The sequence below is a fragment of the Bubalus kerabau genome, chromosome X (assembly GCF_029407905.1).
Source record: "Bubalus kerabau isolate K-KA32 ecotype Philippines breed swamp buffalo chromosome X, PCC_UOA_SB_1v2, whole genome shotgun sequence".
NCBI lineage: Eukaryota > Metazoa > Chordata > Mammalia > Artiodactyla > Bovidae > Bubalus > Bubalus kerabau.
In genome coordinates this window covers 68,867,490-68,972,856 of record NC_073647.1, presented here as the reverse complement: position 1 = coordinate 68,972,856, position 105,367 = coordinate 68,867,490, and the positions used below count along the sequence as shown (strand labels likewise).

General features: G+C 40.1%; 1 protein-coding gene across 2 annotated transcripts; it reads left to right on the top strand.

Annotated features, from left to right (window-relative positions):
* Window positions 1-38,461: 38,461 nt before the first annotated feature.
* On the top strand, window positions 38,462-99,108 carry MORC4 (MORC family CW-type zinc finger 4). Of its 2 annotated transcripts, none has more exons than XM_055563514.1 (17): window positions 38,462-38,775; window positions 38,896-38,968; window positions 44,394-44,526; window positions 51,737-51,954; window positions 52,718-52,865; window positions 55,125-55,257; window positions 55,574-55,702; window positions 59,169-59,288; window positions 60,694-60,794; window positions 72,327-72,425; window positions 79,695-79,823; window positions 82,296-82,364; window positions 82,734-82,785; window positions 84,166-84,341; window positions 96,670-97,363; window positions 97,660-97,905; window positions 98,250-99,108. In XM_055563514.1, exons 1-17 carry the CDS (start codon window positions 38,674-38,676, stop codon window positions 98,328-98,330), a joined length of 2,703 nt encoding a protein of 900 aa, XP_055419489.1. In that variant the 5' UTR covers window positions 38,462-38,673; the 3' UTR covers window positions 98,331-99,108. The 2 variants fall into 2 exon arrangements, with proteins under 2 accessions (XP_055419489.1, XP_055419488.1); XM_055563513.1 differs by having other exon boundaries at window positions 97,660-97,943.
* Window positions 99,109-105,367: the final 6,259 nt, after the last annotated feature.

Sequence of the window (105,367 nt, the reverse complement as noted above, 5' to 3'; positions counted from 1 at the left end):
GCTTTCTCTGCCCACTGAAGCCGAATAAAAAAAATACGGAGACAGTGTCTGGAGGAAATAGAAAGATGGCTTTAAACTTCAGCTGGGTGATGCGAGAACACAGCAGGCTAGTGGCTCAAGAACTGTGCCCCTCTTCCTAGGGGAACCAAGAGACTTTATATGGCCTGAATCTTGAGGTCTTAGGGTAAATGATAAGGCTGAAAGTAATGAAGGTCTTGCATTCTTCTTGCTTGCTTTGTTTCAAAATAGTCACATAGCCTGGTAGTTGGGTCCATTTGTCTCTGGTTTATTGTACTGTGGCCTTCTTTCTGAAATACAGAATCTACGAAGGGTGGTCTGCAAAGGGAGCACAGTGAAGGTACAGGATGTAATTAGTATAGAGTTAAAGGGTAACAGGTGCAGGATGTAACTCATGCAGAGTTAGAGGGCGATAGATGCAGGATGTAATTTACATAGTGTTAGAGGGTGATAGGTTGGCTTCTAGTTATAGACACTACAGATTAGTAACAGTTAAAGTAAAACCAGGAGCTATCAGGCCTGTTAAATGTTTTCTTTGTCTTCTTTGTTCTTAGGAAAGGGAAAGAAAATAAAGAAAAACTCATTCCTTGAAGAAAAACTCATTCCTCTTTTTCTCCTTTCACTTGCAACAAGATTAAAGGCAAAATGGACTGCGCATATGTTTTGCACTCTAGAAAATAAGTTCTTTACTATCAGGAATGGGTTAACAATTCTGAAAATGATATACATGTATCTGAAAATGAACAGTTAAGTGAGTAGATGGCAAATGGTGGGAACCAGATTTCTCACTGTTGGAGTGAAAATTTACAGAAAATCCAGGTGGAGTATTTTAGAATGACCTATGTCATATGATAATGGAATTAGAGCTGGCAACATCAATAATAATTTCTGTTTAATTTAATATAAATACAATTGGTTACATATAAATGCATTTATAGATATTGTATGTGCCATTATAAAGTCTGGTCATGTAAGAATCATCAGTGGATGCTAAATCTAAGGGTACTTTTCAAGACAAACAGGACATATGCATGGTCTTAAAGGATTTCTCTGCAGAATGTTTATCAGTTACAAGGGGAGAACCAGTTGTGTGGAAATCAGACAGAGTTAAACCAGTTGATCATAATTAACATCAGCACTGAGCGTCAGATGAGCATTTGTCCCTCTAGATGCAATACTTTGAACACATGTAGCATTCACTTATGTAGTATTTCAGCAAAGTACACATAACCTGAACCCAATTAGGAGGAAATATCTGATAAACCCCAAATAAGGAATGTTTTATCTCTACAAAGTGAGGAGGGAGAGATCATATTCCAAAACAATTGAATGTCACACAAAAAAAGAAAGAAAAATGAGACTGTTCCAGGCTGAAAGAGTCTAGAGACATGACAAAGAAATACACCACATGATCCTAGACTAGATATTATATGGGAGGGAAATTATGGTTATAAAGATAAAGAACATCATTGTGTTAATTTACAGAATTGAAATTCAAATGGTAGATTAGATGTTGCATTGACGTTCATTTTTTTTAAAGTTGATAACTGTACTGTGATTATGTCAGATACTATTCCTGTTCTTGGGAAATACACTCTGAAGTATTTGGAGGTAAAGAGTCATGATGTATGCAACTTTCATATAAGTGAGAGGAAAAAGTCATATATACCTTATTTTCTGGCACATAATATTTCACACTCATCTTGTATGTATCCTGCTCAAACCCTGAAATCAGCCGTTTTCCCAAAGATCCCTGGTTACCTGTAATGCAAAAATTTATTAGAGACAAAGATGAGGCTGTTAGGTCTGCTCTTTGCCACTGGTGTGTCTTTGCTTCCAAATTCTTTCAGTAGTTAGTAGTAGGAAATATTAATATGCATATACACAGATACATATATATGCACATATGCATAGATGTGCATTTTTTTTCCTTCTTTCTTGGCTCTACCAAGAGGCATTTGGGATCTTAGTTCCCTGACCAGAGACTGATTCCTCACCCCTGCATTGGAAGTGTAGAGTCTTAACCACTGAACCTCTGGGGAAGTCCCATAGATCTATTTTAGAAATCATGAATACATGCTAACACCTTCAATTCCACTAAATCCCCACAGGGTTCTTTTTTCTTGCTTATCTCATTCCATATTTGTAATGTCCCTTCTTTCTCAGCGAGAACCCTAGCTCCATATAACATCAACAATATTATAAGAATTAGAGCAGAAATCAGTGAAATTGCAAACAGAAAATCCAAAGAGAAAGTCAATGAAACTAACAATTGGGCCTTTGAAAAGATCAATAAAATCAATAAGCCTCAAGCAAGCCTAAATAAGAAAAAAAGAAAGAGGACACCCTGGTAGGAGAAGAACAAGTTACTAGTATTAGTAATGAAAGAAGGGACATCATGACAGTCCCTCATGGACATTAAAAGGATAATAAAAGAATACTAAGAATAATCCTATGCTCAAAATTGGATAATCTAGATGAAATAAACCAATTCCTTGAAAGCCACAATTTGCCAAGATTCACATAAGAAGGAATAGATGATCTGAATAGGCCTATAGCTTATAAAGAAATTGAATCAATAATTAATAACTTTCCAAAACAGCACCAGGCCCAGATGGTTCACTGGTGAATTCTGCCAAATATTTAGGGAAGACACTATACCAGTTTTGAACAATCTCTTTCAGAGGATAGAAACAAAGGGAATACTTTGTAACTCCTTGTATGAGGCCAGCATTACCCTAATATCAACACCAGGCAAAGATATTACAAGAAAAGGAAATTATAGACCAATATCTCTCATATACATAGATGAAAAATCCTCAACAAAATATTAGTAAATCAAATCCAACAATATATAAAAATTATACACCCACAACCAAATGGCATTTATTCCAGGCATGCAAGGCTGGCTCAAAATCAATTAATGTAAATCCATCATTTTAACAGGCTAAAAAATCATATGTCATATCAATAGATGCAGGAAAAGCATCTGACAACATCCATTATCCATCCTCTTTTAAAAATGTATTTATTTGACTGTGCCAGGTCTTAATTGCAGCACTCAAAATCTTCAGTCTCTGTTGCAGTATGTGGGATCTTTAGCTGTGGCATGTGAACTCTTAGTTGCAGCTGTGGGAACTAGCTCCCTGACCAGGGACCAAACCTGGGCCCCCTGCACTGGCAGCATGAAGTCTTAGCCAGCGGACCACCAGGAAAGTCTCCTTATATCCATTCTTGATAAAAACTCTTCAGTTCAGTTCAGTTCAGTCGCTCAGTCATGTCCGACTCTTTGCGACCCCATGAAGTGCAGCACACCAGGCCTCCCTGTCCATCACCAACTCCCAGAGTTCACTCAAACTCACGTCCATCGAGTCAGTGATGCCATCCAGAAATCTCATCCTCTGTCGTCCCCTTTTCCTCCTGCCCACAATCCCTCCCAGCGTCAGGGTCTTTTCCAGTGAGTTAACTCTTCGCATGAGGTGGCCAAAGTCCTGGAGTTTCAGCTTTAGCATCATTCCTTCCAAAGAACACCCAGGGCTGATCTCCTTTAGAATGGACTGGTTGGATCTCTTTGCAGTCCAGGGGACTCTCAAGAGTCTTCTCCAACACCACAGTTCAAAAGCATCAATTCTTCAGCACTCAGCTTTCTTCACAGTCCAACTCTCATATCCATACATGACCACTGGGAAAACCATAGCCTTGACTAGACAGACCTTTGTTCGCAAAGTAATGTCTCTGCTTTTGAATATGCTATCTAGGTTGGTCATAACTTTCCTTCCAAAGAGTAAGCGTCTTTTAATTTCATGGCTGCAGTCACCATCTGCAGTGATTTTGGAGCCCAAAAAAATAAAGGCTGACACTGTTTCCACTGTTTCCCCATCTACTTGCCATGAAGCGATGGGACCAGATGCCATGATCTTCGTTTTCTGAATGTTGAGCTTTAAGGCAACTTTTTCACTCTCCTCTTTCACTTTTATCAAGAGGCTTTTTAGTTCCTCTTCACTTTCTGCCATCAGGGTGGTGTCATCTGCATATCTGAGGTTATTGATATTTCTCCCGGCAATCTTGATTCCAGCTTGTGCTTCATCCAGCCCAGCGTTTCTCATGATGTACTCTGCATATAAGTTAAATAAGCAGGGTAACAATATACAGCCTTGACGTACTCCTTTTCCTATTTGGAACCAGTCGGTTGTTCCATGTCCAGTTCTAACTGTTGCTTCCTGACCTGCATACAGGTTTCTCAAGAGGCAGGTCAGGTGGTCTGGTATTCCCAGCTCTTTCAGAATTTTCCACAGTTTATTGTGATCCACACAGTCAAAGGCTTTGGCATAGTCAATAGAGCAGAAATAGATGTTTTTCTGGAATTCTCTTGCTTTTTTGATGATCCAGCGGATGTTGGCAATTTGATCTCTGGTTCCTCTGCCTTTTCTAAAACCAGCTTGAACATCTGGATGTTCACAGTTCACGTATTGCTGAAGCCTGGCTTGGAGAATTTTGAGCATTACTTTACTAGCAAGTAACATGAGTGCAATTGTGTGGTAGTTTGAACATTCTTTGGCATTGCCTTTCTTTGGGATTGCAATGAAAACTGACCTTTTCCAGTCCTGTGGCCACTGCTGAGTTTTCCAAATTTGCTGGCATATTGAGTGCAACACTTTCACAGCATCATCTTCCAGGATCTGAAATAGCTCCACTGGAATTCCATCATCTCCACTAGCTTTGTTCGTAGTGATGCTTTCTAAGGCCCGCTTGACTTCACATTCCAGGATGTCTGGCTCTAGGTGAATGATCACACCATTGTGATTATCTGGGTCATGAAGATCTTTTTTGTACAGTTCTTCTGTGTATTCTTGCCACCTCTTCTTAATATCTTCTGCTTCTGTTAGGTCCATACCATTTCTGTCCTTTATCGAGCCCATCTTTGCATGGTTCCCTTGGTATCTCTAATTTTCTTGAAGAGCTCTCTAGTCTTTCCCATTCTGTTGTTTTCCTTTATTTCTTTGCATTGATCACTGAGGAAGGCTTTCTTATCTCTTCTTGCTATTCTTTGGAACTCTACATTCAGATGCTTATATCTTTCCTTTTCTCCTTTGCTTTTCACTTCTCTTCTTTTCACAGCTGTTTGTAAGGCCTTCCCAGACAGTCATTTTGCTTTTTTGCATTTCTTTTCCGTGGGGATGGTCTTGATCCCTGTCTCCTGTACAATGTCACGAACCTCAGTCCATAGTTCATCAGGCACTCTACCTATCAGATCTAGTCCCTTAAATCTATTTCTCACTTCCACTGTATAATCATAAGGGATTTGATTTAGGTCATACCTGAATGGTATAGTGGTTTTCTCTACTTTCTTCAATTTATCTTCTTCCCCAATCTGTTTACCTTTTATTTCCTTTTCTTGTTTTATTGCATTAGCTAGAACCCCCAGTACAATGTTGAAAAGGAGCGGTGAGATGGGACATCTCACCTTTGCCTTTTATTTGATCTTAGTGGGAAAGATTCAAGTTTCTCTCCATTAAGTATGCTAATAGCTGTGTCCACAAGACATTCTTTATCAAGTTGAGGAAGTTCCCCTTATTCTAATTTACTAAGAGTTTTTATAAGTCTGAATTTGGCAACAAGGAGTTCATGATCTGAGCCAAATTCAGACATATAAAAACTCTTAGTAAATTCATAATAAGGGGAACTTCCTCAACTTGATAAAGAATGTCTTATGGACACAGCTATTAGCATACTTAATGGAGAGAAATTTGAACCTTTCCCACTAAGATCAAATAAAAGGCAAAGGTGAGATGTCCCATCTCACCACTCCTTTTCAACATTGTACTGGGGGTTCTAGCTAATGCAATAAAACAAGAAAAGGAAATAAAAGGTAAACAGATTGGGGAAGAAGATAAATTGTTTTTTCACAGATGACATGATCACATATGTAGAAAATTCCAAAGAATTGGCCACCACCAGAATAACAAAACACACAAAGAAACCCCACAGACTTCTGAAAATAATAAGCAATTATAGCAAAGTTGCAGAATATGAGACTGATGTACAAAAGTCAAATGCTTTCCTATACAACAGCAATGAACAAGATGAATTTGAAACTGAAAAACAATACCATTTACATTGTTGTTTGGCAACCCACTCCAATATTCTTGCCTGAAGAATCCCATGGACAGAGGAGTCTGGTGGGCTACAGTCCACATGGGGTCACAGAGAGTCAGACACAACTGAGCAGGTGATTCTGATTCTGTTGTTTAGTGGCTAAGTCATGTCTGACCTTTTACGACCCCATGGACTATAGCCCACAAGGCTCCTCTGTCCATGGGATTTCCCAAGCAAGAATGCTGGAGTGGACTGCCATTTCCTTCTCCAGGGGATCTTCCTGATTCAAGGGTTGAAACTACATCTCCTGCCTCTTCTTCATTGCAAGCAGATTCTTTACCACTGAGCCACCAGGGAAGCCCCACCATTTACATTGTTGTTGTTCAGTCACTAAGTCGTGTCTGACTCTTTGCAACCCTATGGACTGCAGCACACCATGCTTCTCTATCCTTCACTATCTCCCTGAGTTTGCTCAAATTCATGCCCATTGAGTTGGTGATGCTGTCTAGCCATCTCATCCTCTGCTGCCCTCTTCTCCTTTTGCCTTCAATCTTTCCCAGCATCAGGGTCTTTTCCAAGGAGTTGACTCTTTGCATCAGGTGGCCAAAGTATTGGAGCTTCAGTTTTAGCATCAGTCCTTTCAATGAATAGTCAGGGTTGATTTCCTTTAGGATTGATTAGTTTGATCTACTGGCAGTCCAAGGTTTCCTTGGTAGCTCAGCTGGTAAAGAATCCGCCTGCAATGCAGGAGACCCTGGTTCGATTTCTGGATTGGGAAGTTCCCCTAGAGAAGGGATAGGCTACCCACTCCAGTATTCTTGCCTGGAGAATTCCATGATCAAAGAAGCCTGGCAGGCTACAGTCCATGGAGTCGCAAAGAGTCGGACACGACTGAGTGACTAAGCACAGTACGGTACTTCCAGTCCAAGGGGCTCTTTGTGACCCCGTGGACTGTGGTCCACCAGGCTCCTCTGTTCATGGAATTCTCCAGGCAAGAATACTGGGATGGGTGGCCATTCCCTTCCCCAGGGGATCTTCCTGACCCAGGGATTGAATCCAGGTCTCCTGCATTGCAGGCAGATTCTTCACCGCCTGAGCCACCAGGGAAGATCACCATTTACATTATCATCCCTTAAAGAGAAATACTTAGTCTTTCCAGTCTAACAAAATATGTATAAGATCTATATGAAGAAAACTACAAAACTCTGATGAACAAATCAAAGAAGCACAAAATAAATGAAGAGATATGCCATGATCAGTATTTCATGATTCAATATTGTCAAGATGTCAGTTCTTTCCAACTTGATTTGTAGATTCAATGCAATATCAATCAAAATTGCAATGTTATATTGTGGATATCAATAAATTGATTCTAAAGTTCATATTCAGAGACAAAAGATCCAGACTATTTGAAATTATATTGAAGGAGAACAAAATTGGAGGACTAACACTACCTGACTTCTAGACTTAGTATTAAAGGTACAGTAATCTAAAAACTGTGGTATTTGTGAGAGAACAGAAAAATATATAACTGGAAAAAAACAGAGAACCCAGAAGTAGACCTACATAACTATAGTCAACTGATTCTTGAGAAAAGAGCAAAAGCAATACAATGGAGCAAAAACAGTCTTTTCAACAAAAAGTGCTGAAACAACTGGACATCAATATGCAAAGAAGATGAAAATCTTACATCTTTCACAAAAATAACACAAAATACATCATAGACTTATATGCAAAACAAATGATAAGACATCTGGAAGATAATGTAGGAGAATACCTAGATAACCTTGGGTATGGAAGTAAAATTTTAGATATAACACCAAAGGCATGACCCATGAAAGAAAAAAGTTAAACTGCATTAAAATTAAAAATGATCTCTTCTGCAAAAGACAGTATCAAGAGAATGAAAAGACAGACCACAGACAAGGAGAAAATATTTACAGATGGTACATCTAATAAAGCAGGGTTCCCCAACACAAGGACAGAGCCTGTTAGGAACTAGGAGGAAGTGACGTACAGGAAAGCTTTATCTGACACTCCCCATCCCTCCCCATGGCTCACATTACTGCCTGAACCACTGCCTGAACCATCCCCACCAACACCCTGTACCTTCCCCTCAATTTTGCTGTGAAACTAAAACTTCTCTAAAAAGTTTTTTTTTAATAAATAAATAAAAGGAATTCTCTTACGAGTTCAGTTGAATACATCTTAATATGTTTAAGTGACATTTTCATCTCTTTTTATAAATGTCTTTTGTAACAATTTTTATAGAATTTCTGGTCTTATATTTCTATATTTAAAAATTCTTCATATATTTGGAATATTAGCCCTTTATCTGATATACATTTTGTATCAATCTTCTCCTAGATTGCCTTTTTTAAAATTTTATAACCTTTTCTTATTATAGAAGCAGTACATATGCATTGCAGCAAAATTAGAAAATGGAGAGGGTGGGAAGATTTGGGAGAATGGCATTGAAACATGTGTAACATCATGTATGAAACGAGTTGCCAGTCCAGGTTCAATGCACGATACTGGATGCTTGGGGCTGGTGCACTGGGATGACCCAGAGGGATGGTATGGGGAAGGAGGAGGGAGGAGGGTTCAGGATGGGGAGCACATGTATACCTGTGGCGGATTCGTTTTGATGTTTGGCAAAACTAATATAGTGTTTCAGGTTTAAAAATAAAATAAAATTAAAAAAATAAAAATAAAAGATAAAAGAAAAAAAAATTAAAAAATTAAGTTACATTTTCTTACCATCTAGAGATTACCACAATTAATGTGAGTAGATTCCTTGATTATCTCAAATTTCTTGTGTAAGTCCTTCTGGGTCATGATGTAATGGTTCTGAATACATTTCTGGATTCATTTCATTAATCTTTTATTTATATCTATTATCATTGGTAAAAATGCTCTATTGCTAAGGTTCTTTTTTTCAGGTGCAGGATTGAATTTATTATTGTATTTGCACAGTTTTGAGAAAATACTGATTCACACAGAAAAAATCTATAAAATTATGGTGATTTAAAAATATGTGTGAAAATTATTTCACATTTTTACCATTTGAGAGGCAGGGTCTATATCCCCTTTCCTTAAAGCTGTGCTTAGTGACCCACTAATGTAAAACAGCTTACTCTGAAATAGGCTTATACTCTTCATTTAAACTGATAGGAAAGGAAGCTTTATTCAAAGATCTTTCCAAAAATGAGCTAACCTGGCAGCAGAATTTAATAAAAATCAGAGTCTCTAACACTTTTGGCATATGACACATATAACTGTATCCGGAACTTTTATTAAGCTTTTAAAATAAACTTTGTAGAAGTTAAGTTAAATAAAATGTTATGAACTGATGCACCTCCACTGTACCTGTATTAGCTCAGGTTGCCATAACAAAATACCACAGACCTGGTGGCTTAAACAGAAACGTATTTTCTCACAGTTCTGGAGGCTAGAAGTCCAAAATCAAGGTGCTGTCAGGATTGGTTTCTGGTGAGAACTCTCTACCTCATTTGTAGATGACCCCGTTCTCACTGTACTCACATGGCCTTTCATCTGTGTACACTCTTGGAGGGAAGGAAGGAGAGAAGGAGAAGGAGAGAAAGAGAGGGAGACCTAGTATCTCTTCTTCTTATATGGATACCACTTCTTTTGAATTAAGGCCCACCTTTATTACTTCATTCAACCTTTATTGCCTGTTTATAGGCACTATCTCCACATACAGTCACATGGAGGATTAGGGCTTCAGCAAATAGATTTGGCGGGGGGGGGGAGGGCACAATTTAGTCCATGATGATACCCTAGAGTTCCCTGAAACATGTTGGAGGGAAAAAACTAATCTAACCCATTCAGCCTGCTTTCTTTACCTATGAGGAAGTAGGCCCAGAAAAGTATTATGGCATTTCGGAGTTCATATGGCTGGACCATAACTCATGTCTCTCAACTATTTAGGGGTTCTTTCTGCTACAACAAAAGAGATGTTTTTCTTCCCTTTGTTCTTATCCATTTGGGTCTAAAAGCTTCCTTTCATTTCCCATAGGACTCATTGCCTAGAGACCATTTTTAACTGAACTGTTTGAAAACATCTATTTTTCCCAAGCAGTTGGCAGAGAACCAAGATCCAAATCCTAGCTGAGTCTGGACTCAGCTAAACCCTGGCACTCTTCACTCCATAGCACACAGCTAACTCTGGCAACTTACTGTGTTCTGGGCCTCGACCCCAATGGTAAAGTTGACTGTACTTTATCTGCCAAATGGCTGGGCTGGTCCAGTGAAGCCACAAGAGCCTACAGGTCTAGGATTCATAGAGAACTGGCTAGAATCTACAGTTCTGACAGGATATACTTCCCCTTTCCTTAGTGACACCTTTACCTTTTTATCACAAGTAATGATTGTGGTGGTGGTGCTCAGTCATGTCTGAGTCTCTGAGACCCCATGGACTGTAGCCCGCCAGGCTCCTCTGTCCATGGAACTCTCCAGGCAAGAATACTGGAGTGGGTTGCCATTTCCTACTCCAGGCAATCTTCCCGACTCAGAGATTGAACTGATGTCTCTTGTGTCTCCTGCTTGGCTGGCGGATTCTTTCCCACTGCACCACCTGGGAAGGTTCAGTAATGATTAGTAGAAATACTTCTTAAAAGTTACTGGTTCTGCCCTGAGCCAGAATCTCTTTCCAATCTTGGGATGGCAAAGTAGTAGTGGAGGAAATTGGCATTATGGTGGCAAAGTCAGTCACAAGAAGGTCCTGGTATCTGAAGTTGTATTTTTACTTAGGGCATTCCAAGAAATCCTGCTCTTCTTGAGGGTTCTGCCCATGTAATCATTATTATTATTATTTTGTTGATTGAGATATAATTTACATACCCTCATTAAAATTTTAGAACATTTTCTTTAACCCCCTAAGAAACCCCATGCCAATTAGCATTTCCCTCCCCATTCCCTTTTCCTTGTCTGAGCTGTAACCAACCACTAACCTGCTTTCTATCTCTATAGATTTTCCTCTTATGAACATTTTATATAAGTGGAATCATAAAATATGTGGTCTTTTGTTTTAGCTTCTTTCACTTAGTGTATTATTTTCAAGGTTTATCATTGTTATCATGTTTATCAGAACTTCATTTCTTTTTAATAGCTGGAAAATATTCCATTGTATAACTATAATATATTTTGTTTATTCACTTATTAGTGGACGGACATTTGGGTTGTTTCCACTTTGGGCTCCTATGAATAATACTGTTATGAACATTCAAGCATAAGTTTTTGTATGGACAAAATGTTTTATTTCTCTTGGGTATATATATACCTACAACTGGAATTGCTGGATGAGCATGGTGTGCTTGATGTAAAATCCTTTTCACACTTTCTTTTATTTCTTTAAACATAGTTTCCTGTAGTTACTGAAATACATTTAAACTAAAATCTTTGTCTAGGAAATCCAATGCCTGGATTTCCTCAAGGACAACTTTTATTAACTGCTTTTTACTCTATGTATGAGCCATACAGGCTTTCCTGGTGGATCAGCACTAAAGAATCCACCTGCAATCCAGGAGATGCAGAAGACGTGGGTTCGATCTCTGGGTCAAGAAGATTCCTGGAGGAGGGCATGGCAACCCACTCCAGTATTCCTGCCTGGAGAATTCCATGGACAGAGGAGCCTAGCGGGCTACAGTCCATGGGGTCCCAAAGAGTCGAACATGACTGAAATAACTGAGCACGCACTCATGCATGAGCCATACATTTTTTGTATGCCTCATTTTTTGTGTTGAGAACTAGACATATGAAATAGTGTAATATGGCTACTCTGGAAATCAGATCCTTCCCTCCGCAGGACTTGTTTGTTTAGTGACTTTTATGAGCTAATTTTGTAAAATCTATATTCTTTGTTGTGTGTGGCCAGTGAAGTCTCTGCTCAGTTAGTTTAGTGGTCAGTTAGTAATTGGTGAATGATTTCCTTAAATGCCTGGAAACAGTGATTCCCAGACTTTGCCATGGAGCTGTGTGCATGTTGGGGCATACTTTTGGCACCCAGCCAGGCAGTGAACAACCAGATTTTGGGCTTCATTTCCTGCTTATGCAGAGCCTCAATGTCAGCCGGAGGAGAGAACTTACAGCCTTCTGAGATCTTTCGTGGGAAATGCACAGCCCTGGGCATGTATACAGCCCTATACATATGCATGACTTTTTAGTTTTCCAGGAATATGTAGACAGTCTTTAAAGCTCCCTGGTACATCTTTTTCCAACTTTTCTAAGTTTTTGAATGGTTTGTTGTGTTGCAACTATTGTCACTGCCTCAGGCAACTGTGATGTTAAACAATCACTACTGGATTGCTTTTGACAAATGCTCCCAGGGAAAAGGTTTTCTTAGTGGATGAGGTCAGAACCTGGTCAAGTAAAGAGAAGCCTTTTGATTGCTTATTGCATCTCAAACTATCAGATAGGGCAAATAATGACAGTTATCTGGACATGGAGGTTTATAGGAGCTTCGACCTTATTTGCCTCCTCCAGTTGGCCACTAGGCTGTTGATTTTTCATTGAGATAGTGAGGCCTTTGCTTTCAAGGCTACCATGGTAATGAGGAAAGGAAGCTGGCAGTGGGGCAGGATAAAATGACACAAGACTCCCTGTTCTTAATGAAATTCATCCATTTTTCATAAATAAATGCTTCCTAGATTATTTCGAGCCTTTGACTAATTTCCAGAGTTATAAGAACTTTATCTTGACCATTTTTTATAGCATTCTCATTGGTTTTATGGAAGAGAGAATTTTCAGAAATCCTTACTTGCCATTCCCACTCAGGTTACCATTCAGTTACTTTTATAATCACAACTCAGCAGCAAGCCCACAGCTGGTATGGCAGATAGTGCAAGCTGAGCTGCAGCAATTGGTAATTGTTTAAACTCACTATATTTACATTATGTAAGCTGGCAGCTGAAACTATCTAATTATAAAGATTGGTTTACAACTAAAATGTATTATCATTTAAATAATTGTTCTTATAAATTGGTTCATATAAAAACTCATAAAGTATCATAGAATTATATAGAGCTACTATTTCCATTTAAATCTTCTGAGTGAATTTTAAGAATGTAATTATTTTCTAATACTTTAAAAAATCAACTTTAATATTTTATGCTGTGATCCTCAATGTGAATATATTTTCTAAATTTAAAAAATGATTTCAAGACTTAAGACAATAAAATAGAGAGGTAATCATACCTATATCTGTTTAAATAATTATGAAATGTAGGAAATGGTAACCCACTCCAGTATTCTTGCCTGGAAAATCCTGTGGACAGAGGAGCCTATGGGCTACAGTTCATGGGGTAGAAAAGAGTTGGACACAAATGAGCAACTGAGAACAGGATGTGTTAATAAAGATACTTGGTATAAAAAGTTGAAAGAAAAAGAATGAAAAGCTACCATACAAGTCCTGAGTGAATTCTATGTATTGTGCCTAAATATAAACTACATCAGCTTTTCTAAAGCTCAAAGTGAAATAATAAATAACTAATATATTTACACTCTCTAAATTCTGTATTTTAATGACAGTAATGCTTTTAAATTTTATTTTTATACATTAAATAACATTATAATTTAAGTATTGGAGTAACTACATATAGTATATTGTATTGAGGTTAATAAAATAACATTACATATGACAGAAAAAAACATAGTAAATCAGGAGAAATTGAAAAGATTTCTTAAAAGAATAAGAAAAATAAAACTATATTTCCCAATTCTGTCCACTCTTTAATGTCTTTGTTTCCTTCATACCATTTTCTTCTTATGAAATCTTCAGTACCTCCTCCGTCATTCTCAATCCCAGCTAGTGAACTTGCTTTTTATTTCATTAATGCAACAGAAACATTAAGAAGAGAGCTGCTGCTAGTTAAAAGAGCATTTATGAACTTCCCTGGTGGTACAGTGGATAAAAATCCACCTGACAATGCAGAGAACGTGGGCTTTATCCCTGGTCCAGGAAGATTCCACGTGCTACAGGGTAACTAAGCCTGTGTGCCTAGAGCCCGTGCTCTGCAACCAGAGAAGCCACTGCAGTGAGAAGTCCACTCACCACAACTAGGGAGTAGCCCCTGCTTGCCACAACTAGGGAAAGCTCGTGTGTACAGCAAGAAAAACCAGGCACAGCCAAAAATAAAATTTTTTAAAAGAGCATTTATGAAGCTAACACCCATTAATGACCACTCTGGACACACAATAAAGCACCTTGATAAGCCTGACTCCCTCACTTCTCCTGACTCCCAGGCCCCCGCCACTGATGCCATTCCTCCATCTATCCTAGAGATAACCCCTATTATATTGTGATAACTATTTCTTTGCTTTTTTATATGTTTATCTTACATAACAACACAGTTTTGTTTTGCAGATGTTTGAACTTTATATACTTGCAAGTTGTCTGTATTATTTTGCAACTATCTTTTTTAGTCTACATTGTGAGATTCATCCATATTGTTGCAGACAGCTGCAGTTGGTTCACTTTTATTGTTGTATAGTGTATCATCATATGACTATGTCACAATTTGTCCATTCGGATTTGATGGACATTCTGGCTGTTTGTAGTATCTGATTGTCACAAAACAGTGCTACCATGAATATTCTTATACGTGTCTCCTGGTACACTTAAGCACCTGAGTTCTGTCTGATTGATTACAAGACTGGTAAAATAATGGTTTCCTGGGGCCAATGTAACTGTGGGTTTTAGTTGGTATACAGAAGGTGGGATAGTGAGTTTTCCATCTGACGTTAGGGATGGGTGGGCAGTGAGAACAACATTGGGGAAGGGCAAGATGAAGCTGCTATGACTCTTCCTTTCCCTCTATTCTGACCTACTTTTTTCACCACAGCACAGTCCTGACATGCTAAGAACCTTCTCGATGAATGGGAAGTAATACGCATACTGAGTAAGAGGGTGGAATAGCTGGAGTTAGAAAACTTGAATACAATTTTGTCTTCCAACTTATTCCAGGGGTGTGTGTGACTTTGAGCACAACTTAGTTACCTTTAGGTCTCAGTTTTCTTGTCTGTAAAATGGAAATAACATTAATTATTTAAAGTGAGTTGCTGTGGGGTTTGATGTGTTAGGACCTGTAATGTGCCCAGCACAGTCCTTGATTAATACGCTATTTTTACCTCTGACTTGGACTAAACAGAATGTAATGAACTCATCAAAAAGTATTTTTGAGATCTTAACTTTCAAGAACTTGTCTTTGATTACTTTGAACAGCAGAGATTGACTGAAAAGTCATTCTGTTTGATCTCTGGACTAATTGGAAATGATCCCCCCTTTTTTCAAGGCTTGTCTAGCTAGCTGTGATAAAAATGGTTGGACTTGTACCTATGGGCCATAGCTTGTAGGAGTCAGAGTAATGTTCACTTGGTTGAATATGGATTCTTTGCACTATTGTTTCAGTTGTCAATTGGTACATAATAAGCAACCTCAAAATGTGTCAGAATGGCCATTTATTTGCTCACCCCATTGAGGCTCTGAAATTCAGGCAGGGCTCAGGAGGTAGCTGCCCCTACTCCACATGTTGTCAGCTATGGCAGCTCAACTGAGGCTAGAGGATACAAGATGGCCCCATTCCACATGCCTGGGATCCTGGTTCTGGTTCTTTGGTGTCATGTCTTGGTTTTCCTTCATGTAGCTTCTCTTTCCAGTAGGATAGCTTCCCAAAGGGCAACGATGGAAATTATTAAGGCCTTTTTAGGCCTAGTCTCAGAAATTGTGAGCTTCCTAGGTGGCTCAGTGATAAAGAATCCACCTGCAGTGCAAGAGACATGGGTTCAATTCCTGGGTCTGGAAGATCCCCTGAAGAAGGGAATGGCAACCCACTCCAGTATTCTTGCCGGGAGAATTCCATGGACAGAGGAGCCTGGTGGGCTACAGTCCATGGGGTCGCAGAGTCAGACATGACTGAGCGATTATCACTCACTCACTCAGGCCCAGATACACACATATATATATATATACAGATACACACACATACGTCTATCTATCTATGTATACACACACACACACACACACACACACACCTGGAGGGGCTACCCTTGGACTTAGTGAGAGCACCAGCTAGCCACAGATTGTGTAGGTTTGATATTATTTAGACATGATGGAAGATTCTAAATTGCTCCCCTTACCATCAGAGGTCAAGTGGTCATTTTAAGGCCATCTGGTCCATTTTGCCAGCTCCCATATAGTTCCACCACCCTCAGCTGCATGGACCTTTTCACACACAAGAGAATAATCTTCCCTGCTTCTACTTCTGGAAAGGTTACTTGGTCCCAGATACCTTGCCAAGTTATTTTATATATATCACCTCATTTTATTCTCACAGTAACCCAATGATTGGAGCCATAAACATCTTGCTCTACTGCTTCACTCCTTAACACAACACAATTGACCTTCCTGCCTTTTGATTTCTAAAACACTTTCCTATGCACTACTTTCAGCTGATTTTGAGTCTAGCAATAACAGTGCGAGCCATTGTCATTCCCATTTTGCAGCTGAGGCTCATATAGGTTAAGGAACTTTCTGAAGATTGAACAACTAATAAATATAAGCTACATCCTAATCCTCCATCTATATACTCCAATTCCAGTCACTGTGTATATTTATACCTTTGTTTATTTAGCATACATTTATGCTCCCTACCCATTTCCAGAGACTGTACCAGGTACTATGAAAACAAAAACTGAATAAAACACAGTTTTGATTTCAAAATAGCTGGCATTCTAGAGGGGAAGAAAAACCAGCAGAGGGATATATCATGATATCAGATGCCAGATCCTGGGATAGATACTTGGACAAACTGGGTAGAATAACTAGTTCTCCTCAGGGAGCCAGCATCAAAAGGAGGCCATGTGTCACAGACAACTCAAAGGCCATGCTTTGTCCATGCTTCTGGAATATCTGCTTTGTGTGCTCAGCAGCTGATAGGCTAGTTGGCCTTTGAAAAATTGTAAAGTCAGTCACATTCATCTACCTTTCCCTCCTGCAAGGTGTGAAAGGCAGTAGTAATTAATCAAAGTACATTTTCTAAACCAATGCAATATCAATTAACCAATTATATAGGAACCAATAAGATTCCTGTTTATCACAAATAGCTAAATTATTATAGGTGAGAAACTACATAATCAAATGTGCCCCCTCAAATTGCTTATGTAGTTTTCTAGCTATTTTAGAAAGTGAGTTGAAAGGTGAAAGGGTTAGTCGCTCAGTAGTGTCTCACTCTTTGCGACCCCATGGACTGTAGCCCAACAGGCTCCTCTGTCCATGGAATTTTCCAGGCAAGAATACTGGAGTGGGTTGCCATTTCCTTCTCCAGGGAATCTTCCTGACCCAGGGATTGAAGCAGGGTCTCCTCTATTGCAGGCAGATTCTTTACTGTTTGAGCCACCAGGGAAGCTCAGAAAGTGAGTTACAGATGAGAAAATTCTGCATTAAACAAGATCAAAGGTAACCTTTTGCATAGGGGTCTTATGCGTTTTTGTTTTTTACTTTTAATTATTACATGCCTTTTAATATTATCTATCTCGCTATTTATCTCTTTGTATCTGTCTTCTGTGTTTTATTATGGAAATTTTCAAACATACCCAGGAATAGAGAGAATAATATAACCCATACCCATCATCAAGTTTCAACAGTTATCAACATTTCACTGATCCTGTTTCATCTATTTTTTTCAAAGAGCCAAACTTCTTTTTCTGGAGTATTTTAAAGCAACTGTGGTCTTATTTTTGAGAAGGGTTTGAAGAGGTGTGAAATTAGAATGATAATATATATGTCCTTCTAAACCTCATGGGTCTTTAGCCCTAATTAAATTGCCAGCATGATTTTTTTAAAAACTCTTCCAGTTTTAGTGAAATCTCTTTTATGGCCTTAGCTCAACTAGCAATGCACAGCTCAAGTGGACAAGGTTTCTTTTGGCCCTCCTCCCTTTGAAAGGGTTCTGCCAGAGCAAACAGAATGAAAAGGCTTTTTTTTTTTTTTTTTGACTGAACACTTCAAATAAGAACAAAGCACAACGCAGAAATAGATACATAGGAGTTTGGGCTGAATATAAAGGATACCATTGTTGTTGCTGTTAGGGAATTTCAATATATTTGGGTGTTAAGATAACACATTTGTCCTTTCTGTCATTGGAACTATGATTTCATTTATTTCCTTGTTCCCTATTTTCAGGACAGCTGCCTCTTAGCTGATGGTCTTAAGATATCCTGAAAGTCGCTATGATGATTACAAAGTGAAAAGTTCCAAGTACCTTACTGGAGAGTAGCCATTAGGCAATACCTTCATCAGCATTAGAAAGGAGCAATAGCTTCAAATTCAGACATGAATAATATTGAAGATATAAGCTTAAAAGTTACTTAAAATAGCAAAATAAAACAAATGTTGTCAAAAAGGTGAATTGCAAAGTAGATCAGAGTACATCTATATAAATGGAATCTTATAAAAGTATGGTTTGTTGGAAATGCTTATTTTATCACATTACATGATAAAAGCAATATATGAAATTAAATGTTCACAGAAGCAAACCAAAAAAATAACATTAAAAGTTCACAGAAACAAAACTGGAAGGTAATATACCAAAAGATTAACAGTGGTCGCCTCTGGGTGGTAGGGTTATGAGTGATTCTTGTTTCTTTTTATACTTCTCTGTCTTTTTCAAATTTTATACAGTGAGCATGTAATTACTTGTATAATCAGAAAAACATTTTTCTAAATAAAAGGGACAAGCAAGTCTCAAAAGCTCAGTGCTTAGAAGCAGATCAGCAATCTGTTTTGAAAGTTTCCAAGGCAGTGAACCAGGCAAAAGTAAGGAGGATGATTTCAGAGTCCCCAGGGGAGACTTGTGTAGTTAGTTCCTTGGAAACCAGAAGTTTTTGCCACTCAAAACACATGTAAGTGTTTTTGGTGTGAATCAAAACCTTCCATTAGACATAATTGCAACAGCAGCTGTTACACAACCTGTATAAACTATTTTTGGTGTGAACCAAAATTCTAACAACATAGAAACTCTGTTAACTCTTTCATGGTCACCTAGGTGTAAACCTCATCCACCATTGACCAGGTTTAGCTGCCCTGATAGAAGGGAAATTCCTGATACTGTGACAGAGGGTGCAGGAAAGGCTTAGCTAAAAATTAAGACAACTCTTCTGAAAACTTCTTTTTTCTTCTTCATATTATTCTCTTAAAAGATAACAAGGCATGGACTTTCCTGGTGGTCCAGTGGTTAAGAATCTACCTGCCAATGCAGGGACATGGGTTCAATCCCTGCTGGGAAAATTCCACATGCTGCAAGGCAAGTAAGCCTGTGCACTGCAGCTACCGAGCCTGTGCTCTATAGCCCACCAGCTGCAGCTACTGAAGCCCACACGTTCTAGAGCCCATGCTCCACAACAAGAGAAGCCACAGCAATGAGAAGCCTGCGCACAACTACTAGGGAAAGCCCACACACAGCAATGAAGACCAGTGCAGTCAGAAATGAATTTAAAAATTGTTAAATAAAAGGACTGGGTAAAAATTTTTTTAAAAAAGATAACAAGGCAATTTGAAAATGGCTTTAACATTTAGTGGATTTCTTAAACTGTTATAAGTAGCTAATGCCCATTATAATAAGAATAACAAATGGCAGAACCAATACAATATTGTAAAGTTTAAAAATAAAATAAAATAAATAAAAAAAAATAAAAATAGTAACTTAAAAAAAAAAGTTACTGTATTTTCCCCCTTTTCACACTATATTCTTTGGAAGAAAATAAAAATCACAAACTGCAAAAAAAAAAAAAAAAAAGAATAACAAAAGTATATAAAGAGACACATAATTCACTTATTTAGGTTGCATCCACTTGGTAAAATCAACATTATTCTGAAGTATATTCATATACACTTTTCTATATGCTCAAATAGTATGTTGTTGTCATTGTTTAGTTGCTACATTGCAACTCTTTGCAACTTTATGCCAACTCTTTGCAGCCCAATGGACTGTAGCCCCCCAGGCTCCTTTGTCCAGGGATTCTCCAGGCAAGATTACTGGAGTGGGTTGCCATTTCCTTCTCCAAGGGATCTTCCCAAACCAGGGATTGAACCCATGTTTCCTGCACTGGCAGACAGATTCTTTATCACTGAACCACCTGGGACACCCACACACAAATACTTACTTGCCCGCTTATTTTCTTTTCTTGGGTTGATATTTTACATCCAAATGAATCTGCCCATAGACTCACTCTGAGTGTTTGTCTTTAAAATACAGATTCCTGGGCCCCACTCTAAACTTATTGAATCTGAACTTTCAAAGAAGTTTAATGAGTTTTATAATCAGAAGGATCTGATAAATGTTGCAACTTGCTTTTATCTCTTGACAGTATACCACGGTTAGCCTTTCAGGTTCATGCCTATATGTCAAAGTCATTATCTCTTGGTAGGAGTATGGACAGATTAACCAATTCAATTCCAAAACAAAATCAAATTATTTGGTTTACAAATGACACTGTAAGCAAAGGTAAGAGGCAAAAAACAGACTAGGAGAAAAAAATCTGCAACACATATAACAAAGGGTTAATATTCTTAATAGACAAGAAGGCTTACAAATTGAGAAGCTAAAAAAAAGAGCAAGAGAAATAAAGAAATTTAAAAAGAAGGGGGCACTGTTGTGGTAGGAGGTGGACTCTGAGATAGTGTTAGTATGCATCATGTTAATTAAGTAACCTTTGGATCAATACCTATGGAAGGGAGACAAAGGAAACAGAAGTGAGTAGAGGGAGTAGAGCTGTGTTGTAGGCCCAAAGATAATCTCAAGTAGAATGGCCCTTTGCAGTTATCCCTCATCACTTTCTTTCATGGCCATCACAAGCGGGGCTACAATGTGGCTGTCCATTCATTTTCAGTTTACGCCCATGCACCATAGCAATCCATCCATGAACCAAGCTCAGGCTTTTTCCTTTTTCATCAATTAGTCTCAAGGGATACTCCCAGATGCCGGCATATAAGTGTGAAAGTAGGAAGTGATGCTTGTGAAATAGTGGTGGATGACATGGGAGTCTGGGCCACCTGCTCATATAGCTACTTGACTTCTCTGGCCCTACTTGTACTGGATTTACTACTTCCTTACAAGAGCTTACTGTTATGCCCATTTGACCTTAGAATTTAGTGGGTCAGAAAGAACCCAGTTCATGATGAGAAGCTGTGGCCGCATACTCACCTGGTGTCCCATGATTAGCTTGTTCTGTGTCTACTAGGACCCAGCAGCACACTGGGAGTTGCTTTTCAAAGGCATAAAATTCTCTGAAGGTAGCATGGCCCTTCTCCAAAACCCCAGGAGTTTGCACTGTGATTATCCCATGAGATTTGCCATAAATCCTACATAGCAGCTTTTTCCTACCTTTAATATCATAGAGTACTCTGGTCACAGGGCTCAAGTTAAGGCTTCTTGTACTGTAGTATAGACTGCTGCTGAGCACTTCCTGCTCTGACCTGCACTCAAGTTATCAGTCTTAACATCATCTAGCATATGGGTCAGAGCAGTGTTCCCAATTGAGGAATATACTGCCTTCAGAGCCTGAAGAGGCCAACAAGATGGTACACTTTTCTTCCTTGTGGTGAGAGATGCAAAGTGTCATAATTTGTCCTTTACCTCTGTTGGGATTACACAGAATGCCCCTAACCTTAGTGGATACCTAAGAAATGTATTGATGTGCCAAGCCCTTGAATCAGCATAGAATTTGTCTCCCATGTTGTCTATCACCAAGGCCATCAATGTGCGAGCCACTTTTTGCTCATTCAGACTTATCCACATAATTTCTCCATGTATCAATGTGATGTTCTGTGGGGTACCCAGATCCCTTGAGACTATATTACAACAAAGGGCAAGAGGGTTAACACAGCACGGTAACAAAATCACAAATGTATATTGTTGTCTGTCCCATGTGAATCTGAATATTTTCTGATCCTCTTTTCTGAAGAGTGTGGAAAAGAACACATTCAGGAAATTAATGGCAGTACCCCATGTGCCTGAGGGTATGCTGATCTGCTCCAGCAAATATACTACATCTAGCACAGTGGCAGAGGTTAGGACCACTACTTGGTTGAGCTTACGATAGCCTGTCATTTTCCAAGATCTATCTTTTTCCCTGTGGGTAAGATTGATGAATTAAATATAGATGTGACAGTCTAACACTGCTGCATTTAAGTCTTTAAGAATGACTCTAACATTCACACTCTCATGCCAAATACAGCATTATTTTTCCCACTATTCCATTATGGAAAATATTTCAAACTTATAAAAGTTTAAAATATGATACAGTGAACACTCATGTAGACCCCAACTAGATTCTAAACTTGACATTGTATTATATTTGCTTTGTCATGTATTTATCCATTCCATTCTTCTATCCATGTATCAAGCCATTTAATTCTTGGATGCATTTCAAAGTAAGCTGTAAACACCAGGACATGTCTGTTGAAACAATTCAATATGCATCTCATTAGAGATCGATGTTTGTTTACAGTTCTTATTTTAGGTAAAATTTTCATACAGTGAAATGTACAAATCTTAAGTGTACCATTTGATGACTTTGACAAATGCCTCTAACACTCACTGTGTTTCATACCATTTAAGTACCTCCCATGCACAACACATACATGTACGTGGGACAAGCCCCACCTGGCTGAGCTAACAAGCTACTTATCTAATCATATGCACATAGGTTAGACAAAGGCCTCCCTCCCCCTGAACCCCATGGACCCAGGGACCACATCTCCTTGATTCATAGTTGACTGACAACTGACACAATGGCCAGCTGGCACCATGAGCTCTCCCGGCACAGTCAGCTTCAGGTGAGCTGATGGCACACACCTGCCTGGTCTGAAGAGCCCCCCCCCCACCATAGGTGCCCCCTCCCATAGCTGCAGCTACCCTCTTCTTCCCCGAGATGCACTGGGATTCTTGTCAGGTAGGAGCCAGGAGGTAGGCACCCAGGTTTGTTATGATGGGAAATCAGAAACCATGATCACAGAGCACACGTGCTCTGTGCTGACGAAGGCTCCAGTCTCAGGGCAGGTCCACTCAGGCCTCTGAGAAGACCCTGAGAAGAGAAAGAAGGAGCAAGAGTTCACTTATAAGCCAACCAAGCCTTTCTGCAGCAAGAGCTTGTGCCTGGCATTGAGCTGGAGGAAAAGCGGCCATGTTCCCCACACCTGGGAAAAGGGATGGAGTGGCCACAGACCTGATTGGGCAAGGGGGAGGTCTGGGGGCCCTGGGAGGGAGAACAAGAGGCCCATTTGGTGCTTTTTGATTTTTGGCTGAGACATGTGGGACCTTAGTTCCCCGACCAAGGATTGAACCTGTGCCCCCTGCAGTGGAAGCGAGGAGTCTTAACCAGGGAAGTCTCTCATTTAGCATTTTGTTCCTGCCATTGTCCTCAGACTGGCAGGTACATGGTGGGGAGGGGATAGTGCCAACTCCACTCCCAGCAAGACTTTGTGGAGCCGTCACTCTGGCCAGGAAGTCCTATTAGTCGCCCATGCCTCTGGCCTGTAGGTCTGAGTCCCTGGTCCTCATTTGCCCTCTAAGCTTCTGCCTCTTAGCCCCCTACCACCCCTCATCCCTGGTCTCTCCTATCCAGGCCCTCAGCCAGCCCTGCTGTCCTCCAGCCTCTCCTTCCCTGGTGAGGACTCCACAGCTTAATTATGCTCCAGCACTGCATCCCCCTGTTCCCCTTGCTGTAAAACTGCCTGCCTAATTTAGCTCTTTAGATCTATTTAGATCTCTAATTGATATGACAATTGGAGAGTGTATCTCCCCAACCTCTGCCCTTTTTTTCTTTGTTTTCCAAAATCTGTTTGCCTTTCCCAAGTCTTCACAATTGATATTAGAACCGTAAAGCACACCATGTCAGTGGCTGCAATGAAACTAAATCTCTGTTCAAAAATGCTTATTCATATTGTATTCCAAACGTTTTATTTCATGTGCCAAAGCTTTTATCACTAGCAATAAGCCACTGGAGAAAAACGTACTAAATGTAAATCAAGTTAGACCAGCTATGGGTCCTTTTGAAGTGACTGGTCAGAACAAAGTCAAAGAGTAAAGTGGAAAGGGAGTTCCTTTTGATTAGGAAACAGGGTTTTATATATCCTCTCAATCAATATATTTTTGTCTTCCTGTTTATCTTCTGTGTAATAGGGAAGAAAGAAGTAGCCAGAAAATGGGGTGGTTGAAAAAGCAAATGAAGTTAAACTAGTTTGCAAAGTTGAGGCCAATGGTTCTCAAAGTTGAACCTGAATCAAAGTCACCTATGGCTCTGGGGCAGGGCCTGAGAATTTTCATGCTAGCATGTTCCCAGGTGGAACTAATGCTATTGGTCTGGGGACCACACTTCTGAGAACCACTGCTTTTGGGGTTGTGCTGAGTCAGCCTGAAGGTCAGGAGTTGCTGGTCCTGGAAAAACTTGATCAACGTGTGAACCAGAGGAGATTCTAGCTCAATGAGGCCGGGCCTTGGGCAGAGCTCAGTAACCCGCTCCTGGGGCTCCTACAGTGGCCAAAGAGCACAGGTTAGAGCCAGAACCTCCTATCAAAGGCCGGGTCTCTTCTGGAGTTGTCTAACTCCTGTCTTCATGCCTCCCTCTTTCTGGGTAGTAGAGGGAACTGAGACACCAATAAACCTAAGGAAATGTGGCCTAAGATGAGTTCCCTGCTGCTGAGCAAGGGTGGTTCTCAGACTGAACATGCATCAGAATCCCCTGGGGCAGGGGTGCTTGGGAAAACCCAGATTGCCGGACCCTCCTCCCACCCCCCCCAAACTTTGGGATGGTAGGTCTAGGGTGGTGGTGGCTGAGAATGTCAGTTTGCAGCAAGTTCCCAGGTGATGCTGACCAATGCCTCTTGGCCAAGAGAATAAAAAGGCTTCTGTGTTCTTACGACTGAGGCAGAGAGGCTGCTGAGAAAGATGTAGGCCAGGAGAGCCTGAGCAGAGACTGGGAATTTACTTGGTACCAGACTAAAAATTCTGACTGACTGGGTTTTTGTAGAGTTAAGGATTACTTAGAAAAGCACCAAATTATATACAGTATTTACTCATTCTAAGTATATTTGAAACTAATATATATGGATGATGTTATTTACATTCAGCTATTTCAACAAAGGGAAGAGGCTTGCAGTAGGCCCTTTACATGTTACTTCATTTGCTTCTCACAACAAACAAATGGAAGAAGACATCAATTTTTTAAAAAGTCTTCATTTTTTTTCAGATGAGCCTCAAAGAGCTCATGACCTGCCTAAGGTCACGCAGTTGATAAGAGCTGGACCTGAGTTGAGGTCTGGCTCCAAAGTCCTTTCCACTATATCCTGCTCATGAATGCATCTTTACTGAAAGAGCAGAGGAAACAAGGGAGAGTGTTTTCAGGGAAATCATGATAGAAACAAAATATCTGCCATGGAGAGTAAGTAATGAAGAGGGAGGCTGAAGGGATAGGTTGGGACTAGATTGCGAAGGGCCTTGAAAGTCACCCAAGGCATTTGCACTTAATCACAGTCAAGGATCACCACAAACTGTGTGGATCACCACAAATTGTGGAAAATTCTTAAAGAGATGGGAATACCAGATCACCTGACCTGCCTCCAGAGAAATCTGGATGCAGGTCAAGAAGCAACAGTTAGAACTGGACATGGAAACGGAGAAAAGACAATCTCTTTAACAAGTGGTGCTGGGAAAACTGGTAACCACTTGTAAAAGAATTAAATTAGAACACTTGGTAACACCATACACAAAAATAAACTCAAAATGGATTAAAGATCTAAATGTAAGATCAGAAACTATAAAACTCCTAGAGGAAAACATAGGCAAAACACTCTCCGACATAAATCACAGCAGGATCCTCTATGACCCACCTCCCAGAGTAATGGAGATGAAAGCAAAAGTAAACAAATGGGACCTAATTAAACTTAAAAGCTTTTTCATAATGAAGGAAACTATAAGCAGGGTGAAAGGACAGCCTTCAGAATGGGAGAAAATAATAGCAAATGAAGCAACTGACAAAGAATTAATCTCAAAAATATACAAGCAGCTCCTGCAGCTCAATTCCAGAAAAATAAACGACCCAATAAAAAAAAATGGGCCAAAGAACTAAACAGACATTTCTCCAAAGAAGACATACAGATGGCTAACAAACACATGAAAAGATGCTCAACATCACTCATTATCAGAGAAATGCAAATCAAAACCACAATGAGGTACCATTTCACGCCAGTCAGAATGGCTGCTATCCAAAAGTCTACAAGCAATAAATGCTGGAGAGGGTGTGGAGAAAAGGGAACCCTCTTACACTGTTGGTGGGAATGCAAACTAGTACAGCCACTATGGAGAACAGTGTGGAGATTCCTTAAAAAACTGGAAATAGAACTACCATATGACCCAGCAATCCCACTGCTGGGCATACACACCAAGGAAACCAGAATTGAAAGAGACACATGTACCCTAATGTTCATCATAGCACTGTTCATAATAGCCAGGACATGGAAGCAACCTAGATGCCCATCAGCAGACGAATGGATAAGAAAGCAGTGGTACATATACACAATGGAATATTACCCAGCCATTAAAAAGAACACATTTGAATCAGTTCTAATGAGGTGGATGAAACTGGAGCCTATTATACAGAGTGAAGTAAGCCAGAAAGAAAAACACCAATACAGTATACTAACACATATATATGGAATTTAGAAAGATCATACCAATAACCCTGTGTACGAGACAGCAAAAGAGACACAGATGTATAGAACAGTCTTTTGGACTCTGTGGGAGAAGGTGAGGGTGGGATGATTTGAGAGAATAGCATTGAAACAGGTATATTATCATATGTGAAACAGATCACCAGTCCAGGTTCAATGCATGAGACAGGGTGCTCAGGGCTGGTGCACTGGGATGACCCAGAGGGATGGTATGGGGAGGACTGTGGGAGGGGGGTTCAGGATGGGGAACACATGTACACCCATGGCTGATTCATGTCAATGTATGGCAAAAACCACTACAATATTGTAAAGTAATTAGCCTCCAATTAAAATAAATTTAAAAAAGAAAAGAACTAGACATGAAACAACGGACTGGTTCCAAATCAGGAAAGGAGTACGTCAAAGCTGTATATTGTCACCCTGCTTATTTAACTTATATGCAGAGTACATCATGAGAAACGCGGGGCTGGATGAAGTGCAAGCTGGAATCAAGATTGCTGGGAGAAATATCTGTAACCTCAGATATGCAGATGACACCACCCTGATGGCAGAAAGTGAAGAAGAACTGAAGAGCCTCTTGATGAAAGTGAAAGAGAAGAGTGAAAAGGCTGGCTTAAAATTCAACATTCAAAAAACTAAGATCATGGCATCTGGTCCCATCACTTCATGGCAAATAGATGGGAAACAGTGGAAACAGTGAGAGACTTTATTTTTTGGTGCTCCAAAATCACTGCAGATGGTGATTGCAGCCATGAAATTAAAAGATGCTTACTCCGTGGAAGAAAAGTTATGACCAACCTAGACAGCATATGAAAAAGCAGAGACATTACTTTGCCAACAAAGGTCCGTCTAGTCAAGGCTATGGTTTTTTCAGTAGTCATGTATGGATGTGAGAGTTGGACTGTAAAGAAAGCTGAGTGCCAAAGAATTGATGCTTTTGAACTGTGGTGTAGGAGAAGACTCTTGAGAGTCCCTTGGACTGCAAGGAGATCTAACCAGTCCATCGTAAAGGAAATCAGTCCTGAATATTCATTGGAAGGACTGATGCTGAAGCTGAAACTCCAATAATCTGGCCACCTGATGCAAAGAACTGACTCATTGGAAAAGACCCTGATGCTGGGAAAGATTGAAGGCGTGAGAAGAAGGGGATGACAGAGGATGAGATGGCTGGATGGCATCACTGACTCGATGGACATGAGTTTGGGTGAACTCCGGGAGTTGGTGATGGACAGGGAGGCCTGGTATGCTGCGGTTCATAGGGTCGCAAAGAGTCGGACACGACTGAGCGACTGAACTGAACTGAACTGACAGTCAAGGAGGAGGTGCTGCAGACATTGTAGAAGGGGTGGGATGTTAAATTGGGTGTAGCCTAAGAGAAAGGGAGGTGTTAGTAAGAGAGAGGGTGGGCTAATGGAATCACAGAGCCCTGGAGCTGGAATCTGACAGATGAGAAAATTGGGGCCCAGAGAAGGGAAGTAACTTGCTGGAAGGATGCTGTGGGGCACTGCCCAGCTCTGCACCATACCCCGCTTCAATGCTGGAGCCCTCAGCCTGTTGGTGATTGACAGCACACAGCTAGGCCCCTCGCAGCAAACGACCTTCAGGTGAAAGTAGCCACAATTCCCAAGGCTGTGCACCAATCCTAGGTGGCAGCCTGCATCTAGTGACTGGTCAATGTGGGGACATAAAGCCCTGGCTCCTTTACCACCATTTAGGACAATTCTGAGGGGCCGCCCTGGCTCCAGAGCTGCCTATGTTATGGCTGCATCACAGTTCAACTTCCTCCTCTGACTGGTCCTGCCTTCTTCACTTCTCCCAAGTGTTGATCCTGAGAGTGCTCCCCAAGAAACCTCCTGCCCACAAAGCTCTGTGTCACACGGTTTTCCTGAGAACACAGCCCATGATGCTTCCCTAAGATCACAGGCCAATTCAGTGGAGTCAGGACAGGAACCCATGACTTCTGACTCTGGACCTTTCTATCACACCTGGCTGACTTCCAACACTGATTGATTCCTCTTAGGCTTTTTCTCTGTAACATCCATCCAGGGTTTGGGACAAGTGACCTTAGAGAGTGGGTCAAAGGTTGCTAGGAGAAATGTCCCTCCTGCCCCAGGAGCACCCTGCAGGGCAATGAGTTTGTGCAGGTGGAACAATTAGTGCTGTTACAGGTTCTTCTGCAGGGTGGAAATGGGAGGTGCCTTCCTGGCTCCCTGGGGGACTCCTTCACTTGCATGGGTTTGTGGCTAAGGAACTTAACCTGGAGCAGCCTGAAATAAAAAAGATCATGTAGGTGGCTCAGGGCTTGGAATCCAAGGCTCTGGACCAGGTAGGGCTAGCCTTGAGAACTAAGTTCTGCCCCAAGACAGAGAGGTGTGCTAGGGGTTTTCAGAGGCACACCACACCCTGCTGAAGCAATTCCCTCCTCCTCATTTTGCAACAAGACCCAGGGGCTCCCAACTGGCACCCATGCTGGGCCCACCTGCAGGATCTGCTCACTGTTTGGTGGTGAAGTATGTGAAACCTCGCAATATGGCCTGTTCACAGCCCTGTGGAGCCACAGTGATAGAATTTCTATGGGTTCCTTTGCTGCTTTTCTTTATTGCTGTGCAGAAGCAGTGAGACCCAAAGGAGGCCAAACCTAGACTTTCAGCAGCTCCCCGGGCCTCTCAGGATCAACCTTCTGTCTTGGGGAGCTGGAGAGGGGCTGAGAGGAGGCCTCTGACCCCAGCTGACGATCAGGAAGCCAAATACTTAGGGAGTCACAAAGCTTCTGTTTAAACAACAAATCCCCCAAGTAGTAAACACACCAATACTTAGTACAGCATTCACAAAGCCCGACAGCAAGCAAGACCTGTGGACCACACACACACCTTCCATTCAGTTCAGTCGCTCAGTCATGTCCGATTCTTTGTGACCCCATGAATCGCAGCATGCCAGGCATCCCTGTCCATCACCAACTCCTGGAGTTCACCCAAACTCATGTCTATCGAGTCGGTGATGCCATCCAGCCATCTCATCCTCTATCGTCCCCTTCTCCTCCTGCCCCCAATCCCTCCCAGAATCAGAGTCTTTTCCAATGAGTCAACTCTTCACATGAGGTGGCCAAAGTATTGGAGTTTCAGCTTTAGCATAAATCCTTCCAAGGAACACCCAGGACTGATCTCCTTTAGAATGGACTGCTTGGATATCCTTGCAGTCCAAGGGACTCTCAAGAGTCTTCTCCAACACCACAGTTCAAAAGTGTCAATTCTTCAGTGCTCAGCCTTCTTCACAGTCCAACTCTCACATCCATACATGACCACTGGGAAAATCATAGCCTTGACTAGACGGACATTTGTTGGCAAAGTAATGTCTCTGCTTTTGAATATGCTATCTAGGTTGGTCATAACTTTCCTTCCAAGAAGTAAGCGTCTTTTAATTTCATGGCTGAAATCACCATCTGCAGTGATATTGGAGCCCAAAAAAATAAAGTCTCTCACTGTTTCCACTGTTTCCCCATCTATTTCCCATGAAGTGATGGGACCAGATGCCATGATCTTCATTTTCTGAATGTTGAGCTTTAAGCCAACTTTTTCACTCTCCTCTTTCACTTTCATCAAGAGGCTTTTTAGTTCCTCTTCACTTTCTGCCATAAGGGTGGTGTCATCTGCATATCTGAGGCTATTAATATTTCTCCAGGCAATCTTGATTCCAGCTTGTGCTTCATCCAGCCCAGCGTTTCTCATGATGTACTCTGCATACAAGTTAAATAAGCAGGGTGACAATATACAGCTTTTACATACTCCTTTTCCTATTTGGAACCAGTCTGTTGTTCCACGTCCAGTTCTAACTGTTGCTTCCTGACCTGCATATAGGTTTCTCAAGGGGCAGGTCAGGTGGTCTGGTATTCCCATCTCTTTCAGAATTTTCCACAGTTTATTGTGATCCACACAGTCAAAGGCTTTGGCATAGTCAATAGAGCAGAAATAGATGTTTTTCTGGAACTCTCTTGCTTTTTCGATGATGCAGTGGATGCTGGCAATTTGATCTCTGGTTCTTCTGCCTTTTCTAAATCCAGCTTGAACATCTGGAAGTTCACGGTTCATGTATTGCTGAAGCCTGGGTTGGAGAATTTTGAGCATTACTTTACTAACATGTGAGATGAGTGCAATTGTGCTGCAGTTTGAGTATTCTTTGGCATTGCCTTTCTTTGGGATTGGAATGAAAACTGACCTTTTCCAGTCCTGTGGCCACTGCTGAGTTTTCCAAATTTGTTGGCATATTGACTGCAACACTTTCACAGCATCATCTTCCAGGATTTGAAATAGCTCCACTGGAATTCCACCACCTCCACTAGCTTTGTTCATAGTGATGCTTTCTAAGGCCCACTTGACTTCACATTCCAGGATGTCTGGCTCTAGGTGAGTGATAACACCATCATCATTATCCTGGTCATGAAGATCTTTTTTGTACAGTTCTTCTGTGTATTCTTGCCACCTCTTCTTAATATCTTCTGCTTCTGTCAGGTCCATACCATTTCTGTCCTTTATCGATCCCATCTTTGCATGAAATGTTCCCTTGGTATCTCTAATTATCTTGAAGAGATTTCTAGTCTTTCCCAGTCTGTTTTCCTCTATTTCAAGAAGGGAATAGCAAACCACTTCAGTATTCTTGCCTTGAGAACCCCATGAACAGTATGAAAAGGCAAAATGATAGGATATTGAAAGAGGAACTCCCCAGGTCGGTAGGTGCCCAATATGCTACCAGAGATCAGTGGAGAAATAACTCCAGAAAGAATGAAGGGATGGAACTAAAGCAAAAACAATACCCAGTTGTGGATGTGACTGGTGATAGAAGCAAGGTCCGATGCTGTAAAGAGCAATATTGCATAGGAACCTGGAATGTTAGGTCTATGAATATAGGCTAATTGGAAATAGTCAAACAGGAGATGGCAAGAATGAACATCGACATTCTAGGAATCAGAGAACTCAAATGGACTGGAATGGGTGAATTTAACTCAGATGACCATTATATCTACTACTTCGGGCAGGAATCCCTTAGAAGAAATGGAGTAGCCATCATGGTCAACAAAAGAGTCTGAAATGCAGTACTTGGATGCAATCTCAAAAACGACAGAATGATCTCTGTTCGTTTCCAAGGCAAACCATTCAATATCACAGTAATCCAAGTCTATGCCCCAACCAGTAACGCTGAAGAAGCTGAAGTTGAACGGTTCTATGAAGACCTACAAGACCTTTTAGAACTAACACCCAAAAAAGATGTCCTTTTCATTATAGGGGACTGGAAGGCAAAAGTAGGAAGTCAAGAAACACCTCGGGTAACAGGCAAATTTGGCCTTGGAATATGGAATGAAGCAGGGCAAAGGCTAATAGAGTTTTGCCAAGAGAACGCACTGGTCATAGCAAACACCCTCTTCCAACAACACAAGAGAAGACTCTACGCATGGACATCACCAGATGGTCAACACTGAAATCAGATTGATTATATTCTTTGCAGCCAAAGATGGAGAAGCTCTATACAGTCAGCAAAAACAAGACTGGGGGTTGACTGTGGCTCAGATCATGAGCTCCTTATTGCCAAATTCAGACTGAAATTGAAGAAAGTAGGGAAAACCACTAGACCATTCAGGTATGACCTAAATCAAATCCCTTATGCCTATACAGTGGAAGTGAGAAATAGATTTAAGGGCCTAGATCTGATAGATAGAGTGCTTGATGAACTGTGGATGGAGGTTTGTGACATTGTACAGGAGATAGGGATCAAGACCATCCCCATGGAAAAAAATGCAAAAAAGCAAAATGGCTGTCTGGAGAGGCCTTACAAATAGCTGTGAAAAGAAGGGAAGCAAAAAGCAAAGGAGAAAAGGAAAGATATAAGCATCTGAATGCAGAGTTCCAAAGAATAGCAAGAAGAGATAAGAAAGCCTTCCTCAGAGATCAATGCACACACACCTTAGAAGAAGGCAGTAAATGGGCATTTTTAGAATTTCCAAGACTTGATTCAAACAAGAGTGAGGGCCAAACAAGGCTTTCAAAAGTGTTGTGCTGGGCTGAGAGGGGGAAATGCCTGGGGGTCACTCTGTAGGGAAGATTACGAATGCTCAGTCCAGACAGAATGGCGCTGGTTAAAACCTCACCAGGTTGGACAGTTATTGTCCCTGCTCTTTTATCCTTCCTGTAGGATGCCACATTCTATTTACCATTTCCGTCACTTCAAGACTTTGGGCTCCTCAGGCTTCTCCATTAACCTTGCACTCATTATGATAATTGCACCCACCTCTTTTTTGATGGTTACACTAAGCCTCAGGGTGTCTGTCTTTTCAGAGCCCTACAATGCCCACTGTCTTAGTGAGCCTTCTGTAATGGTCTCTCCTCCAGACAGGCCTAACCTACAGAGGAGAACCACCACTGCGTTTCTTAGCAGTGCCGGTAGGTACCCCTCTCACAGCATGTTCCTCAGGGACATGGTAAATGGTGCATCCTGTGTCATTCTATTGGAGTTTTCCAGTTTTTTTCAGTATGTTTTAGTCTTTCAGTCATGTCTGACCCTTTGTGACCCCGTGGACTGTAGCCTGCCAGGCTCCTCTGTGCATGGAATTCTCCAGGCAAGAATACTGGAGTGGGTTGCCATTTCCTTCTCCAGGGGATCTTCCCAACCCAGGGATCAAACCCAGGTCTCCTGCATTGTAGGCAGATTTTTTATTGTCTGAGCCACAAGGGACACCCCCTCTTTCAGTATATCCACTCCAGTATGTCCACTTCTAAATCTTTTCATCCCATATTCCATTATTGCCATAGAAATGCTGGCATTTTGTCCTCATTTAGTGTGGATCATCATGTTTTCTATACTTCGAGAAGCTGTCTTTGTGAGTCTGCACTAACTCTTGTGATCCTTGCCAGGGTATTAAATCCTGTTTTCCAGGGTTGTGTTCTCACGTTAATAAACTCTCCTTTTTCCAACCATATAGTCTAGCTCCCTTGATCAAGCACTCACAGAATCAGTTTCATGTGCACTCTTCCAGCTCCTGCCAATCTATTCAAGCTAGGCTGTGCAGCTACTTGGAGCATTGTTACTTTCCTCCTTTATCAAGCCTAACACGTTCATGCTGTGCCTTAACTGTTGTTATAGGCTTAGTGGCTAGAGGGGAAGTAAATGCATGTTTTGCCTTCTGGGGGAGAAGTTCTGCATTATCTCCAAGTAAGAAGCATGGGGACTATTAAATGTAGGAAAATCAGGCCAAATTCTACAGGCTTAGAGGGTTCAGGGAAATCTGAGGATTCAAGATTTTGCTGGTATCCCTCTAGATATCCCCAAACTGTATGTCAGGGTCCTAGTCTTTCCCCAGGAAGCATCCTGATTTTGATGTGATAAACCTGTCTCCATTAGGAGTTAATCTTCTTTGGAGCTCAGTAACCACTGAATGCTATTGGTCTCACTGCTACTATTTCACCCTATTTCTCAAATATGTGATATAGCACAGCAGATCATATGTTCCCTTCTACCAGTATACCATCGCAATTCACCACCTGGTGAAAGTCTACAATGACAGGAGTGTCACCTCGTGGCAGAGAGGTATCTGTTCTCTACCTCTGCAACGTGGACCTCCTTGCCAACTGGGCAGTGAGTGATCTAGATCCCAAATCCCATCGAAGTGCTGGCTTTCCTGAGTTACACTCAATCTGAAGTGTCATAATTTGTGTTCCCCAGGAAGCCAACTCTAAGACAGAATATAGCACGCTAGATGCTTATTAAGAGATGTCTTTTGGATTAACACCTGTGAAAGGAGCAGGCCTAGACAGGGAGTGAGGGTGGGGGCTGGAGTTGAGCTGCACTGCAGGCCCAATAACAGCCTCAGTCAACCCCACAGAGAGATCTGAAGTTAGAATGACCCTTCAGAATTATCCCAAGCTGAGCTGAGATGGTTAAGCCTTTATAGTCCTTCTTTGGGCTGCCCCAGAAAGCTCTGTTACCTTGAGTGAGTCAACTTCGTATCTGAGGCAATCCCTGAAGGAGCTAACAGCTGGAGGCAGCTTTCCAACAGTGCTCTCAGCAGCTCATCCAAAAAGTCCTTTATTGAAATGGGAGACAGGCTGTCACATCACAGAATGCAACACAGGAACCAACTCTTTACTCTTGCCTGCTTGCTAAGTTGCTTCTGTCCTATCTGACTCTTTGCAACCCCATTGACTGTAGCCAATGTCCATAGGATTCTGTCCATGGGATTCTCCAGGCAAGAACACTGGAGTGGGCTGCTGCGCCCTCCTCCAGGGGATCTTCCCGACTCAGGGATCAAACCTGAATCTCTTTCATCTTCTGCATTGACACACGAGCTCTTTACCACTAGAGCCACTTAGGAAGACAGCTTTACTCTAAATATGGACAATTAAAAGTAAAACATTAAGCATTTGTCCAGTCTTTCCTATATGAATTGTATTTCCGAGCAGCCAAATAGCCAATGGGTGATGAGGATAAATTCTATACAGAGGGATCCAGTTAATAAATTATAAGAAATGATGAGATTAGTTTATTATTGTTTTTCAGCCCTAATAAATATTTTTTTCAGGCAATAAACACCAATTAATTAAACTGCAAAGTGAAAGATTGATGGGAAACTTTACAGGGGAACATTCAGGCTGCCCCTACTTGAACCCACTGATTAATCTGAACATCACTGAGTGTTAAACAGTATATACTTTCTGATGTGTTGCAATAGGAAGACTACAGCACCATCTCTGAGCATTTCTGCTTTAAAAAACTTTGTACTGGAATCTAATAAAGACTTTAGAGCCAACTTATGGTTTATAGTTATGTTAAATTTATTCCTCTAATGAAAGGAGCAGCCTAAGTAACAACAAAAATAAGCAAAGAGACAAATGAGAATGTAGGACTTTCAACAATACAAGTGACTTGATTTCTTCAACAGCTCAATAGAAGGAAGAAAAAAGAGAGACTGTTTTAGATTAAAGACACATAACCAAGTACAATGTGTGTGTCTTGTTCGGATCTAGATTTAAACAAACCAAATGTAAAAAGACATTTTTTGAGATAATTGAAGAAATCAGACTATGGGCTGGGTATTAGAGAACATCAAAGAACTGTTATGAATTTTGTTTTGGTGAAAGTGGCATTGTGGCTATATCTTTTGGAAAATGTCCATATTTTCAGAGAAGAATGAATTACATAGGATAAAATGAGGTGCTGTTTGAAATTTGTTCTAAAATATACAAATAGAAAAAGAAAAGAATATATAAAGTAGGTATAGAAAGGTTTTAATTTTAAAAAGTTTTATTGAAATATACTTGATTTACAATGTTGTGTTAGTTTCAGGTATACAGCAAAGTGATTCAGTTTTTGAATATGAGTAATAAGTATCTGGGAATTCATATCATTCTTTTAATTTTTGTGTATTTAAAAAAATTTTAAGATACCAAAAAAAAAAAAAAAAGCAAATGACCCAGGAGGGGAAATAATGCTCAAAGGACATAAATATACAATAAACATTTAAGAAGATATTCAGTTTTACTGAAAGGGAAACACAAATTAAAACATTGAGACAGTAATTTTTATTCAAAATATTGGAAAAAGGTTAAAGGATCAAAACTTGGTCATAAGGTTAAAAGGTCAAAACTTGGTCAAAGGTTAAAGGATCAAAACAAGATCATAGCACTTGTTATGAACGTAACAAAATAGCTAACTTTCTCGGAGGGCAAATTGTCCCCATCTTACAGTATTTATTAAGAGTAAACCACACACATGCTTTTAGATACAATATTCTTTTTTTAATATAAATTTATTTATTTTAATTGGAGGCTAATTACTTTACACTATTATATTGCTTTGCCATACATCAACATGAATCCACCATGGGTGTACACGTGTTCCCCATCCTGAACCCCCCTCCCACCTCCCTCCCCATCCCATCCTTCTGGGTCATCCCAGTGCACCAGCCTGGAGCATCCTGTATCATGCATCGAGCCTGGTCTGGCGATTCGTTTCACATATGATATTATACATGTTTCAATGCCATTCTCCCAAATCATCCCCCCTTCCTCTCTCCCACAGAGTCCAAAAGACTGTTCTATACATTGGTGTCTCTTTTGCTGTCTTGCATACAGGGTTATCATTACCATCTCTCTAAATTCCATATATATGCCTTAGTATACTGTATTGGTGTTTTTCTTTCTGGCTTCCTTCACTCTGTATAATAGGCTCCAGTTTCACCCACCTCATTAGAACTGATTCAAATGTATTCTTTTTAATGGCTGAGTAATACTACATTGTGTATATGAACCACAGCTTTCTTATCCATTCATCTGCTGATGGACATCTAGGTTGCTTCCATGTCCTGGCTATTATAAACAGTGCTGCGATGAACATTGGGGTACACGTAGACATAACAATATTCTGTAGAAATAATTGTACCAGAAATTCATGAGGATGTACAGATCACGGCAAGAAAAAAAAATTCAAACAACATGAAATATCACAGAGGAATGGTCAAATAATGGTTCATCTGTATTACTGTGAAGATCGCTCAGTCGTGTCCGACTCTTTGCGACCCCATGGACTGTAGCCTACCAGGCTCCTCTGTCCATGGGATTTTCCAGGCAATAGTACTGGAGTGGATTGCCATTTCCTTCTCCAGGGAACTTCCCGACCCAAGGATCGAACCGGGGTCTCCCATATTGTAGACAGAGGCTTAACCGTCTGAGCCACCGGGGAAGTCCATTATATTTTAAAAAATAAATAAAAATGTTTTTTCTATAATCAAATGGTGTATGTTTGTTTAATAGTACAAAAAGTGTAAAAATGCAAGTAAGAAAGAACAGAAAAACTCATAATTCCGGACCTGGAGATAACATCTTGAAATACATCATTTCAGGTGTTTCTCATTGTGGGGTGTGTGCGTGTGTGTGTGTGTGTGTGAGAGAGAGAGAGAGAGAGAGAGAGGGAGAGACTACATGCATATTTATACATATATGTATGTACTTGCTTTTCCAATAAAAATAGGTATCACGTTACACAATATTCGGTGACCTCCTGTTTCCTTAATTTCCTCATAAATATTTTCCACATGAATAAATTTTCAACTGCAAACACGGTCCTTAAGAACTCCATAGTATTCCGTTTTGTGAATACTGCATAACCTAACCCCCATCTCCTACTTGCGGTATGTAAGTGCATTCCAATTTCTTCTTTCATAAACAGCCTCCCTGCATGCTTGCAAAGATTGGAAGATGATTTGCCAATTGCCTTCTGAAAAGTTCTGGCTGCTTCTGGAGGCATTTGAGGCAAAATAGTCTGAATGCTTTCCCATCACGCGAGCCTGCCTGCTATCTCCCCAGATAGCAAAACTGTAGTTTTCAGAACTTCTAAGACTTGTCTTATCCTGCCCGTTAGTCATGCCTCCGAACTGGGACTCTGTTCCAGAAATCCCTACACCCTCTGCCTCCCCTCGCCTTATTCCTGCCCCTCCCCATGCGCCCGCCCCCTCCCCCCCGCGCTTTCCCGCTCGGCGTCCTGGCCTATGGCAAACGCCAAGAATTAATTAGGGGCGGGGATCAAGGAGCGGCTGTCAGGAGGTCGCCATATTTCTGTACGGCCCCGCTGCCGGCTCGGCAGTCGGCGGGTTGGGAGAGGTGCTGACAGGGCGGGGCCACTGCGCGGCTCTGCCGGCCTCACCCCTCCCGCCCCGGACAGGTGGCTGTAGCGCGCCCCGCCCCCGCCAGCTGCGGGTGGGAGCAAGCGAGAGGCAGTCCCGGACGGCCGGGCGAGGAGTCCGGCAGCGGCAAAAGAGTATCCTGGCGGCCAAAAAAATGCTCCTGTACCGAGGGGCCCCCGCGGGCCCTGGCGCGCCGGGTAGCGCGCTGGCCAGGCCGGGCAGCGGCCCGCAGGCCTTTGGGATCCGCTTGAGCACGGTAGGTCGGGGGCCCGAGGGGGCGGACGCGCGCGCGCGGGCCCCGGGGCTCTGGGGGGCGCGCGGGGAGGGCCCGGCGGGCCGAGGCCTCACTCGGGACGGGACCTTCTCTCGCCCCCAGATGAGCCCTCGCTACCTACAGAGCAACTCCAGCAGCCACACGCGACCCTTCAGTGCCATCGCGGAGCTGCTAGGTGAGTGGCGAGGGCGGGCCTGGCCGCGATCGCCCGAGGCAGAGGTGCCAACGTGGTGCCGGGGACGCGAGAGGAATGTGCAGAGCCGCGCGGGGAGGGCCGGGGCAGGGGTGGGGGCGTCGGGACCGGTCTCGGCTTCGCAGGCGGCGGAGGGGGTCGGCTCCGTCGCCAGGGACGAAGTTCCACAGATAAAGCTGAGGAAACAAGATGTGACCCAAGAGTTAGTCCCGTGTGGTTTTTCTCTCTGGCCCGTGACGTTCCAGGCGCTTTAGGGTAGCTTAGTTAATAATCAAAAGGAGATGCACACAAATTTCGGGCCCCGAGGCAGCTGGGCTCCACGGGGGCCAGCGACACACGGAGGGCGCCAGGCTAGCAAAGGGGCATGAAGAAAAGTCTGGAAAACGGAGTTCTTTAACTTTTGGGACCAGAGAGTCTGGGAATGATGGGACATCTCTTAAGAGATGACACGAGTGCATTTGGCTCCCTGCGACTGTGGAGCGCTGGGTCCGCGATCCAAGAGCGCCCTCGCACCGCTGGAATGAATAACTGAGCACTTAACCTCTCGCTCCACCGATGTTTGCTTTTAAAGCGTTTTCAGTTGATCCCTTGAAGCCAAGTACACCAGCTTTTGCAGTAGTGTGCTAAATACTGTGTGGAAAGCAAAGAAGAAAAACATTCCTGGACAAAATGGCAGAAGCATACCGAGCACATTGCAAATGTTTCAAAAATTATGGCAAGGTGTTTCTGGGGCAAAGTAGCACAGAACAGAATCTTGAAAATGGTTTCAAAGCTCCCCCAAATGAGCCCCAGGCTCCACTTAAGCAATCGCTGTGGCCCTGCAGTGTGAATTGTCTTGAGCGAGAAGTCAGTGGGCAGCAGGAGAGATACTTGCAAGGGTGATGGGGAACTAGGGTGATTATTTTCACAGTAACACAGAATGCTTACAATATGTATGACTGTTCGTTAGAAGGTGAAGGAGAAAAACTGACATTGACCCGTTTTGAATCCTAGAGAACAGGGACTGTATTTTTAAGATTTTGCACCATGCCTTGAGGGAAATTCACAGTGGAGTGAGATCTAGGTGCATGTGATTTACAAAAGAGAAAAAGAGGGGAAAGCCACCAATTTACTTAGTGAGAAATGAGAGACAGGAGCTTGTTCCCTCACAGTAGCACTGTGCAGAACCATGTGTACCTATGCTGTACTGTGTACTGAACTTTATGGGTGATTTTTAAAGTGTTTCATTTGTAGTTTTGAATATATATGATTCTTGCCTTAAGCATTAACTTAAAGAACCTAATTCTGGTCTAAGCTGACCGATACAAGTGCAAGTATACAGGTGTATTATATACATACACACACATGCCTGCACACATAGATACCAACACAGATCAAAACCAAATCACAACTGTCATATTAATAATAGAGAAAAGGGAGAGCAAAGTGTTAACTAGTAATCTGAAGCTTTCACTTTAGATTTTCCTTCAGTAATTTTCTTCTCTACTTATGCATTAATTTTCTGGTGAACCATTCATTTGATAAATATTTACTGAGCATTCACTGTGGTAGATAACAAAAATGAATACAACATAGGTTCTTCTTCTAGTAGGGGAGAGAAAACATGTACAGAAGGTTTATTCTTTGAATAACTGCAAAATAGAAAGTGATATATCAGCAAAGATGGACACATTGGGTACTGTGGGAGTCCAAAGGAAGGAGGGGTGACATCCAGCTTACCAGGAAAAGGAGAGTTAGGAAAGGCTTTGGAGAGAAGGTGACATTTGAGCTGAGATTTGAAGGATTGGGACATGTGGGCATGGGTGTGGGGAGGGGAGGGCATTCCAGGCAAAAGGAACAACTGCATCCACAAAGTCATGAAGAATACTGAGTAGCTGAATTTAATTGGAACATGGATGTCATGAAGAGTTAAAACTAGGTCCTTAGAGAGTTTACATAGAGCTTTCACAAATATATTTTTAACTATTCCTTTTGGGGTGAAGAGTAGCAGCATCACCATTGTCATCATTATTCTCATCTTGTAGATAAGGATACATAGGCTCAGATAATTTAGTTGACTTTTCCACGATTGTGTGTTTATTAAGTGGAAGACCCAGGACTTAAATGCAGGTCTTTTTACCCTAAGTACTAAGTAGGGAATGAGGTTAGAATGGTGAGCTGTGACCAAAATGAGACCGGGAGGCTCAGGTACTTGGGCTTTTAATCTGAAGTTTTCTGATCAAGGGAATATTGTGGTCAGAGCTGTGCTTAGGGAAAGTTAATCTTGCAACATTGTATAAGATGAATTGGAGCAAAGAGGGACAAGGCTTTGAAGGACTAGGTAGGAGGTTACCACAACAATGCAGATGAGAAGGAACAGACTCTGTAAACTAAGAAAGTGACAATGGAAATAGAAATACGAAGATGTAAGAGAGACTAGGGGTGTATAGGGTAAGAGAGAGAGGGACAAAAAATGACTTTCATATTTCAAACTTGTCATTTGAATGCTGACACTGTGTGTGTGTTTGTGTGTATGAGAGAGAGGAGAGAGGAAGAATAAGCTTGTGTCAGAAGATGATGACCTTAATTTTAGATGAGAGCAGTTTTAGATACTTACTGGATGTCTGGGAGGGCCACAGCTTGGCCATGACAACCTTGCAGGAGTTGTCATAGGCCATTCCCCTGGAACAGGAGGGGATGGGGGAAGAGCTATATCAAAACCAGCTATCTCCCACTCACCATCCTGTCTCTCCAGGGATGCTGTCATGGGACACTTTCTCATTGCCTCCCAGGTTAGAATGAGCTGTGAAGGTTCAGTTATGATTTTTTTTAGACCACAGGTCAGTCACATGGTTAGGGGATAACATAAAGTCCCTGAGACTTGGTTTCTCTTGCTGTTACCTACATGGTGGCTGAGGGGAGTTAGAGTCCTCCCACTGAGGGTACCATGGGCTAGGTTAAGAGAGATAAGATTATTTGGGATCTGAGAGCACAGGAGACTGTGTGAGCCAAGTGAGGGGATAAGGACATCCCAGGATTTGGTGGTGTAGCTCTCACCTAAGTGGTGGGCCAAGGGAGTTGAATAGGAGTTCTCTCTGCCCTGCCTGGTCATAGGCCAGGTGGGCTGGGCCATGGAAGAAGATAGATTCCGTAGGATTTGATAGCATGTGCTATGTGTTGATAACATTTGAAAGGTTAAACAGAAATTGAAACCAGCTGCCAGATTGGTGCCTTTTTTATTATAAGTTCATTTATTGAGGCCAACCTGTTATTACAACTTCATTTGTTGAGGCCAAGTGGAAGGCCACTTAAAACCAAAAATAAGTGCAAAGCTGTGCTTGCTGCTGCTGGTCTGTCTGCTGATCTCTTTTCCCCTGCTGCCCCAGTTGACCCTGGCCTCTGCTGTGCCCTCTCCCCCCTGTATTCTACCCACTTCCAGCCAAGGAGATAAAATTTCTAGCTGTTCCTGGTTGTTACCTTAAAACTCTTTGTAAAAACTCTGTTTTTAAAAAGCACCTAGTAAAGTTTGGGTGAAATTGACAATAAAATCGGGGGGGGGGGTGATTTTTGTGAGAGGCTTGCAAGCTGGTTCATTGACTATACGGTTATATAAATGCAGAATTGGAATTGATATGCATTATATGTTTGAATCATAAATGTTCATTAAGTGTTAGGGGAAAAAAATCCCTCTATGTCCCAAGTTTTCAAAGTAGAAATAATGTCCTGTTGGTTGACAAGTTAAGGGCATCAGTCTCAATGGCCTTGGATGCCAGTAGCCGTGACTGATAGGTTCTAAAACAATTCAGAGCCTACTTGCCAAGTAGTTTTTTGAAACAATGTAGGTGCCTTCACATTCCTGAATCCTGTCAGTTAAAGAAAAAAACCTGCTGCCTTTTATTACAAAGTAAAACACTGTCTTTCTGATAAAGGCATTATTGCATGTCAGACTTAACAATTCCTGCCAAAAGTTGGTCCACTTAATTTATCACATGACACAAGGCTTGGCCCCACGTAGTCCTTAAAGATTGACTCTATCAGACCTTTGAATCCCCTTCTGGGGCTATCCGTGATGCCCTAATGCTGTTAAGACTTTCTGGGTTACAGTCAGTGACAGTTTTATCAGTAATTCTGGCAACACCATTGTGGCGCTTGAAATTAATCTGTCTTGTTTCGTTTGATGGACATTCCACACATTCAAGTGGTTGTAACTGATACTGTTAATTGTGTTACAAAAACTGGTATTTTGAATATGTGCAACACTTCTCTTGCTGATAAGTGATGTTCCCCACAAAGAACTGCCATGATTTGAACATTGGTAGTGGGATGAATATACAACCAGAACCCCACCCAGATCTCCCAGCCCAGCCACATGGTATCAGTAAATCAATGTAGGATCCCAGGGAAAGGGAAGTGGGTGGGAGGGAAGGCCTTTGTCTTGTTTAAAGAGCCAGTAAAGACAGGAGTGCTTGAGGCACCAGTCCAACAGATTGCACAAACTGCCCTCCCACTCCAGCCAGTGAGCCCTAATGAGACTTTTGTACCACGTGTGTCGATGACTGGCAATTATGTAAACTGGCACCTGTGGCAAAAAGATGTGACTATTTAGCCAATGTCATCCCCTGGGGTTGCAGACATGGCACATATATTAGAATATGGCTATATTTAATGTCTTTGGATTCTTGGATAAATAATCCATTGTGAAGACCTAACCCAGAAAGAATTGTAAAACTTTCTATATATTTTTCCCTACTTTAATTCTATGTTCTCCATTTAATGAGAATTAGACAGTCTCACCTTCAAGATCATTACAGAATACCTAAGGAGACTCACTCTTCTAAGCATGCTTGTTACATTGTTTGGATCTAGGCAGGCAGTTAGTGTTTTGGTTTTAACCTCTAACTCTTTGAGTGCTTCTCATGCTATAAATGGGGATGGTGATAATATCTGTGTTCTTTAATGGAGGAGGTGATATAAAAGAAAAGTAGAAAATAAAATCTTCGCAATAAACTCTAATGTGTGTGGTGTGTATCTATTTGTAACAAAGTTGCAGATTCGACTCTTCTCCATAACCACCCTTTACTGTATATGTCTGTGAGCAGTAAAGTGGCTAAAAGATAAGAAGGAAGACAAAAATGGAGCAAAATGCTTTGTATATGGAGGACTTAACTTTTCCCATAATCCATGAAGTTTGAAGAGAAAAAGGCAGATTGCACATCAGTCATTATATGAAATCTAGAAATCAGCTTCATAAACCCATCTGCTGTCAAACCTTTCTTCCCCCATACCATTAATGCTCTCTGCTCACCTTCTGGGACATTCACATGAAGGGAATAAAGGACAGTTTCTAGGTCTTAGGGGCACTGAACTAGAGATTTTAATAGAATATTAGAAAAAGAGATCTAATATCACAGATTTCTACCTTTTGCAGATAATGCTGTAGATCCAGATGTATCCGCCAGGACGGTCTTTATAGATGTTGAAGAGGTCAAGAATAAAACTTGTTTGACCTTTACTGATGATGGATGTGGAATGACACCTCATAAACTACACCGAATGCTCAGGTAAAGATATCTTCATTCTTTTTCTCTTGTCTTGAGTTCATGAACTCTATTTAAGGCTTAATAATTTTCTTTTAATATTTTCCTTCCTCTTAATTCATTCAACAAATGTTTATTGAGCAGCTGTTATGTGCCAGGACACAGGTTATGAATTAGACACTCTTCCTGACCTCGTGGGACTAGAGTCTAGAGTCTAGACTAGAGTCTAGCTGGCAATTCAGACAGTCAAGTAGTAATCATAACAAAAAAGCATAGGTATGATGGTAGAAAAGTATAGGATGCAATGAGATAACTCATCAGGGGAGCCCTATCTGATCCAGAAGGTCAGGCAAAGCCTCTTAGATGAGATGATGTTTAGGCTGAGATCTAAGGGGTGATTAGTAGAATTTAATGAGATAAAGGTACAAGGGGGCAAGGGTGAGAGTCCAGGCAAAAAGAACAGCAAGGTTAAAGACCTGGAGGTCTTCATTGATCTGAGACCTTCTCCAATTTGTATTAACTTAAATTCACTCTTAGAGCGAATATTGGCATTACTCTTAGAGTATTGGCATTATAACAGTTTATAGATTAGAACCATGAACATTCCCAGGTATAATCAAGCCCCACGAAAGATACAGAAGATGTCATACACATAATCTTTGAAAGTTTTGCAGGAGAATTACAGTTAGGAAATACTCTTTTCTAACTGCTGAAGCTGGTAATATAGATTTCTGTTGCCACTGTCAATTCATTTAATTACTTTAAAAGGTTTGTAATTAAGAATGTAAGTTTGTACTTTATTATCTTCACATATCACTCATAGAAAGATGAGTGCTTCCTTAACTCTTTCCTTCTTGCTTCCTTTTTGAGCAAATGAGGTTTATTACTCTCCATGTGCGGAGAAGGCAATGGCACCCCACTCCAGTGCCCTTGCCTGGAAAATCCCATGGACGGAGGAGCCTGGTAGGCTGCAGTCCATGGGGTCACTGAGGGTCGGACACGACTGAGCGACTTCACTTTCACTTTTCACTTTCATGCATTGGAGAAGGAAATGGCAACCCACTCCAGTGTTCTTGCCTGGAGAATCCCAGGGACAAGGGAGCCCGGTGGGCTGCCATCTATGGGGTTGCACAGAGTCGGACATGACTGAAGCGACTTAGCAGCAGCAGCAGCAGCACTCTCCATGTGGCTTCCTGCACTAGTGTGTGAAGCATGAGTACCAGTGGAGGAGGGAAAGGGCTCTGAACTATAAAAATGGAAAAGATTTATTTGGTTATAGTTCTCTTTGAAGGTATTCTAATTCTCTAACCCTGTTTCTAGGGAAATCTTTTTGAGTCATCAAAGAAGTGAAATTTGGGCATAACCAATTATAAAGTTGGTTATATTTTACCAGTCAGCAATCTGTGTACCATATGTCTCAGATCCTCATAATTAGAAGAATATCTGGGGAAAGCTTCTAGAAGTGAAATAAGAACGTGGCCAGTATGTTGGTGAAGGTATGGAGTTGGCCCTATTTTTGAACTTACAGCCTCACTTTTATCACCTAAAGTTAATATTTTATATTATGAAAAATAAGATTTTAGGTGGCGTGGAACCAAAATATTTATATGTCTAAATCTGTATGTACTAGTTTTTTTCCTAAAATCACTTATCTTCTTATTGATTCCTTCCCACCACACGTTATCCCAGTGACATGGATGTCAAATAGTGGGCACAACGAATCTTACCACCTTCTATTTTGTTTGTGGAACTAGATATGTGAGAGTTGGTGCTTACAATTATAAGGCAGGAGGAAGGGAAGAGGATGGCTTCAAAATAATTGCAACAGTAATTGCAACAACTTTTGTTCTGGGCTTCCCTGGTAGCTCAGATGGTAAAGAATCTGCCTGCAATTCAGGACACCTGGGTTCAATCCCTGATTAGGGAGATCCCTTGGATAAGGTAATGGCAACCCATTCCAGTATTCTTGCCTAGAGAATGACATGGACAGAGGAGCTTGGCGGGCCACAGTCCATGGGGTCGCAAAGAGTCAGACACAACTTAGTGACTAACACTGTCTCTTTTGTTCTAGATTCTTGCACCAAATTTTTACTGAACACCTACCTATGTGAGAGTCACTGGAGATAAAGGGGTGAACCAGATAAACATGATCCTTGTTGTCAAGGGGCTGACAGTTTAGTGAAAGAGATGCAAAATAATTGACTAGTAGTACAACAACATAGGTTATTCTACTAGTGGTTTAAGTGCTGTGAAGGAAAAGTAGTTTCTATGAGATTATATAGCAGAGGGATCTAATCTAGTCTATGGAATCAAAAAAGATGACCATGTAGAAATGACATTTGAGTTCAGATATGAAGGATGACTGGTGGCTCAAATGGTAAAGCATCTGTCTACAATGTGAGAGACTTGGGTTCAATCCCTGGGTTGGGAAGATTCCCTGGAGAAGGAAATGACAACCCACTCCAGTACTCTTGCCTTGAAAATCCCAAGGACGGAGGAGCTTGGTGCAGGCTACTATCCATGGGGTCCCAAAGAGTCGGGCACGACTGAGCGACTTCACTCACTTCACTATAAAGGATGAATATCATTCATTCAAAATTTTGCTTCCTTCACAAGGAACAAAACAGGCATAGGATTTTTTTGACATTATCATGCCAAGTATGTTTCCAACTAATTTGAGCTGGGCAGTTGTTCCTCATATTTAAAAATTAATTTTAGAGAATTAAAAAAATTTTTTTGAAATGTAGTTGGTTTATAATGTGTAAATTTCTGCTGTACAGCAACATGGCTCAGTTATACATATATATATATATATGTGTATATATATATATTCTTTTTCATATTCTTTCCCATGATGGTTTATCACAGGATATTGAATATAATTCCCTGTGCTATACAGTAGGTCTTGTTGTCCATCCATTCTATATATATCAGTTTGCATCTGCTGATCCCCAAATCCCAATACCACCTTCCTCCTCTCCTTGGCAACCACAAGTCTGTTTAATTTTAGAGAATTTAAAAAGTGAGTCCTGGCTTAAGTATAATTATATGTATTTGACTTTATTTCTGATCATATCTTGAAGCGAACTTGAATCAGTTAGAAGTTCCCATTTATTTAAAAGAGATTATTTAGTCCAATTCTAACTTCTAGCCAGGGATTCCATGTACCACAATTTGTTCTAAAATAGTTGAATTTTAGAGGTAGCATTGAAAGCTTTTATTAAGTATATTAATTTTTCTGTTTGGGGTCATATTACTTTTGTATTTGGAAAAAATAACAGGTAATCATGCAAAATTATTAAGCCTACAGAAATTCTGTTTGACTTATAACATTTGTTAGAATCTTATTCACATTTTCCAACTTTTTATGCTACTCTTATATTTTCAGGCTAATAAAATAGTTATGTAAGTAAGCAACAGTTTCTCCCATAAATACAAAATCTCATGAAAATTAAGGTAAAAAGAAAAAGCCTATCATTAAATTCCTTTAAGGTTCACAATTAATTCTGTTTAGTTTATGGGGATAGTGTGTGAACCAACTAGTCTATATTCAGCTGCCTTTGTTGGAAAACCTCTTTTAAGAAGTGTATTTCCTAGTAGGTCTGTTCTTCTAGAACAACAGCCAGAGAATAGCAGTATGCTTAGTATCCTTTCATTATTTTATGCTACACATTATATCACCAGTACATTTAGAGAAGAGCAGTACTTTCCCTTTTATGTCCATGAATTTGCTAAGGTTTTTTTTTTTTAATTGATCAGAGTCCCAGTTTAAATGTACCTCTCTAGATTCTAGAGTTGATTTTTTTAAGGAACTTGGAAAGAAGCTGCTATTTTCCTGGATTCCACTCACAGAGCCCCCTTGGTATGTAAATACTGTTGTCTATTTTATTAAGGAGATAGAATAGGACTTACTTGGTGAAGAGAAACCACCTAAGACAAAATGTCTATGGAAAATTAAAGAATCTGCTTGCAATACAGGAGACCTGGGTTCAATCCCTGGGTCAGGAAGATCCCCTGGAGAAGAGAATGGCTACCCACTCCAGTATCGTTACTCAGAGAATTCCATGGACACAGGATCCTGGTGGGCTACAGGCCATGAAGTCTCAAAGACTTGGACACAACTGAGTGACTAACACACATACCAAACTATATAAGATTCATTCCTACAATTCTGTTATTTATTGTGAATACATTTATGTTAGGCAGCGATTTGATTGGTATCTGGCATGTATTCTGAGATTTTTCAGTTAAATAGAATACCTAATATGGGAATGCAAGTGGAATAAAAGAACACAGAGGAAGAGTTAAGGGTAACATAACAACAAAAACAAACTGAGCATCCAGCTCCTCTCATCTCGTTCTCATCCTTTGGCATTTCTGTTTCTTGCCCTGCCCCACTACCTATCTTTTCAACCTTAGGTAGTCTTAGTCAGTAAAGAATATGCCTGCAATGCAGGAGACCCAGGTTTGATCCCTGGGTTGGGAAGGTCACCTGGAGGAGAAAATGGCAACCCACTCCAGTATCTTTGCCTGGGAAATCCCATGGACAGAGGAGACTGGCAGGCTATGGTCCATGGGGTCACAAGAGTCAGACATGACTTAGCAACTTAACCACCACCACCATATAAGCTAAAATACAATGAAAGTTTATAGTTATGAAGGGGAAAAGATGATAGATGGCAGAACAAGCATAGATGGTAAGGAAATTAAAGAAGTAATATAATGTCCCTATTTTCACCACTTTCCCTTGACCACCTAATTGAAGTTTAGGTAGCATTCAGTTCAGTTCAGTCACTCAGTTGTGTCTGATTCTTTGCAACCGCTTGGACTGCAGTGCACCAGGCTTCCCTGTCCATCACCAACTCCCACAGCTTGCTCAAACTCATGTCCATCAAGTCAATGATGCCATCCAACCGTCTCATCCTCTGTCATCCCCCTCTCTTCCTGCCTTCAGTATTTCCCAGCATCATGGTCTTTTCCAATGAGTCAGTTCGTTGCATCAAGTGGCCAGAGTATTGGAGTTTCAGCTTCAGTATCAGTCCTTCCAATGAATATTCAGGGCTAATTTCTTTTAGGATTGACTGGTATGATCTCCTTGCTGTCCAAGGGACTCTCGAGAGTCTTCTCCAACTCCACAGTACAAAGGCATCAATTCTTCAGCACTCAGCTTTCTTTATGGTCCAACTCTCACATCCATACATGACTACTGGAAAAACCATAGCTTTGACTAGACAGACCTTTGTCAGCAAAGTGATGTCTCTGCTTTTTAGTATGTCATCTAGGTTGGTCATAGCTTTTCTTCCAAGGAGCAAGTGTCTTTTAATTTCATGGCTGCAGTCACCATCTGATTTTGGAGCCCAAGAAAATAAAGCATTATTTTCTTGGTAGCATTAGAGAAGGTTAAAGTCCAAATAACTCTGTAGATCCATTTCACATGTAGGTAAGATTACTGTTTATAAAGAGCCCTGAGTTTTAGATATGACATTAGATCTGAAGTAGAAGTAGATGATAGCATATGACCATTCTGAATGACTTCTAGAGTTTAAAATTGAAGTTTGAATACTACTTTGTAAATTATATTATACACATAGTGTGACATTTAATCCTCCTCACAACCCTGTTGTTTTTAGGTAATTCTGTCACAGGAGGAAACGGAATGCTTGAATCTTAACCAGCTTCTTTAAGTTTACTTTCTGGATTGCTAAGGCCTATAGACTGCAGAAGCTCAATGCTCTTTTGGTATTTTCAAAGGAAGTTCTACCCTAGAAAATTACCTTTTTATGTGATTGGATTTATTTGCTGGATACACAAAGGTCTTTTAAAGTGTCTCATCTCGAGGGACACAATGGTATCCTGTAACACTTGAAAACTAAATGGTGATCCTCTTTCCTTAGCGAGTAAACACAAACCCCCACCTCCAGGAAGTAGAAATCAGGTGTGTGTATGTGTGTGACTCAGTCGTGTCCGACTGTGACCCCATGGACTGTAGCCATCCAGGCTCCTTTGTCCATGGAGTTCTTCAGGCAAGAATACTAGAGTGGGTGGTCATTCCTTTCTCCAGGGGATCTTCCCAACCCAGGGATTGTACTTCACCCCAATTGAAAGAGTTAGAGCCAAGGCCAAGCTGCTCAGCCATGGCAGGTAAAGCATCTATTTTACTGATGTTGGAAAAACATCTGATCTGTAATATACGAAATCCTTCCTTACACTGTAAATCATGAGGGCAAGAATCAGTCTCTTATTATTAACAGTTGTGTCTCCACTGCTTAGCATGATGCACAGCACATAGTAGGGACTCAGTAAATATTTATGGAATGGATGGTAGTGTACAATATTGGAAACTTAGTCCATCTAGAGAGAACTCATTCTTAAAAAATTAGTTTTATTTGTCATGAGAGAAGATATATGAAGGTAATACTTATTTTCTAGCTTTCCATGTCTTTAATTTTTGTTTGGTTTGGTCATTTTGTTGTGTGTTTGGATGGAAATAGAAGAAAGGGGAAGGATCTAGCTCCTAGATTAAGCTGATCCTAAGGGGCCGCAGAGATTGTTGAGGTGGCTTTGTGAAAGGCCCTTAGTAAAACACGAGAGACTTTATACTGCAGCTGTTTGCTGATATTCAGAAGCAGAACTACCTATTTTTATCCCTTGGCCACATTCCAATGAACTGTCCCAGCAGATGGAGCAGAGGATAAGAATTGGAAGTGTTATCCTTTGAGTGAATAGTTGAAATTTGCAAGATACATAACCTCTGACTTTGCAGTTTCTAGAGAGTGACATAACCAGGTTAGGGATGCCTACTCTCTGCCTCGTACCTCTGACTAGTGTCAGTATCTGGTACTCTTGTTACCCTCTCTCAGGTGTACTCTGAGATAACTACCCTGCTCATCTTCCCCTAACTTTTCTATTAGCAAACAGAGCTCTTTTATCTAAACAAGAAAGGTAGCTGCGCCATAGCCTCTGTTAGTGAAAAGAGGCTACCTTTACCTTTATAATATGTGACTCTAATGCAGTGGAAGTGTTTATGTACACACAAACCACACAGGAAAATCAGTGCCATTACCCCATGGTTATTTCCTATGTTTTCACTTAATAGTTTTGCCCAGAAATACCAAAAGGAAGAACTTTTTACAAGTGTTCTTCATTTGTAAGCCAAACATTCGGCCTACCTATCTTAGGATGCTCTTTTACCTTTCTGATTTCTTCTGATTTCTTTTTTCTTGTGTAATTGCAGCTTTGGCTTTACAGATAAAGTCATAAAGAAGAGCCAGTGTCCCATCGGAGTTTTTGGTAATGGTTTCAAGTCAGGCTCCATGCGGCTAGGAAAGGATGCTCTTGTCTTCACCAAGAACGGGGGCACTCTCACTGTTGGACTCCTATCACAGACGTATCTGGAATGTGTCCAGGCCCAAGCAGTTATTGTACCAATTGTTCCATTCAACCAGCAAAACAATATCCTTTCTGGAAATGGGAAATGTTAGTTAAAAATTAATCTAACCTGACAATTTTGATAGAAACCTCTTTCTTCAGGTCAAATCCAGCTATCAAAAGTTTTCCTATTTAAAGAGGTATTCAGATGTCTTAAATTTAACTAGAATTTCACCCTATTAAACATTGTTAAATTAAATGGATCATTGGAAGAAACTGAGAAATGTTTTTGTTATTTTGCAGTTTTCATTGTTACATGATTTGATCTATATACTATCTCTACCCCCTCACCACTCCTACAGTATAGTTCCCTGGGGCCTTCTCTCTTTTTTCCCCATAAAAGTAGTTATATTTGTGTCACCCTCCTAGAAACATACTGTTCATTAGCTTATCTGACAGCTGAATAGCTGATTTTTCTATAACTGGGCAAGCTATTATTTTTGTTAGATACCAGGTTATCTTTATGCAGACAGTATAGCAATAAAGTTTGAACTCATTGCTTCCAAAGAGTCTAAAAACTCAGACTTTGATCTGTTTCCTAAGTATAGGGCCGTCTTAATTTACATGGAATTTTTGAAGCAATATTCTGCAGGGGTAACTGATTTTGGTATTAGTCTCTATAATCTTTCTGCATTTCCCCCCGCTTCCCTTTCTTCTGAAGCAGTAATGTTCATTCTTTATATCTTTATGTCTATATTTTGTCTAAACATGCAACCCAAAAGGCAGATCTTCCTGTGATAGCATCCTCTGAAGATGATAATTTTTCTTTGACTATACTTGGTTTTACAAAAAATGATTATTACTGAGGATTCCTTGCCTAGCCTAGAAGCCATCTTGAACTATTCAATTTTCAACAGTGAAAATGACCTGCTGTCCCAGTTTGATGCCATCCCAGGCAAAAAAGGCACTCGTGTTCTCATTTGGAACATCCGCAGGTATAGTATCCAAGAGTGATAGATTCTAATAAACAGAAGCAATACACTGAAGCATATTTTAATAAATCTCTTCTATAGAGAAGCAGAGTAGATAAATTTTGATACATGTTTGTATCTCATTGCATACTTTTCCTTAACTTTCTTAGAACCACAGCTCTGTTTGAGACAGTGCTTCTTAGTGGTAAAATTTGCAGCTTAATAATGTGGAGACCTGTATTCATATCCTGAAGCTGTTACCATCAAGACAGTTCAATATTATTCTAAAATCTTCCAAATCCATTATAAATATCTATCGTATATTCACAGACACTGTTTAGAGGTAGGTCAGTGATAGTTATTTCACCTATTTGACAGTGAAAATGAAGTATAAGGAAGAAAATTTAGGGTAACAAAGCACAACACAATCTTAAAATAATAAGGACATGTGTATTTGTGCTTTCAGAGTAGTTGGATCAGAAGTAGAAAAATCTTTGAAGCAGATAAATTTGAACTATAATGAAGTTGACTTCAGGTCATATGTTTAGAGCTAATAAAGCTACCTAGAAATTGTTTAGGCTATGTCATTTGTCTCACCTTGTCATGTTAAATGAAATAGTGTCCATTGAAACCAAAAAGCCTTTAATATAAAATAGAAGTGCTACTTTTATGTTTAATACAATACAGTATCAGATATATTCATTCTTCTTTTTCTCCATAGGTCAAGTATTTTGCCTCATTTCTTAGTTGGATAAAACTTAGTTAAAAAACTGTGGTGGTCCATATAGAAAGTACTTTGAATTAAAAAGAAAAAAAAAAGTAAGGTAATTTACATCCTCCTGTGTCCTACTAGAAAAACCTCAAGTAATATAATTTATATTATAAAGGATCATTTTCCTGAAGTATTTCAAGTGATTTAAACGCATTCTCAGCAGACTTTTCTCTTTGTATAATGTTTCTCAGTTTATGGTACTAGGTGTTACATAAATAAGATTCCATGGTCAAATAACTTTGGGAAAAGCTGGCTTAAACAGAGCTTACCACATAACTTTATTATAGCACTTCTGAGAGGCTTTAATATGCTAACATTATTTCAACATACAGTGAAAATATTTAAGAGAGCAATATAGTATGCAGTTTCCAAATTTTAAAAAACTGTCTCTCCAGACCTCTTTTCCTTGGACAGTGAATGGTGAGGGCCATGGGGGACAGGAATCTCCTCAGAGTACATTTGTTAGAGTGGGATGGGTAGCAGGAATCAGGATTATCCTGGAAAATACAGAATACACTGTTATAATGACCTGAGCTTTATACAGGATATGTATGATAGTAGCTCTGGTTCAGTCCTGAAAAAGGAGCTACATTTTCAACACAGCAACTCTGAGCCTCTGAAGCCTCAAGTATGAAGAAGGTGTCCCTAGAGCTAGAGGTGGCTTTGGAAATCAGAAACTGTCTCTCCAGTTTTATTTGATTATACAGACTTTATATCTTTATTTCATATTTAAGAGTATCTTGGGGGACTGCCATTACACAGAACAAATTTGGGGGACCGTTATTCTGATATATGTTTTTTCTCTGTAATCCATCATTTGTTTGGAGTTTTTTCCAGTAACAAAGATGAGTCTTGGCTTTTTCCTCCTGGCAGTTGTTAGTGATGTAGCCTAGGGTCTTGGAATAGACCATATTTAAGTGACCTGAAGGGATTATGAGAAGAAATATCCTTGGGAAAGGAATATGAGTACTATTATATTTAAATGACAATTATATAAATGATCTCCTAGAAGACTAATAAGGATATGTTGTTTCTATCACAACCTTTTTTTTTCTTCTAAGAAATAGAATTAGATCTGGGGAAATCTTATTAGTCCTTATACTATTACTGAAGTTAGAAAGAGTAGATTTTGATTCATCTGTTTATTCAGTTGGGGGAAATCATGTTGAATGACCTAATAATTCTATATTAAGATCCTGCATCAAGGATAGCTGATGTATCCATTTGATTTATCAGATCACAGACATCCCCACCTTTATTTTTTTTTCTTTCCTTTGCTACTTAGTATCACACGTCTATGAAACATATCAGAATTGTTTAGACTGGAAATACCCTTAAATATTGTGTGATCTTCAAAGCAAGTAACACATAGTTCCTTTGAACTGGTAGTCAGGGAAAGAAATAGGTATCTGAGTTTTGGCTCATGTTGTTTCTTTTCTCTTGGGTTCCTAGTGCATTTTTGTCCTTTGGAGCCAGTTTTTGTTAGATTGGTACTTCTCTCTTTTACCCAGAAATAAAGATGGAAAGTCTGAGTTGGACTTTGATACAGATCAGTATGATATCCTGGTAACAGACTTTGGCACAGATGAAAAAGAGACTGGTGGCGTTTCCTCTGAGCTGCCAGAAACAGAGTACTCATTACGGGTGAGTAAGAGTGGTTTTTCTTCAACAATGAGAGGTAAGATGTCCTGTAACATGAAAATATTACAGAACAAAATCTCACTTTATAAAGATGACAACCTTTTAACCTTATACTCGGATTCCTTTTCACTGTCTGCACTCAAACAGCGTAGCTAATGTAGTCAGCAGTACTTAGTATGGGAGTTGATGTAGAATAACAAAGTATACAAACTGAGCCAAATCTTTGCTCAGATGAGATCTCAGATGCTAGCAGCGTTTTATGGGGATGTCAGTAGAATTGGCAATGTTGTGTAATAACTTTCCCTTCACTGTTCCATAGGCATTTTGTGGCATTCTATACATGAAGCCACGAATGAAAATTTTTCTGCGTCAGAAGAAGGTGACTACCCAGATGATTGCTAAGAGCCTGGCCAATGTAGGATATGATATATATAAACCTACCTTCACAGTATCCTTTCAACTACGTGAAACTGACCTCTTTGCTTCAGGATTAGATTTCCAAGTTGGCACATAAAAACAGAAATCTTTCCTTTTCCAATTAAAAAATGTGTGTTATACTACAAGCCCTATTTTACTGTATTCTAAGGAGATATTTCTAAAGCCAACCTATGCACCAGTTTTATCAGAGATCACCTGGAAATTATTAAAATAATACAGCATCCTGAGTCTTTAGAGATTCTGGTTCAGTAGATTCTGAAATCTTTTTTTTTTTTAAATAAGAAATATTTCTTAATTTAAAAATCCTCCACAGATTATAATGAGTAACCAAGTTTGAGAATCTCTACTGTAAGGAATGATCCACACTGTTGTGTTTGTATAGGAATTTTGTTACATATTAATTGATATGTAAAAATGTTGACTTAAATTTGTTGCAAAATGTTGACTTAAATTTGTTAATCTTTTGGATAGGCTATGAGTTTTGCTGTAACAAGTCCAGACTTATGTTGATAGAAGTTAGGAGATGGGAAACCTAGGGTGAGAGAAATCTTCAACAGATTTGACATGGATTTCCTTGTACTTCTCATAATTGCAGCCATTTAGAGAAGTTAATTACTCACTTTCACTTCTGCCCCCTGATTGCCTTGGGAATGAATTTCAGACACTTGAGGAATCTTAAGGCAAACTATGGAAGTTAGGTCCATCTTTGTTTATGAATTTGGGGGCCAAACAAGTGTTTGAAAGGATGAGAATTCATAAGTACTTTTGAAGAATTGCTCTTGTCATTTACTTTCTAGTAATAAGCTCAGCTCTTGGCCCAAGAAACCTGTTCACACACTGTTTACTTTATCAGAGGCATTATCTAGCTTACTTTGTCTTTCTTCCCTTGACCAAAAATTAGAAAATGCTGTTCCCTTTTTAAATAGCCATATGGTTGTTACTCATAAGCAGATTGATTTTCTCCTTTTGGAGAACACAATCCTTGTCTACTATGGAAGTTTTTTTTTTTTTTTTAATTCCTAAACACACCCAGATTAACAAAGCCAGAGCTAACATCATTAGCATCCATAGGTAAATTAGTTATAATATCACTGTATGGAGCTGGGATCTTAGTGCCTTAAGTTTAACAGAGCCAGTCTAAAAAAGTGCTTTTCAACTACTGTTTCAGGATATACTATATTTCTGCCTTCAGCTTCTTCCTCTTATGGGTTTCTATCAGGAAACCTTCTAAGTGTTCATTCTGTATATACCTCAGCTCTTCTCAGCCTCCCTTCCCATTAAACTAGTTACTTTCCCCTGTTAGAATTTGGGCTAAATGAATTCACTATTCAGTTCAGTTCAGTTCAGCCGCTCAGTCGTGCCCGACTCTTTGCGACCCCATGAATCGCAGCACACCAGGCCTCCCTGTCCATCACCAACTCCCAGAGTTCACTCAGACTCACGTCCATCGAGTCAGTGATGCCATCCAGCCATCTCATCCTCTGTCATCCCCTTCTCCTCCTGCCCCCAATCCCTCCCAGCATCAGAGTCTTTTCCAATGAGTCAACTCTTCGCATGAGGTGGCCAAAGTACTGGAGTTTCAGCTTTAGCATCATTCCTTCCAAAGAAATCCCAGGGCTGATCTCCTTCAGAATGGACTGGTTGGATCTCCTTGCAGTCCAAGGGACTCTCAAGAGTCTTCTCCAACACCACAGTTCAAAAGCATCAATTCTTCAGCGCTCAGCTTTCCTCACAGTCCAACTCTCACATCCATACATGACCGCTGGAAAAACCATAGCATTGACTAGATGGACCTTTGTTGGCAAAGCAATGTCTCTGCTTTTCAATATGCTATCTAGGTTGGTCATAAATTTTCTTCCAAGGAGTAAGCGTCTTTTAGTTTCATGGCTGCAGTCACCATCTGCAGTGATTTTGGAGCCCCAAAAAATAAAGTCTGACACTGTTTCCACTGTTTCCCCATCTATTTCCCATGAAGTGATGGGACCAGATGCCATGATCTTCGTTTTCTGAATGTTGAATTTTAAGCCAACTTTTTCACTCTCCTCTTTCACCTTCATCAAGAGGCTTTTTATGAGTAAAATGTAATTTCTAATAATATTTCTCTAAAGGTCACTGAGGGAAAAGATACTGATGCTAACTTATTTATTCCTCAGTTATCAAAGGCTTCTTCTCCCATCTTGTCCTTTCCCCTCATAATAATTTGGGAACCTCCTACTCCAGTGTACTCCCACATCATAATTTAGAGTTTGAAAGTGTATAACGGAAACAATTTGACAGTCTTTATCTTTAAAGTGTTAATTTTGTGGTGTAGAATTTTGTTTTTTTTGTTTTGGGCAGTTTTGCCCTATTTCGTTTTTGCATTGGAATGGGGTCTTACTTGTGGTTTGATTTGGGCTTCTGGAGACCAGGACATGAGATGTTGTGAGCCAAATATTATTGTGTTATGTATCACTTATGTCATGTCTTCATATCATATCTGGTCCATTTATCACATGGATTTGATGCAAGTAGCTTGTTACTTAGAGATGATAATGGAGATCAGTTTTTGAAAAAGTAACAAAAAATTTAACTCATTTAGACATGAAGATTTCTTTTAGTATTTGTTTTAATGAAAATCTCAGTTTCTTTCTCTCCCCTTTATCTTTCTCACTCCCTTACCTTGATTTTTAAATCAAATAGGACTTGCTGAAAATTCATAATTATTCATATTTATGTATAATTAGTTCTCTTTGTTTCATTTATTCAAGCTTGTTAACTTCTTCCCATGAAATAGATTACAATAGGATTAGTGTGCCTTCCAGCAGAATTATTGTCCTTTACTTTTGAAAGTGATTTTGTTCCTTGTGCTTTTGCTTTCATTGTGTTTTGTATGATTAGCTGGACATACCTTATTGCTTATAATTGTGTTGTGCCATGTATTTATCTAGTAGTAAATTAGGCAGTTAGCAAAGGTTAGGTAATGTTTTGTGTTTTATGAATTTTTAGATCACTGATGATACTTTGATATATTTTCTTAGTCTTTTTATGCATATATTTATAGTACATATTTTTAAGTGATACTTATTATTATATTCTGAACATTTCCTAATATTCCCAAATATTTTTCAAGGGCATAATTTTAAGAACTGTGTAACAGACCATGTGGCTACACTAACATTTATTTAGTCATTCCTTTATTGTCAAACATATAAATTATTTGTTTTTAAGCTGTTATAAATCATTGATAAATCTCTATAACTCATAAACCTTTATGGTCTTCTCTCACTATTTCTGTAGTATAAATTCCTGAAATAGAATTACTTGGTCAAAGGTTAAGAATATTTTTAAAGCTGTTGATACAGATTTTTAAAATGCTTTGTAAAAAGTTTGTACCAGTTCATATACACTGGTGGTTGATGTTTTTTTGCTATAATATAATGCAAAATTTTGTGTGCTAAAGCCTCTGGTGTTTGTCTCCTTAATGATTTTCTTCTCAGAATAAGCAGGTGAAAATAACTTTTGGGTTCTCTTGCAAGGATAATAACCAGTTTGGAGTAATGATGTATCATAACAACCGCCTCATAAAGTCTTTTGAGAAGGTGGGGTGCCAGGTGAAGGTGAGTAGTTCATGTTTCTTTGTCATAGAAGGCTGAAAAGAGTAGGAAGAGGATTTAAATTTTGCAAAAGTGATAAAGTAATGAATAGCTTTTTACTGCCACCTTGAGATGGTTGTTAAATCTGATCCTGGAATTCTGTGTTATCAGTGAGCTGTCTTATGTTCAGAAGCTCTTTCTACTTTTCATTCTTCATAAATGTTAACCCAGGAGCTCTACTGAATGCATTTTTTAGCTCACTGTTAATAAGAGGTAGAATGAGAGCACCAGCAACTCTGCCACGTGTGTAAGTTTACTAATGTTTGAGGTAGCGCTTTCCATTTTCTTGTGGAGACAATAAGGCAAAGTGGAAGATGCATAAAATTTAGTGTTTGATGACCAGGATTTGAGTCCCAGCTTTTCCAACTAAAAGCCATGTAACCTTGGCTACATTGTTTAATTTCCCTGTGGCTCAATTTTCTTACCTGTAAAGTGGAAACAATAGTAGTTTTACTTGATCTACCTACCTTAGAGTTTACCAAGTTGAGAGATTTAAATGGAATAAATCATACAAAAGTGCTTTATAATTGAAGTATAGAAATATTACCATCATCTTCAAGTTTTAATGACAACTTAAAGTGGTAATATCCATAAGTATCTTATTCATCCCTATTTTATAGATAAGATTGCTAAAGCACAAAGGATGATAAGCTGCTTTATGTTACACAGTAGGACAAAGTTTTACATACGACCCAGGAGAGCTAGTTTGCAGCCTGTATTTCTTTTCATTGTTGTATCATCTTTATACAACTTGTTTGTGTGCCAGTCTAATTACACTTTGACTCAGTTCCTTCCATTAAAGAATACAAAAATGATTTTAAGTCCAAAAATCTTTCGTATCAACTTGTAATTAATCACTACAGGTGTGACTCTTTCACAGTTATTTGGTGGCCTTACATATATAAACATTGTTTTATTTTAATAGAGTGTGATGATTACATAGCATCCTTAATTTTTTTCAGATGGAGTTTGGTTTTAGTTCCTTAGAACAGGAGTATATAACCTTAATTTTTTTTTTTTTTTAGTATTATCATTCTTTGTTCAAATGGAATCTTATGGCAATCCCTTAATATAAAACAGATGAAAGTGCCTTGAAGTAGCATGGGTGAAGTAGAGTTTTCCTGGAAAATCCTAGGGAATCTATGGATCACAGTTTGAAAATCTCTGCCCTAAAATTTGGCATAGGTTCCAATTCATTGTAATACTTGCAGTCTATTGGAGTAAATTCCCAGTGTTTCTCTAGATATTACTGGCCTTTCCTTGCCCATGAATGTTATATAACCTTTCTGTTATTGTTTGGAATCAAAAGGAAGTGCCTCTAGGCAGTCAACATTAATGTAAGTGTTGAAATTACTATTTTTCTTCTAAGCCAACTCATGGAGAAGGTGTGGGAGTAATTGGAGTCATTGAGTGCAATTTCTTAAAACCTGCCTACAATAAACAAGACTTTGAATACACCAAGGAGTACCGGTGAGTCACTCCCAACCTGAGGTGTTTCTAATGGTTTGTTCAGATATGATTCTATTCTCTGAAAACTCTAAAATCATCTCTTAAAACCAGCCAGATAAGTTAACTGAGAATTCCTTCAAATCTATTTTCTAAGATTATAAATAAAATGATTTGATTTTTAAATTAAACCTCACTGATGCATGATGTATGGAGCCCAACTGAAATAAACTTTAAAAATTATGGAAAGAGTATAGGGATTATTTAGTAAAATACTTATGGTGAAACAGTTTTTAAAAACTTTTTATTTTGTATTGGGAAATAGCTGATTAACAAAAAATGTGATAATTTTAGGTGAACAGGAAAGGGACTCAGCCATATATATTCATGTATCCATTCTCCCCCAAACCCCACTCACATCCAGGCTGCCGCATAACATTGAGCAGAGTTCCATGGGCTATACAGTAGTTCCTTGTTGGTTATCCATTTTAAATATAGCAGTGTGTACATGCCCACCTCAAACTCCGTAACTTATCTCTTCCCCCCAATCCTTTCCCCAAGCAACCATAAGTCTGTGAGTCTGTTTCTGTTTTGTAAGTTCATGTGTATCATTTCTTTTTAGATTCCACATATAAAGGGTATCATATGATATTTCTTCTCTGTCTGACTTCACTCAGTATGACACTCTCTAGGTCCAACCATGTTGCTACAAATACCATTATGTATTTCATTCATTTTTTTTTAGGAGACAAAGGAGTTGTTAAAGCCAGAGTATAATAGTTTGTTTTAAAACTTGTAGGGAGGGATAGATCATACATTCTTCTTTCATCAAGTATTATGAGATATCCCCTCTGCCATTACGGACATAAGAATGAAAGTTAAGAATCCTAGATGCCTATGAACAAATAGGATGCTGCTGCTGCTGCTAAGTCGCTTCAGTCGTGTCAGACTCTGTGCGACCCCAGAGATGGCAGCCCACCAGGCACCCCCGTCCCTGGGATTCTCCAGGCAAGAACACTAGAGTGGGGATGAGATATATGTAAATGCTGTGTATGTGTTAAGTCACACACACAGCATTTAGTCGTGTCTGACTCTTTGTGACCCCATGGACTGTAGCCCGCCAGGTTTCTCTGTCCATGGGATTTTCCAGGCAAGAATCCTGGAGTGGGTTGCCATTTCCTCCTCCAGGGGATCTTCCCAACCCAGGGATTGAACCAGCATCTTTTATTTCTCCTGCATTGGCAGGTGGGTTCTTTACCACTGGCACCACCTGGGAAGCCCCTATATGTAAATAAGAAAGTTAAATACCTATAAAATAATTGTATTAATGAGGGTTGTATGCCAAATGGGAAGCAGCTTTAAATAAAGCCTAAAGGAGTCAAGGAAGGCTTCACAAAGCAGAATACATTTGAGCTGAAACTTCAAGGAAAAGTTGGAGTTTGCTAGGTGAACAAAGCAGGGGGAGGACATTCTAAGCAGAGGAAAGTATGTGAAAGGGCAAAGGGTGTTCTGGGAGTATGGAGAAAGAAGGCGTGAGGACTTTTGGTGTTGTTTTCCTTGAAATCTCAGCAGCAAATCTTTTGTTAGAGTGGAGGGAAAGTAATTCCCCAAATCTTTTTTTGTTTTGTGTCCAAACTATAATAAAATTAGTTAAACGTTGTGCCTTAATTTATACAAAACCATAAGAATTTTAGGTTTACTATTTGACAGACTGATAACTATTTGGATGACAACCTCAGATTAATTTCAGGGTAATTGGTTCTTGGTCCCTAGGGCTACTCAGTGATTATGATAACTGTCTGCCCTTAGTTTAAGTAAAATAGTCTTTTAAACATGAGTCTGGCCCATAATGGAGATCTTTGATTCGGACTTGACTCACAAGAATGAAAGTTTAGGAATGACATCAGTTTGGCAAAAGTCCAGAGCCGAGTCATTCTATTTCTCTTGAGTGAAAGGAGTAGTGAATTTCTGGTGATTAACCAAATAGTTGAGATTTGTGAAATCCAAATGTTAGATACTAAAGCTATGTAACATCCTCCTATGCCATCTCTGCCACCCCTGCATCTACCTTTTAAATTTTAGAGGTATTAGACTCTTGGTTTGTGATGTTTCATTTCAGTATGATGAGTTTTAGGTGATGGCAGGGGAATCCAAATGGAGGTATTCCATAGAGAGTAGGTTTATTCAGTTAAATATATGGGACTTCTGGCTTACGTAGCTTAATATCTGCTGCACATTTTATTAAAGACAGAAAACTAGCATACTATCCTGCATACAGAGTCTTCTGAGGATGAGAAATTTGTGTAACTCACCCCAATTCTGACATCATTTCCCTTTCCACTATGTTTTATATTCACTGAAAAAAGTGTTTTGTTAATATATGAGGGAATTTGAGAGGGTGATTAGAGAAGATTGTCTGCCATCACAAACGCATCCTAAGAGTATTTATTATAGATTTCAAAACTGCTAAAAGAGGTTTCAGCCATCACACTGCTGGAATGTCTACAAATAAATCACTTGTAATATCACTTTTAATAGTTGTGGGTATCAAATTTCAGCTGCAACTACTAGGGCTCAAACTTACAACATTTTTAGAGTGAATTTCAGCTTAAGAAATGCAATCAACACATACTAACTGAGCACCTGGTGCATGGCACAGTGGTTAGGTTTTGTGGAATTTTCCAGAGATATTTGAGACACAGTTGCTGTCTTTCAGGAGCTCACGGTCTAATTGTAATGACGGATTGTCACCAACATGAAACAGAGCAATTAACTGTTTGATTATTTGGAACTAAGTGGTATGGTACAGGAAACATTTGCTGATAGAACAGATAGGGAAGGTTTTAAGTAAACAGTGTGACTTAAGATTTGCCTTAAAGATACAGCATTTAAAAAAGGGAGGGAGGGGAATTCCAGGATGAAATTATAGCAGGAGCTAAATCAGGCAATGACAGAAACTCAGAATGGGAAGAATAACATAGGGCCCTATCCTAAAGCAGGGATTGGCAAATCTTTCTGTGAAGGGCCAGAAAGTAAATAGTTTTAGCTTTATAGGTGGTGTGGGCTCGGTCACTACTACTCAGTTGTGCTGTAGTATGAAAGTACTCAATTCTGCTGTAGTACGAACACAGCCACAGACATAAGTAAAGGAATGAACATGTCTGTGTTCAGTACAGTTTTGTTTATGAAAACAGGCAGCAGCCTGGATTTGGCCCACAGGTTGTAGTTTGTTGACCCCTTCCCTAAAGCCCCACTTCCCAAACTGTGTGCCAAGCTGCACATAATGAAGTCACAGGGGAGCCATGGGATATTTAAAATTTTTGAGGGGAGTACAGTGGTACTTGACTCTTGCCTATAAGCAGTAGAAATTGTTTTCAGTTGCTGTCATAACAAATTACCACAAACTTAGTGCCTTAAGACAACACTGATTTATTGGCTTAGAGTTCTGTAGGTTAGAAGTCCATCTCAGATCTCACTGGGCTAAAATCAAGGTGTTGGCAAAGCTGCATTTATTTCTGGAGGCTCTAGGGGTGAATCTATTTTGTTGGCTTTTCGAGCTTTTAGAGTCTGCCGGCATTCCTTGGCCCATGGTCCTCTTCCTCCATCCACATTCAAAGCCATCAATGATGGGTTGGGTCCTCATATCCTATCACTCTGATGACCTTGCTTCTGTCATCACATCTCGTTTGATTCTGACTCTTCTGCCTCACTCTTCCACTTTTAAGGACCCTTATGACTGTGTTGGTAATTCAAGATAATCTCCCTGTCTTAAGGTCAGCTGATGAGTAACCTTATGCCACCTGCAACTTGATTTCCCCCTTGACATGTAACCTGATATATTCACAGGTTTCAGGGATTAGGACATAGACATCTTTGGAGGACCATTATTATGCTATGACAATCTGCTCTCTGGCCTCCTAAGATCCACTTACATCACACATGCAAAATACATCTATCCCATCCCAGCATCCCCCAAAGTCTCAACTCTTAGAGCAACTTAGTCTAAGTTTTTAATGTCCTCAACTCACAATTCCCAAATCTCATCTAAATCAAATATGAATGATACTGAGTCTGATGCATCTTGGGGTAAAATTCCTCTCCATCTGCAGGTGTGTGTCTTTTTAAAATTTTTTTGTATTTTGCTTCCAAAATACAATGGTGGGACAGGCATAGGATACCAATTAGAGATGTTCCAGTTCAAACAGGGAGAAAATTTGACAGAAAAAAGAATCCAGGCAAGCTAACTTCATTAAATTTCAAGGCCTGGAAATACTCTTCTGGGGCTTTCAGCTCCACCCTTTGGATTTAAGGCTCTATTCTGTCCTCATGGCTCCACCCTCAGACTCGACTTTACTTTTTCTTGAAGGATAGCATGTATTTATGTGTGTTTCCCAGGAGGCTCAGTGATGAAGAATCCACCTGCCAATGCAGGAGACATGGATTCAATTCCTGGGTCAGGAAGGTTCCCTGGAGGAGGAAATGGCAATCCACTCCAGTATTCTTGCCTGCAAAATCCCCATGGACAGAGGGGCCTAGTGGTATAGTCCATGGGGTCACAAAAGAGTTGGATGCAACTGAACACAAACACACACACAAGCGTGTATTTGTAGCTGAGTAGTTTCATCTTGTTTCAACTTGTTTCTTGACTGTAGAGTTTTGGGGGTCCAACAACCTTCTTTCACACTCTCTCTGTCCCTTTCAGGCCAATTTAGCAGGGTTTTTTTAATTTATTTATGTTAATTGGAGGCTAATTACTTTACAATATTGTAGTCGTTTTTGCCATACATTGACATGATAATGTACCATTCTCAAGAACCTTGTGGGTCTCAGGTATATATCATGGATACTTATTCAGACAAGAGATTCTTGACAGATCTTTCTTAGATAGTCCTATTTCTATTCTTCTGCTGAGATGGTGGTGGAGATCTAATTCATATGTTCAATCTTTTCAGAGAACTTTTCGTATGACTGAGTGCTTTGACCTTTTGATCTTCCTAAGATATTAGCAAAAGGTTGTCCAGCCACTGTCTTGGATTTACATTTTAGCATCTTTTGCAATCTGAATAAGCTGAGACTATCCAAAATCATTAAGTCCTGGTTCCTTTTTTATTGAACAGTTCTTCCCTCAGTTTATTTCTTTCTTCTCATATTTTATGTAAGCAAGCAGCCACTGCTGCTGCTGCTGCTGCTGCTGCTGCTAAGTCGCTTCAGTCGTGTCCGACTCTGTGCAGCCCCATAGACGGCAGCCCACCAGGCTCCCACGTCCCTGGGATTCTCCAGGCAAGAACACTGGAGTGGGTTGCCATTTCCTTCTCCAATGCATGAAAGTGAAAAGTGAAAGTGAAGTCGCTCAGTCATGTCCAATTCCTAGCAACCCCATGGACTGCAGCCCACCAGGCCCCTCCATCCATGGGATTTTCCAGGCAAGAGTACTGGAGTGGGGTGCCATTGCCTTCTCCGAAGCAGCCACTAGACCATACTTTTAGCACTTTGCTTGGAAATCTCAACTAAATGTCCAGTTTTGTCATTTAGGAGTTCTGCTTTCCACCTTGTATTGGATCCAATTCTGCTAAGCTTTCTGCCACTACATAACAAGTTTTCTAAAAACATGTTGCTAATATCCTTCTGAGCCTTTACCAGCAACAATTTTAACATCCATAATTCTAACAATCTGTTCCCAGTGACTTAGATATACTCTGAGGAAGTTTGTGTTTTTTTTTCTACCATGATCTGCACTTCTGAGCGCCCTACCAGTGGAGTGTTTAACATCCATATTTCTATAGTCTATTCAAGGCAATCCAGGCAATTTGTGTAATGTTCTTCAAATTCTTCCAGCCTCTGCCCCACTGCCCAATTCCAAACCACTTCCACATTTTTAGGTATTTGTTATGCTAACACCACACTTCTAGGTATAAAAATATTTAATTACTTTTGATTACATTGTATCTTTGTGAATCTGGATTTTTGTGATTATTGTGATAAAAAGCAAGCAATACACAAAAAATCAGTGTTGAATAAGAAATTAGGGATGTTGTGTCCAATTTGATTCCAAGGTTTGAACAATTGTTTGATATCCAATAGGCATACCCATTCCATTAAAAGTAATTGTGGCTATTTAAGATTGAAATAGAAATATTTTAATATATATATTTTCAGATGGACACTACATTTTAGTCCATACTTATTATTTGTACATAACTGTTTAAGAGTAAATGGAACTAGTACATATTTCTTGAGACCTAAGGGTGCCATGAAAAACTTGAGACACTACAGGTACCATGAACTGAGACAGTTGGAGAACTTCTGTCTTAGAGGGACGTTGGCTAGAGTAGTTGATACTTTAGGCAATGAGAATTCATTGTTTATTCTTGAATAGAGGGGTGACTTGAAATAATTGTGTCTTAAGAATATAATACTTATATACTGCTTTATGGCTTATAAAGTGCTTTACATGAATTATATCAATTGATAAACCTGGAAACAGGGTGCAGGATAGGTTAAAAAGAAGTATATACTATTTGAATAATCTAGATGTGAGGTGAAGGTCTGAAATAAGACTGCTGTGAAAAAGGAAATATATGACTGCTGCTAAGTCGCTTCAGTCATGTCCGACTCTGTGCAACCCCATAGATGGAAGCCCACCAGATTCCCCCATCCCTGGGATTCTCCAGGCAAGAACACCGGAGTGGGTTGCCATTTCCTTCTCCAAAATATATGACAGATACTATGAAAAAAAGATTTTAAAATTTGGTGATATATTAATAATGGCATAAGGAAAATAAAGGAGAGGAAGATTCAAAGGTCATTTTAAAATCTCAAATTTAGTAGATATTAGCAGATAGAATAATGAGATTGGGAAAAGGAACAATTTCGTGTAATGGCAATGGTTAGATTGTAGGGGATTAAGACAGGAGTATGAAGAGAAGATAGTGGATATAGACCACATATACCAGGATTGGGGAAGTGAAAGGAAAGAGATTAATAGAACAGTGGAATCAAACCAGGTTTTTGCAAGAAGGAATGGAGTTTCAAAATTTATGATAATGGTGTTTTGATTGAGCTGGTATTAATATTTACACGACCATGTGCATTTGTTAAAACTTATAGAACTACACATTAAAAAGATAAATTTTACTCTGTACCATAAATGTCACCATTTAAAAATGACTACTTTGTTGGTTTTGGTATATTCACAAAGTATGTGGACTAGAGCCCGCCACGCCCCTCCATCCATGGGATTCTCCAGGCAAGAACACTGGAGTGGCTTGCCATTTCCTTCTCCAGGGGATCTTCCCTGACCCAGGGATCGAACCCGGGTCTCCTGCGTCATAGGCAGCCGCTTTGCTGTCTGAGCCGCCAGGGAAGTCCATACAACCATCACCACTATCTAATTCTAAAGCATTTTAGTCGTCTCAAAAAGAAACATCTTGTCGATTAGCAGTCACTCCTCATTTCCCCTCCTCTTCAACCCCTAATGACCACATAATCTATTTCCTTTTTTTCCTTTTTTTAATTATGGTAAAATACACATAACATTACCATCTTAACCATTTTTAAATGTGCATTTTGGCGGTATTAAGTACATTCATATTGTTATGCAACCATCACCACTAAAGGAAAGTTACATGGCTCAAAATAGCCTGGAGTTAAAACTCCCCTCTGGGTCCTCCCTACCATTCTATGCAAAACAAAGAACTCTCTCACCCGAAGGAAAAAAAAAAGGACATTAAGGTTGAGTACGTCCATCTCCCAGCCGGTCCAGCCTCTGGCCGATCTCCAGAATTCCTTGCCCCAGCCATTTAAGAGATAACTACTCCAAACAACCTTGGAGAAGAACAGGCCCCGTAAGACGGTAGATTTCCACATATGTGCCTATATATACTTACTCTGTTCTTGGGTTAGTGCAGCAGCTCACTAATCTGACTGCTGCCCCTTCTGGCCTCATTAAAGGTGATCTGTTCCTGTAAAGTGCTCGTCTCGTTCTTTTTCCGAACCTCGCCTTCTCTAACTCCCTTACCGTACAACCACCATCATCTGCAGAACTATTTTCATCTAGCAAAACTGAAATTCTGTACCTATTAAACAATAACTCCTCATTCCCACCATTCTGCTTTCTGTCTCTATGAATTTGACTATGCTAAGTACCTCATGTAAGTGGAATCACACAGTATTTCTCATTTTGTGACTTATTTCACTTAACATAATGTCCTTAAGTTGCATCTATGTTGTACATATGTCAGAATTTACTTTTTAAAGGCTGAGTTTCCTTTTTTAATATTCTTTTGTTTGTATGTACTATACTTTGCTTATTCATTCATTTATCAGTGGACACAGGTTGCTTCAGTGTTTTAGCTCTTACGATTTATAGTCTATTTTGTCTGATACTTATATTAAATAGCTACCCTTGCTCTCTTTTGGTTATTATTTACAGGGAATATCCTTTTCTATCCTTTCATTTTCACTGTGTGTCTTTGTATGTAAAATTAGTCTCACATAGACAGCATATATTTTGGCCTTTTTGTTAAAACCCATTTCACCCATCTCTGTCTTCTGATGGAGAGTTTAATCCATTTACATTTAAAGTAATTACTGATAAGAAAGGATGTCTGTCATTTTGCTGTTTGTTTTCTATACATCTTATATTTTGTTCTTCATTTCCTGTATTACTGTCACCTTTTATGTTTAGTTGATTTTTTTGAAGTGAAACATTTGAATTCTTCTCATTTCCTTTTGTATATATTTATAGCTATTTTCTTTGGGGTTACCATGGGGTTACATGATGCTGTGAGCAGAAGCAGCAGAGATCAGAGCACAGATCCCCAATATTTGGAGGGAGAGGTCCTTTTTGCCTATCCTGGTTCCTGCAAGCTACTTTTGAAATGTGTGCATAGCCATCTGCCATGGGGCTGGGGTAGGAGATGGGTAACTACTACTGTGCTAAATGCTGAGATTTCCCAATTTGTCATCCAAGCATTCCCCTGGAAATTATAAGCATTCGATAGACTCCAGAATTCCAAATGGTTACATTAGACAGGTTCTGCCAGTGTAATGGAGAAGGCGATGGCACCCCACTCCAGTACTCTTGCCTGGAAAATCCCATGGACGGAGGAGCCTGGTGGGCTGCAGTCCATGGGGTCATGAAGAGTCGGACACGACTGAGCGACTTCACTTTCACTTTTCACTTTCATGCATTGGAGAAGGAAATGGCAACCCACTCCAGTGTTCTTGCCTGGAGAATCCCAGGGACGGGGGAGCCTGGTGGGCTGCCGTCTATGGGGTCGCACAGAGTCGGACATGACTGAAGCGATTTAGCAGCAGCAGCAGCAGCCAGTGTAAATATTGTCTTTTTGGGAAGGCAGATTCCTGCCTCTTACTCCACCAGCTTTCCAGAATCCCATGCAATCTTTTTTATTTATTTAACCATTTTTTTAATTTTGACCATGCTTGGTCTTCATTGCTGCGTGGGTCTTCTCTAGCTGCAGTGAGCAGGGGCTACGCTTCATTTGCCATTGCAGTGCATAGGCTTCTCATTGCAGTGGCTTCTCTTGTTGTGGAGCAAAGGCTCTAGGCATGTGGGCTTCAGTAGTTGCAGCATATGAGCTCAGTAGTTGTGGTGCATGGGCTTAGTTGCTCCTCAGCATGTGGGATCTTCCCAGACCAGGGATCGAACTGGCGTCCTCTGCATTGGCAGGCAGATTCTTAACCACTAGACCACCAAAGGAAGCCCCTGTAATCTTTTTTTAAAAAGCAGATTTTAAATAAAACTTTAATAGAAAGCAAGAAATAATTCTTCATCTGTGACTTCAGGAAAGAATATAAACATAGAGGTCGGTGTGCTGGTAGGTCGGGGGGGGGATAAGAGTTTATAAGAAAGTTCATTTAATCTTCTCTGTGTAGTCAGAATCTAATATGAGCAAGGTGGAGTTAAGGAAGAATTCCTCTTAAGGAAAGGTCTACAAAATCTTGGGGGAGTTATCTGAGGAGTCAAGAGATTTTTTAAAAAATGCTAAATTTGTAGTATTTCAAGTATGTATGCACAGCTGTACATTAAGTTGTAATCCTGAATTGTAAAATTAAACAGAAATTAGTCACTAGAAATTGCCAGTTTTTCAAAGTAAAATTCAGATTTTCTACACATCATACTGTTTTACCCTGGGTCTGCTGTTGTTCATTTAAGAAGAGAGATAAAGGAGAAAGGGCAAGAGCCATAATTGGGGCATAGCCTCTACTAACAGCTGTGTCATAGAAGGTTAAAGGGGACTTTGTTACCTATTGCTGCTGTAACTGCTGTGATCAGCATTCGGATAAAGAAGAACTATATAGACATGTTTTAAGTTACTGTTTGATTGATTTGTAATAGGTAGGGTGCAATATTTGATCCTCTGACTTTGAACTCGGCCCTGAATTGTTTACATGTAGTGATCTGACAGTTGAATAACTCCCCAACTACTAATCTGCAGTGTAGTCTTCTGTCGTTGTATCTAATGTCATTTCCCCTCACTGTGATTCTAAAATGTGGAGAACACAGTATTTTTTAGGACTTGTAACCTCAGATATGCAGATAACACCACCCTTATGGCAGGAAGCAAGGAAGAACTAAAGAGCCTCTTGATGAAAGTGAAAGAGGAGAGTGAAAAAGGTGGCTTAGAACTCAACATTCAGAAAACTAAGATTATGGCATCCGGTCCCATCACTTCATGGCAAATAGATGGGGAAACAGTGAGAGACTTTATTTTCGGGGGCTCCAAAATCACTGCAGATGGTGATTGCAGCCATGAAATCAAGACACTTGCTCCTTGGAAGAAAAGCTATAACCAACCTAGACAGCATTAAAAATCAAAGACATTACTTTGCCAACAAAGGTCCATCTAGTCATAGCTACGGTTTTCCCAGTAGTCATGTGTAGCTGTGAGAGTTGGACTATAAAGAAAGTTGAGCACTGAAGAATTGATGCTTTTGAACTGTGGTGTTGGAGAAGACTCTTGAGAGTCCCTTGGACTGCAAGGATATCCAACCAGTCCATTCTAAAGGAGATCAGTCCTGGGTGTTCTTTGGAAGCACTGATGTTGAAGCTGAAACTCCAGTACTTTGGCCACCTGCTTCAAAGAAGTGATTCATTGAAAAAGACCCTGATGCTGGGAAAGATTGAAGGTGGGAGGAAAAGGGGATGTCAGAGGATGAGATGGTTGGATGGCATCACTGACTCAATGGACATGAGTTTGAGCAAGCTCCGGGAGTTGGTGATGGACAGGGAAGCATGGTGTGCTGCAGTCCATGGGGTTGCAAAGAGTCAGACACGACTGACCAACTGAACTGAACTGAACTGACCATCTTATCTTTTCAACCAAAGTGACTATTCAACATTATGAACTTTGTCATTTTGACACATATTTTACAAAGGCAGTAGATTCCCATCCTAATTGCTTGAAGTGTAGATGTTCAAACCTATGCTGAATATTCTAAATGGCTGGTTTCCGTTAAGTGGGAGCATCTTAAAGATTACAAAATTATTCAACAAATTCTTAACATTGACATGCTTCTTTCTTTTTCTTTCAGGTTGACAATAAATGCCCTTGCCCAGAAGCTCAATGCTTATTGGAAGGAAAAGACCTCCCAAGAGAATTTGGAGACCTCAGCCATAGTCAGGCCAATACCGTGAGTAGTAAATTTAGAATATAAAAGTATCAGGGGTAGCATCTCTAGGGCAAATGGAAGGAATAGGAAAAGATGATGCTTTTCACATAAGGAAGTTGAATTAACTAAAAACAGGAAATCACAGGTACTAATTTCATCATTCTCTAAACCTCTTCATTTCTGGTTTAACACTTGTGTGGTTTGGATCATAAATATGATGAGTTTAGTATTGTCAGTTTATCCTGTCCTCAGTGTAATATAATGGAAGATGATGACCATTTGAATCAGCTACTCCTTGGTTGAAAATTTAGATCTACTTCTTTTTTTAATTTTACTGTATATTATCTAATGTATTAAAATTGTTTTCAGGTCATAAGATCTATAAATGTTATGAATATTACTTCAAAACCTAAATAAATGAATGTTGTATTTTCTATTTCCAAATAATTAGGCAAAAATCATGAAATTAAATCATGGATAAAAGTCTATTAGTTTTTGGTTTGTTTTTAGATTTTATTGAAGTATAATTGATTTACAATGTTACATTAATTTCCTCTCTACAGCAAAGTGACAGAGTTATACATATGTATATTCTTTTTCATATTCTTTTCCATTATGGTTGAAACAGGATATTGAATATAGTTCCCTGTGCTGTACAGCAGGACCTTGTTATTTATCCATCCTATATATAATAGTTTGCCTCTGCTAATCCCAAACTCTCATTCCTTCCCTCCCCTAACCCCCCGCACCCCACCCCCTACCTTGGCAACCACAAGTCTGTTCTCTATTAAATCTGATTCTTAATAGTTGAATGAGCTTAGGTAAGTAAGTCACTTCATCTCTCTGAGTATATTAACTCATGATTGACCAGAGACGTATTAATATGTCTTGTTACCCGAATGTTATATTTTTAAATTTTTTAATTGGAGGAAAATTACTTTACATTTGACTGGAGACATATCAGTATTCCCTTACATATTCCAGCCACAGGTGTTAATTTCTGCAAAAATCCCCAGTTAATAATGTGTTAAGTTAGATGGCCTAACCTTTTTAGCACAGTACCTGGCATATAGTTCAGTTCAGTTCAGTCACTCAGTCGTGTCCGACTCTTTGCAACAACATGAATCGCAGCACTCCAGGCCTCCCTGTCCATCACCATCTCCCGGAGTTCACTCAAACTCGCGTCCTTCGAGTCGGTGATGCCATCCAGCCATCTCATCCTCTGTTGTCCCCTTTTCGTCCTGCCCCCAATCCCTCCCAGCATCAGAGTCTTTTCCAATGAGTCAACTCTTTGCATGAGGTGGCCAAAGTCCTGGAGTTTCAGCTTTAGCATCATTCCTTCCAAAGAACACCCAGGGCTGATCTCCTTTAGAATGGACTGGTTGGATCTCCTTGCAGTCCAAGGGACTCTCAAGAGTCTTCCCCAACACCACAGTTCAAAAGCATCAATTCTTCGGTGCTCAGCTTTCTTCACAGTCCAACTCTCACATCCATACATGACTGCTGGAAAAACCATAGCCTTGACTAGATGGACCTTTGTTGCCAAAGTAATGTCTCTGCTTTTCAATATGCTATCTAGGTTGGTCATAACTTTCCTTCCAAGGAGTAAGCATCTTTTAATTTCATGGCTGCAGTCACCATCTGCAGTGATTTTGGAGCCCCAAAAAATAAAGTCTGACGCTGTTTCCACTGTTTCCCCATCTATTTCCCATGAAGTGATTGGACCCGATGCCATGATCTCGTTTTCTGAATGTTGAGCTTTAAGCCAACCTTTTCACTCTCCTCTTTCACTTTCATCAAGAGGCTTTTTAGTTCCTCTTCACTTTCTGCCATCAGGGTGGTGTCATCTGCATATCTGAGGTTATTGATATTTCTCCTGGCAATCTTGATTCCAGCTTGTGCTTCATCCAGCCCAGTGTTTCTCATGATGTACTCTGCATATAAGTTAAATAAGCAGGGTGACAATATACAGCCTTGACGTACTCTTTTTCCTGTTTGGAACCAGTCTGTTGTTCCATGTCCAGTTCTAGCTGTTGCTTCCTGACCTGCATATAGGTTTCTCAAGAGGCAGGTCAGGTGGTCTGATATTCCCATCTCTTTCAGAATTTTCCACAGTTTATTGTGATCCACACAAAGGCTTTGGCATAGTCAGTAGAGCAGAAATAGATGTTTTTCTGGAACTCTCTTGATTTTTCGATGATCCAGCAGATGTTGGCAATTTGATCTCTGGTTCCTCTGCCTTTTCTAAAACCAGCTTGAACATCTGGAAGTTCACGGTTCACGTATTGCTGAAGCCTGGCTTGGAGAATTTTGAGCATTACTTCACTAGCATGTGAGATGAGTGCAATTGCGCAGTAGTTTGAGCATTCTTTGGCATTGCCTTTCTTTGGGATTGGAATGGAAACTGACCTTTTCCAGTCCTGTGGTCACTGCTCAGTTTTCCAAATTTGCTGGCATATTGAGTGCAGCACTTTCACAGCATTGTCTTTCAGGATTTGAAATAGCTCAACTGGAATTCCATCACCTCCACTAGCTTTGTTCATAATGATGCTTTCTAAGGCCCACTTGACTTCACATTCCAGGATGTCTGGCTCTAGGTGAGTGATCATACCATCGTGATTATCTTGGTCATGAAGATCTTTTTTGTACAGTTCTGTGTATTCTTGCCACACCTCTTCTTAATATCTTCTGCTTCTGTTAGGTCCATACCATTTCTGTCCTTTATCAAGCCCATCTTTGCATGAAATGTTCCCTTGGTATCTCTAATTTTCTTGAAGAGCTCTCTAGTCTTTCCCATGCTGTTGCTTTTCTCTATTTCTTTGCATTGATCACTGAGGAAGGCTTTCTTATCTCTTCTTGCTATTCTTTGGAACTCTGCATTCAGATGCTTATATCTTCCTTTTTCTCCTTTGCTTTTCGCTTCCCTTCTTTTCACAGCTATTTGTAAGGCCTCCCCAGACAGCCATTTTGCTTTTTTGCATTTCTTTCCCATGGGGATGGTCTTGATCCCTGTCTCCTGTACAATGTCACGAACCTCATTCCATAGTTCATCAGGCACTCTATCAGATCTAGTCCCTTAAATCTATTTCTCACTTCCACTGTATAATCATAAGGGATTTGATTTAGGTCATACCTGAATGGTCTAGTGGTTTTCCCTACTTTCTTGAATTTAAATCTGAATTTGGCAATAAGGAGCTCATGATCTGAGCCACAGTCAGCTCCTGGTCTTGTTTTTGCTGACTGTATAGAGCTTCTCTATCTTTGGCTGCAAAGAATATAATCAATCTGATTTTGGTGTTGACCATCTGGTGATGTCCATGTGTAGAGTCTTCTCTTGTGTTGTTGGAAGAGGGTGTTTGCTATGACCAGTGCGTTCTCTTGGTAAAACTCTATTAGCCTTTGCCCTGCTTCATTCCGTATTTCAAGGCCAGATTTGCCTGTTACTCTAGGTGTTTCTTGACTTCCTACTTTTGCCTTCCAGTCCCCTATAATGAAAAGGACATCTTTTTTGGGTGTTAGTTCTAAAAGTTCTTGTAGGTCTTCATAGAACCGTTCAACTTCAGCTTCTTCAGCATTACTGGTTGGGGCATAGACTTGGATTACTGTGATATTGAATGGTTTGCCTTGGAAATGAACAGAGATCATTCTGTCGTTTTTGAGATTGCATCCAAGTACTGCATTTCAGACTCTTTTGTTGACCATGATGGCTACTCCATTTCTTCTAAGGGATTCCTGCCCACAGTAGTAGATATAATGTTCAACTGAGTTAAATTCACCCATTCCAGTCCATTTTAGTTCTCTGATTCCTAGAATGTTGACCTTCACTCTTGCCATCTCCTGTTTGACCACTTCCAGTTTGCCTTGATTCATGGACCGAACATTCCAGGGTCCTGTGGAATATTGCTCTTTATAGCATCAGACCTTGCTTCTATCACCAGTCACATCCACAACTGGGGATTGTTTATGCTTTGGCTCTATCCCTTCATTCTTTCTGGAGTTATTTCTCCACTGATCTCCAGGAGCATATTGGGCACCTACCGACCTGGGGAGTTCCTCTTTCAGTATCCTATCATTTTGCCTTTTCATACTGTTCATGGGGTTCTCAAGGCAGGAATACTGAAGTGGTTTGCCATTCCCTTCTCCAGTGGACCACATTCTGTCAGACCTCTCCACCGTGACACGCCCATCTTGGATGGCCCCACAGGGCATGGCTTAGTTTTGTTGACTTAGACAAGGCTGTGGTCCATGTGATTAGATTGACTAGTTTTCTGTGATTATGGTTTCAGTGTGTCTGCCCTCTGATGCCCTCTCACAACAACTACCGTCTTACTTGGGTTTCTCTTACCTTGGACGTGGGGTATCTCTTCACGGCTGATATAGTAGGCATTCAGAAATATTAGCAAACTTCCCTTCTTTTTATTCTAATGAACATTGTTGGAACCATATCAAGAAATTTGAGAATAGAAATAGAGAACCCAACATACCAGGAAAAAATGTAGAATTTACTGAGTCTAAGACACAAAATCACATACAGAATGGTGGATCAGGATGAAATGCTTCAGGAAGCCAGGAAAGAAGCATAATACAGAGGGCAGAATGTGTGACAATATGTACACAGTCAATTATACCATCAAAACAAAGATTAGAGTGTTGAAAGTTCATTTGGAGGTAGGCACTGTATTTCTTTTAAATGGAAATCATCAAATGTTTGATATAAAATTTTGTTTTCCCAGGTTCGATGCATGAGACAGGATGCTTGGGGCTGGTGCACTGGGATGACCCTGAGGGGTGGGAATGGGGAGGGAGGTGGGAGGCGGGTTCAGGATGGGGAACACATGTACACCCGTGGCAGATTCATGTTGATGTATGGCAAAACCAATACAATATTGTAAAGTAATTAGCCTCCAATTAAAATAAATAAATTTATATTAAAAAAAATAAAAATAAAGATCTCTATTCCTGTCCAACATCCATGGTTTTCAAAGAAATGCAAATTAAGATGAGATATCTTTTTTTGCCTTTGAAATAAATGATTAATGCAATGGAACAGATGTTCATATATTGCTGGAGTGTGTGTGTATATATGTTATACAGCCTTTCCTGGAAGTTTAATGGTGATTATTTAGTACTTACCTGTCAGACACTGGTTTAAGTTCTTTGCATGTATATTTAACCATCACAACAATCCTGTGAGATAGGCAGATGATATTGTTACTTCTTTACAAATGTAGACACTTACACACTGAGAGCTTAAGTAACTTGTTCAAAATTAGATAAATACAAAGTGGTAGATCCAGTTTTCAAATATAGGCAGTCTGGCCTCCTAACCCAACTTCTTAACCACAACACTCTTCTGGAAGGATGCAATGAGAAAAATATAGCATAGCCCCTTCAGCTGCCTATTTAGGCTTGTGCATAAAAAGTCTCTTCTGTCTGCCTGAGTCAGCAGATCTACCATGGTCTGCATGTAACCTGAGGTAGAGAATTACTGTCTCTAATGCTTGTTCCCGAGAGAGTAATATTGACGTGCTTCTGCAAGAGACTCGTGTGTGTGCATGTAAAACCAAAGCTAATATGACCTTTTCTGCCCCCTTGCACCACTGCTGAAACTGCTTTCTCTGGCTCCAAAGAAAACAGTGTGTTAGTTGTTCAGTCATGCCCAACTCTTTGTGACTCCATAGACTGCAGCCCACCAGGCTCCTCTGTCTGGGATTTTCCAGGCAAGGATACTGGAGTGGGTTGCCATTTCCTTCTCCAGGAGATCTTCCTGACCCAGGGATAGAACCCGGGTCTCCTGCACTACAGGCAGTTTACCAACTGAACTATGAGGGAAGCCTCAAATAAAACAGTGGCTGTACAGAAATATATAGACACCAGAGGTCAGGCCTGAGCTTGGAGTTTTGAGTTGCAAGGCTGGAGCAGCCTGTAGCTAGGAGATAGGAAGCTGTATATCCAAGAATGTGTATGGATTCTCTTCATTAAAACAGAGTTTTAAACAAGAAGACATTGTATTTGAGTAGTAGACTTATTGGTACATTTTCTTTCTGTATTTTATAGTTTTTTTAATATGGGCATATATTACTTTTATAACTAGAAAAAAAGCACCATTTAAAAAGATATGAAAAATATTAAACTAAGACATAAAAGAATCATATCACTCTATTGAAATGTCTAGCATAAGCTCAGTATAAATGTAACATACACAGAATCTGTCCTAGGCTAAATTACATGTTTTTCAAATTGGCCCTAGGTGCCCTTCTACCCTCTCTCTGTCTTTTCTCTAGCCTTTCGCCTTCCCAGTCTGGTCTGCCTTTCACAGATTAGATGCACACTACTTCTCTTATATATGGATCATTTCCTCTTACAGGGAAACAAATTTACTCCAAGGTGTAGGTGACTGGGTTACCCATCTTCCTGAGGGAGATGGGAATGAGTATGTGTTTTAAGAGTAGAGCTCTTGGGACTTCCTTGGCAATTCAGTGGTTAAGACTCTTGTCTTCCAATGCAGGGGACAAGGTTTAGTTCCTGGTCAGGGAATTAAGAATTGACATAATGCAGGGTGCAGCCAAAAATTTTTTAAAAGAGTAGAATTCTGGAAGAATTCTCTGTTAATAACCCAGTTGTTGGACTGGAGCCAATTTTTCTTTTTTTTCTAGTTACAAAATTTAATCAAATTTATGCTACTTTTTAAGATTAACTTTGGGAATATCTATCTAATAAAATTTTGACTTAAGTATAAACAAAGACTTTTTGAAAGGGGAAAAAAGGACTAGGGAGCCTGTGGGGAAATAGAGGATATGTTTTAATGACATTGCTTCAATGACTCTCACAGATGCATTTCAAATCTATCATGGGATTGGATAGAAGCAAATAAAATGATTCTTTGGGTTTTATTTTTTAGTAATATTGTAATATATATAAAATTTTTCCTGACTAATAAATTTTAGAGTTAAAGTTATCCTTTTGTTAAACTCAAGAAATAAGGTTCCAGGATAAGTACTGTTGAGCTCTATAATTTGGTGGCTTGCCACATTAATACTTATTACTGTTTTCATATCCGTATCTGGTCTAGTTCTATCATTGTTTTATCTATGAAGTTTAAGATTATACATTTTAGACACCTGGACTATAACATTTCTAACACATTTCATATTCAATTCTTTCAGTTTTTTCAATTTTAGGGTATGCCTTTTAATGTAAGAGTACAGAGCTAGAATATAGCCTTTCTAATGTAAGAAAGAGTATAAAGCTAGAATATAGACAGTCATATTTTTATTTTCTTCCATTCAGGAAGATTCCTGACCAGACATGGGTACAGTGTGATGAGTGTCTGAAATGGAGGAGGCTTCCTGGCAAGGTTGATCCATCCACATTACCTGCAAGATGGTTTTGCTACTATAATTCCCACCCAAAGTACAGGTAAGGTTAAGACTCAGTATTATGCCAGAGATAAGTCCTGATTTGTCTCTGTTCTAAAACACTTTTCATCTCAAGTCCACACTCTTCAGCCTGGAATTCAAGCCCCTGTGCTAACTGGTCTTTACCTATTCATTGTATGTTAACACAGGCCTTCTGCTTTAGCAGGCCTGTGGCTTCACTCTTCCCTACACATGTGCATGTATTCCCTTCTCCATGACTTGATACTGTCATTCCACTTGCTTAGAGTGACTTTCTTTATTCCATCTGATCATATCGTCTGGGAAGCAGAAATATTTTGTGTGATACTTCTCCTGTTGACAGTAATTTACAGTGATTTTACTCTGGCTGTCTGTAGTATTTAATTCTTCACATTTGCTCACATACTATTTGAATTTGGGGGATGTTTTTCATATGTATACATTTGGGCTCTTCAAGAGATTGTAAACTATTTGAGAACAAGGGATTTATATTTCAGGTTGAAGTGACAATTTTCTTCATATGCTTCCTATACTTGAATCTGTTGAAGTACATTCAATTTAGATTGTTTACATGTCTGTCTTTCTAATATTCCATCGCTCAGACGGGAAAGAGGTGGGAGGGGGGTTCAGGATGGGGAACACGTGTACACCCGTGGCGGATTCATGTTGATGTGTGGCAGAACCAATACAATATTGTAAAGTAATTAGCCTCCAATTAAAATAAATAAATTTAAATTAAAAAAAGAGAGAGAATCCACCTGCAATGCAAGAGACCTGGGTTTGATCCCTGCTTTGGAAGAATCCCCCAGAGAAGGAAATGGCAACCCACTCCAGTATTCTTGCCTGGAGAATTCCATGCATAGAGGAGCCTGGTGGGCTACAGTCCATGGGATCGAAAAGAATTGGACACAACTGAGTGATTAACACTTTAACTTTCATCTGTACCTTGAAGCAGCTAACATCTAGATTTGTTGTTGTTCAGTCGCTCAGTCGTGTCTGATTCTCTGTGACCCCATGGACTGCCGCATGCCAGGCTTCCCTGTCCTTCATCATCTCCTGGAGCTTGCTCAAACTCATGTCCATTGAGTCAGTGATGCCATCCAGCCATCTTGTCCTCTGATGTCCCCTTCTCCTCCTGCCTTCTATCTTTCCCAGTATCAGGGTCTTTTTCCAATGAGTCGCCTCCTCACATCAGGTGAGCAAAGTGTTGGAGTTTCAGCTTCAGCATCAGTCCTTCCAATGAATATTCAGGGTTGATTTCCTTTAGGATTGACTTGTTTGATCTCCTTGCAGTCCAAGGGACTCTCAAGAGTTTTCTCCTACACCACAGTTCAAAAGCATCAGTTCTTTAGTGCTCAGTCTTCTTTATTGTCCAAATTCTCACATCATGGACATCATTTCAATTTAACAAATATTTTTATATGACTCAGTAACATAGGTTCATAATAATAATTCAGTTTGTTTCAATTCACCTGTGACTCTTTAACTTTTTTCTGCGGTATAAATGTTGATAGAGAAAAAGGTACTAAACCAGAGTATGCTTTTTAAGGGGAAAAAAACGTTGAAAATGGAGGAAATAAAAAACAATGAAGTCCAGTTCTGTAATAAGCAAGGATTCCCCCAAAGACTAAAGATGTGCCTAAGTACCTCTTGGGGTGGTGTGATTAAAATGTAAGACTGAGAGCTTAGAAGTCTCATTTTCAAATTCTGTATATGCTGTCAGTTTATATTTAGTCCAGGAGACATAACCTTCCAGGACACTTTGCCCCCCAATAAAATGGACATAACATAGGATTTCCAGTTATTATTAGTTTCTGTTTATTTCTTTCTAGGATTGCCTTTGTCCGCTGAATACATTTTCTAGTACTTCTTTCAGCTTGTACTCCTAAAATTCTCTTCTTCGTGCTTTACATATAGCAAACATCTTTTCATTTATAGAATCCTCTTTTTCTCTTCTTTGCTAGCCTCTGTTCTATCTCTTTTGCAATGTCAGCTCCCCATCCCTTCGTGCTGCTCTCTGCCATAGCCTCTGATTTTCCTCTTCAGGGATCATCACACAGTCTATGGATGTTCCTGCTTAACCTATACCTTAGGCATTGCTTTCTGAGTACATGAGAGGTAGGAGACCTAGGTTCTAGTCTCAGTGATATTCTCTTTCTATAGAAGCCCAACCAAGTCTCCCTTGTGCTTGAATTTCACTGTGTAAAAATAGAGATTATGCTTCTCTACCATCATATGAATTTTATAGCTGTCAAGTACTTTGAGTATCTTGGGAGAAGGGTGATATACGCACCAAAAATAATGATAAGGTATGCATTGAAAAAAAGAATTGCTACCTGGTAGCCTGCCCACACATTTTGTAAGGTGGGTGCAATCTGAACTCTATAATGTTAGATGGTGCTTAATCTGCCTTGTCATACTTGTGAGGAAAATGAAGGGTGAAAGTCAAGGGCACATTTTCTTTCCAAAAGATAACTTCTTCTATGTACTGCAGGAGGTGCTCTGTTCCAGAGGAACAAGAACTCATTGATGAAGACCTGTACTTGAGCAGAGCTAAGAAACAGTTGAGTATACCTTACCCAAGATGGTGGTCTGTATCCTTTGATAGAGGAGCCTGACCCTTCCTAATAGGATGGGAATTTTGAGAAGAGAGATGATGTTTTTTAATGATTTTCCTATTCACCTCTCTGCTCTTAGAGTTCTTTATTCTTTCTAGTTATCTCCTGAATGTCTCAACTAGAGATTGGCTCTAGTTTCTCTCCCTCCCCCCCATCTTTTGCTAGGGCATTTGAAATCTCTCTTTAGTAGCACAGTCCAGGAAGGAACTCTTAACTACTCGACAAGGCTCACACTGTTTCTAGTTTAGAAGGAACATTATAACCTAAATCTACAGTTCATGAGTGAACTAAATAGCACTTTTATATTCTCCTAGAGATCAAACTGTTGAGAAGAAGGAGGTATCAACAGAAAACGAGAGCCACCAGGTGAGAGATGGTCCACCCTCTTCCTTTCCTCACACAGAATTTCCCCCAACAGAGGACATAGGTTGAAGAAAGCGGCACTCTTGAAAGCTGTACAGAAATAACGAGCCATTTTTTCTGGTGGTCTTTTTTTTTACAGGATCTTTTGATTTTTGCTTTGATCTGCTGTTACTGATGTTCAGATCACCAAAAATGGAAGAGCCAAATCATTTATTGCCCAGATTTAGATTCAGTGCTGATTCTGGGTAGTGCGAATGTCACATTCGGTGTCACAGAGTATTCAGGGTTACGTTGCATCCTCATACAGGCTGCTTCTGTTGAAAGTGTCTGGTTTTCCTCAGTCTCATTCCTTCCAGGATTCATGGGTGACTCCTTTCTGCTTTCCTCTTGGGAAGAAGGGGTGGTTCTTTGTGCCCTTTCCCCCTTCCCTGCTTTCAGGCTGGCTGGCTTTATAAAGACTCTGCTGTTTTGAATTTTCAGGAGCACTGTCTCTCGGACATGGTTGCCCAGCTCCGGACGCTGAAGGGTGCAATAAGGTTGGCCGTCCTTTCAGGGACACTCCTTTCCTGACAGCCACCATAGCACCCATTTATCTCCCCCACCCAACCTTGCCTTTCTGCATGATTTTCCTCTTGACCCTCTTTCCCAGAGATATCTGCTAGCAGCATGTTCGATTCACTTTCCACCCACTCAGTCAGGGTAGGTCAGGCTGGTGAGGATAGAGGCAATTAAATACTAATTCTTTTTCTGACACTCTACCAAGACCCAGGTGTATTAATAAACAGGTTGCAAACCCTCCTATCTTGGCTTTATAGTCTGATCTAGAGATTGGGAAATTTCCTGGGACTGCCCTGTCCTCATTCAGTTTACCTCCCCTTTATACTCCTTCACCTTCATCATTCATGCTATCTTCATAAGCTGGCTTTCCCAGAAGATCCCAGATGCATGTTTCTGTGTGTGCAGTATATGTTAGTCTCTCGCATGCATTTCTTCAAGACCAGCACAGACATTTGCTGCAGTGCTTATTCCCTCCATTCCTTCCCTCATCACAGATCTCAGAGGAGTGAAAACCCAGTCTTACACTGGGTCAAAAGAGAGAATAAGAAAGTGATTCGGGGGCCTGGGTTTGTGTTGTGGATGGGATGATTCCAGGAGCCAATAAGTGAGTTGGGGAGGTCTGTTGGTGTCCAGCTGATAAGGTTATAACTGAATGTGCCTGGGGTCAGTGTTCTAGTGTACATTACTGCGCGCTGTTTGTTTTGTGTAGGAAACAGTTTCTTTTTATTTGGCTAAGTGTTTTTTCCTAGCATCAGAAGGATTGACTCATCCTTTGGTATTTGGTTTGAAATTAGGATTTTTATAAATTCTTTCCTTCTTTGCTAGGCATTCACTAATCCGCTGAAGATCCCTTCTATTCAAGATATGGATGACTTGAATAATAAGACGACTGGGTATGAGGGAACTGATAGCCCCAGCCGGCTTTCATCTGTTGGAGAAGAAAGCAGAACAACTTCTCTTCAACTTAAGCCTCTGGATTCCAGCATTTTTCAGTTCTCCAGGTGTGTAAAAAATATATAGATTCTCTTCAGTATGAGCCTCAGGGTTTACTTTCCTGTAAACTAAATTGGTATGGTTATAATGTTTGCGTTTCTCCTGAAGCCTGGCATGGAATTCAGAAGGAAAAATACCATTTGGGGATTGATAGACTTGCATGTTGCTTGTACCTCCCATTTTTCAACATTGTAACTGTCATGTCAGGTCTATTTTTCTATCTTTTTGGTTCTACTTTTTTGAGGTGATCATCTGACGAATGTTCTTTTATGGATTATGTATTCCCATTATATTGGAAATTGTGTAAGTGAAGTAATGGACATGAAAACTCTTTGCAAAGCATAATGTATTATACAAATGTAAGGTAATGTTACCTGGATAAGCATTGTTTCTTTCTTTAAGTTTAGGAATACTGAAATCCTGCGGGGCCCCATAGGCCTAAAACATGTTGCTGCTGCTGCTGCTGCTAAGTCGCTTCAGTCGTGTCTGACTCTGTGCAACCCCATAGACGGCAGCCCACCAGGCTCCCCCGTCCCTGGGATTCTCCAGGCAAGAACACTGGAGTGGGTTGCCATTTCCTTCTCCAATGCGTCAAAGTAAAAAGTGAAAGTGAAGTCGCTCAGTCGTATCCGACTCTTAGCGACCCCATGGACTACAGCCCACCAGGCTCCTCCGTCCATGGGATTTTCCAGGCAAGAGTACCGGAGTGGGGTGCCATTGTTGGCCACATATAAAAATAAGTATTAGAAGTTTGTGCCATTAAGTAAGCTTTGCAGTCCATTGTTTCCTATGGTAAATTTTTCGTGTAAGTTTAGTCTTAGAATTTACTTGTTCATTGTCTAGCACCACAGCAATGTTATTTTGTTATTCCCTGGTAGCTTAGACCTGCCAACAGTGGTAAAGAATCCGCCTGCAATGTGGGAGACCTGGGTTCGATCCCTGAGTTGGAAAGATCCCCTGGAGAAGGGTATGGCAACCCACTCCAGTATTCTTGCCTGGAAGATCCCAATGGACAGAGGAGCCTGACAGGCTATAGTCCATAGGGTCGCAAAGAGTTGGACATGACTGAGCAACTAAGCACACACAGCAATCTTTATAACAGAAATTTTCTTAAATATCAGGAATATTTGAAGCACTAAAAGGTATGACTGCCTGTGTGCTGTTGTGAGACTTGCTTTCTCCTTGCTATTGTGTTTCTCACTTCTGGCAGGGCCAAGCCATGGGGAAGGTACAGAGTTGCTCTCTAGTGGTAGAAACTTCTAGAGTCCACAATAATATGACTGTTATATAGTAGATTGTGAAATTTTTATGAACCCTTTTCGGTTTGGATATCTTCTTAACATACTGTAGGAAAAAAGCAATGGGATATATAGTAGGGGGAAATTACTCCTGCCCCCACCTCCACCAATGTTATTGATTTCTTTCCCTCTTTCTTGCTTCTTAAGTGGGTCTTTTCAGCTTTCACCCAGACAAACATCTGTTTATGTGTGCAAGTCCCCTAGTCTTCCACAATTAAGCCCCCTAGATATTGAAAGAACCTCACATACCCCTGAGCATGAACAAAGAGTCTCAAGAGGAAGTAGGCTATTAGGAGAAAAAGTAATAGAACTCTAAAGGAAGTAAATGAGAATCTATACAAAAGCATTTTGATATTTGGCAAATCTAATACAGTTATGTAAAGTTTAAAAATAAAATAAAATTAAAAAAAAAAAAAAAAAGAATAGTTGGAAGAGAATAGCTATGCAGAAACTGATAGTTGAATTCAGTCATATTGAAGGAGCTATTTCTAAGATAGAACCATGCAGCAAAGGATTAAGGAATATAGCCTAGTTGGTCTCAGGGATTTGGTCTTAATTCTACTGTTTCATCCACAGTTATTCAACTCCCATCTTAGGTTGGGAGGGGTATAGAGAAAAGTGTCGTGGTTTTGTTAAGCACGTTGTTAGCTCTCTACATTGATCTCCTTGAGGTGGTCATGCATCAAAATTGACACTGGAGTATCAAGATGTCACTGCTCTTGAAAGCTGTCCTTTCCCTGCTCTGACCACCTTTGCTTTCTCTTCAGTGTTTCTATTGATACTGTCCAGTGGATTTTGGTAACCTGAAGGAGATAACAAACGCTAACCTCTGTATGTGTGTATTTTATGAGTGCAGTATGACAGTACATCCATTGGGTGGCATACTTCATCAGTCTTAATTAGGAGTTCTATATGAGTCATTGTGGAACTGCACTATCCAGAGTTGGGTTTTAGCTTTAGAGTTCAGGCAAAATACTCTTGACTATTTATGTGTAATTTTAATTTGAGAATAATATTCCTTCAAGAGATATATGTGATAATTGATACTGCTAATGTCATGTTTTATGTAAGGTCAGTAAATGATGATTCTGTCATGTCAGGTTACACATATAGGGAGATTCAGATTGACTGGAAATAGTCTACCTTTTTATAGAGGAAAATTAGATGCTCGAGAGTCTAATAAAATATGCAAGGTTTTCTTATAAAACTGTGTAAAGGGAATAATAGGTTTAGTCAAGAGTAAACAAAGATCTCCCTTGCTATCAAAACCTAAAGCTGATAAGGGTCCTCGGGTCATGTAGTACAGCTCTTTAATTCTAGATAAAATAAAGCCTACACTATCCAAGAGCATTTTAAAATGTTCTACTGGAGTAGGTTATAAGACCTACAAGGTGTTCCAGAGGTGTCATTGGAAACAGTTTTGTGAGTCTTCACAAATCTAGCAAAGATAGGGGAAAACCTACAATAAAGAGGAAGTTCAGCTAGGATAAAAACAAGCATAACCTTTTAGGGCAAGACAGCTTAAAGGAAATAGTCCCCTTTCTGTTCATTCATTCTATATATATTTGCTGCTGCTGCTGCTGCTAAGTTGCTTCAGTTGTATCTGACTCTGTGCAACCCCATAGACGGCCTCCTACCAGGCCCCTCTGTCCCTGGGATTCTCCAGGCAAGAACACTGGAGTGGGTTGCCATTTCCTTCTCAATGCATGAAAGGGAAAAGTGAAAGTGAAGTCGCTCAGTCGTGTCCGACTCTTAGCGACCCCATGGACTGCAGCCTACCAGGCTCCTCCATCCATGGGATCTTCCACGCAAGAGTACTGGAGTGGGGTGCCATTGCCTTTGAGTCCTTACTATATGAAAGCAGTATTCTAAGGCAGTGATGGAATCTAAGATGAAGGAGCTTATGGTACTCTAAGTTACATATGTAAGCACCCCGGATACATGGTAGGTTTCATATGAGTGATATAAACTAAGGTCTAAAGTAGCCATAAACATATAGACAAAAAGGTGAGAATTACAGCCTGTAATTTATTTAGATATTTAGAGAACCTCTGAGTAAGCTATATTGCGTGGTAAGTTGCTTCAGCCATGTCTGACTCTTTGCAACCCCATAGACTGTAGCCCACCAGACTCCTCTGTCTATGGGATTTTCCAGGCAAGAATACTGGAGTGGGTTGCCATTTCCTTATCCATGGGAACTTCCTGACCCAGGGATCAAACCCTTATCTCTTACATCTCCTGCACTGGCAGGCAGGTTATTTTCCACTAACGCCACCTCAGTTACTCTGAGTAAACTATATATCAAAGGCTAATTATTTCATATATTAAAAGGATAGCCAGAAAAATTTCAAATTACATTATAATGGTGAAAAGAGAGGAGGAAAGATATCCTAATATATTTAAAGGAGTATTTGAAACAACAGACACAATGTAGAAATAGAAAAAATTTTGCAAATGAGTAAGATTGATTCAAAGGTCAGTATTAACATTTTAAAATACGATCTTTGAGAAAGAGTTCCAGAATAGCAAAATGAGTAGTGTGATGAACTCTTTTACCAACAAGTAACCATTTAACTGGGAAAAATTATTAAACAAAACAAAGCAATGATTCTTAGTTCCTGGAAATTGTCCTAGGGGCACACAGCAAGTACAGAAACATTCATTCAAGAAAATCTATTAGATCTCAGAAAGTACAGCGAAAGTCGGGCATTTAACCTGCTCTCATCTCCCTCTAAGTTTTGTTTTATGAAAACTACTCAAGAAGCTCTAATCCAGGTGGGTGTGGTCAAGAAACTGGGGGCTCCCTCTCTCCCTAGCTCCTAGTCTAGAGCTATGGTTTCACCTGGGAGGTGCAGGCCTCTGACATTTCTTATATCCTCCAGGTCTGTCTTGCTCTGTTCCAAGCAGACTCGAGAGGACTGGGCCTCTCTTCTCCCACCCAGCTTTCTCTTCCCCCATCCACAGGTAGCAGCACTCACCTAGGCACAGCATGCTGACAAGCCTAGACTCCTGTTGCTCCACCCCCAGCTTACTTAGAGGGCAGAGGTTCATGCCTGAAGGAGCAAGCCAAAAACCATCCCAGCACCCATTTGTAAAGAAAAAGTTTCACTCTTAGAGAGTGGGCCACTGTCCCTGCCATCAGCCCTGCATGGTGGCACAAAGGTTCTGCTTAGGGAGAGCGGAAGGCCTGACAGATGAAGAACTCCTTAGTACTACCCAAAGGAACTGACTTTGGAACATATCATGGAGAATTCCATTCCTAAGGGCATTGTCAGACAATGGAAATCTTAGTGGGGAAAAATTAAGAACAATTGTATCATAGCTCCATGATACAAGTTACAACAAGTGAGATGACTGTGAAATCATAAGTTTGGTAATAGAGAGAAGCAAGCAAAAAGCCATCCAAGCACTCCTGGGATCATAGTCAACCCTGTGGGTTAGGAAGGCTGTGTGTAAACACGAGACTACACTCATTCAGGACACAAGGTGAACTTACAAGCAGTCCCCAAGCCCCACACAGACCAAACAACAGAGCAGAAGTTTCACTGGTACTAGATACTTAAGCACAGCCTCCAATCAAGCACTGACTGGCCCAGGGGCCACTCCTTGGAAGCCAGGCTTAAAAGTAAAATCACAGATATCCCTGTTAACCTGGGAAACTGCACATGCTGAAGGCTGTACCTCCTCAGAAACGATTGGAGAGGGAAAATCCAAGCTGCTACTACCTGGCTGAATGGGGGAAGAAATGTGAATCCTTTGATCTGTGATAGTAGCCTTCAAGCCACACATACATTCAGTGGTAAAGGGTAAAACTCTAACTGGCTAAGGGGGCACAATTACACTGACTCAGGGTAACTTCTAGATTGTTAGGTAAAAGATAAAAATCAAGAAGAAATCTGAGCAAGAATATTAGAGGCTGTATATTACAGGGAAACAGTTTTCATGGAGTCACTTCAGCCAAATCACTGGAAAAAAAAATAACCCAACAAACAATAGCAACAGCCACTCAGGGAGGTGGAAATTGCTTGCTATACTATATTATCTAAAATATCAATTGTCAACAAAAAAATTATGACACATGCAAAGAAAAAAAAATGTGACCTGTACATGAGATGGAAGGGAAGCAGGTAATAGAAACTGCCCCTAAATAGATCCAGATGTTGAATTTAGCAAACAGAGACTTCAAAGCATCTATTATAAACATGTTCAAAGAACTAAAGGAGACCATGTTTCATCAACTGCAGAATATTAGTAAAAGGGACAGAAATTATGTTTAAAAAGAACCAAATGGAAATTCTTGAGGTAAAATGGACAATAACTAATGTGAATATTTCACTAAAGGGACTTAACAGTACATTACAATTGGCAGGAGAATCAGCAAACTTGAAAATATACCAATGGCAGATTTTATAGATTATGCTTTCTGAAGAACAGAGAGAAAAAGGAATGAAGGAAAATGCCTCAGAGCCTCAGAGAAATGTAGAACACCATTAAGTGCACCAACATATACAAATTTGGAGAACATAAAAGAGAGGAGAGGGAAGAAAAGAGGTAGAAAAAATACTCAAAGAAATAATGGCTGACAACTTTCCAAGTTTGATGAAAAACATTAATTTACACATTTAAGAAGCTCAAGTAACTCAAAAGAGGATAATTGCAAAAAGATTTACAGCCATACAGTGAAAATATTGAAAGCCAAAGGCAAAGAGAATTATCTTGAAAGCAGGAAGAGAAAAATATTTGTTATGTAAAAGAGAACCCCAATAAGATTAACATCTGGCTTCTCATCAAAAACAGTGGAAACCAGGAGCAGTGGGATGACATATTCATAGTACTTAAAGAAACACTTTCAACCAGTCATAAATCTGATAAAACTATTTTTAGAAAATGATGGTAAAATAAGTACATTCTTATATAAATGAAAGCTGATGGAATTTGTTTCTAGAAAAACTGCCATATAAGAAATGCTAAAGAGAGTTCTTCAGCTTGGAAGCAGGTGACACCAAATAGTAATTCAAATTTGCAGGAAAAAACAGTACTGGCAATGATAACTATAATTTATTATAAAAAGATAATCAGTTCAGTTCAGTTCAGTTGCTCAGTCATGTTTGATTCTTTGCAACCCCGTGGACTGAGCGTGCCAGGTCTCCCTGTCCACCAACTCCCAGAGTTGACTCAAACTCATGTCCATTGAGTCCGTGATGCTATCCAACCATCTCATCCTCTGCCATCCCCTTCTCCTCCCATCTTCAATCTTTCCCAGCATCAGGGTCTTTTCAAATGAGTCAGTTCTTTGCATCAGGTGGCCAAAGTATTGGAGTTTCAGCATCAGTCCTTCCAATGAATATTCAGGACTGATTTCCTTTAGGATGGACTGATTGGATCTCCTTGCAGTCCAAGGGACTCTCAAGAGTCTTCTCCAACACCACAGTTCAAAAGCATCAATTCTTCGGCGCTTAGCTTTCTTCATAGTCCAACTCTCACATCCATACATGACCACTGGAAAAACCATAGCCTTGACTAGACGGACCTTTGTTGGCAAAATAATGTCTCTGCTTTTCAATATGCTATCTAGGTTGGTCATAACTTTCCTTCCAAGGAGTAAGTGTCTTTTAATTTCATGGCTGCAGTCACCATCTGCAGTGATTTTGGAGCCCCAAAATATAAAGTCTGACACTGTTTCCACAGTTTCCCCATCTATTTCCCATGAAGTGATGGGACCAGATGCCATGATCTTCCTTTTCTGAATGTTGAGCTTTAAGCCAACTTTTTCACTCTCCACTTTTACTTTCATCATATATATAATTGTATTGTTGGGATCATCTACAGATATAAAATATTTGCCAATAACAGCATAAAAGAAGTGGGTGGGAGCAAAGCTGTATTGGAGTGAGGAAATAATACCAAATGGTAACTCACATCCATAGTAAGAAATTAAAATTTAAAATGGAAAGATAAGGTTAATTTAACAAACTATAAATATGTCCTTGCTGTACTTTCTTCTCTTAGCTTCCTCAAAAGACATAACATTACATAAAGTTTTGTATGTATAATTACATACAATAATTATAGTAATGTATTATTAGATTTGTAAATATTAAACTAGAAAATACCCACATAACATGAAAAGAGGAACAGTAAAGGAAGAAGGAAACCATGACACATATAGAGAGCAGAAAACCAAATAATGGACATCAATATCTAACATACCAATAATAACATTAAATGTGATAAGATTAAACAATCCAATCAAAAGCTGGAGATTATCCAGTTGGATTTTTTCACATACACAAATATAATGTCTATATATTTTATGTTCAGAGAGACAAATAGGTTGAAAGTTAAAAGATGAAAAGAGACATACCGTATAAACAGCAACTATAGAGAACAAGAGTGGCTGTACTAATATCAGACAAACTAATAGACTTTAAACAGAAAATGTTACCAGATATAAAGAGGGACATTTCATATTGATAAAGTCCGTTAGGAAGATACAAAAATTATACCCATATACGGACCTAACAACAGAGCCCAAAAAATGCATGAAGCAAAAGTAGACAGAACTGAAGGTAGAAATAGGCAGTTTAACAGTAACGGTTGGAAACTTCAGTATCCCACTTTCAATAATGGGTAAAAGATCAAAATAGAAGGGTTGAAGAACACTATAAGCCAACTGGACCTGACAGATACATGCAGAACAATTCACCCCCAAACAGCATAGTAAATATTATTCTCAAGTGCCCATGGAATATTCTCCAAAATAGACCAGATATTAGACCATAAAATAAGCCTCAACAAATTTAAAAGGGTTGACACCATATAAAGGATATTCTGCAACCATAGCAATTAGCAAGCAATTAGAAATCAACAACAGAAGGAAATTTGGGAAATTCACAGATATGTAGAAATTAAATACCATGCTCCAAAATTTTAAAAATAAGTAAAAGAAGTCACAAAGAAAATTAGAAAATACCTTAAGATGAAAATAAAATAATACAAAAAATTATAACTTGAAGCTCAAGAGGTAGGTATTCAGAGGGGAAATTATATTTGTAAATGCTTATATTAAAATTGAAGAAGTATCTCAAATTGTTAACCTAAACTTCCATCTTAAGAAACTAAAAATATGAGAGCAAGCTAACCCCAAATCAAGCAGAAAGAAGGAAATATCAGAATGAAAATGAAATAGAGAATAGAAAAACAATAGAAAAATCAGTGAAACCAAAGGTTGGCTCTTTGAAAGGAACAACAAAAATTAAGAAAAAAACATTTAATAAAGCAATTCCATTTATACTTCAGTTTAGTCACTCAGTCATGTCCGACTCTTTGCGACCCCATGGACTACACTATGCCAGGCTTCCCTGTCCATCACCAACTCTCAGAGCTTACTCAAACTCATATCCATCGAGTTGGTGATACCATCCAACCATCTCATCCTCTGTTGTCCCCTTCTCTTCCTGCCTTCAGTCTCGCCCAGCAGGAGGAGAAGTTTTATACTAGCTTCATTTATAGTGGCTTCAAAAATAGAGGATTAACAAATTTAACAGAAGTACAAGCTAGACTTGTACACTGAAAACTACAAAATATTGTTAAATGAGAATTCAGTTCAGTTCAGTTGCTCAGTTGTGTCCAACTCTGCGACCCCAAGGACTGCAGCATGCCAGGCCTCCCTGTCCATCATCAGCTCCCGGAGCTCGCTCAAACTCATGTCCATCTGCCATCCAACCATCTCATCCTCTGTTGTCCCCTTCTCCTCCCACCTTCAATCTTTCCCAGCATCAGGGTCTTTTCCAATGAGTCAGTTCTTTGCATCAGGGGGCCAAAGTATTGGAGTTTCAGTTTCAACATCAGTCCTTCCAATGAACAGTCAGGACTGATCTCCTTTAGGATGGAATGGTTTAATCTCCTTGCAGTCCAAGGGACTCTCAAGAGTCTTCTCCAACACCACTGTTCAAAAACATCAATTCGTTGCTCAGCTTTTTTATAGTCCAACTCTCACATCCATACATGACTACTGGAAAAACCATAGCCTTGACTAGACGGACCTTTGTTGGCAAAGTAATGTCTCTGCTTTTTAATATGCTGTCTAGGTTGGTCATAACTTTCCTTCCAAGTAGTAAGCGTCTTTTACATGAGAATAAGAAAGCCTAAAATGAAAACAAATTTCGTATTTGTGGGTCAGCAGACTTAATGTTGTTAAGATAGCAGTACTCCCCAAACTGAGCTACAGATTCAGTGTAGTCCCTATCAAAATATCAGCTGGCTTCTCTGCAGACAACCAATGGAGAAATATGACAGAAAGAAAAAAAAAATGAGAACAAACTATGTAGTTGAAAAATAATCCCTGATATGTAAACCCTGAATTAATCTTTACTAAACCAGTGAATTCAGATCTAGAATAAGAGTTGATTCCTAGTGGGAAGAATCAGAAGTATTTACAGAGCCAATAAGTAAAACCCATTCACTGTCTCTAACATCATAGTTCCTTTTGGATTGCCTCTTATTTGCAAAGTTTTGTTCCCTCATCCCCATGTAACACAGTTAGTTAAGCTACCTTCTGTTAAGGAGTTTATACTTTAGTAAGAAACCTGCAATACACATACACAGTAGAAAGCAATATATATTTATTGTATTGTATTATATTTATTACACTGAGAGTGCTAAAGTGCTATGGGAATTCAAAAGTGGCATTTGAATTGTCTTGTGTTGAGAAGTGTGTTCCAATCAAAAGAAGCAGTCTGAGAAATCGTGGGGCATTCTGTTTGGCTGGTGTCTTTGAAGGGAAGTAGTGAGAGAGAACGCTGGGGCCAAATTAAGTCCCAGTTCTGTCACTTACTAGCTACATGACTTTCAGAGAGTTATTTAACCTCTCTAGGCCTGAGCATTGTCTTTTTAAAATGAAGGTAAAAGTATCTCCTGATACACATTGACTCACCAAACTGGCACAGAGTAAGTGCTCAGTAAATGTTCCCTGTGTTTTGGAGTGGAAAAGCTTGAATACCAAGCTAAGACATTTGAACTTTTATGTTGTGGGGAATAATACCTAAAGATTGCAATTAGGGAGATGACATGATTAGAGCAATGCCTTTGGAAGATTAACTTGGCGGTGGGTGATCTGGAGGTGTGACAAGGGGAGACTGGAAAAAGCCATTGCAGTCGCCCAGGAAAGGTAATGAGAGCTTGAACTTGAGTATTGATAGTGGTAGAACCATATAAAATTACTGAGAGTTTGTTGATGTCGTAACACAAATAGGAAACTTAGTAGAGGGAGCAGGTTTGAAGGTGAAAGTGAGAGGTCAGTTTTATACATTCTGAATGAGATACCAGTGGGACCTCCAGAAAAAAAAAGTGTGTAACAGGCAGTTAGAAATTCAGTACTGGAGATTCTGGGCTGGGAACACCACTTGGAAGTTATCTTCCAGAAGTTAGAGCCGAAAGATTGTATGAGATTACCAAAGAAAAGAAGTGTAGGGAGAAAAGAGGATAACTAAAGACAGAACTTTTAGAAGTAGGAAAATGAAAAGAATACTTTGACGTTAATTGCCTTTCGTAAAACTTTATGGTTGCTATCTGGTATCATATATGCCTCCTTCATACCTGCAAGCTTCTTGTTCTACTATCATCCTCAGTACTGCAGCTAAATGGACCACCTACAGTGGCCCTACACATGTTTAAAGATGAATGCATTTGTTCTTACATCGTCCCTAAGGCCTTTTGTTTTCCCCTTAAGGCTGAAACAATGAGATCTTATTAAGATGACTGTAGCCCACCAGGCTCTTATGTCCATGGAATTCTCCAGTCAAGAATACTGAAGTGTGTAGCCATTCCTTTCTCCAGGGCATCTTCCCAACCCAGGGATTGAAGTTGGGTCTCCTGCCCTACAGGTGGATTCTTTACCATCTGAGCCACCAGGGAAGCCCTATTGAGATGACAGACCAGTTTTATTTCTGGGCAAACACAAGTTTTGAAGAACATTTAGGGCATTCTAAGAAGCTAAGGTTTGAGATGTTTTACAGATATTCTCTGAAATTGGCAGAGAAACACGGGCAGCCTTGAGCTATGGTGGCCAATAACATGCCTGGCTGTTTCTCATTGAAAACTTGAAAGTTAATTTTTACCTTGAAATTTCTTGGTTTTCTGTAGAGAAAGAAGGATAGTTATCCCATCCTCTTGCTTGATATAAAATTGCCTATAGATTTTGGTGGCATCTGTTTTTGCTGTTGTTGTTGTTGTTATTAGTTCCTTCAACCATTATTATATATAGCAGCCAGAAATGGAAGGTGATTTGAGTCACTGTCCTAAACTTCCCTGAAGAATTGAGGGAGTGCCTGTTTGCCTGGACAGAGGGGAATTCTTTAGCCCTGAGTGGGGAATGTCTTGAACTAGCTGATTCGGTTTCTTTGTTTCTGACTAGGGCCCTGTATTTTAATTAACTTTTACAAGTGGATGATGGGCAATAGCCACAATCCAGTTGGCTGGCAAAGGCACTCTGCGGTGTCCCATTGCAATATAAAAATGTTCATAAGTCTTTGATACTGGAAGGTTTTGTGACACTTTAAAATTAACGAGCTGGCTCGGTCTCCTCCACTGACTCCACTAGGCTTTTTATGACCTTTTTTCCATTCTCTTGTTAGGGGATTTTGCATGTGTACTTTTTTGTTTTTCTTCCTTCACTTGCCTTTCGGAAACTTCTAAGTCAGGCTGGTTTCAATCCTATTTTCAGAAATTTTACCAAGGTCAGCCTAGTCCTGCTATATCCAGATGCTGACTTTCTTCATACCTCTCAATTTTTCTGCTCTCTTAAGACACATCATTATCTCAGCAAATTGCATGAATGAAGGGGTTGGGGTTTGGGGGTAAAAATGTATCCCTAACATGAAATGATCTGTGAATAACAGCTAGAGTCGGTTGTGATATGGGAAATTTGAAGATGAATATCTTTGTCCATAGTATAGGATATATCATATCCTTCATAGAATAAGAATATACTTAGCTTCTTTGTGACAGCTTAAAATTGAATTTCCTCTTCTTCTTGCAGTAAGTACAAATGGATCCTAGGTGAGGAACCTGTGGAGAAACGAAGAAGGCTCCAGAATGAGATGGCAACACCTCCTCTAGATTATTCCATGCCTGGCCCTTACAGGAAAGTGGAGGCAGCAGTTGCCAACCCAGAAGGGGAGAACAGCCGCGAGAAGACCAGCTCTGAGAGAAGCACACCACCATACCTTTCCCCAGAGTACCCAGAAGCAATCAAGAGTACCAATCAGAGTAGGGAGGCCTCAGTTCTGTATTCGGGGGCCCAGGACCAACACCAGGGTTCCTTGCTCCCTGAAGAGTTAGAAGATCAAATGCCACGATTGGTGGCAGAAGATTCTAACAGAGGCAACACACATGTAAACAAGGAAGAAGTGAGCAAGGGACCTTTTGTAGCTGTTGTCGGTGTTGCAAAAGGTATTCGAGATTCAGGAGCTCCCATTCAGCTGATCCCTTTTAACAGAGAGGAGCTCGCTGAGAGAAGAAAAGCAGCTGAATCCTTGAATCCGGTGCCTTATTCTTCTGTGGCCTCTGCTCCAGCTCCTGCTGCAGCTGTTGCAGAGAAAGGAAGAGGCTACGAGGAGAGCAGCGGTCGTAATATACCAAAGATGAAGAACCAAAGAGAGCTAGAAGAACTGAAGAGAACTGCAGAAAAATTGGAACGTGTTTTGGCAGAAAGGAATATGTTCCAGCAAAAGGTTAGGTTAACATCTTACCACTGGGAATGAGAGGCTATTGTAACCAAGGGACCAGAGAGATAGAACTGATGATCTCATGTGTAAACACAACAAGCCATTGAATGATTCTGTGGAACATCTCAGATCAAGCGAACCCTAATGGGCTTCCCCCCCATATTTGGGATTTGAAAAGGTCCATAAACAGAAGAATATGTTTAGGGGAATCATAGGGTGAATACATTCAGGAAAACTGGGGGCACTCTCTTTAGATTTCAGTGAAATGCGGGGTCATTGAATTTCTGTTTCTTGGACTGCAGGTGGAGGAGCTGGAACAGGAGAGGAATCATTGGCATTCCAAATTTAAGAAAGTCCAACATGAATTGGTAACCTATAGTACCCAGGAGACGGAAGGCTTGTATTGGAGCAAGAAACACATGGGCTATCGCCAAGCTGAATTCCAGATTCTGAAGGCTGAGCTGGAAAGAACCAAAGAGGAGAAGCAGGAACTAAAAGAGAAACTGAAGGAGACAGAGACACACCTGGAAGTGCTGCAGAAGGCTCAGGTCTCCTACCGGACCCCAGAGGGAGATGACCTAGAAAGGTTAATTACTAGGGTTTAGTTATCAGCTTGTGAGTGCTAATGGGAAGCCTCCCTTAGGACCCCCGGTTACTGATCATAGATAAGAGAAGAAGCCTTAATTAATTCCTAGGCCACCAAGGATTGAGCAGTCACTTAGAGAGCTGCAGCCAATCTCCCAGTGCTTGGTGGCATTGTGCTTTCTTCTTTCTTTCTAGCTAATGGAAACGTAATTGTTGAGAAATGTAGGCCCATTTTGAAGGAGCTTCATTTTGTTCTGTTGGCTAATGACCTCATGTCATCTCTTCTGTCCCTCACTCCATCATACAGGGCTTTGGCAAAGCTTACGCGGCTGCGTATCCACGTCAGCTATCTCCTTACTTCTGTCCTCCCTCACTTGGAGCTTCGTGAGATCGGGTTTGACTCAGAACAAGTGGATGGGATCCTGTATACAGTGCTGGAGGCAAATCACATACTGGATTGAGCACCAGATACTCTCTATCCCCTTCTCTACCCTCTCCTTTCCTCCCTCCCTCTCTCATGCTTCTCTCCCTCCCTCCCTCCCTCCCTCTCTCGCTCACTCTTTCTCTCTCATCCTTATGCCTTACAAGGAGAATCTTTGAGTAATCCTGCCTCTTAATCAGTCTGCTTTTTACACAGTCTTGGTGTAGAAAAAGAGGCTTAATAGACTTTAAGAGTTCCAGGAACAGAAAAGCAGTCGTCACCAAACCAGGTGACCAGAAAGCTTTAATGACTCAGATACTTGGCCTATTTCATATTCTTTCTGATATGATATGTATTCATTTAACTTAAATCAGTCAGCAAATATTGGGTCCAATGTACCAGGTGTTTGGGGATGAGTGAAGAAGTATAACTCATAGTTTCAGCCTTCAAGGACCTAACATTCTAGTTGGAAACACAAAACCCACACCAAGTTAACAGACTTGTACAAGTGAGTGGAACAAACATGATAGAGAAGTTCTGGAGAAGGAAGGGCAAGGAAGGCATCATATCGGAAATGGGACCTTAGCTAAGGTTTGTTTAAAGAATAGGCATGACAGCACGTTAACAATGGTTGTTCTTTACATGGTAGGACTATGGTTGACATTTTTTTCTTTTTTCTGTCTTCCTACCTTTTTCAAATTTTCTATTATAAACCTGTTATTCTTATTAAATTGGAAAAAATAAATCATTTTTTTAAATGAATAGGCTTGGATTTAGATATCAAGTGAGAGACTGTGTGAAAATATAAGGTAATTTTTATACTTATAATTTATGTTGTATTTAGCATTACCTCTGGAAAAATAACATGAAAGAAAGCATGGAAAAAGCTGGAATGTAAAAAATGTGACTTGTAGGAGTGATGGGTTAATATAAGGGAAATAAGGTTAAATCCCTTGTGGCTCAGCTGGTAAAGAATCCGTCTGCAATGCGGGAGACCTGGGTTCGACCCCTGGGTTGCACAGATCCCCTGGAGAAGGGAAAGGCTACCCACTCCAGTATTCTGGCCTGGAGAATTCCACGGACTGTATAGTCCATGGGGTTGCAAAGAGTCGGACACGACTGAGTAACTTTCAAGGTTAAATCACGACCCATCTACCCACCCTCCTCTGTGGTATTTGCATTTTAATAAGGAATTCTTGAAAAAGAAATCTTCAAGGCTCCAAATTTTAAAATGCATACCACCATGACTGTGGGCTCTAAGGTTAAGTGGGGAGGTATTTTAGAGCAGTGACGTCTATTTTATATCCCTCAGAATACACCTCCTACCTACTCTTCAGGCTACTGCTGAGTGAAGGATAGATCTCATATTATCAGAAATAGTGAAACACATACTCCTGTAAAGTAGACATTTTATTTATTCTTTTCTTTATTATATTGGTATAGTGCATACTCTCCAAAGAGTTGAAGCTAGTCTTCAAAAGACATTGACCAATGAACACATAAAAATATACAAACAGTGAAAAATAGGAAGTAATGAAGAAATTATAGAGAGAGGTGGGATCAAGCAGTTGCAAAGGATTAGCTAGTCCTGAAGTATGTTTTGGATGTTCATTTTATTTCTCCTCTGCAGTTACTTCAGAAGACTCTCCCAAACTTATTTTAACTTTTTTGAAATTCAGGAGAGCCATCATAGATACTCGTGGGACTGCAAGGAAGTAAGGGGAGGCTAGAGGTGCACTTCACCCATAGAATGGGTGCTTAATGATAGCCCTGCCCTCTTCCCTCACCTCACTGCTGCTCTTGCTGCCAAATGATGAATTCTTATGTCAGACTATGATCTGAAAGGCCCCGGTTGTCTAATGTACTGAGGGAAGGCAGGTGGTACTTTCAGCCACTCTCAGGGATACTTGCTCTTCAGATGAGGGCTGTGAAACAGTGGGACTTTGCACAGAGAGGGACAGTATGAAGGGAGAGTGGTATAGGGGAAGATTCAGAGCATTGAAGATTCAGCCTGAGAGAGAATGTGGCGTGCAAGTGTGTGTGTGGGGGGGGGTTGATCAGCAGTGGGGCAGAGTACAAAGGAGTACAGGCAATTGGGCTTTAGAATGAAAGGGTGGAAACATTAAACTCTACTTGTGCTTACTCTCAGACTGTCTCCTAATCTGTGGTCTCAACCCCAAACTGCTCCTTCCAACAACAGTTAGCTCTGTGAGTCCAGTCTCTACAATACTAGAGCTACCCCTCTGTTACCTGTTTACAATGAAACCATACCAGCACAAAGTCCCTTTAACCAAAGTTAAATGAGGAGATCTTGATAAGTGTCACCCAGCCTTATCAGAGATTATGCTGTACTGTGGAGGCAAAAAAAAAAAAAAGTGTTTGCCTTCTCCTGGCTATCCTGTTAGGTTAATATAATTCTTACAAAAATCTCTCACATTTGCCCTTTAATTTTTCATTTCCACAGTCAACAATTAGGTTCTTACTACCTCATGCCTTCCTAATTGAACTAGATTCATATCTGGCCTCCCTTGTCACCTGTTCTCATTCATTCACACCAGTCTACTCCCTGTCACTAAATTGCTTTTAATGCCCTCATCAAATTAGGCCTCTGCTCAACAACTTGTTCTCGTGAGTGCTTTCAGTTGCGCACTCCCTTCTGACTTCAATCAAGCTCAGTAGATTTCTTCTCACATTCCAAACAGAAACCATGTTCCATCCAAGCTGAACTCTTTCAGTTTCTGAACCTGCCTTGAGATTTTTCTTTTTGTCCATCTTTGCCATTCTATTCCTTTTACCTGGATTATTTTCCTTCATCATCTTTCTTTTGGCTCTAATATCACCTTCTTTCCTGAAAATTCCTCTGATTAACCTAGCCAGATAAGAATTTCCTTTGAACATATAAGTTTGTTGTTACTTAGGCTCTTATCACAAGTGACCTTGTCCTAGGTTTCCCATTAGAAAGCTCCACATTTAATAAATTCAACTGCCTACTTGACATTTGCACTTCCAGGTCTCACAGACATTTCAAATAAAACCTGTTAACCAGTGACACACACACTCTGGGACTGTTCCTTCCCCCAATTTTACTCATTTTAGAAAATGGCACCTCCACCCACTCAGTTGCTTAAGCTAGAAACCTGGAAGTTATCCTTAATTTTCCTCCTCTAGTCTTACACATCCAGTCTGTCAGAAAGTCCGTCAATTCTGTCTTCAAAGTATATCTTGACACCACTCGTATTTACTACATCTACCTTAGTCCTAACTACTATCATCTTCCATGTCCAAACTACTGTCATCTTCCATGTGCTATTCTGCTTAGTCACTTCAGTCGTGTCCGACTCTCTGCAATCCTATGGACTATAGCCCACCAGGCTCCTCTGTCCACAGCATCCTCTAAGCAAGTAGGTTGCCATGCCCTCCTCCAGGGGATCTTCCTGACCCAGGGATTGAACCCATGTCTCTTAATGTCTCCTGCATTAGCAGGCAGGTTCTTTACCACTAGCGCCTGCAACTCCTAACTGGTTCCTTGCTTCCATTTTTGTTCCCACAATTGTCTTACACTGCAACCAGAGTGATTAGAAAAAAAATACAAGTCAGAGTACATGGCTCCCTGTTTAAAGCTCTTCCTCATTGCACTTAGAATAAAATCCTCACTCCTTACAATGTCCTATGAAGACCCCTGCCTGCTGCTTCTACTTAGTGTCTTCCAACTCTTCATCCTATCTCACTTTTCCTCTTGCTCACGGTGGTCTTCCTCCAGAATTAGCTCAGGCTCTTGCTTCAGTAGAGCCTTTCCCCAGACTGTTTCCTCTCTGAATGCTCATATCTCCAGTCTTGGCATGGCTGACTGTTTCTCATCCTTGAGGCCTTAATGTAAATGTCAGCTTTCTCAGACAGGCTTTTCCCTGCAGCCATTTTTCTCTGTCCAGCCAATTCTATCATGTGTCTGGTTTTGTTTAATCCATAACACTTCTCACAATTTGCTGTTATAGATTTGGCTGTTTAATTTCATTTATTTAACAAATATTTATTGTATATCTACTGCCCAGTAATGCGTGATGTGTGATATACAGTGGAGAACACAACACAGTTTCTGTCTGAAGTGAAGTGAAGTCTCTCAGTCATGTCCGACTCTTTGTGACCCCATGGACTGTAGCCTACAAGGCTCCTCTCTCCATGGTATTTTCCAGGCAAGAGTACTGGATTGGGTTTCCATTTCCTTCTCCAGTTTCTGTCTGCCTCTCACTAATAAATTCCATGAGGGGAGGGACCATGCCTGTTTTTGCCAATCATTGTATGCCAGAGCTTATCATGGTACCTGGTATAGAGTAGATAACCAATAGTTGTTCATGAATGAGTTAATGATGGAATGTGTGTTTTGCTCCTATCTCCATCTCCTTCAAGAACCTGAAACAGTGCCTCATTTATAGGAGGGGGTAGAAAAATACAATATGGGTGAGGTAGATAATCCTGGGCCTTAAACTCTGAAAATGAAAGACTAAGTAATTTCTGCAGGTTATGGGAGGCAAACACTGTGAGCTGGAGTGGCTTAGTGTTTCTCCTTAGCTGATCTTAGAATAATTAGAAAGGCTACCAAGGAGAAAGGGAATACGGGTGTTCTTTATAACAAGTATTTGAATATTATCACGAGGAGGCTCCCTAGATTTTGATTTTAAAATACTGAGAATTATAGAATATAATCACGAGAAGTTTATAGAGACCAGATCTTGAGAATGAGAACTCAAAAGGAAAAAAAAAAATTCTGAGGAATTTTCTCACTTTTTCCAAGAGCAATGATAGTTTATTTGTAGGGAAGAGGAGCTATCCTTTTTCAAAGGACAGACAACACACCTCAAGGAAATGCAGTCATACCTCATTTTATTGCACCTTGCAGATATTGTGTGGGTTTTTTGTTTGTGTTTTGGTTTGTTCTGTTTTGGGTTTTTTTTGTTTGTTTGTTTTTAACAAATTGAAGGTTTGTAGCAACCCTGTGTGGAGTAAGTCTGCAGTGTCATTCTTCCAACAGCATTTGCTCACATCATGTCTCTGTTTTACATTTTGGCAATTCTCATATTTCCAGCTTTTTCACTATTATATTTGTTATGGTGATTTGTGATCAATAATCTTTGCTGTTACTCACTGAAGGCTCAGATGATGGTTAGCATTTCTTATCAATAAAATATTTTTAATTAAGGCATGTACATGGTTTTGTTAGACATAATGCTATTGTACATAAATATGCTACAATATAGTGTAAACATATATGTAAACATAACTTCAACATGCCCTTGGAAACCAAAAATTCCCTGTGACTCTCTCTATTGAGATATTTGCTTTATTGTAATGATCTAGAATCGAGTGTGAAATATCTCTGAGGTATGCTGGTAAGTTTCCAGAACATGTTAGAAAGTCAGTGCAAGTACAATTGGCCCACCAAATCCTGAGTTCTGCATCCACAAATTCAACCACAGATGGAAAAAAAAAACTTTTAATCCAGCAAGTTCCAAAAAGCAAAACTTGAATCTGCCTCATTTAGGTATATAGCATTTACATTGTATTTACAACTATTTGCATAGCATTTACATTGAATTAGGTGTAAGTAATCTAGAGATGATTTAAAATGTAGGGGAGCCTGTGTATAGTTTGTATGCAAATTAAACACCATTTTATATAAGGAACTTGAGCATCCTCAGATTTTGGTATCTGATGGGGATCCTGGAACCAATCCCCAACAGATACAAAGAGACAATTGTATGTACATGCTTGTTGGATGGACAAATGGGGACCTTCCAGAGGACCAGGTCAGAGACTTTGTGGCCCCAGGGAGGAAGATTTTGCTTACCCAAGTCCACTGATTGCAAATAATCCGGGGTAACAATTTAGAGACAGAGGCTTAATTGGTAGGCTCCCGGTTCCTACAGGTAATCTCCAGGTAGAATATGTTTCAGAGTTCTGTACTATGTATTAAAACTTCTTTCTGTAGTACTGTGTTATGAGTGAAGCATGGGAGTATGCTCAGGAAAGCTAGGGATGAGCTCAAGCTAAGTCAAGTGTAATTTCTCCAAAAGAGTAACTTGTACTTGATGACAAAGTATTAGTCGCTCAGTCGTGTCCAACTCTTTGTGGGACTGTAGCCCACCAGATTCCTCTCTCCATGGGATTTCCTAGTCAAGAATACTGGAGTGGGTAGTCATTCCCTTCTTCAGGCCATCTTTCTGATCCAGGGATTGAACCCGCATCTCCTTGCACTGCAGACAGATTCTTTACTGTCTGAGCCACCAGGGAAACCCGCTAGGTGACAAGGACATCCCTGACTCATAAATTATCTTAGGCAGAGAGGAAATTCAGGAACCATACTTTCTGATTCCAAAGTCAGGGTACGTGGTTGAATCATAACTACATCATTGGAATGGATTTAGATACTCTTGGTTATGTTAAAGCTTTAATCATTAAATGAGACATAAATAGCATTCATTTTCTAATGGAAAATAAAATCTGTAAGAGACGTGTTTTGTTGCTTGCCTCTATACCTATACCCAGAGTTTTGAAGTGAATCATCAGAAATCCCTAACCCATAGATAATTCTTCAAATGTTTGGGTGCCAAACACATTTCATACATTTGGCCATTGAGTCCTCAGGGACAGGCAAGATGTCTTTAGGCAGAGGCTCAGGAAAGTGTTCCAAAGGCCTGATTTTCCAGATGGGATGTGGAAACCTGTGAGGATTGGGAAGGTGGAGGTGTGTAGTGAGGGTTTTCCAAGTGTAGGGAATGGTACAAGCAAAATCACAAGACTGGATGTGGGGTAAGTTAGGGAACACACCGAGGGTTTGAGGAATAGTGAATTACCGGTTTGGGGCATAAGGAACAGAATGGACCAAGGGCTTGAAATGCCAACAAGAAGGGGGCTATGCTAAATTTCTTTTAACAATGGAGCCTTCATCTGATATGAATTAGGAGAGTGGCTAACGAAGCCTCCCCTATTGTCATTGAGCTTGGGAAATG

Excerpts from the sequence above, each read along its gene's own strand:
- MORC4 (XM_055563513.1), top strand. The coding sequence starts at position 38,674 with ATGCTCCTGTACCGAGGGGCCCCCGCGGGCCCTGGCGCGCCGGGTAGC. Across the intron at positions 51,955-52,717 it reads TCCATTCAACCAGCAAAACA|AAAAAATGATTATTACTGAG; the intron begins ATATCCTTTCTG and ends ACTTGGTTTTAC. Across the intron at positions 60,795-72,326 it reads GAATACACCAAGGAGTACCG|GTTGACAATAAATGCCCTTG; the intron begins GTGAGTCACTCC and ends TTTTTCTTTCAG.